Raw genomic sequence first — 142,847 nt, 5'->3', positions numbered from 1 at the left:
TTAGGAAGTCTGCAGATTCTGCTTTTTCATACTTGGAACACGCGTCCAAGAAGCCACGTAGAGAGGCCCGTGTTGGGGAGAGTCAAGGAGCTCTGGCCAATATCCCCAGCTGATCTCCCGGCCAGCACCAGCTCTGTCTGCCAGCCGTGTGGGTGGGCTCGTCTTTGGCCATCCAAACCGGTGGGGCCTCCAGCCACCAGGAGGAACAGAAACATCACCCTGCTGAGCCTGGTCAATTCATGCAACCATGAGAAATGGTTGTTGCTGTTTGAAGTCACAAAGTCTGGGCATAACTAGTTACACAGCCATAAATAGCTTATATAGGGTGGCTCCCCGAATGACAGTCAGAAGGTTTTCCTAGAAATTACGTGAGTGAAAGCTCATGTACAACAAACAGGATCTCCCCATGGCCATCTACTCTGTGTAGTCAACTCTGCCTGGCAAAGGATGGGCTCAAGAGATACGGAATTTTCCGAAGCATTTCCTTGTCCCCTCACCAGTTTTGTCAGTGTTCAGAGACCATTGCTGGAGCAGCAGAGGCCACTTCCTGATGCTGGGCTCACAGCTGTGGGGTTTTAAACATGGCCGCTCTGACGGTGGCTCCTGGCCTTTCTGCACGTGGCAAAGATGGTGGCTCCTCAGCAAGTCAGTCCTACAGGCTTCTGAGAGTCATTCTTGGGGACCTGGCCTAGAGTTTCGACAACAGCCCTCTGTTGTGGATTGAATGGTGCCCTCCCAAAAGCTGGGGCCATGTCCTAACCCCTGGAACCTATGCATGGGGCCTTACTTGGCGAAAAGGTCTTCGCAGATGTAATAAAGTTGCGATCTTGGGAGCAGATGATCCTGGATTCCCCAGGTGGGTGCTAAATCCAATGACAGGAGCTCGTATCCAGATGGAAGAGGAGAAAACTTAGGAGAGGAGAAAGCCATGTGGAGACAGAGGCAGGATGGACTGATCCAGCCCGCAAAGAATGTGGACAGCCACCAGAAGCTGGGAGAGGCAAAGGATGTCCCTTTGATGTCAGACTTCTGGCCTCCAGAATGGTGGAGAGAATCCATTTCTGTTATTTGAAGCCACTCAGTCTGTGGTCATTTGGTGGGGTGGCTTCAGGGAATGAACACTCCTTCCAATGATTCTGTAAGCACTCACTCCCCTGTCTTAAATCCCTTTCTGCTTAAAATATCTGGAACAGTTCCTTCCTTCCTTCCTTCCTTCCTTCCTTCCTTCCTTCCTTCCTTCCTTTTCTCTCTCTCTTTTTTTTTATGTTTTATTTATTTATTTTTTTAAAAGACTTTTTTTGACAGAGAGATTGAGAGAGCACAAGTAGGGAGAGCAGCAGGTGGGGGGTGGGGTGGGAAGCAGACTCCGCACTGAACAGAGAGCCTGATGCGGGGCTCAATCCCAGGACCTTGGAATCATGACCTGAGCCGAAGGCGGAGGCTTAACCGTCTGAGCCCCCCAGGCGCCCCCACAGTTACTTCCTAAAGAGTAGGTTTTCTTAGTCTGCTTTTCTTCTCCAAACCAAGACTACATTTTCATAGAGATGTGGATCATACATGTACATGGGCACCTCTGAATCTGTGTGCCTTTCTGTGTGTGAATTTGTGCTTGTGTTTGGTGTTGGGATGTGTGTCTGTTTTTTTTATGTGTCTGTGTATTTATATGTGTGTTTATATGTTTGTATTTATGTGTGTGCTTATGTGTATATATGTGTGTGTATTTATGTGTGTGTTTCTGTGTGTATATGTGTGTATTTATATGCATTGTATTGTGTGCATATTTACGTGTGTATTTATGTGTTTATAAGTGTGTGTTTATATGTGTGTACGTGTATATGTACGTGTATGTCTATATGTGTGTATTTTTGTTTGTGTATTCACGTGTGTGTGCGTGTATACGTGTGTGGAGAGAGGTTCCAAGGAGAACTGAAGCGGCAGTGCTTACTGTTAATACCATAAACTTGAGCTATTGTTTTCATAAATAGGAGGCCAGAGATGGTCTCTTGCTGCTTCTACCCCAGTGCTGTCAAAATGATGTTGCTAGGGAAGAACCCTTCTTTCATGCTGCAAGGGCAGCCACAGAATCCAGGGTGGGCAAATTGCACAGCACGGAAGCCCAGGTTTTTCTGCTTTGTCCATGGAGATCCAAAGCCCATAATGGCCTTGGGGTTGGGGAACAAAATAAAAACCATGGAGTCGTCTGCTGGTAAAAGTGACATCACCGCTGCGCTTCTCCATAAATACCCCCCCAACACACACCGTTGCTGGTTATTAATAAGCACGCATTGTGCACCTGGAGCTGTTCCAGTGACTGGCTTTCCCGAGCGGTCCATCTCCATACCAGCTCTCCAAAACCTTTTGCCCTTATGTGGTGCCATCGATAGTGGGCAAAGCAGGGGACAGGAAGGACGTGAAGCTGCTGGTGACTCGGGTCAGCTCTGTCACCTCCTTCCTTGAGCCCAGGTCTCTGGAAACGAGTCTTCGCAGCCAAGCCCCTGCCCTGGACACAGGCTCCTGAAGGGAGTCCTGTTTTTCTGCTGCTCCCTCCGTCTCCTGGGTACTTCCAGAGCCCTCCCTCTGGAGTTCCTCTCCTGGGGCCCGGGGCCCTTCACAATCCCCAGGGGCACATCCCTCCATCACTCAGGCTTTGCGGGTCCCCGACCCCCACACAGCGAGTACTGCTCCCAGCACTGGGTGCTGCTGCAGACACTGGACGGGTCTGGAGCTTGGGGTCCGGCCACTCTCACCGTCCCATCGGGATCCTCCCCAGCCGCAGTGCTGACAGCTGCTTTGGCAGAATGCTCGTATTGAACCTCAGCCTCCAGACCCCTCAAACCCCTGCCAGCTCACCAGGGTGCCCCCTCAAGAACAGTGTTGCCCCGAGACCATCCTGCCCCCCTGAGCATCACCCAGGGCTGGGGAGCACCGTGCCCTGGGGTTTCGGCTGGGGGATGTGGCAAAGCCATGGGTGCCCCGGGAGTGCAGAGCAGCAAAAGGCAAGGAATAGAAGCCAGGGGCTGAGGAAGTGGGGAGGAGTACTGTGGAAAAGCAGGGACCGGGGTGGGGCACCCCACCCAATCCCGAAGCATGTGGTCGCCTCCCGTGGGAGAGGAGGACGAGCGGCTGTGGCTGTGGGTTGTCGGGCACTCGTCGGGCCGGATACGCATCTTCACACCAGACCCCACAATGGCGTGAATTATTCCTGCCTGTCCAGCCAGGAAACCAAGAAACACAGCTTGAGTGACTGGCCCACTGTTTGGAAAGGCAGCCTGATTCCCATGTGTGCCCCCAGGCCACCACGGCCACTGGCTTGCCACACCTCTCTCTCTCTCTCAGACCTGTTGGCGGCCAGGGGCCCCCACTGGAGTCTGGGCTGACGGAGCACGGGGACAAGCTCAGATGGCCCCATCCCTCCTCTGGCCATGGCCCTGTGTCCCCCCAGGGGCTCTGGGCTCCAGCCTCTTCTTCCCTCCCTCTCAGAGGCTCAGAGCATTATGGCCGCCACCGGCGCCAGCGCTCCCAGCAGCCTCGGAGCTGAAGCCTCTGCCATTCATCAGTGAGGCTCCCTTGGACATCTGTGTTAAGAAACAAATGTTCTCCCCCTTTAGTAAATCATGGGCAACATCCCACACAGGGACAGCTGGTTAGAACACAAGCGACTACTTTCCTACAAGGTGAGGACACCGAAGGCACAAAATGTATGTGGGGCCGTGCACGGGCAGTGGCCGACCTCCCAGCTCAGCACATCCTAGCTTCCATCCGTGTGCCCCTCTGCCTCAGGCTCCTGGCCAGCTGGACCCTGTGCCTCCCTCCCAGCCCTTGAGGAAAGAAGGTCGTCTTTCTGGCTGGTTACCTGGGCAAAAGGCAGGCTTAGCAGACAAAGCTCCTCCAGGCACCTCCCCAACACCTCAGTTTAATCGGCCTCTCCTCTTGTCCTCTGGTTCTCAAAACCAGAAATCTCACGAAGGTGGCTCCTTTGTCTCAAGCGGGGGGGGGGGGGGGGGCGGAGGGGGGGGTAGTGGTGGAAAAGGCAACATTGGCCTGTAGAATAATCACATTATTGCGTTCTTTTATAGGCCCTACTCTTGGGGGTGTTCTTTCTTCTGTCTTCAAACCTCAAAATCCAGTCTCCCATCCTTCAAAACCTACTCTGGAATAAATCTCAGGTCAGTCATTTACACCTTAGTATAAATTTAAGTCAGTGAAAAAATTGTCTGTCCTAGGAGGGTTTGCATTTAAATCTTTCCGGATGGAAATTGTTACGCGGTCAGAAATTCATCCCCATCAAAGGGGTTTTGACTCATAATCCTGTAGAGCAGAGAGGTATTTTTGGTGCTTACAGTGCTTCCACAGATGGAAAATACCACGACTTCATCTACCTGTCCTGTTCCCGAACTGTCTTAGAGTGACTTCTTCCCTCTCTCTGCTTTCTTACCCTCCCTGACTTCAACTGATCCTGTGGTTTGAGAGGTTTTGTTGACTCACTTTTATGATTCATCTCAGAATCATAGGATTTCAGGGCTGGTGGATTCTTGGAGGTCAAATAATGCAAGTTTCTAGATGAAGAAACAGAAACTCAGAAAGAGATAAGTGAGAGGCCCAGGATTCTGCAGCAAGTTACGGCAAAGCTGGGACCAGATGTCGGGTCTCCTGGTTCTTGTAACTAGCTCTCCACCCAACACCAATGCTGTCTACACAGTGCAGTCCAGGCACAGGCTCTCTGCTCTTCTCAACCACAGAGCAAGGGCCTGTACCAGGGCCTGGCACTTCCACGGTTAATGACACGGGCAGCCCTCGTGTGTCCTAGAAGCATTTGGTCTACACAGTGAGGCCCATGGAGCTCCCTTTGTGGCTGCAGGGTGCACAAGGGGAAAGGGGTAAAGAAGCCTGAGCACTGAGCACTGCCATCCCCATCCCAACACTTCTCGTGAGGGTTTGTTTTGTTTTGTTTTGTTTTTTTTAGATTTTATTTATTTATCTGACAGACAGAGATCACAAGTAGGCAGAGAGGCAGGCTGGGGGAGTGGGGAAGCAGGCTCCCCGCTCAGCAGGGAACCCGATGCGGGGCTCAATCCCAGAACCCTGAGATCATGACCTGAGCCAAAGGCAGAAGCCCAACCCACTGGGCCACCCAGGTGCCCCATCCTCTCGTGAGTTTTGCAACAAGGGGCTTTAGTTTTGCTTTTCCAGTAGCCCAGAGCCCCTCACCCTTCAAGGGCAGAGCCCCCTTAACCACACTCACCAAACCAGCTCTTGTGATTGTTAAATAGAGTCAAAACATGGAAAAAGGAAGGGTGCTTGTGCATAGTAAATACTTGCTGAATACTCATGATGTCTTTGGTGCCTCCCTTCAAAACCTCCCAGATGTCTCTGAACCTCTCCCCCTGAAACTAAGTACTGTGAGCTTAGGTTTAAAAAGGTTGGGGGAGGGGGCATCTGGGTGGCTCAGTCGGTTAAATGTCCAACTTTGACTCTTGGTTTAGGCTCAAGTCATGATCTCAGGGTGGTAGATTTGAGCCCCATGTCTGGCTCTGTGCCCAGCATGGAGTCCGCTTAAGATTATCTCTCTCCCTCTCCCTCCTCCTTCTGCCCCTCCCCATTCTCTCTCTCTAAAATAAATAAAATCTTTAAAAGGAAAAAAAAAAAAAAGGTTGGTGGCAGGAAGGGAGAGATGTTAAGAAATCTGTGTGGAAATTTCTGGAAATTATCTGAACAACTGAAGTACACTGACCGTACCTACTTTATCATTACATCAGGTCAAACCCAACAAAGAAAACTAATTTTAAGATAAAGTTCTGGTGTGATAAAGAGAGAGAGAGAGAGAGAGAGTGTGTGTGTGTGTAGTTGTGCAAGCTTCTTCTCCTCTCTGGGCTTGAGGTTAGCCTGTTCTACATCAAGTCATTATTCTAGAACCTGTTTTGGGGAGGCTCCAAGGGAGCCAATGCTACAGAAATATTTAAACTTTCAAACAAACTTGAATTTCACACATGCCACTCTCTTTCTTCTCTGCCCTTTTACACTGTGGGGCACTGATTCTGTGGAGTTCCGAGCTGGCCACCAGAGTAGCCAAGAAACATCACCTGCTCCCCTTCTCCTTCGTGTGGGTGCTGATTCACAGTAAAGGCTAGGGAACCACTGTGTGGAAGCGTGGAAGCTACTGTCCAGGCTGCCTTCAGAGCCCCAGTGATAACAGTCTGATGTTTATGGGCTCAGGGTAGACTGAACAGCCAGCTGCCTGCACCAGGAAAGTCCCTTGGTCGAAAAATATATCCCTGACCAGCCTGTGGTAAATGCCTGAAATTCCACCATTAGCAATGCATTCCTTTGGTTATGCCATGCCATTCTCAGGCCACAGTTTTCAAGTGAAAATGCCCCTCCAGGGAGTAACATGTGAAGTCTCTGACAATTAATGATGAATGAGTGTTTCAGCTCATTCCTGAGAGAGGTGGGCATTGGCTGCCTGGCTGGTTGGATTGTGGCACAGGAGAAGGAGGATGGGAGGAGTGGGGAGGTGGAGGGCAAACTTGGACAAACTTGGACAGCTAGGCCATTATGACACTTCTAAAACGTGGCCTTAATTCTTTGCCACTCTTGCCAACACGAGGTGGGATTGACGGCCTTTCCCCTTGAATGCAGGTGGGCTTGTGACTGCTTCAACCCAGAGATGGTGGCTAAGGCCCCCCATGTTACTTCTGAGGCTTTAGAGTCCTAAGAGGCCATGCAGCTTCCTCCCAGTTCTCTCTAACACTCACTTTAGGAGCACCCGGTCATCATAGGAGAATTCCAGGTATCTTGAGACCCCATGCTGGAAAGGCCATTCTGGTGGACAGGGCGAGCTGAGCCTGGCCTGCCAGCCATCCCTGCCAAGGCTCTACATATCTGAGTGAAGACTCCAGAACAATCCACCTGCCAGCTAAATACCAGCGAGACCTCCCTCAATGCATTGAGGACAAGAGTTTCACAATCAAACCCTACCCGAATTCCTGACCCGTGAAATTATAGCATATCATAAAACAGTTGCTGTAGGGCACTCCTGACTGGAGGCACTTATTATGCAGAAGTGGATAACTGGAATTGTCATGTGCCTAGAACCTGGCCTGATCCAGTCAGCTTCGCCGCCGGCAGATACAGATGCTCCTGGGGTTGGGGAAAGGGGTGCAGGGGGGAGCCGGGGCTGATCCATCAGAAACCAGCTACCTTGAGTCTTTAGAAATGATGCCCAGCCCATATTTGAGGCCGACTGCTCTGGCCCACTACAGAGCCATTTACCTGCTAGCCCACAGAACCTTCTGCACATGCAGGGTTGGGAGTGGAAGACCTTGGGGAGTCCTTCTTGCCTGCCTTCACTGACGAACACACTGAATTTTCACGGTGTGAGGCGACTCCCAGCTCCTCTGGTGTCCCCTGCGGGACCTGGTACCCGGCTCTTAGAACCCCAGAGAGGCAGTGTTAAGATTTTGTGCCAAAAGCACAGGCGTGGGCTCCAAAGCCAAGAAGCTCTGGGTTCAAGACCTGGCTTCTTCACCTCTTGGTTTTGTTGGCCTTGGTTGGACGACTCTGTTTCCTCCTGTGTGAAATGGGGACAGCAGAGCCCCATTCACAAGGTTAACGTGAGAGTTGCGTGACAGGGCATATGGCACAGTCCTGGCAGGCCCAGCAGTCGCCTTTGCCCCATCACTCCCTCAGGGGCCCTTTCCACCTCAGCACTCAGAAGCCCCACCCAGAAGCACCGGCTCAGGCGGCCCGATGTCACCCTCGTCCTGTGGTGGGGAGGTGGAAGGAAGATGCCTCGGGAGACCCCTGGGAGAGAGCTGAGTTGCCCGGGTACACCCCCCGTGCTCCCTGAGGCCCACTAGCCTCTCCTGGCTCATTCCCTAGTCCAGACCAGTTCCCTCAAAGCACCCTCTTACAGAGAGAGGGCCACGGGGTAGAGGCCTCTCCTTAGCAGAATTGGCAGATTGTGTTATGTCCCAGGTTTTCTATTTCTTCCCCCCGGGCCACCTCTGGAACAGAGCTGTGGGGTGGGGCTAGACCAGGAAATAAAGTCAAGCCATCAAAAGTCCTCCAAACCAACCATAGCCAACTATGGTGGTAGTCCCCTTAAAGCCTGCTCTTCACATGTCCCGGAGGGCCCTTCTTGCATAAGGAATCTGGAGATCCCAGATCCCTGACATGTCTGTGAGAGGGTGCAGAGGGGAGGCAGGGAGGGCTGGGGAGCCTGAACCTTCAGGAAGGTTCTGTCTTCCCTAGCTCGCAGTGCCCACCCCCATCCTGGGGTGCAGCCCAGGGGGAGGCAGCCGGTGAGGAGCTCCCAGAGACACTTTCCTGGCCAGGCAGATCAGGGTAGGGAGGGCGAGGCAGGGCAGGGCAGGGCAGGGCAGAGCAGGGCTGGGCAGGGTAGGGCAGAGCAGGGCAGGGCCAGGCCAAGTCAGGTGGGCCGGCCCAGAGACCTCCATTCGTTGGGAAATCTTTTCACTTGCAGATGGCTGTGTTCAGTTAACACATTGTTGCTTTTCTGGAAAAACAGACTGTTCTTAGGGGAGGGAAGCTGGAGTTGGGAGGTTTTTTTTTGAAAACGTGAGGGACGTGAATAGAACACCTTTTCTTTCTTTTTTCTTCTGTGTAAGCGGTAGTCACCAGGTCTGTGTACTCTCCCCCCCGGGGGGTTTCCAGACTCCCCCGTTCTTCCTTTCCATTCTGACCTACTTTGAGCTCCCTCAGAAGCAGACTCGGAAATGTGAGCAGAACTGGTTTATTTGGAGGAACCGAGTGGAGCTGGGGAGGTGAGCAGGGGAAGGGAAGGAAGCATCATCAAGAAAGCTACCTTTCCATGGGCCACCGGGTTCAGGGTGCCTGCCTCAGAGTGTCCCCTCTTGGGGACCGGGGCGCTGAGTAATGATCTTCCCACTCCTGTGTTCTCTGGCCGAGAGCCTGGCCTGCGTGCGGCCTCGAGCCAGCCCTCGGGTCGGAGGTCGCCCTAGCTGGCGCACACGCAGGGACTAGGAGTGCCAGGGACATCTGGGCAGGGCGACACCTGCGCCTGCTCCCGCTTCCCTCCCTTCGGACCTGTCTCTGTCACTCACCACGATGTCCACATCCCGGCCCCGGGCACCTCGAACTCAGCAAAGATCACGGTCATCCCCTGGATTCTCCCTCTGAGCTTCTGAGAAGGAAGGTCAGTGGCAGAAAGAGCCCCAGAAAGGGGCAGACTCTTCCCTCCTGGGTGTGGACAGGACTCCTCTCTCTCCCCCCATCACGGCCTTCAGAGGAGACAGGCCCTGGCCGCAAGCTGCCCTTGGCTGTCTTTCTAGAACGGCCCTGCCTCATTGCACACTTCCCCTCAGCCCCCGTGCATCCCAGAGCCAGAGGGTGGGCTTGGCATTCCGTCAGCCTTCACTCCGGGGGGCCCCAGACCTCACCTGGCTTTGCTAAGCTTCCACGCTCTGCTAACTTGGGGCCAGCTGTCACTGCTGCGGCCAAGCCTTGACACAGAGCGGTGAGGTTTGTTTTTATTTTCCGTTTCTAAGGCTCCTTCTCTCCCAGGAGCAGGAGGTGATGGGGAAGCTGTAATTTGCTAAACAGCCATTAATCTTCACATCAATCCCGAGAGGCAGGTAGAACTTCTCAGTCAAAACACACAGAGCTGTGATGAGACGGGGCAGGCAGCGTAAGGCGCGCCGGGCTTTGCACTTGGCCAAGCCCTGGCTTCCCCAGGGCAGAACTGCTGACCTCGCCCCTGGGCTGTGGCCCACAGAGAACGTTCTCTCTGAAGAAGGGCAGGAGAACTGGACATCAAGGATCATTCTGCTGTTCCTGCGGCACCCCCAGTCTTTCTCCAAGCCCTCTCTCTGACGGGGTGGAGAGAGAGTGACACGGCCTTGGAGGAAGACAGACGTGGGTTTGAATCTTGCTCTGTCACTTTTTTTCCATCCAGCAAATATTAATGAGTTCCTATTATGTTCCTGGCACTTTTCTAGTTGTGGGAATACGGTGATAGATGTTGGGGTTTTGGGAGGGTCTATTAATAACACTCTTCTTGTCCTCCCAACCGATGGAGAAATGGACGTGGAAGTCCAAAAGGTAGGGCTCAAAATGTCCTTTATTACAGGAAAGGGCATCTAAGCAGATGTGGCTCCAGATCTAGCAGGACAATTGTTTTGCTGACATTCGCTCTGGCGTCAGTTGGACCTGCTCAGCTCCAGGCAGAATGGAAGACCACGGCAAGCGGAGATGATGGGCTTTCTCTGGGCAGAAGGGGTGGAGAGCCCCAGGCCTAGATTTGCCACAACTCATCAGATAAGTTACTTGCCTTGTCTGGGCCCCTCCAGACATAGCTCCTGAGGTAAGAATGTGAGTGCAAGGCGGGTATTTGGGGGTGGACCCCAGGAAACATGAGGAGGGCGGGGGGCCACCGGCCAAAAGTCGCAGAGCCTGGCCTATGCTCAGTGCTCAGTAAATGATCATCCTTGTCCACCCCTCATTCAGCAGGCAGATCATGTAACCCCAGGATGTGGCAGTTTGGCTGTGCTCCCACCCCGACACTTTGGGGGATGTGACATCAATGGCAGTGTAGATGGTGGCACTCGGGATCCCTGGCCCCCCCCCCGCCCCCCACCACCAGCAGTGTGGTGGCTGAGCTATGGGTGGGGAGGACAAAGGTGACGGGAATCAGAAGGAAGGAGCCCCTGTCTGTGACTCAAGGGGGAAACGGAATTACTCAGTGACTTTGCCAAACTCTGCATTCGTCTTCCCTTGGTACCAGAGGCGTCACAGTGTGGGTGGGCTCACATATGCACACACACACGTGCACAAATGCGGACACATGCGAACACACCATACACAAGTTACCCACATTCACAACATGTCCTCGCACGCGGGCACGCACACACCCCTAGTCATTCACCCATACATCTCACCTTTGTCCTTGCTGTCTATGATCCCATCAGGCAGGAGGGGTCCTAAAGGGCAGGCCTGGCAAGGTAGCCTCTGTGTGAAGCTTTGTCCCCTCCCTTCTAGTCTGGCCTCACCCCCAACCTGCCCCCCGACCAAGAGTTAATCAGGCAGTGACCTGGCTCTCTGGCTTCTGCCATTTCTGCATCCGGCTTTTCATTTTGGCTCCAGTCGTGATCTCATGTGTTGGTGGGATTGAGCCCCTCATCAGGCTCTGGGCTTGGCGGGGAGTCTACTTAGAGATTCTCTCCCTCAGCCCCTTTCTCTCTCCCCAGAATAAATAAGTCCATTTTTTTTTTAAAAAAAAGAGAAAGAAAGAAGGAAGGAAGGAATGTAGAAAGAAAGAAGAAAACCACCACCACCATCTGTGTTTCTTATGTGTCTACAATAGGTAATTTGGGCTGTGCTCATCCGGGGCCCTCATGCAGAATGAGGGATGAGTGAGAATGTGTGTTTACTGAGAACCTAGTACTTGCCAGGCTGTGACTCTCAGGCTTTGACTCTTAGCCAGTGGTCACCCCGGAAGTTCGGCTTCTGAGGGCTGGCGGGAAGCTGGAGCACAGGGCTAAGTGGACCATGGCTCTCAGCCCTCAGCGACTAGCCTGGCATGTTCACAGGGTGGCTGAAGATTCCAAGAACAGTCAGCACTTTTTAAGCCTCAGCGTACCTGATGTTTATGACTTGCCAAAGCAGGTCAATGACCAAATCCAAGGTCAGCATGGGAGGGCACTACCAAAGGGCAGGGAAGGATATGGGGCCAATATTTTGCAATCTACCACAGGCAGCCTAGCAGGGAGGGTATACGGGCACAGACCTTCCCTCAGAGATGCGATCCCAAGCCCCACCCCACAGCGGGCCACAGGCTTCTGCTGGACAGCAGTGCCGCAGACTCGAATCCCCAGTCCCAGGTCCCAACACCGGATGGCCAGGCAGAAGAAGCCTCTGGAGTGCATGGATGGATATTGAATGCACATCGCTTCTGGCAGCAAGGTGGGCAGCAAGGCGACTTAAACCTCATCCGGACTCTCCAAAGCCCTCTGTGGCCTGGGAACCTCATCGGGGGTCCTTGTTCCAGACGGGGAACACCTGGGGTTTGCACCACCACTTGATTACTTTCACTTGTCTCGTGAAAAATGGCCCATGTTTAAGGATTCATAAAACTTAGGAAATGCATCACTGAGCCTATAAGGCCGTGAGAGCCCCATGTAGAGAACGACTTAAAAAGAAGATTCATCAAACTAATTACTTCTCCCCCCCAAACCCTCGCCCCCACCCCGCCCCTCTTTCCGCTTGGCTTGCTCAGAAAGATGTACAGCCTCGTCGGCTAGGCTGCTCTGAAGCCAGACTCCCGGGTCTGCTTGTGTGGGAGGGGTGGCGAGACACTCTGGCCCTCGATCTTTCTCCGACTTTCTGGGCAGACAAGAGTTTTTCCTGCTGATTCATCTATTCTGGAGGCTGAGGCAAGGCCAGGGTGCCTAAGGGGCGGGGGTTGGGGGGTGGGAAGAGGGGAGGGATACTGGGAGGCAGGAAGGTTCTGTGTCGTCCATCTCTCTGAGACAGATTCTGTACAACCCCCCCACCCCATGGTGCCTCCTGCTTGTCCCCTGGGCTGATCTCTGGGTTCACCCCCAGCCGTGGTGCACAGCCACTGAGCCTGCTGCCCCTTTCCGGCCTCAAGTATCTGCCTCTTCCTCTCTGCCTCCCTTCCTAGGGCTTTCTGGAGAAGCATGGGAGTTAGCTTGGCAGAAGGCAAGGTACAGCGCTAGGGTTTGCGGTCACCAGGGTCAACACCAGCCGGCGAGGGATGAGAGTTTATGATGAATACTTCAGCTTCACGCCTGTAGTGAGTCGAATGGTGACCCCTGCCAAGATGTGTCCAACCCAAAACTGTGAATGCAACTTTGTTGGACAAAGGGTCTTTGTAGACCTAGTCGAGTTAGGGATCTCAAGGTCATTTTGGATTATTCAAGTGGACTCTCTGTCCAATGACAAGCATCCTTAGAAGAGAAGGGGAGAGGACGTGGAGAAGAGAAGGTGACACGAAGGCAAAGGCAGAAATGGGAGAGCTGCGTCTACAAGCCGGGGAAAGCCAAGGATCGCCAGCAGCCTCCGCAAGTTAGGAAGGAGGCATGGAATAGCTTCTCCCCTGAAGTCTCCAGAAGGGAGCAACCCTGCTGACACCTTGGTTTCAGACTTCCCACCTCTCGAACTGTGAGACAGCACATTTCTGTTGTAAGCCTCCCAATCTGTGCTACTTTATTCCAGCAGCCCTAGGACCCTGATACAGCTCCCCTCAGTGGGATGACTCTGGCATGGGTTCAGAACAGTTCTGAAGAGGATCCCCAACAGGATCGAACCCCAGCTGCAGGTGGTGCCTTATTTGGCAGAAGGGACTTTGCAGGTGTGATGACTTGAAGGATCTTGCAATGGGGACATCATCCCGGCTTATCCAAGTGAGCCCGGTGTGATCTCAGGGGTCCTTTGAAGAGGAAGACAGGAGGTCAGAGGAGGAGGAGAAGGCGGTTATGTGGCCATAGACATAGAGGTTGGAGTGATGCAGCCCTGAGCCAAGGAAAACCAGCAGCCTCTAGAAGCTAGAAGGAAAGAACAGATTATGAGCCTGTTAACCAGTTGGTGGGCTCCACCTGTTGGAATACAAGGTCCAGTAAGATATGGTCTTGGCCTCGGGTCCACAGAGTGCAGTTCTGATTCGGAGACAGCTCAGAGCCTAGAAGCAGGGGGGAGACCACCAACGCCTGTGGGAAGGGGATTCCTGAGCCACTGCCCCAAATGAAACAAAGGTGCTCCTTGACACCTTGAGCCAAAGCAGTTAGGACCTCTCAACTGTCACTCTTCCACATCCCTGCCCCCTCCCAGCCCCCTGTGCAAAGGCTCAGTAGTAATAGTCACAGCTGTGATAACCAGTGGTCCTAGTAGCAATAATTACCACCGTCCCAGCGCTGACATTGCCAACACCCCAGGCCTTAGACTCCAGTGTGCTGATGGAGGCTCAGCTTCCCATCTCAGAAGTCCTTATCGTCCCAGCATCACCCAGAATGGCAGGTGTTCTGGGTTCCTGAACACGATTCTAATTGTATAGAGGGGGATGAAGGGGGGGGTGGGTCCTCACACCCAACAGCAAGCAATGTTCTGGATGCCAGCTGGGTGTCCTACCATTCAAGGCAGTTCTGACTCCATCTCCCCAGAGATGGCACCAGACCCAGCAGGTAAGGGCTCAGGTCCTCCAAGATCGCACCCCCGTACCCTCACATGCCAGCCCAAGGCCAGGCTGTCACCTGTGCTTCTGACGCACAGGCTATAAATCAGAGGTTCCCATGACCCCCTCCTTCCTTGGGTTTGATTAATTTGCTAGAGCAGCTCACACAACTCAAATGTTTCACGTCCCTGATCAGCTTATTTGTAAAAGGATAAAACTCCGGAACATCCAGGTGGAAGAGATGCACAGGGTGAGGTCTGGGGTAAGAGGTGTGGAGCTTCCACGCCCTCTCCCCAAATCCCTCTGAGTTCACCAACACAGAACTCTCCCAACCCCGTCCTTTTGGGTTTTTATGGCGGCTTCATCACACAGGCATGATGGATGAAGTCATTGCATTGGCGATGGTTACGACCTCCAGCCCCCCTCTCCTTCCCCAGGGTGGGGGGGGGGGTGGGGGGGGTTAGGAGGAAAGTTTCAATCCCCCAGTCACTTGGTTGGTTCCCCTGGCAACCAGCCCCCATCTGGAGGTGTTTTCCAAAAGTCACTTCATTAACATGACAAAAGATACCTTTAGGACTCTCCTCTCTGGATTTTCCAAGGTTTCCAGGAACTCTTTGCCAGGACTGAGGTTGAAGATCAAATATGTCTTTCTTATTACAAATCAGTGTCACAGCAGCCATGGTCACTGCAAAGTCTGAGCTCTCTCTCGAGTCCTAGAAACTACTTCATCTGAGGTGAGAACTGTGTGTGGTGTGGGGGAAATACAGAAGGTTCCAGATGGACCTCAGAGAGGCTCCTCTTTCTTTCTCCTTCTCTGATCAGACACCCACCTCCTCCCCGCCCCGTACGTCTTCCATGTGGCCTCGCAGAGGACTGGGGCTTGGAAAATGCATGGTCACAGTGATGCCTACCTTTGGTAAATGAGATGTAGGCATTACCGCAAGAGATAGCTAGGACTAAAAGCAGAAATAACACAACCTCCCCAATGTCTGTGAAAAGGAGTTCCCAAGCCACAGGCCAGAGGGATTCATTTGTCTAGAATCAGGGAAGGCTCCGAGGAGGAGGTGGCATTCGCCGTGGGGAAATGCTGGGATGGGGGCAAGTGGTTTTGGGGGAGGAATGGCAGGAACAGAGCCAGAGGTAGAAAGAAGTTTCCAGGGCCCCGGTAAGGAACTGTCCCAGGTGACCTCCCCTGTGTCTGGTCCCAGAGGGAGCCCCCTGAGCCCGTCCTCAGTCCTGCCCTCAGAGGCCCAAAGCCCGGGCCACACTCCACCATGACAGCAGGGACCCTCTGCAGGCCAGCAGCCCAGACAGGTGAGTGGCAGGGCTGGGGGCCAAGAGGTCGGGAGCACCCATGCCATTTCCATTTGGCCAGGGCTGGTCTGGCTTGCAGGGGATACAATGACTGATGGACCAGAAGGGTGTCTGCTGTCTGCACTTGCTTCCCTTCACTGTGGCACAAACTTTCTAGAGGGCACCTTGGTCATGGGTCAAAAGCTTGATCAAGACCCGGCAATTCTAGAAAGAGGAAGTGGAATCCGCGACACAGGTGAGCTCAATCACAGTGTAGTTTATTGTAGTGAAAACTTGCACAGGACTTCAAATGAACCATGGGAGGTACATTTAGTAAGTGATAACGTTTTCATACAGCAGAATGCTGCATAGCCATTAACTCAGCGTAGATCTATTTTTATCTAGGGAAATACTCGCGATCTACCGTTAAGGGAATAAAGCAGTTTTCGAATTAGTTCCTGTGGCATCTCCTAAGTTCGTTGAACTAGATCTATGGAAACGTAGACGTCTGCAGAGGTGACTGTTTAAGATGTACACCGCTGCAGGGGCACCTGGGTGGCTCAATGTGTTAAGCCTCTGCCTTCGGCTCCGGTCATGATCCCAGGGTCCTGGGATCAAGCCCCGAGTTGGGCTCTCTTTTGGCTCGGCAGGGAGTCGGCTTCCCCCTCTCTCTCTGTCTGCCTCTCTGCCTACTTGTGATCTCTGTGTGTCAAATAAATAAATAAAATATTTTAAAAAAAGATGTACACCGCTGCAGGTTCACAGTGGCTGGCGCAGGCCAGGGGAACTTGGAGTGATTTCCATCTTCACTATGTGGCTTGTCTATGTCGTTGGTTTATAGTGGGTTTTATTTATTTATTTGTTTAAAAAATATAGGGACGCCTGGCTGGCTCAGCGGGTAGAGCTCAGGACTCTTGATCTCAGGGTAGTGAGTTTGAGCCCCACTTTGGGTGTATATTTTACTTAAAAAATATATATATATATAGGGGCGCCTGGGTGGCTCAGTGGGTTAAAAGCCTCTGCCTTCAGCTCAGGTCATGATCTCAGGGTCCTGGGATCGAGCCTCGCATCGGGCTCTCTGCTTGGCGAGGAGCCTGCTTCTTTCCTCTCTCTCTCTGCCTGCCTCTCTGCCTACTTGTGATCTCTCTCTATCAAATAAATAAATAAAATATTTAAAAATATATATATATATGTGTGTGTGTGTGTGTATACACACCCATATATAATATTTACTTAAAATACTATATGTATATATAGTTCATATGTACTTTTTTTTTTTAGATTTTATTTATTTATTTGACAGACGGAGATCACAAGCAGGCAGAGAAGCAGGCAGAGAGAGGAGGAAGCAGGCTCCCTGCTGAGCAGAGAGCCCGATGTGGGGCTCGATCCCAGAACCCCGGGATCATGACCTGAGCTGAAGGCAGAGGCTTTAACCCACTGAGCCACCCAGGCACCCCTCACATGTACTTTTTATGTCATTTTATTTTTTACTATTTTGAAAGATTTTATTTATTTATTTATTAAAGAACACAAGCCAGGGGAGGAGCAGAGGGAGAGGGAGAAGCAGACTCTCTGCTGAGCAGGGAGCCTGATGTGGGGCTCCATCCCAGGACCCTGGGATCATGACCTGAGCCGAAGGCAGATGTTTAACCCACTGAGCCACCCAGGTGCCCCCTACTTATGTCATTTTAAAAGGCAAGGGTTTCTTGGGGTGCCTGGGTGGCTTAGTCGGTTAAGCATCTGCCTTCGGCTCAGGTCATGATCTCAGGATCCTGGGATCGAGGCCCATGTAGGGCTCCCTGCTCAAGGGGGAATCTGTTTTTCTCTCTGCCTTTCCCCACACCTGACTCATGTGCACTCTCTCTCCCTCTCTCTCAAATGAATAAATAAAATCTTTAAAATCAAAATAAAAAAGCGATGGTTTCTTTACCTGTATTTCCTCACCTCTAGTGATTTTTGGATTCTCTTCTCTAGGCCCATATGAGCTCCCCAGGGAGAAATGTCCACAGTGGGAGACCCTGGGCTTACAGGGCCAACAGTGTGTATGGTCACGACCGCCCAGAGCAGGACAGGATCCCAGAAGCAGCAAAGGAGACTCGTGGCAGTCGCTATGGTCCAAGATGCAGGGCTAGGCCATGAACGCAGAGGGGGGCCCCAGTGCAGAGGGCAGGGGCTGAAAGGAATGACAGGAGAGGACAGGAGCCTCGAGCAGTGGGGGACCAGAGGTCTCCATGGTACCCGAATCACAGGGGGCAACTGAGGCTTTAAAGCAGCCACACAGGCCCAGGGCGCAGACAGCTGCTCCGTGCTGTTTGAGCTGGGCACCCCCCCCATCACTCCAGGGTGAGTGAGAAAGAAGGAGTTAACATCTGGAACCTTCTTCCAGTGGAAGCTGCTCCTAGCGCGAAGCTGCATTTGTGAAAAATGGGCTCAATTTGATATTTGGAGAGCAATGAAATTGAAATCATTTCAAATTTTAAATGCCCAACATATTGAGACCCACCCTCGGATAGATCTTCCAAATTACACTGCAAGCTCTCCATGCCTATCTCCAGGAGGGGTTCTTTGCCAAAAAGATTCCTCTCCATGAGTTGGAAAACAAAAGGCCTGGGTCTCCCTGAGCCCAAGCCCTCAGTGTGCTACCGAAAGGATTCTGCGTGGGCCGGAGGAGTGTGTTTTTCTTCCTCTCTCAGGTAATGAATTTGATCTAATGGGACTGTCTAAGTGCCCAGATACCATGGTGATAGGCACCCCATAACCACAGAGATAAACAGGTAGAGAGATATATGGAGGCAAGCATAATTTGCTTCTAAGTGCCTTTTCACTAGTATAAATAAAGCAAGAAAATAAAGTTGTTGGAGGCACTTGCAATACTAATGTCAGGAGGAAATTAAGCACTAATTACAGTGTTAAGGATAAATGAAAAGGCCCACCTGGTCTGTGTGCGTGGGCTGAGTGGGCAGGGCCAAGAGAGGCCAGAGAAAAGGCCCTGGGGCCATCTCCCCAGGTCCACCTAGGAGGTTCTCTGCAGACAGTTTCCACAGGCCCCATGGGTTCCTGTGTTTCTCCACCAAAAGGTACCCTGTGGCCCAGGGGGTACCCTTGGGCTGGACTGGGGAGTTAGGGAGGGGGAGGGGGACAGGCTGAGTGTTAAATGCCCCAGGAGAGCAAGAGCCACCCTCAGCCAATGAGTAATGGGAACCGAAGGCTAAATACCCCAGCTGCCTGGCATCCCCGTAGATAGACAAGATAATTGCAGTGTCTTCTACAGGGTCCAGAATGCCTCCGCAGCGCGTGGGGTAATCCAGCCGAGAACACACCTTAACTGGCTTTCCCCACTTCCCTTTCTCACTTCCCCAACCAGCCATCACTGCCCTTCCTGCACAAACAACAACGCGGGCCCATCTGCTTTGGGGGGGCGGGGGGCTCAAACCAAGACGGGAGGGTTTGCACCCGCTGACTTGGTCAGGAAGCAGAGCCTGGAGCCTGCAGCCAGCTTGGGCGGGAGCCCAGAGCCCACTCTCAGAGGGGCCCCGATGCTTGGTCCAAGGTTCTACTGACTCCGTCTTGAAATCCAATCATTTTGTCTTTGAACTTGGCTTTCCCGAGTGACGGCTGATGGGGCAATGGAGCATGCGTGATGCGTCGCACAGATAACGTAGGGTGCCACTTGGGGCTCTGCAGACAGCAAAACCCAGGGGATTCCCTAGCAACCGGGGGCACACATGCAAGCCTGGGGCAGTCCCTAGAGCAGCAGAGCCCCAAGGGCCAGAGTGGGGGTGCTGATGGCAGCTACAGGGGAGTAGGAGGGGATGCCCCGTGTGGAGTTGGCGCCGGGACCCCTGGTGGGAAACCAGCGAGCCGGGCAATGCACAGACCCCATCCCTGTGGCACTGGCACCAATATTAGCTCTCCCGCCTGAGCGCCTGCACAGGAACTGCCAGAGCCGAGACAGTAAACTTTGTCAATACATTTTCCAAAAATAAAAGCGTACACATGGATGTTGCAATCAAGCATAGCGGGGAGTTAGAGTTTTTCAGTGAGTTTAGAATCTTGGGTTTTGAAAACTACCGCAAGGCTGCGTGACAAATATCCACAGGCTTAGACATAGAAATTAAATTTAAAGATCATCAAATTCAGCGGAAAAGAACGCTCTTTTCGCAGGAAGCTTCAGATGAACCAATTATTAACAGACCATTTTAAAATTAATTTTTCCTTGTAATTGAAGATACAACAATAAAACGCATAAACAGGCATCTTGAATTATATATAAATCATGAAGCCACTTTTAATTTCTTCCATGACCTCCACGAGTTACAGGAAACATCAGAGAAAATATTAAAATGCCTTTGTATAAATTTACATTTAAAATTAATTTCGGCTTAGGCCAAACTGATTTGTATCGTTGATTTTGGGCGGGGGTGGAGGGGGGGGAATGCTCCGCAAGACTCAGCTCTAGACGTACTGAAAATTTTGAATTTCAAAACGTAATGTACTTTGAAATAATTCATCAGAAATGTATCCCAACATCATCACAGCCCATAAAAAGACTCTATACAGGTCTGGTAACCGTTGCACCACAGAAAGATCCTCTTCAAAATTAAAAATTACCAAAGTTACCTGCAACCTCACATTTGCCAAGGGCGACCGATGTCACATTCAATTCCTTTTGACTGAAGATGAAGTAGCTACAAGTATAAATTCTGATGACCTAAATAAACGAATTTGTAGAAAAGTGAGCTGGAAAATAGGATCAACCACGATGGCACATGAGTAAAGTATTACTGATTTTATTTGCATAAAATCAAGACACCAAAAATATTGTCCCGCAGTTTGTAAGTTTTCATTGTTATTCACAAATCACTATTACTCCAATGGTCTCTTATAGGTAGGAAAACGTTTTTAAAGGAGAAAGCGGTATCTATACTTCAGGAACCATAACAGCACTTTTTCCCTGCTTTTCGAGCCAGGGGCCCTGCATTTTCGCTTTGTACTGAGCCCCACAAATTACGGAGGCAGCCTGCCTGCTGAGTTTGCTCACCAAGTTTTCTGGGGCAGGGAGGTTAGGCTTTGGTCTCCAGATGTGACACCGACTTTCTTCTTAATCCTGCAGCAGCCCTCCCCCATCTCTGTTTGCGTGGTTGGCAATAGAACGGAACAAGAGGTAAACGGTAGGGACATCTGGTGGGCTCCAGCAGTGGACGGTGCAACTCGTAATCTTGGAGTCATGAATTCAAGGCACACAGGCTGAGTAGAGATGACTTTTAAAAAAAGAGAGAGAGAGAGAAATTGTAAGGAGTTCTTGGGCCCAGGACCTTCTTTAACCCCTGTTTCACAAACTGGGTCTTTGTCATCCAGCCATTGGCTGCAGGCTTCCTGTGGGCAAGGAGGTTCCCCACACCCGAGGACATTTCCCAAGCAAGCTGGTGAGTCATCAGCAGCTGGGGGCTGGCTAGACTGGCCTTGAAGGGGGGCATCAGGGTAGAAGACAATAGTCTCTACTACAGTCCACCCCTTGCACCACTGCATTCACTGCTGCTTGTAATGAGTTTAGTCTGCTTGGGGAAAGCTTGTCCAGGATTCTGGAGTCTTGTTTTCTGAGAAAATTAAGAGAAGAGTTAGTGGGAGAATTATAGTCCCAGCTGCTGCTGAAGTTGGTTTTGAAGCCATAATAGGTCCACTTCCCATTCTTCCTTTCCCTCCTCCCACTCTCCCGTCTTCTATAGAGTCCCCTCCACGAGCACCCTTTTATTTAGTCACCTTTCCTGATGTGGTGATAAAGACCCTTACTCCTGAAAGGTCTGCACCCTGGGTCACCAAGACCTTCTTAGGCTATGACTGCCATACTTGTCCATTTATCATTAATAGTCAGCAGAAGAGTGCCAAGAGATTCCTCCATGGGTCATTCAGGATCCTTCACTATTCCAGGTACGTGACAGCTGCTCTGTCTCTAATGATCAGGATTCCACTGCCACTGCCACAATGGTGACTTCTTTCTCTGCCTGCTGGTCACTTGGCAGGAGGTCAAGAGACTGGGAGGCCACTGAATCTTACTGTATCCCCTCAGGTATACATTCCTCTTCTGAGAACGGAGACCTCTAGATCCACATCATGGAATCAGAAGCACAAATTCCCTGAGTGGATCAATAGGATCGATATTAATTGGGCCCTCTTGTTTCTACCTCTTGGTTCCTGGAACCACATCTCCTACTACTGGGGACACAGTGCCATATAATCGTTGTTGATTTCACGTATGTCCAATGTTTTGGAGGCTGGCATCTCATCCTTGCAGAATATGTCCTCCAAGCTGGTGCATCAGCAGCACCAAAACAGGCCATTTTTCCATGTTATCATGCCAACAGCTCCTGGGCAGTGCAGTATGAAATAGAACCAGAGCATCCTGTGGCCATGTGCCCACTGTCACACGTCATTTGCTCATTTGTCTTAGGTGATGTTATAAGAATCCACGTTAGTAATTCAAAGGTTCTATAAGCCCTCAGAATTGGTACAAACTCAACCTCGGCCTTGTCCTTTATCCATCAGCTGGTCACAAGGGTCTCCCCAAATGTGGTGTCCATTGAGGCCCATTGGACAGGAGAGGCCAATCCATATTGCATGTTGGTCCCAGTCAAGATCAATCATTGCCCTTTCCAGGGTGGAAGTGAACCTGCTGCCAAGTGGACAACTGGTCTCCTTGAGTAATGGTGCCATATTGGAAGTTTAGCATTGGTCTCTGTTAATGACAGGTTGAATGCCCAGCAGTGCCAGTAGCTACATCAGCCTAGTGAGAAGGAGCCAGTGTGGTTGGACCCATGAATAACTGCCATTGTCACCATCATGATTACTTCATTTGTGCACCTATGATGCCATTGTGCCAGCATGGGGGGGCCAATGACAGAAGGTAACTGATGTCAACTGATAGACTGCTACTTGGTTGTTTAGTGCCTCTTCTGTTGCAGACAGTCTCTGGTGGCTATTTATGTGTGATAGGAAGATCATACTTTGTGCATAGCCCCTTACATCCCTCCACATGCCTCTTTCCCAGGCCAGTTTGTTCCTCATCTTCTAATCTTTCTCCTTCCTGGAATCTGACCCACCAGCCTGGCCTTTTGCCACTGCCTGTGAGTCTATGTTTTCTTCCTTTAGGCCACTTTCTGCACAAGGTAAATTATCAGACATATCATCTAGATCTCCGACCACTGAGAGGATTTCTCCTTGCTTCTTTCAGGGGCATCCCCAAGTGGAGCCATATGAGGCAACAATCCACTTTTGGCTTGTACCAGCATACCACATTGAGCCATCTGTGACTCAACCTCAACCTTTTCCCTTTGGGTCATAAGGGACCCCCCAGATGTGGCCATTTGAGGTCAGCTGAAGGAGAGATGCTGGGGCAACAGTGGTGGATGACATGAACATCTGGCCACCTGTTTGTGCAGTGTAGTTGGGCTCCCTGGTCCTGCTTGTGCCCGACCCACGGATACCTCTCCTGTCATACGATGGATTGCTACTGGGCCCACCCAAACTTATGGTTTGGTGGGTCTTATGGCCCCAGCTCAAGCTGGGCAGTTCTGATCACATAATCACCTGCCATCCCATATTTTAGTGCTCTGTCTCCATCAGGGCTCAGTGGTAGGCAGGGAGCTGTTTCCTAAGTGGCACTGCTCAGTCTTGCTCCAGAAGCCAGAACCAGGCCCCTGGCTTTTGATTCTTCTATTGGGGCTTGCCATCAACTCCATCCAGCATCTTATCCCACCACACTTACCTCAATGAGAAGCTCATATGGCCTGAGTTCCAGGGCTGTTTGCACTGTTGCCTAGACTCGCTCCACAGTTCTTTCCTGCTCTGGGCCCTACTCAGAGTTGGCAGCCTTCTGTACCACCCAGTTACTGGGTCTCCCTACGTGCAGAACATGCCACCCTAAGACCCCAGGGAGGCTTACCAAATATGGCGCCCCATTCTGAGTGGTGAGACATGATTCAGGAAGTTGCCTTTCACTTTGTAGAGGATGTTCCAGCATGCCCCAGCCCACTGGGAGCCTCAGACCTTCATGGATATGATAGGGTACCAATTGTCATAGGGTTCGTCACCCATTCTCTGCAGTTCATGTGTCTTATCAAGATCTCCAGCATACGCGGCCCTTGTCACTCATCTGTTCCCAATAATAAGACACCACCAACATGGTTCATCCATGTACTGTCTTGCAGAATGTCCAGATGGTCCAGAGCTCTTCAGATGATGTTTTGAGAGAGGGTGGGAAAGTTCACATAGCCCTGGAGCAAGGCCATCCCTGTCTACTATTGTCCATCCCACAAGAATATAAGCCATTAGACATAGCAAAGCATGTTTTGATAATTATCTAGCTGAGTTCCAGGGACCAGATGAAATTAGGGTCCCCTATGATTCTGCCATCTTAACTCCCCAACAAGATAGCAAAGAACGCACTTGCCAGATCCATGGCCACATACTATGTACTGGAAGCAAAGATGCCCCACTGGGTAAAACAGATGGAATTGCGGTTGCTGCTTGATCGAGTGATCCACTCTCATTCACCACGCTCCATCCAGTTCTTTTAGGTGGCAGACTTATGAATTAAATGGGGATATGTCAGAAACCACCAGCTCTGCATTCTTGACATCATTGAGGGTGACCCTAATCTCTGCTGTCCCTCCAGGATGTGATACTATTTATGATTCACTCTCTTGGCTTGGTGTGTGTGTTGGGGGTGCATTTCAGGGGTTTCTACCTCATCTCCTGTACTGTGGGAGCCCTTACTGCCTAGGCCAAAAACCCCAGTACCCATGGGAGTTCTGCTAACCACTAAGTATGGCCATTCCAGTTAGACATTCAGGGAGCAGAGAAGTAATCACTGCGTAGGTTCATGGACCCAGTGGAGCCATCACTAGTCAGATCTGGGCCTGGCCCCTATTTATTACCTGGCCCGCATGAGCTTGCCATTCCACAGGGGGCCCTTGGTAGAGTTTTATGTCCCTGGTATCCATGTCCGTGCCAACAATTCTAGAAAAGTCTGCTCAGCCTCATTTTCCTACAGCTCCCTTACCCAAGTAAATGGCCATAGGATTCTCTGGAAAAAGAATGAACCTCAACCAGCTAGCAGTGGGAGTCCATGACTAAGTACCCTAGCTTCCTCGCTGCTCTGGGAGAAACAGTTCTTCACACTGTCTCCCAGAGTCCCCAGAACAATCGTGCCCCAGTTGCCCACAGAGGTCACCTGTTGTGTAGCTCAAGCCTTCGTCAGCCTTCTCCCCTCCCCCGCCCTGTCTCACCTTCCTCCCATCCCTGTGTTTCTGGGGGACCTGTTCCCAAGCGAACTGCCTGCGCCCACATCCTCCCCTCAGGGTGTGTTCCTTGGAGAAACCACACTAAGATAACAGTGCCAAAAGGAGTGGCCTGAGAAGTCACCCTGGCTCTTCTTGACCAATAGGCACTTCCGGTCTGTTTGCCCAGCAATGCAGAAAAGCTTCCATCAGCCTCCATGGTAACCCAGTCCCCCATTTAATGCTCATTGTCAGACCTTCACTTTTTCATTCTCAACCCTCGATCCCTCCTGCTGGAATTTCAAACCACTTCATCATCTTGGAATTTTTTTTTTTTTCTTTTTTTCCGAGAATGAGAGCGAGAGAGAGAATAGCTAGCCACCAACTTCAGCGTAAGAGCCCCTTACATACTCGAGCGCGGGTATTAATCTTTACTTCTCCAGGCTGAAGAATCCAGGTTCTTTTAAAGAGTGCCCATCAGTCCCGTTCTGCAGGCTTTTCATCATCTTTGTGGCTGTTAAGCCGTCAGCCCCAGCTGCTCACCGTAGACCAGTCTGCAGGCTCCTGGAGACCACCAGATGCAGGTTTTAACCCAGAGAAGTTCACAGGAGGAGAGGTGCCCAGCTGCCGTGAGTCACCCTCCCCCTCGCCTCCTCCCCAAAGCCAGAGAACGAGCCCCAGCTTGCTGCTCCGGAAAGCTTCTCTCCTTTAAGGACCCCTTTGTTGCCTATGCTCATGGCAGCAGGCACACCAGTCCACCAAGGGCCCGTAAAACTCACGCAGGCTTTGTGCGGGTGACCCCACGGGCCTGTGCCTTAGCGATCCCACCCTTAAGCCCACAATGAAACTGTTTCTGGGTTCAGCCAGAAACAGACTGGACTCAGTTTGCCTTGTGATTTGTTTGTTAGCTTTACAAATGGCTTTTGAGGCCAGACAACCCCTCCTAACGCCTGCCAGCTTGATGGGTGGAAGTCCAGGGACTTTCAGGAGGTGTTGGGTGGGGGGGGGGGGGGCTCTTGGGTCTCCATGGAGATTTCAAAACAATCCCCCTTCAGGAAAAAGCTCTTGCTGGCCTGGAAGGGGGAGCCAGCATTCAGATGCAGCCAGGAGGTCCTGGTAGGCAAAGGTGTTTGCCTCATGCCCTTGCCCGCATGGTCCAGAGCCTGGCTCCTTGCGAAGCTCCGAGGTCAGCGCCTGGGCCTCAACGATGAACCTGCTCCAGCCACCAGCTTTGGTAAGTAAAATCCAAACTCAGTCCTTCGGCAGGAGAATGGTATTTACCCTAGACCTAGTTTACGGTTAAGAGCACAGGCTTCAGACAGCCCAAATGTCCATCCGCGGTAGAAGGGGTATTTACGCAATGGGATATCAAAGAACAAGGCACAGATGTGCACAAGCACACACATGAACCGCATAGACACTGCTGAGGGAAAGAAGCCAGACCTAGAAGAGTGAAGAGTACACACTTCTGAGTATTATGAAGCTAAAAAGCAGGCAAAACGTGATCTGTGGTCGTAAAAGTCATAAGAGCAGTTACCTCTGGGAGGCAAAGAGGGGGCTAGTATTGACTGTGAAGGAACCCAAGAGAACTCTCTGGGGGGATGCAAATGTCCTGTAGCTTGAGCTGAGTGCTGGTCATACAACACTTTGTGTATGTGTATAGATAGATACACACATAAAGTAATCGAGCTGTCCCCTTAAGATCTGCGCTCTTTACTGCATATAAATTGTACATCAGGATAGTACTGGGGGGAAAGCCCCACTTCTGACCTACACAACTATGAGCTAATAAATGGCAGTTGTTGGCACATCTGGGTGGCTCAGTCGGTGAAGCATCTGTCTTTGGCTCAGATCATGATCCCAGGGTCCTGGGATTGAGCCCCGCATCGGGCTCCCTGCTCAGCTGGAAGCCAGCTTCCCCCTCTCTGCCTACATATGATCTCTGTCAAATAAATAAATAAAATCTTTTTAAAAAAAATAAAAATAAAAGGCTATCGTTTGAGCTGCTAAAGTTGTGGTGCTCTGTTACAGAGCTAGAGAAAACTAGTATATCTTGGTTCTGATGTTGGTCCTGCCTGCAGCTCACTGTGTGACCAAGGGTATGCCACTTACCCTCTCTGCGCTTTAGCTGCCCAGCCAATGAAGATAGTATCTCCTGTCCTGACGTCCAATTAGTAAATGTATGTAAAAGCTTTTGGATAGAAGACGTCCCTTAAATATGAAGTTTATGATCGTCACATGAAAAACAAACCCCCAGTTTTGAGTGCAGAAAACGATTTAGAATCAACCGACCAGGGTTTGGAGTTAAACAATCATGGGTTAAAATCCTGGTTCTGCCATTGATTAGCCATCTTTTAACCTGGTTATGTCATCTCTTCAAGACTTAGCGTCCCAGGAGTAGAAATCTGTACCTCGTAAGGTTGTTGTGATTCTCAAGTATAACCTTCCATGGCAAAGAATAAACGCTCGATATACAGTACAGAGTCATGGGTGTACCGGCCCCGGAGGGCGGCTGGTTCAGGTGGTGACAGATCAGGAGACCGCAGGAGAGAGAGTTTCCACAAGATGAAATCAACTGAATGACTGACATGTGTGAGTGTCTTCAGAGATTTAAATATCTGGCCAAGTTTACAGTGTCGTTACTAGTAAGTATTCAGAAAACAAAGAAAACAGAAAGCCAAACGACTGTTAACTCCAGGGAAAGGATTGTGCAAGAAAAAAAAAAACAAAAACCATAATTCACTGCATGGCTCAGTTTTATAAAACATTTACAAAACATTTAAACATTTAATAAGATAAACACTCACTAGCTGTCCAATCAAAAGTCCACTGTAACTATATTGGGAGCAGAAGGAGGGAAGGGTACACATGTGTGGAAAGATCAGGAGGAAAAATGGAAAAAACCTTTTTTTTTTTTTAAGATTTTATTTATTTGACAGAGAGATCGCAAGTAGCAGAGAGGCAGGCTCCCCACTGAGCAGGGAGCCTGATGCGGGGCTCCATCCCAGGACCCTGGGATCATGACGCCGAAGGCGGACACTTCACAGACCGAGCTGCCCAGGCACCCGGAGGTTTATTTTTCATATGACAATAATAAACATCCCATTTAAGAGCCGCTTTCTAACTCTCCAAGAGCTTTTACATACATGAACTAATTGGACATTCACATTCATCCTGCAGGAAGGACAGGGGTTGCTGTCTTCATTGGCTGGGCAGCTGAAGCTCAGAGAAGGTAAGTGGCATGCCCTTAGTCACACAGTAAACTGGAGGCAGGACCAATGTCAGAACGGAGGTGTACTAGTTTTCTCTAGCTCTGTAGCAGAGCACCACAAAGTCAGCAGCTCAAAACAACAGCCATTTATTACCCTCTAGCTCTGTAGTTCAGAAGCTGGGGCCTGGCATGGCCAGATCCTCCACTCAGGTTCTCACAAGGCTAAAGCGAAAGGTCAGCCAGGGCCATGATCTTGCCTGGAGCTTCAGGTCCCCTTTCAGGCTCCTTCCAGTTGTTGGCGGGATTCAGTTGCTTGCAGTTGTAGGATTGAGGGACCTATTTTCTTGATAGCTCTTGGCCAGTTCCTAGAGGTCACTCTCAGGTCCTTGCCATGTGGTCCCAGCACCTTCAAAGCCAGGAATGGAGAATCTCCCTGATGCCAAATGTTTGGCAGGTACTGGAGCCTTCTCGTTTAGAGGAGCCCAGTCCTCTTTAAAGGCTCGCCTGATTAGGTCAGACCCACCCAGGACCATCTCCCACTCTTTTTTTTTTTTTTTTTAAGATTTTATTTATTTATTTGACAGAGAGAGATCACAAGTAGGCAGAGAGGAAGGGAAGCAGGCTCCCTGCTGAGCAGAGAGCCCAATGCGGGACTCGATCCCAGGACCCTGAGATCATGACCTGAGTCGAAGGCAGCAGCTTAACCCACTGAGCCACCCAGGCGCCCCCCTTCTCCCACTCTTAAAGCCCACTGCAATATGGCATCATCCAACCATGGGAGTGTTACGCTATCATATTCAGAAGTCCCTCCGGTACTCAGGAGGAAGGAATTCTACAGAGTCTGGACCCTCGGGGGCCACCTCAGAATTCTACCTACCACAGGAAGTATGCTGGAATACCATTTTCCCTACTGTGGAGAGGACTTCCTTGACCACTCATTTTGAGAGTTCCATGCCCATCCCAGGGTTTTTTTTTTTTAAGATTTTTATTTTATTTATTTATTTGAGAGACAGAGATAACAAGTAGGCAGAGAGGCAGGCAGAGAGAAAGGAGGAAGCAGGCTCCCCACGGAGCAGAGAGCCTGATGCAGGACTCGATCCCAGGACCCTAAGGTCATGACCTGAGCTGAAGGCAGAGGCTTTAACCCACTGAGCCACCCAGGCACCCTCATCCCAGGTTATTATTTAAAAAAAAAAAAAAAAAGGAGAAGAAGACATATCATTTGGCTTAAAGGGATGCCTTTGGGCTGATGCCTTATAGCTACGCTGTTGACAATGTGAAATGTGTCTGCTTCAGTTCATTACAGTGAAGATTTGTAATTTCTTAAAAGAATCATTCACCAGAAATAAACCAGTCACAAAAAGACAAATACTGTATGATTCCACTTCCTTGAAGTATCTAGAGTAGTCAAATTCACAGAAGCAGAAAGCGGAACAGCGGTTGCCAGGGGCTCAGAGGAGAGGGAGTGAGGGATTGTTTTGGTGTTGTGAGATGTGAAGGTTCTGGAGGTTGGTTGGATAACAACGTGAATATACTTAACACTACTTAAGTGTACACTTAAAAATGGTTAAGATAATAAATTTTAGGTTATGTGGCTTTTTTTTTTTTTTAAACCACAGTCAGAAGTAAATTAAGAGAGAAAAACTAATCACTCAGGAAAGCTTTTTGTGATCTGAAGTACGAAAGGGCTCTTCAGAGCAGCTTTAGGATGAGGGGAAGTTGCTGGATTGTTGCAGGGGATGGGGAGGGTTGGTGCTCTCTCAACATCCACCCCGCCTTCCTCCTGTGTCTGTCTGCCCTGCCAGGCCTGGAAAACTAGGGTTCTGTGCAGATTGAGTTCTATCCGTCAGATGTGCCTGTGGGTGATTCAGAGGGTAGGAGAAAGGCCGAGGCCACGTTCCATTGACAAGAGTGGCTGGGTGTAGGGCCAGTGATTTTCTGGGACAGTTTGCCAATGCCTAGCACTGGCCTCATGAGTGCCCACTAGCAACTGAGCAATTGTCCCTGATTCACATACAACTAAAGCAGTATGCTCTTGAAGCAGGACCTTGGAACTTTCTAATTCCTTTCTAATTCCAGAATTTTCTATTTCCCCACCTTCCTGGTTAAGGTAAAGACATCAAGTAGCTCCCCAGGGCAGGCCAGTCTTTCTGTGGTGCCATCCTGAGAGTCATTCCTGACCTTGAATACCCTGAATTGAATTCCTTTCCGCTTAAAATAGCTGGAGTGATTTCCTTCTCCTACAACTAAACCCCGAGTGTTAGTTGTACGTGATGGTCAAGCCAGCAGATGCTTTGGAATTTGATGATTCCGTTTTGTGAGGCTTTGGTGGCGGCTGATGGAGGCCAGCATCTTCAGCTTTTTCCAGAACTGTGCTGGGGGGCTTCTGTGTAAATGGGGTCATTCTTCCTATCTACCCTCTTTCACCCCATCTTCTTACGCTGGGCCTCACGTGGCAGCTGGGCCCCAGCTGCAATCGGGCAGCGCTCTCTTTCTCTCCTTTCCCTCTCACAGTTATTTGAAAACTTTTCCCCTCTACTCAAGCTTCCAAACTTCTGCTAACAGAACCCAATTCTGTGTGGGTATTAGGCACATTACTTAAAATTAATTTTAGGTAATATGTTCATTAAAGGGTTTGTGACCCAGCCTTGGCTAAAAAGGAAGCGTCTCCTGGGAAGCTTCTGAAGAGAATTTTTCTTCCTGAGGAGAGAGTGAGAGGGGGTTTTCTCATTGTCTGACTGCCCTGGACTTTCTCTCCTAAAACAGGCACTGGATGCCTGGAGCCACAGCAGCCATCTTGACACCATGGGGTGGGTCAAGAATGGGAAGGAAAGACCACCAGCTAAGGATGGCAGGGCAGAGTGGCTGACAGAGCTGGGTTTTCCATGCAGTCAATGAACCATGGACAAACCCTGGAATGTGTATGTCCAGACTTCTTGCTAGCTAAGCAGTAAAGGTCCTTAAGATTTAAGCCACTATTCGTTGGGTTTGGGGCCACTCAAAGCCAGAAGCCTGTCACTTTTAGCCCATTCCTGATAACTCTCAGCAGATACCCTCACTTTAAACTTTACAGAGAAAAATGGATTCTACTTCCTGCCCAACAACCCCCTGACCACAAGATTTCTCTCTTCCCTCTCATGTCCTAGCCAAGAGCCTTTGATCTGATCTCAAACTAATCTCTCCCTTGGGCTCTGGACACCAGGCCCACCCCTCTGCAGGGAGCTCCCCAGCCATTCTCTCTCTCTCTCTCTCTCTCTCTCTCTCTTGCATCTTCCCTCTCCTGCTCTCCAGCTGTGGTCCTGACTGAATACCCAAGGCCTTGTGTACCAGACTGAGTGCCCATATCTTGTCCTAATCCCCAGGGCACCGCTTCTAACAGGGCCCCTGCCCAGTGCCCTGGGCGAACCCCCAGAGGTGAAGAGGTCAAGGGTGTGAAACTGTTCTGGCCGCAGAGGAAGCGGCTGCCCAGGACTGTGCACATTCCACGGGTACCTGCACCAACAGCGGCTGTCCGCTGCAAGGCTGATTCTCCTTCTGCCTTTTCCCCTTATTTTTATTGAGGGCATATTTTCCTTATCTTTAAAGCTTTTATAGCTTTGTATCTGTGCCTCGTTTTAGTATATTCTCTTGTTATGATTTATGCTGCTTTTACTGGCTCTTTACCCTCAGCACATAAACACGTTTAAGTTTTCCACGGCTTAGAAAAATAAAATAAAAAAACCCTTCCTCGACCCCGCATTCTCTTTGAGTTTTGGCATTCTCTTTCTTTCTCTCTCTCTCTCTCTCTCTCATCTTCATCGTGAGCTCTCCGGGAATTGCCGCATTCATGGTATTTCTTCACATCCCACCCAGCACTCAACTCCCAACTCCCAGACCGGAAGCAGCCCAGCCTCCCTCAGCACAATGGGGGTTTTATTGGCAGGACGCAGAGGATCTCACAGGGTGTGGGAAGAAAAGAAGGAAGGGGATGCAGCTGGGCCACCAGAACCCCTGGGACTTCTCTCTCGTGGCCCCCACACTCTTTGTCCCAGCTGCTCTCTTGGGAGTGATGTCATTCTTTCCCCCTCCACGTGATTCCCACTTGTTCCAGAGCCTTCTACCCCCGAGGCTCCCCTTCGTGCCAGTTTGAAAATCCTAGGGAAGGATTCGGATTGGTCCGGCCTGGGTCAGGTACCTTCCCAGGGATCAACTAGCTGGTGTCCCCGGTAGGCTAAGTCACAGAGCAGAGACCAGAGCTCAGAGGTGGGGGGTGGACCTTGAGCCAGCACCTCAGGGGGCTTTCTTCTGCCCCACAACCCTTGTTTAGAAGCATTGGTGCCTCGCCCACAAGACTGGGGCCTTCCCTCCACGTGTTCTGGCTCCTTCCAGCTGCCCACACATGCCCAAAACCAGGGGGATCCACTGTGCCTGCATATACGGCAGGTCAGCGATACTGAAGGATGAGCTCACCTCCGGCTCCCTTCAGCCACGACCCCGGGGCATACGAAGGGAACAGCTTGTGGGAGAGGGCACATGCAGTGGCCACAGAGATGCACCCCCCGGTCCCCTTCACAGAGGGACTTGTTGCCCCAATGTCAGTAGACAGCCCCCAAGTGCTGAAAACCCCCTCACCCCGAGGTAGCCCATGTCTGGTAATGGGTTATTTCACTGACCATGGGACAACTCTGACGGGACAGCTGAGGTCTTGGGGGTCCCCAGGGGGTTGGTCCGGGCTTTGCCAGGCTAGCTTTACAGTTCAAGCCAGCTCTCCACCCAGTCCTGCTTCTTCCCCCTCCCTCCAAAGGTGCTGTCCCTAATAATTACCCCACGTGCCAAATGCCCCATGTTGTGGCTTCTGCCTCCAGAGAACTTGACCCGTGACAGATACCCCTGAGCTGGCTGAGCCGCACCAACTCCCAGAGGTGTCATGGACTGAGCACCAATTGCCCATAGTGGGAACTGACTTGGTAACACTCTCTTTATTGGCTGCCTTCTCTCCCTTGTCCCACTTCCCCACTCCCCATGTTCTCTGAATCTCCTAAAATCTACTTGCTCTCAAGTCCTTGCCTTGGGGACAACCCAAACGCAGACACCAGGATGACTGTGACTATTTTTGTTAATTTCAGCATCCCAGCCTTTATCGATAACAGAGTACCATTGTGACCACGAGCTCTTCTTGAAACGCTTTTCTCCCTCACTCATGTGGTTCCCTGCTCCCTTGCTGCCCACTCCTTGGCCGCCCACCCTTCTTCCTCTGCCAACTCCCTGGATTCCAGCTTGGCTTCTCTACACACAGCATATCCCAGGGGATCTCACTCACTCCCCTGGAGTCAAATACCACAAATACCACCTTCCTGCCCAGATCGCTTCTCTTGCACTCCAGACTCAGATAGCCAACTGCCAACTGCCTCTCCACCATGTCTACATAGGTGTCTCATGGAGACTTCAAAGCAATATGGCAGAACTGACTGAACTCATTGACTTTTTCTAAGCCAACTTCTACATTCCCCCTGGTCAGCTGACAGCATCTGTTTCTTGTCCCCAAAGCCAGCCTTCTGGGAGTCAGCCAACCGCCTACTCATCTCCCAATGGCCCAATAATACCTTCCCATCTTGGTGAGAACACACCCCTCACCCTTGGTCAGACCGCCCACACCCAGGCTCTGTCCTCCCCTAGCCATGTGACCTGTCAGAATTGCTCATTGAATCTCTCTTAGTCTCAGTTTCTGCATCTATAAAGTGGGCTGTTAATAACAGTACCTGCTCTCTTAGAGTTCCTGGGAGGCTTAAAAGGTATTGCTCACGTAAAATGGTTAGCAAAGTATATGGCAAATAGTAAGTAGTCAATGTGGTCAGCGGTTTTTTGTGTTTTTTTTTATTCTTGTTCTTGTTCTTTATCTTTACCCTTCCCATCACTTTTCTTGTACTATAGCCATCTTTAAATGCCCCGCTGGTCTGCAGGATTCTAGAAGGCAGTGTCATATCTTATTTACCTATCTGTCTATGACCACTGTCTCTACTCCTACTTCCTGTCGGCCGTATTTCCCCTCAGATCTGGTAGCATGGGAGTAGCTAGGGGGATTTCTTTACATCCACCTAAGGGGCAATTGATTTAGGGATATATTTAATTTGGGTTTAGTGGAACATTTGTGTGTGTGTGTTTAAAATATTGCTAGCCATCCCAGTGCAGGAATAGCTTCCCAGAACACTCCTACCACCCACTGGGTTGACTCCATAGGTGACCTAATATGGAGATTCAGGCCCAGAGGTTATAGGTCAATGTAAACATGTCCTATGGTGCTCAGAACCAGAAGCACATGAGTAGCAAAGGACAAACAAGGCTTCAGAAGTATGGAGTCAGAAGGTACTCTACTCTGTGGAAAATTCTTCCAATCATCAAACATGAAATATTATAAAGAGGGGATTTTTTTGAAAAGATTTTATTTATTTGGGGTACCTGGCTGGCTCACTGGGTTAAGCCTCTGCCTTTGGCTCAGGTCATGATCTCAGGGTCCTGGGATCAAGCCCTGCATTGGGCTCTCTGCTCAGTGGGGAGCCTGCTTCCCCCTCTCCTCTCTCTGCCTGCCTCTCTGCCTACTTGTGATATCTGTCTGTCAAATAAATAAAATCTTTTTTTAAAAAGATTTTATTTATTTATTTATTTGAGACAGAGTGAGACAGTATGAGCAGGGGCAGGGGCAGAAGGAGAAGCAGGCTCCCCACTGAGCAGGGAACCTGCTGCTGAGCTCTATCCCAAGACCCTGAGATCATGACCTGAGAAGAAGGCAGACACTTAGCAGACTGAGCCACCCAGGCACCCGGGAGGCTTAGCTCTTATTGATGCCTAGACAAAGGAAATTCTCTCCCACTGGGAATATATTCAGCCGTGCAATGTATATAATTATGAATGCACATATATATTTTTTCCCTTCTCATGGAACGTATATGGACTAGAACATATCAAAATTTTTGGTTTGCAGGGCCCAGACCTAGAGCAGTACAACAGCCAGGGAGTAGGCCTGTCTGGGAAGTTGCATGTTTTATGAACCATAGTGAATCGGACCATATCTTCGAGTATCTGATGCCTCTTGTTCCGATGAAGGCTGGCCGTTCCAGATGAAACAGCCAGCATGATTGACACTGACATGGTAAAATACCCTAAGGAAACATATTTACCAACGAGTCCATCTTGATTCCATAAGTGTAATTCAGTTACGTAATTGTGTAGCCCAGTACAGTGTAGTGGCAGTTTAAGCAGGCATTTGAATCGCTCTTTATGCCCTAATTTTAGATTCACTTTTGATATTTTTGGGGAATTATGGATCAACCCAAAGATCGAACACATGAGTATGCAGCCCCAAAATCGTAAGATAAAAAGTACTATTGAGGTGTGTCAGGCACTTAATGAAAATATTCTATTGCGGCATCTGGATTTTGTAAGGTGTAGGTATTTGTCAAGTCTTTCAAAGTCAGGATTCCTTGTCATACCTAATTTTGCACCTGTCTCCTTACAATCTTTTCCTTAAAGAGGGACCCCAAGACTGTATATGTTTCAGGCCCCCACAAAGTTTGGATCCTCCTCGGGTTTCACCCTGTGCCTCAGCATTCGAGTGTGTTTGCTATTGTGCCTGGTCTGGTACCCGCTACCCTCCATGCACAGCTGCACAGCCAGCCATGCTAGAAGGTGTCTCCTGGCAGAGGGAAGAGAGGGCCCGAATACAACAGGCGATGGTTCTATCCTGTAATAGAGCTGGGACCTGCAAACCACAAAGGCGACCCGGTGGGGGCAAATTCAATCAACTGGCTCCCACTTGGGGGATTGAGGCCCAGGAATGTTTGGCAAATAGAAAAAGAGGAGGGGGGGTGGAAAGACCCAGAGTGGTCTGCAGTTCCGTGTTTGACCACAAGATGGAGGTAAAAGAGTGGTCCCTAGGCTCAGTTAGAAAACTCATTAAGAACTAATCAAGGTGGAGGGGGGTTTTTCATGTTTCCTGCCAGAGCCTTCTCCCCTTTGCCAAGCCTCAGTGCACTTACTATTGTTCCATTCTTTTTTGGTTGAAGTCGTCACAAATCTGCGTTTTTGTTTGTTAACTCAACTGTAACCCGCAGTTCGTCTTCTAGACAACTTTTCGTGCTCCTTATGGTTAAGGATTATGTTCTTATTAACTATTATTAGAAGAATTTTCTGACTCAGACGTTTTAGGACTTAAAGCTATAGTCTTAGCTCAATAATTGCCTGATTATTTGCCGCTGTGCTTGGAACTTTCATTACCTGGCTTCTATTTTGCTCGCATTGCTCCGTACCCCCCAGTCAGGGCTCTGTGCAGAACGCTATCTGGAACACCAGGCCGCATTCCCATCTGTCTGAGAGAGATATGGTTCCATCTAGTTTTACAGGGACCCTGTGAAGGTTGAATTATTCCTACGTTGAGTATAAACAAACCGAGCGCCTTGCCTACAGAAGACGATGATAGAGTCGGGCTTCCTGGATCCATTCCTCAATTTTTCACTGGACACCATCACTGGCTCCCCCATGGGACCGTGGCCATCCAGTAGGCCGGCACCATTGGCTCACAGTGCATGTGCAGAAAGCATGGACTGGTCACCAGCGCTGACCACCTTCTAGACTTCTTTTGAGAACGTTGCCTTTGCTGAGGGTCCTTGACTTAGATGTGTACTTGGCTCATGGCTGGGGGCTTTTGCTGGAAAAGCATGCTAACCAGAGGGCAAAGGTCACAGCCCCGGCGCCAGCCCCAGGGTGGGGGGTAAGGTGGGCTATCCTGAGTGCACAGATGCACGAGCTGCCTCTCCGGTGGTGGGAACTACAGTGTTTGTCTTTGATGAGTCATAAGCTTGTCTCATGACTGAGGTTGAAGATTACATCTGTATAAGGGGACATACCAAAGCTCACTGGCCCACATTCACAGCAGCTCTTGGCTGACCCCTCAGTAAATCTCCCTCACTCCTTGACTCCTCCAGCATTGCGATATCCCATGGGACAACGGGTGCTTTTTTTTTTTTTTTTTTTAAAGATTTTATTTATTTATTTGACAGAGAGAGATCACAGCAGGCAGAGAGGCAGGCAGAGAGAGGGGAAGGGAAGGAAGCAGGCCCCTGCTGAGCAGAGAGCCCGATGCGGGACTCGATCCCAGGACCCTGAGATCATGACCTGAGCCGAAGGCAGCGGCTTAACCCACTGAGCCACCCAGGCGCCCCCAACGGGTGCTTTTTTGAAGCAAGGAGAGGAATCAGAAACACCATGGCCTGTTTCCCCTGCAAGGCGCCTACTGGGTCCAGCTCCCATTGATTTGTTTTTCTGTCGTGTATGAGCATCCCATTCTGGACAGCACCTCCTGTTCTCCAGTTAGGCAGAACAGGAGAAGCGGGGCTGGACAGGGAACTAGGGGACCCCGCTTCAGATGGCAGCTGTGTGGCTGTAGTATCAGGACTGAAGGACTCCCCCAAACGACAGGAGAGACCTCCGGTCAAGGCCACACCTTTTCCCAGTGTAGCCCACCTCTGCTGACTGACTCACAAGGGGGTATTAAGTTTCAGCCCTCTTGTCCCAACTCTACGTGGCTCCAAGGGTCATTCCATCTTTCACATTCCCCATAGAGTCAGTGAAGCCTGCCCGGAAGACAGCAGCTCAACATGTTCCTCCATCCACTCTTGCTTTTTCCCTTCTGGTCCTTGAGGGTGGATCCCAACAGTTCTCCCAAATAAACATTCTGCATGCAAAACTCCCATCTCAGAGTCTACCCTCTGGGGCACGCAGCCCAAGACAGTGACCTTGGGAAAGATAAAGACCCCTCTGAACCGTGGTCAAAGCTAGTTCAATGCCACCCCTCTGGGCTCATTTTTCACAGCTGACCACTAAAGATCCCACCAGCTCTTGGCAAAGAATCCAAACTTAGAGAAGCCCAAGAGTCCAGTCACAGAGGCAGACTGACACACAGAGCGTAGGCCAGAACTGAGACTCCATGGCTCTCAACCCCAATTCTAAGGGTGCTGTTGTGGTTTGTTTTCAAGCCCATCCGCGATTTCCTTCTGAGGAATCATTTCTCCCACTCAGTCCCTGCAACTCCAGAGACAGGCCTGGGAGGTTGTCCACTCCCGTTGGAGGTTGTCCAGGATTGCCCTTCATTCTCTTTCTTCCTACAGGCCAGCCCTGTCCAGTGGAAATCAATTCAAGCCACATAGGCCATCTTAAATTTTCTAATAGCCACACTCAAAGATAAAAAGACCCAGGTGAAATTGATTGCAGTAATGTACCTGACCCCATATATCCAAAGTGCTGTCAGCTCGATAATCAATAGGAAAATCATTCACGAGGTATTTGGTTATTTCAAATTCTCTTTGTTCACACTCAGTCTGAATCTGGCGTGTGTTTGGCACAGCACCTCAAGCATTCAGGAGTCACCGTGGTGACCATATTGGACAAAGCAGGCATGAATTATAAGGGAGGAGAGTTGCAGAAGGAGGCATACAAGAACCTGGGACTTCAAAGCCGGCCACTTTTGCTTTGAGGGCGGCTGAGTTTGAAGTGTGAACTCAAAGTTTCTTGCTGACCCTCAGCTCTCATTTCTCCATTGATAAGAGATAATGCTGTACCTGCCTCAAAACATGGGTAGGGGACTTTAACAAAATAGCATCCCTAAAGCACCTGGCATGTCCATAGGTTATCTGAAACCCATGGCTTTCTTACTTCCAGCCCCCCAAATTCTACCAGCAGTTAGCAACATCAGCCAGGACCGAGGTTTGTAAGGTTTGAATACAATACTACACACATCCTTATTTCGAGCTGCATTTGTGCATCTTGTGCAAAGTCTTGACCAATTTTCTAATCCCAATCAGGGAAGGAAGGGTTTGGAGAGAGAGAGAGAATGCTATGTGTTCCCTTGGAATGTAAAACATTTAATTAGATGCCAAGGATTGAAAATCTTGATTCAGAGCCCGAAATGGCTAATAAGGTTTTATTGTTGCTATTACTTAGAGTTTTTATAGAACTTTAGGCTTGCAGAATGCTTTTCAATCACTTGAGAGAATCTAAGTTTGTTAACAGCAAGATGAAAAAATAGTTCTATTCATCAGGAAAGACAACATACATAATATTTTAAGTATTTAAGAATTACGACCCTGCTGTGAGAACATCTGAAATTACCTCTACGTGGATGCAAGAGATTCTGGTTATAGGCACAGGACATTAATGCAGATACCGATGTTATTGCCCTGCTGAGTCGGCAAGGGTGAACTTTTGCAAGTCAGGAAATACGGAAGTTTCTAAAACAAACATTAGCTAGCTCTAGTTACACACGTGGAGCTTTTTGCCCACACGTAATTTCTGAACATTTTTCTAAAGGAGCTCTTAAGGTTTTATGGGTGATCATATTATAAAATCATACATAGTTCTAACACAGCATAATTTATGACTGCTCTGGGTCACTGAAATCTCCCTGGATTGTGCTGTTGGGGCTGCTGCAATTAGAGACCAATTTGCACCAATTCCTCTATAAATATTATCGGTGGGGCAGTGTTGGCTGGAAAATGGATTTTTCTTTCCACGTACACCAAAGTCAAATTCAGGCCGTCTGTTGGATGTATCTGTTCGCTTCTGCCACAACAGTGCTGCCTAACAACCAACCCAAAGCTCAGCGGCATATAACCATAAGGGCGGATGCATTCAGATGGTTGGCTAGGAGTCTCTGCTGATCTCAGCTGGACCCACCGACAGCTGCTTGGTGGCTGAGCAACGCTGGCCTCAGCTCTACTCCACTCCACGTTTTTCATGGTCCAGCAGGCTAGCCTGGGCGCATCCACACAATGATGGCAGATGCCCAAGAGAGAGCGAACCCCAATGAATGAGCCATTTCGAACCTGCGACGTGCTTGCTTACAGTCCATCTGGCTGAGCTCAGAGTCCACGGCTGTGGTAAATCAACCCACCCGCCAGGGAAAGGCCCTGCAAAGTCACATGGCCAAGGGCACCAACAAAACGAGAGATGAGAATCGTGGCCATCTGTGTAAGCTACCACAGGTGAGAATGGATTAGAATGGTTTTCTTGAAAAGGAAAGAAAGGGTAAAAACAATAAACATCATTGATGCTTGCATCCCTTTTGATTGCAGAAAAGTACTCTCAGCTGGCCACGCCAAGCTTATGCCAACTCACTTCCCAAGCCCACCTCTCAGAACAGTTCCTAGGCCAGAAGTCATGCGAAATTTTTTTAAAAAGATTTATTTAGGGGTTCCTGGGTGGTTCAGTGGGTTAAAGCCTCTGCCTTCGGCTCAGGTCATGATCCTGATCCCTGCATCGGGCTCGGAGCCTGCTTCCTCCTCTCTCTCTGCCTGCCTCTCTGCCTCCTTGTGATATCTCTCTCTCTCTGTCAAATAAATAAATAAAATTTTTTTTTAAATATTTTATTTATTTTTTGGTGGGGGGCAGGGTAGGGCAGAGAGAGAGAGAGGGAGAGAGAGAATCCTAAGCAAGCTCCACGTTCAGTGTGGAACCCGAGGCGGGACTCAATCTCACGACCCTGAGATCATGACCTGAGCCAAACTTAAGAGTGGGACGCTTAGCCAACTGAGCCACCCAGGGGCCCCAGGGGAAATGTCTGACTAAGCTCTAATGGGCAATTTTGGCAGAGTATGAAGCAGGAATCTTTTCAAGTGTACCCCTTCACAGACAACATATAGGCAAGTAGACCACAGCGTCCTCCTGCCTATCTCTTTCTGGTAACCTCCACATAGGGCCCTCGGCACCGTGTAGAATTACACTTGAGAAAGCAGGATGGGGGATATAGGCCCCAGTGGCCCGGCCTTGACCAGGTTTGGGTGGTCACCACACATGTTGACAGAGCCTCTGCTCTCTGCCATTAGGCTGGGCATCAGTGGGCCCCATGCCAAGCTAGCATTCGTGCCCATCTGTCAGGATGGCACCTGGCCCTCTTCTAGAAACAGATGGTTTCAATTGATCTTTCCTTGCCAGTCTTTCCTGCACTGACACTCCAAACCTGCCCTGTCTCTATCTGGAATTTAATGGAATTCTCACATGCTCTTGTTTCCTATATCTTTTCCCGGGGAAGCCAAATTGTGTTTTTTTTTCTTTTTCTTTTTCTTTATCTTTTTTTTTTTTTTTTCAGTTTTTACTTTTCTGAAATAGTAGGATTATAAATGGATTTGTATATACAGGGGGGAAAAATCAATAGCCTGTATTTTCTAGGACAAAATGTAACCTCGAAGCAAAGCACTAGCAATTATAAAAAAAATCATTTGTTTTTCCATTTCACTGATCTTGACATACAGTTCACCTCAGAGTCCCAGACCAAACTGACTTTGGCCTCCCTGGATATAGGAGACTTGTCCTCACGAAACCTCTCAGAATGAGACAGAAAATATGAAGGCCCATTCCTGCCCCATCTTGAGCATCAGGCTGACAATTTAGTGGCCCAGAGGACACCGTGGATGTGAAATTTATTTAGTTTTTAAAGGAAAGGCTTGAGTTAGGGCTGCTAAATGCTGCAGATATTCCAAGATATTCCCTGGTCCTGCAGCTCCAGCCTGGGAGGGGTCAAGTGACCCCGGGAACTTGGCCTAAAGTCAGCAGGGCCCCTCTGCCTGCTACCCAGCCCATGGCAATTTAACTTCCAGAAGCACCCAGAAATGTGCAGATCACAGCCTGGCTTGTGTGTTTCCCCTGCCACGTGCCTGAGAGGGTAAATAAAGGGGGAGGAAGACCTATAAACCAGCATTTCAATATTCACAGAACAGCTCTGGCCAACAGAACCAGTGCAAGTTGCGGTTGTAATTTGAAATGTTCTAATAACCACCTTTGTAAAGAGTACGAAGAAAACAGGTGAAACTAATTTTAATAAGACATTTTCTTTCACCCAGTATATCAAAATCTAGTCACTTCAGCATGTAATCCATAGGAACAGGGGCTTACGAGATGTTTTACGTTATTTTGTGCATTAAGTCTTCAAAATTCAGGGTGCAGGTTGTACTTACGCCGCAATTTGGAATCGCCACATTTCAAGCCCTCAAAGAGTCCCATGTGGAGAGCGGCCATATTAGGCAGCGCAGACCTAGGGTGGTTCCAGAAGGGGGCTTGAGGAGCAGTTAACGGGGGTTGCTTCTCAGGAGAACTAAGGGACTGGGGCATAGGGACGATGGCAAACTTACTTTTAACCATAAACCTTTTGTATTGCCTGTATGTACCCAGTATATGGATTGACAAAAATCTATTGGATTTGTCAGGGTCCTCCAGAGAAACAGAACGAATAGGAAGATAGATAAATAAATTACGTAATCAATATTCATTTAAATGTTCATCTAAATTACACAATGTGTTTTGACTACATCAGTACCAGGCTAATTGCTTTTAATCTTCATGAAAACCTCCAAGTGGAACGGGCTGCGGACCCGATTTTATGACACAGAAACTAAGGCTCTGAGGTTAAGAAGCTGGCCCGCTAATAAGAGGTCGGACTTGAGTTGGAACCGATTCTGTCTGCCTTCAAAGCTAGCAGATACAGATAGGCAGAATGAACACAGATGGTCCAATAAAAGAGATTTATTATAAGAAATCAGCTGACGTGATTCTGGAGGCTGAGAAGTCCCACGATCTGCTGTCTGCAAGCCGGGGACCAGGGAGAGCCAGTCGTGTAAGTCCCAGTCCAAGGGCAGAGAACCGATGTCTCAGCTCAGTAGTCAAACAGAGAGCAAATCCTCCCTTCCTCTGGTTTTTTTGTTCTCTGGGGGGTGAGGGGGAGCCTCAAGGAATTGGATAAGGCCCACCCACAAGGATGGGGGGGGGCAATCCACTTTACTCAATCTTCTGATTCAAATGTTAATCTCATTCAGAAACACCCTCACAAATACACCCAGAAATATTGTTGAACCAAATATCTGGGCACTGGAAGGGGGAGGGGAGGAGGAACCTGTCATCTTGACACATAAAATTAACCATCTCATGTCCTTCTCGAAATGGCATCATAAAGAAACGACTAGACAAGAGGGCCAGTGCCTTATGGACAAGGATGTTTATCCCAGCATCTTAGCTCTTCCTGGGAAACTGAAGCGATCCAAAATGTTGCCAACAGATGTGCAGTGAAACTGCACCCTCTGGAGGGCGTGGCTTCGAAAGACAGGCAGTGAGAGGAAATCACCGAGAGCCAAAATCGCCCTTGAAAAGAACTTGGACAGCAACCCACCTACAGAGGCTCAGCACTAAATCCTCCCCAGCAAGGTCACTGCTTCTCGGGGTGAGCTCCTGAAGAAGCAGTCAGTGGTTTGCCTGCACACAGGGGCCATACTCTATGAAAAAAATGTGTGCTCTGCACACCGGTGTAACTTGGCAAGATCCGAGAGACACATTTGAATGAAAAGCAGCGAAGGAACTGGAAGATTTGTGGTTTTCGCCTCAGGCTGTTTTTGAGTAAACTGGGGGGGACAGAATTGCCCCCTATTATTGATATTGATCGCTCTTGCTCTGTGACGTAAGTACATGGCATTAAACACAGCTGCTGTACTTGAAAGGGGGGTTAGGTGATGCTGCTGCCTACTGGCATGAGTGTATAAAGAATGTTAAGTGTTTGACCTGGGGGGCTCATTTGGGGAAGCATCTGCCTTCCGATCAGGTCGTGATCCCGGGATCCTGGGATTGAGTCCCACATCGGGCTCCCTGCTCAGCGAGGGGTCTGCTTCTCCCTCTCCCTCGGCCCCTCCCCCTGCTTGTGCTCACACTGTCTCTCAAATAAATAAAATCTTTTTGAAAGGAGGGGTGGAAACGGCATGCTCTGCTTCTAGCATGGGGTACATTCTCCTTACATTCAAAGGGATTGAGGGTGTTTACAGAAGCCCAAGGTCCTGCTGGGGCTCCCTGAGGACAACAGCTCCCCCTAGACAGCTCTCCTGCCTCCCCTCCAGGCCACTACCCCCCTGGGGCTCAAAAATATTAGAAAAGGCTCCTACAGGGATGGCTGGTTACCGCAGGCCTGCCTGCCCCTTCCCTTCAGGCCGCCCTGCAGGTTGTCACACCACGTAGCCCACGAGCGCCACTGAACCACCGGCCTTGGCATAGCGGGAGGGACGCTGGCCAACACAGGACACACTGGCGAGGGACGCGCAGAGCCTGGCAGCACTCAGTGAGGGGCAGAGTGAAAGCAGGAGACAGTCCCTTGCAGCAACTTGCTGTCATTTCCAGTCAGCGGGCTCTGGCCTCTGCACATACTAATGAGAATCCCTGCCTGGTCCTGGCGGCTGAGCCTGGAACAGGACAGCTCGAACAGTCTCTCAGTGAATCCCCATCACAAGCCTCGGGGACAGCATCGCCACAACTACTCCACAGATGAAGGAAGCAAGGCTCAGGGAAGGCAAATCAAGTTGTCTAAGGGTCACGGGTTGGGTTCCCAGGGAAGGAGACTCTGAGGCAGAGGCGAGCACACAGGATGTTTATTAGGGACCGTGGAAATAAGAAAGGAACAGGGGAGGGTGGGCAGAGGGCAAAGTCAGCTATGACGCAGGCCCGGTGACAGCCTTGGTCACCCCTGCCCCCTGCAGGAAGCTCTGGAAGAAGAAAGGCCCTTCAGAGTTGTCCTAAGTTTTGCACGGAAATGAATGGATTTTGATACTCCGGCAGCCATCTGTCAATGGAGGGGGCCTGCCCTCAGAAGACCATGACCTTGGCAAGGTGTGCTCTGGAGCCAAAACAGACCATGAAGGGGCCGAGAGCTGAGGGCTGTCCACCAACAGCACTGTCAATGGCGGTCAGAGCAACACATCTTGACCTTGGCCTCTTCACATCGCTGTGCCCACCACACCAAGGTCATCCAGGGGATGACAGAGCCATCACAGAAAGCTTGCAGTCCAATAGCTACCATGTGTGCCGTGCTACTAAGCTAAGCTGCCTCCTCTGGGCTCCAGGTTTGGCAGCAGCCCCAAGCTGCCCGCTAAACTGGATCCTCTCCTAGACCATGTAGGAAAAATCGAGCCCCTATCCGAATCTGGATTACCAGGCTCTTCCATGTGCTCCCAGAGCCCAGCGAGAGGAGCTCCCTGCCCAGCTATTCCCATGACGAGGGCTGTGGGATCTTTCACTTTTCCCTCAACCACACCAGACATTGTGACTCTAGCCCACAGGTGGGCTATTCGGCCCCCCACCCTGCCCATCACCACCACGGGTTGCTTCTACCACCACCTTTAGCCCCACCACATCCTTTAGCAATTTTAACAATATTTTATTTATTTATTTCAGAGAGACAGAGATAGTGAGAGAGAGCACAAGTGGGAAGGAGGGGAAGAAGCAGGCTCCGAGCTGAGCAGAGATCCCAATACGGGACCCAATTGCTGCAGGACCCTGAGATCACAATCTGAGCCGAAGGCAGATGCTCAACCAACTGAGCCACCCAGGCACCCGATTTTAGCATTTTTTAAAGATGGATTGTAAAGATCCAGGGGTGCCTGGGTGGCCCAGTGGTTAGCGTCTGACTTGGGCTCAGGTCATGATCCCAGGGTCTTGGGATCAAGCCCTGCATCAGGTTCCACACTCATCGAAGTGTCTGCTTCTCCCTCTCCCTCTGCCCTTCCCCCAGCTCCTATGCTTTCTCTCTCTCAAGTAAATAAATAAAATCTTTAAAAAAAAAGACGGATTGTAACGATCCAAAGGAATTTTGCCAAAACCTAAGGAGATTTACAAGGGAAACAAAGCATTCAAGCACGTGAGTGACACTTAGAAACTATGGTTTTCTCATCCTACAGTAGCTTTCCAGGCATCAGTAAGCTGAATTTGAAACTCTGATTCAGAGACGCCCCCTTTTCACCTCTTTTCAGGTTCTTACTCACCACTTTGGCCCAGGCCCAGAGCCACATCAGCCAGGAGTTAGCGAGCCCCTCAGCCCTATAGCCCCTGCAGCTCATTCCAGGGTGAGTGACACAGAGGACAACCCACTCAGGTAAGGCCCCCACACCCCCTCCTGCCCCTCCTTCGGGGAGAGCTGCTCTTTCATTTTGAGGTAACCGGATTCTGGGATCTAAACACACAGACACACAGCAGTGGCTTGGGAACAGTGGTCTTGGCGGCTGGAAATTGGATGGAAACGAATGGGCTAAGGAAGAACATTGACGTAGATGCCAAGGGGCAAAGGACACAGGAGAAGAGACAGAAATGGGTCAGAGATAGAGAGGGACAATAACAGCCTTTGTCAGCATCCTACTCTGTCCAGCCTGGAGTATTGGTTTCTTAGGGCTGCTATTGCAAAGAACCACACACTGAGGGGCTTAAACAACAGAAAGGCTCTGTCTCACAGTTCTGACCCAAGATCAAGGGTCCAGCAAGGTTGGTTCCTTCCAAGGGCCATGATGGGGAATCTGTTCCGGGCCTCTCCTCTAGCTTCTGGTGGTTTTACTGCCTTCTTTGGTGTCCCTTGGCTAATAGAAGCATTGCCCAGATCTCTTGAACACAGGGTGTGTGGAGCATTTGATTAGATGCTGCAGACTGGGGAACCAAAGGCAGTTTTCCAAATATAAGTAGCATAAAATGAAGTCTTCCTAGGACAGTAATTCCAGTGGGAGGGTAGAGGGCAGAAGCTGAAGTGGCAGGAGAGAGATTGGGGACAGGTCAGGTAGAGGGCCACCGCAAGAGTCCTGAAAAGGGATAATGAGGCACAAACCAAGGCATGGGGTAAGCACTGAGGCAAGAGGCCAGATGTAGGCAGAATCTCTGGGGTATAAGGGATAGATGTTGGGATGGAAGCCTGATGATGACTAGTTCCGGATGACTGGCCTGAGTCCTTTAGACAGAGACCTGAGGAAGGAACACCAGTCTATTGTGTCTCTGAAGCTTGACAGAAATTTGTTTGTTCTAATTCTCTGCTTCCTAAACGGTTTTCTGGTCTATACTTCAGTCTACTGAGGAGATCAACCTTCCTGGAAGAATGTTCTCTGTGTATCAAACACTCGTGTTCAGAACCCAGAGAGGGATCCTTAATAAAAATATACACTCCTGGGGGTACCTGGGAGGCTTAGTCATTGAAGTGTCAGCCTTCAGCTCAGGTCATGATCCCAGCGTCCTGAATCAAGCCCCAAATTGGACTCCCTGCTCAGCGGGGTGCCTGCTTCTTCTCCCTCTGCCTGCCTGCTACTTCTCCTGCTTGTGCTCTCTCTCTCTGTCAAATAAATAAATAAAATCTTTACTCCTGTTCTGCTGCTAAGGAATTAGGTCCCATTTTCACATTTTGGCTGATGTTCTTCCTTCTGGAACAAATGGGTACATTTTCTCCTCTATATGTAAGATGTAAGAGTAGAGGAGACAGAATTTGCTGATAGACTGAATGTCGGGTGTGAGGAGAAGAGTGAAGATAACACCAGGCTTTGGACTTGAGTAATGGGAAGAAAAGAATTACCACTTACTGAGAGGAGGAGGAGGCAGAGGTTGGGGGAGATAGGTTTTAGCTTGGGACGTGCTATGGGTGAGATGCTACTGGGCAGGCAGGTGGAAAGGTGGAGAAAGTACCTGAGTGTATTAATATAAAGTTCTACACTATTACCCAAACTGGGACAAAGAAAGATGAAAAGCATCAAAGAAGGATACAGGATATGAAGGAGAGAATGAGACAGTCTAATAAAGGTTTAATTGAAGTCACAGAAGGGAAAAATAGAAGAAAGGTAACATTTGAGGGGATAATGGCTGACAGTTTTCCAAAATTAATGAAAGGCATGAATCTTCAGGTCTAGAGAGCCCAACAAATTCATATAGGATAAAAGAAATCCACATTGAAACATATCACAATGAAACTGTGGAATAAAAAAAGGAAAGAAAGAAAACTCAAAAAAAAAACCCCCAAGAACAACAAAAAACTCTGAACACAGAAAACCAAGAGAAGATTCTAAAAGCAGTGGAGGGGGGGGGTATGGAATAGGACACAATTACCTATAAACGAATGAACAATTAGAATGTCAGCATAGTTGCCAACAATAACAGTGGAAACCAGGACAGCCAAATTCTTTAAAAAAAAAAAAAAATATATATATATATATATATATATATATATATATATATATATATATATATATATATTTCACATACCATGCAATTCATCCTTTTAAAGTATGCAATTAAGTGGTTTTTCATATATTTACAAAGTTGTGCAACTGTCACCACTATTTGACTCCATAACAGTTTCATCGCCACCCCCTCCCTGCAAAAAACCCCACTACCACTACCCATTGGCAGTCACTTCTTGTTCCCCTGTCCCTTCTGCTCCCAGCAAGCACTAACCTACTTTCTGTGTCTATAGATTTGCCTATTCTGAACAGTTCACATCAACATAGAAATTTTCCCCGGCTATAGGCTAGTCATGCTTGTGTTCTAACCCTCCTACTCACCCCCTTTTGCTGAACCCTGTGAAACCCCAGAACCATGAGGAATAATAAGAAAACAATCATTATTTTAAATCACTAAGATGATTTCTTAGGCAGCCATAGGTCACTGAAAACTGCTGCCTTATTTTGAAGGCCAATTTCCTAGCACCATGGGCAGAGTAGGGATGCTATCATGGTCATTCAGAAAGGATAAGGTCCCAAGCTTCTTCTTGTGTGTGTGTGGGGGGGGGGGTGCGTGTTGGGGGGATTAAGGGGGTGGTCCTAGGAAAGATAATATTGGTCTCTGAAACCAGTCTACTGGGCACCAAGCACCAATTATCTTCCATACTGAGGGCCGTATTGGGGGTTGTTATATCCATCAGGCTCCTTCAAGTTTACCTAATATGATTCAGTCCACAACAGCCACATCCTCCCTGGGGAAAGAGAACATCACATTTGGGGGCTCCAATGCTGAGGCCCAACCCACTCCAGTGACTTCACCAGAGGGGTGACCCCTATGAGGTTGTACATTCTTTAGCTGCAACATTTTGGCCAAGACTAAGAAAGCTTACGTTTGTGAAAGCATTTTCATTAGCTCAATACCTTTTAGTACTTACTGCTTTCTGAAAAACTTAAGAATGGACAGACTTTGGGATGCCTGGCTGGCTCAGTAGGTGGAACGTGGGACTCTTGATCCTTGGGTCATGAGTTCAAGCCCCACATTGAGCATAGAGTCTACTTTAAAAAAAAAAAGAAAGAAAGAAAGAATGGACAGACTTCTACCTGGAAGCTTTAAAGTGGAGTCTTTATTATTATTATTATTATTATTATTATTATATTTAGAACACTTAACATGAGATTTACCCTTTCAACAATTTTTAAGTGCACAATACAGTGTTATTAGTTATAGCTGTACAACTTTGTGCAAATGAAACTTTATACCCATTGATGATTAACTCTCCATTTCCCCCTCCCTCTCAAACTGCCACTTACTTGAAGTAATTCTTTTTTAATTAACAAAGCATAGGCCAAAAATACATCCCTATGTTATGTATAACAAGTATCTAACCTTCTCAAAAATAAGTTCGCTGGAAGTGTAAGCTTTACATTTCTCTTTAAGAAATCCTTGAAGTTTGAGATGTATATGCTAAATAATAAGTTTTCAGAATGAATTCTTCTGGACACCCACAATTATTACAAATGAGACCCCCCAAATTAAATATGTTATATCTTTTTTTTTAAGATTTTATTTATTGGACAGAGAGAGAGAGAGAGATCAGAAGTAGGCAGAGAGGTAGGTGGGTGGGGGGGGGGAGCAGCTCCCTACTGAGCAGAGAGCCCGATGCGGGGCTCAATCCCAGGACCCTGATCGTGACCTGAACCAAAGGCAGAGGCTTAACCCACTGAGCCTCCCAGGTGCCCTGTTATGTCATTTTTAAAAAAGATGGTACATTTTAACTAATTTCACAATTTTCTTTAAAGATAAGGGCATTAGGAAATATTGAATACATTTTTTTAAAGATTTTATTTATTTATTTGACAGAGAGAGACACAGCGAGAGAGAGAACACAAGCAGGGGGAGTAGGAGAGGGAGAAGCAGGGGAGCCCGATGTGGGGCTCAATCCCAGGACCCTGGGATCATGATCTGAGCCGAAGGCAGATACTTAACCAACTGAGCCACCCAGGCACCCCTGAATACATTTTTAAATAAAACAAATTACAAAATTACAGACTTTGTAGTAATACTGGCTCTCACTCACCTTTATTCACCCAGGCATTCATATTCAGGAACTACTCTGAGTGCCCAAGATAAATCGTAACAAACAGTGAGTCTTTTTATGTATCAGAGACTATGTAACACTGTAGATATCACCTTGTCTGATCCTTTTCATAGCCTTTCATGTGTATGTTTTTTTTTTAATTCCTTTTGCCCAGATGAAAACAGATGAGGTCACTGAGGCAAAGAAAAGCTACCTTGCCTGGTTACTAAGTGGCTGCACCCAGATGGGAGCGGCGGGTGTGTCCAGTACTCTTTCTTTTAACCACTGTCCTCTGCTGCCTCCATGTGCCCGGCAAAAAACTTGGGTGCTGAGATGGAGAGAGATGTTGAAGGCAAGTTCTTCATTCCATGGGGGTGACTCTAAGAGTGAAGAAATCAAATAGTTCAACCCAGCCAAGGAACAAATTGTATAGACCATAATTGACAGGGCAGGTTTTTACCAGTTTGGGGTCAAATAAATTCATATGCGGGGCGCCTGGGTGGCTCAGGGGGTTAAGCCTCTGTCTTCGGCTCAGGTTATGATCTCAGGGTCCTGGGATCGAGCCCCGCATCGGGCTCTCTGCTCAGCTGGGAGCCTGCTTCCCCCTCTCTCTCTGCCTGCCTCTCTGCCTACTTGTGATCTCTGTCTGTCAAATAAAGAAATAAATAAAAATCTTTTTAAAAAATTCATATGGCCTTGGTCTTTAAGAAAATATATATTTTTTTAAAAATTTAATACCTTCAAACCAAAACAAAAGAAGAGAGAATAGCGTAATAAGCCCCCACATACCCATCATCCAACCACCCAGTGTAACTAGTTCTACCAATTTATCGCCAGTCTCGGTTCCTCTATACGCCATCCACTTTTTCCTTCCCCCACCTCCTCCCTACTGGATTTTTTTAAAAAAACATTTTTAAGATTGTATTTTTAAGTAGTCTCTGCACTCAGTATGGGTCTTGAACTCACGACCCCAAGATCAAGAGTCACATGCTCTACCAACCGAGCCAGCCAGGTACCCGCTTACTGGATTTTTTGAAACAAGTCTCAGCCACCCTATCCTTTTATCCACAGATCTTTTAAAGACAAGGAATCCTTGTTACCATAACCACAATACCAATATCTCACCCCCACCCCAACAATTAACAATGACACCTTAATAATCACTTAGTCTGTAGGGGAGGAAAACTCATTTTCCCTCTACCCTTCTAGATTCATGGCTGATAATAAATGCATAATAAAAGACAGAGTAACAAGAGAAAAACAAGCACGACTGATACTGTGTATACCTCCTTTATGCATGAGAGAGACCCAGGAAAACTGAGTAACTCCCCAAAATGGTCCAGACCCCCACCTTACATACCATCTCCAGCTAAAAGACAAAATAAGATGTTGGGGCGGGGATGCCCGGCTTGCTCAGTCGGTAAAGCTTGCCATTCTGGATCTCTTGGTTATGAGTTCGAGCTCCACTTTCAGTGAACAGATTACTTAAAAATAAAATCTTTAAAAAATAAAAAGTCAGGGAAGTAAAAGCTCACTTATGGGAAGTTATCAGGCAAAGCACAGTAATCAAGGGTAAAGGTGTTCCGCAGATTTAGGTCATTGCCTTCTCCATGGATAAGTTTCGAGAGACTGAGTCATCCTGGTACAGAGAGGGAGACACCTTACAAATGGAGAGCTCCCTTATACATGTAATTTTCTCTTACAAAAGGGTAACTTTCACGGGGTTTTCAAAGTTTTTCTTCTGTCCACTGTTTCTTAAAAAAGAAAAAAAAATCCGGGGCACCTGGGTGGCTCAGTGGGTTAAGCCACTGCCTTCGGCTCAGGTCATGATCCCAGGGTCCTGGGATCGAGCCCCACATCAGGCTCTCTGCTCAGCGGGGAGCCTGCTTCTCTCTCTCTCTCTCTCTCTGCCTGCCTCTCTGCCTACTTGTGATCTCTGTCTGTCAAATAAATAAATAAAATCTTTAAAAATAAAAAAAATCAGCCTAATGTAATCCTTTTGCCAAAGAGGCATAGTTTGGGATGACAGATTCCACTCCCCTTCAAGTCACTGACATATTCAAATTGACTGCTTAGGGGTCCACATACCCAGATGAATAAAAAGCCCAGTTTCTCTCTTGGAGCTCCTCTAATGGCGAATTATCCTAGATGCCAGTCCCATTCCAGTGCGGTCCTGCTTCCAAACATCTGGAGGAGAAAGAACTAGAGAATATGAGCCATCCCCCAGCAGGGGCCCTCTTGACTTGCCTCCATGTAGCCCCTGTTTGCACAACACACCTGGGGCTTGGTCTGCAAGAACTGATCTTCCCCAGCAACAGCCAATGTCAAAGGTATTGATCCTAGTCAAGCTTCTTCCTTCTTGGTGCATTTCCCCAAACGTTCCATGTCCCCTCTCTGGCCAATGGACTCCCTACCCCTGACACACACACAAGGACCCTTTCGACCCATCGGAGAAGGGAGACATCTTTAACATCCAGGAACCCCTTAAGCCCCGCACAGATCTGCCTGGGGACAGTCTCTGCTGGGAGGAGGCTGGCCACATCCAGCCTCAGGAAAAGATCCTCTTAGACCCCTCCCCCCCACCCGTCACCGCACATTTACATAACCAAAAAAGGTGGTTTAAGGATCTCTTTTTTGCCTTCCTTTTGGTTATTTAATTTCCATTTAGCGCATTTATGTTTTGAACGCGTCAGACATTTGCATGGTTCAACATTCAAAAGATATCGAAGGATACCTAGAGAAAGTGTCCCCACCACCACCACCCTGCTCTCAGTCACCCAGATCCTCCCGGAAAACAACCAGTTTTACCGGTTTCTTGTGCTTCCTCCAGAAATAGTTTGTCTGTACGGGCCAATATACATGCATCTATATAGTCCCCTCCTTTTTACAGAAACGGTTGCATACAGTCCTCTGTGCTCAGCTCCTGGATTTTTTTTTTTTTTCACTTCACAGTATAATCTTGATAATCAATCCGGGGGGCTTTCTGTTCCTATGACAGCTGCACAGTATTCCAAGGTGTGAACATGCTGGAAGTTGTTTAACCCAAGGTCTTCGATGGGTGGATTCTCGGGTTGTTTGCCATCTTTTTCAATTATGAATAACACCGCACAGAATAAACTTATAAACAGGACCCAGACAACTTTTAACAAGCAACTTCTCTTGCCTCGAAACAAATTAAAATTCTAACTAAGTAGGCACCCTGCTGTATAAGATAAAGAATGATAAAATACTCCGGAGGATCAGAAAAGATAGAACTTACTTTCTAGCTGTCTGGGGGCCATGGAGAAGAGTTGTGTGGGGCGGGGAAGACTGGATCTCCAGGAGGGGAAATCACAGAGGAATTCACGGAAGGAAAAAAAAATTAAGTTGCACTGAACTACGTATAGGATGTATGATCAGGAGGGGCCAAGTCGTTATTTCAATTAAAACAACAAACCCTCCTCTAACTTAAAAACTCTGGTATTCACATCACATTATATAAACCGCTCACCTGAGAATGTACATATCAGGCACTCCAAAATAAATTACAGACATAATGCAAAATCTGACCCAGTTCTTAGGAACACAGACTATAAAACACTATAATGAAGGCAAAAATCCACATCAAAATCTCCATTGTCTCGGAAAGTGGAATTTAAAGAAGTCCCTTCCGTACTCAGTAGCGTTATGGCTGGTATATTAGAATAATGCTATTCCCTCCCTTTGTAATGAATATATGCTTGCCCCTTCTTGGCACATGTCTCTAGTTTGCCTTTTGGTTGGTGGGTGAAAGGTGAGTGTAATGCAGTTAAGGTAGCAAATTTTCCCACAAACAGGCAGTGCAGACATAATATCATTCCACCTGCATTTGATGCTCTGAATTATTAATTAGGATGTTAAATATATTGCTCCGTGCACGAGGTTATATTTAACTCCATTTACTGACAGTCTGGGCTTTGCACCTTCCTGGCTTTGAAAATTAGATTTGTATCAACAGGATTTCTTGTGTTTGTTCAGAAAAAAATCATACCTGTCACGAGGGTAGAGTCATTTCAAGCGGACCCCAAGAGGTGAAAAGTCAATTGAGGTCTGGGTTGAAATGCCTACATAGGAGCTGGGAGAAGAGCAACATCCACAATCAGTTCCTGGCACCTTCACGCCCAGGTTCCATGTTCTCAAAAATTCTGTCGAGCAGTATTGGACAAGACTTGGGCTTCTCCATCAGCCAGATCTGAATTCGGATCTAGAGTCTTCCCAAACCTGAGATACAAAATGATAGGAGATTCGATCGGTAAATTAGGGTGCATCCACACAAGGAAATAAACAATTATTGAAAAGATGTATGCGGGTAGTTCTGTTAAATGGATGGTCCCACAGCATTTCATGTAAAGGCAAAACATTGGAAACATTTTAACCATCTGTGGAGACGGGTTTGGAAAATTAAACTGTGGTACATGCATAATGTTGTGAACTCACTACGACCAGACAGGTCAAGGCACTCCCATGAGGCTGTCTTGCTGCAGTCGTCATCAGTCCGAGGCATGTGGGACCTGTTTATGCCTCACCTTGCCACCAGCTTGTTTTGTTTTGTTTTGTTACATTCTATTTTTTTATTGAGCGAAAGAGAAAAAGTGTTGAGGGTGGTGGCAGGGAAGAAGGGCCAGAGGCAGAGGGAGAAGGAGACCTCCTGCTGAGCAGGGAGCCCTACACGGGGCTTGATCCTAGGACCCTGGGATCATGACCTGAGCCGAAGGCAGATGCTTCGCCGACTAAGCCCCCCAGGCACCCCTTGCCACCAGCTTTTAAGGAGAGTGAGTCTCAGGCCCAAAGCAGCCAGGTATATATTAACCAGCACACCCAGCAATAGTAGCACAACCTCTTCCGTGTGTGTAAAGGAGTCCCAGCTCCATCCTTGCGTTCTAGGTTGATTTGAGGCCAAGGCTGGAATATTCTAGAAGCAGGATTCTTGGAGGCAGGCTCAAGCAACCAGAATGTCCAAATTCATGGCTGAATAAGGACCCGTTAGACATCAAGCCTTAGGTGCCACCAAGCCCAGGCCGTACGCCTGCTTAGGTTCAACTACCCTGTTTATGCAAGTATGAGAAACGTCTCAGAAATATAGCTCAGCCAGGGCACCTGGGTGGCTCAGTGAGTTAGGCCGCTGCCTTCGGCTCGGGTCATGATCTCAGAGTCCTGGGATCGAGCCCCGCATCGGGCTCTCTGCTCAGCAGGGAGCCTGCTTCCTCCTCTCTCTCTGCCTGCCTCTCTGCCTACTTGTGATCTCTCTCTGTCAAATAAATAAATAAAATCTTTAAAAAAAAAAAAAAAAAGAAATATAGCTCAGCCGATCTATGTACATTGAACACTTCTCAATCCAACAATTAGAACCCATTTTGAAAAGCAGAGCTTAAACTAAACAGCAGACACATGCATAACACTCTGCCTATATGTAAAGTATGATACAGTGACACCCAGCTGGTCCAGTGGGTAGAGTACACAACTCTTGATCTCGGGGTTGTCGACTTGAGCCCCATGTTGGGTGTACAGATTACTTAAAACAATAAAATCGTTGAGAGAAAGAGAGAGAGAAAGAGAGATAAGAGAAGGATACGCGCCCCCCCCCATTTGGTGCAGTTGGTTAAGCGACTGATTCTTGGTTTCAGGTCAGGTCATGATCTCAGGGTCGTGAGATCAAGCCCTCCCCGCCCCGTCAGGCTCCACACTCAGCACTGAGTCTGCTTGAGACTCTCTCTCTCTGCCCCGTTCCCCTCTCTCTTTTGCTTTATCCAAAATAAGTAAATAAATCTTTCTTAAAGGGACAGAGAGAGAGAAGAAAGGGTAGAAAGGCATAAAACCTATTGTTACCCCTAGGGAGTATAATTAGAGGGAAGAGAAGACGAAACCATCTACTTTTTTCTTTATGCATTTCTCTATTTTGATTTTTTTACAATGAGTATGTAGCTGATTACATGAATTTTAAAAATGCACACTTCTTCTAAAAGGATGTTGTAGAAGAATAATTATGTAGAGAAATGTTTATAATATATTCTTGGGTAGAAGACATGGGAAAGTATTATATTAGATGTGACAACCATTGTCTCCTAATCTGTACGCAAATCCCATGTGGCAGGTCATATTTTCCAAAGATGGCCAGGCCAATAAATATCCCAGCCCATAGGCTCTTCGTCCAATGTGCCTTCAACAGGCATCCACTGACAGGTGGTGTGTTGTGAGGGGGAAGGGGGTCTATGTTCCCTCCCCTCACACATGGGCAGATCTTTCTATTGCCTTGTCCAAGCCAGCAAGCAAAGAGGTGATCAGTGGCCTTCTGAAGCCAGATTCTAGAAGGTGATTGGGCTTCCACCTGGCTTTCTCTCCTTCTTAGGGCACATGCTTGAGCCTTGGAGTCCTGAGTCCCCGTATAGGACAGCTGGTTACCCTGAAGCTGCCATGCTGGAATGTCCATGTGGGGAGACCATGCAGAAATAGAGAGATGTCCTGTATGCTCCAGCTGACCCAGCCCCCAGCTGTTTGAGTCTTCCCAGCCCAGGTGCCAGACAGGCGAATGTAGAAGCCTTTGACAAGATACAGCCTCCAGCCACCATCTGACCCCAACAGCACGAGAAACCTTAAGCCAGTACCACCCAGGTGAGCTGCTCTCAAACACCGGACCCACGGAAACCCCAACAGATCATCATAAATGAGCATTGTTGTTTGACGCCACTAGTCAGGGATAATAGATAACTACCATACCCCCTTTTTTATTTTTAAAGATTTCATTTATTTAGAGAGAGAGAGAGAGAGAGAGCAGGGGAAGGGGCAGAGGGAGAAGCAGGCTCCTCGTTGAGCAGGAAGCCTGATGTGGGGCTCGATCCCAGGACCCCGAGATCATGATCTGAGCCGAAAGCAGAGGCTTTTAACCAACTGAGCCACCCAGGTGCCCCTACTACACCCCCTTTTAAGAGAACCCGCCACCCCCCTCAGCCTACGAGAGAAAGCCTTAGAATCTGTTGGCTCCACACAAGCACCCACACATGCCCACACTTGCGGGACCCCTGGGGGTCGCCTGATCCTGATGGGGGCTCAGGACCTCTCTTCCAGAAAGTTTCTCTCTTCCAGAAGTTTGGAATGTGAATGCTGACACTGAGTCTTCTAGCTTGGGGACACTGGACACTAAGTTTTATTTTCTACCTGTGTCCCAGCCTGCAGAGGACAGCAGAAGGAATCACTCAGAGAGGAGCAGGAGAGAGATCCCGTAGCCTTAAACGAAAATGAGAGGAACCTTCTTTCCTGTTTTTCTAACCTGTTCCTCATACTTGTCCTACCACTTGGTTCTTCCTTGAGATACTGTTATTATCATCATCATATTCGTTATAGCTAAGGATGACTGAGTGCTCACTGTACCCAACACTGTTCTAAGTGCTCGGTGTGTGTTAACCTTGATCCTCACCTGATGTATGGCATTGATACCACCATTACTGTGATTTTACAGATGAGGAAACTGAGCCCTGAAAGGTAAAGTAACAGTAACTAAAGTAACTGTCAACAGACAGTTGAAAGATGCCTTTTTGTTTGTTTGTTTGTTATTTATTTATTTATTTATTTATTTATTTATTTGAGTGATCTCTACATCCAATGTAGGGCTCGAACTCACACACCCCCCCATCAGGAGTTGCACAGTCTTCCGACTGAGCCAGCCCAGCGCACCCCACCCCCAACAGCAGTTGAATAACAGAATCTATGCTCTTAGGAGCTCTTTATCCAACACTGTTATAAACCCTGAGGTCTTGCCCATAATGGACTCCTGTTTTTGTTCCAATCTTAAGGTGAGTAAATGAGTCACCTGAAACCAAACGATTTCTGAAGAAGCCAAGTACATACAGTTACCAGTTTGGTAGAACGTGATACGGCTAGACTTAACATGATTTCAAGAAGGAAGAGCACAATGGTTGCAGGAAACACCATGATAGCCGCAGGGACGAGTGCTGGTCAGAAGCGCTGGTCCCTGGGCCTTTCAGGGTTCAGGCTCACCTACCTGCTGGTGCCCTCGTTTCTGGGAGCTGAGGAGGAGAGAAGCATGGATGTACAGGGGTGGGGGAGGGGAGGGACCTCAGGTGCAGAACTCCAGGCCTAGGTCAAGGCAAATTCAGGAGACGAGGATGGAAGGAAAGAAATCAAAGCTCCAGCTGGATTATGTAAGAACTGAGGGAATCTGGAGTATGGGCTTTAGTGAATAATAATGTGCTCACATTGGTTCATCAGTTTTGACAAATATACAGCAAGAAGAAAAGATGTTAACAACAGGGAAACTGGATATGGGACGTGGGGATCTCTCTGTACTATTTTTGCAATATGTCTGTAGACCTATAACTCTTCTAAAATAGGAAATGTACTGGGGTGCCTGGCCGGCTCAGTCAGTAGAGTGTGCGACTCCTGATCTTGGGGTGTGAGTTTGAGTGCCGTGCTAGGTGTAGAGAGTACTTTAAAAAGAAAACCTTTAAAAACATTTTTTTTTCAGATTTTATTTATTTATTTGATACAGAGAGAGAGAGAAAAAGAGAGAGAGATCACAAGTAGGCAAAGAGACAGGCAGAGAGAGAGGGGGAAGCAGGCTTCCTGCTGAGCAGAGAGCCCCATGTAGGGCTCGATCCCAGGATCCTGAGATCATGACCTGAGCCATCCAGGCGCCCCAGCTTTAAAAAAAATTTTTTAAAGCGTACTTAAAGGATCCAGCAAACTGCAGCTGGGTGGCTGAAGCAGGTACCAAGAGACAGCCTGACAACGGATGAAAGAGGGTCAATCCAAATGTCCAAACACAGAGTGGGTTAGGAACATAAGGCTGGGTCTGACCCACCTTTCTCTCCCCAACCCCAGCGCCTCACCTAGCATGGCAAACTTAAGACCAAGGCAGGCCAGGCGTGAGCACACAGCAGTGCAGAGCCAAGGTCAGACGCTTCCCTTTCCACTCTCACTAATCTCACTAATGACCGAAAGTGGATCAGTATGAGGCACTCGGCGGGCTGCTGTGTGCCGTGTTCTTGGTAGGGCCTTCCTGAGGGTGAGGGAGGGTGTCTGGAGACTGGAGATTTTTCATTCATAAATCATCGCATTCATAAAGAAGGGGAAGTAGCTGGCAGCAGTGATGAGAGGAGACAGCGCAGTTGGTTTCCTGATGCTGGTAATGGATCGGTAATGACCAATTCACGCTTCACAGTCTAGACTCTTTCCCCTTATGGTCAGAACGATGGATGCCACCAGCTAGCTGGTGCTAGCAGTGTGGTCTCCCAGGGGACTGGAGGGCGGATAGGGGCTTAAAGACATTGCTGGAAGCTTTAAATAGCTGTGGAGGTGGGGGAGGGTGGGAGGAGGCAGTGACCAGGTCAGGGGAAAGAATGGTCAGGCAGGCTGGAGGGCTCAGCTGAGAGCCTATCCTAGGGGCGGGGGAGTTTCCACAGCACCGGTCAGCAGCCCGGGATGGGAAGAGAAGGTAGGCAGCCACATGCTTCCCAGACCAGGGTTTGGTCCAACACGTGGAAGAGAAGACAGAGAGGAAAGGGAATCAGGGTGTGGTTAAGAGAAAGAATGAGGAGGGGTGGCACATCTGTTCAAAGTGGGCTGAGAAAAGCAGAAAAGACAAAAGGGGAGGTGATGGGAGAAGTAGAGGACCAAGGGTCTGTTCAGGTGATCAGGCATCCCAGCCAGCTCCTGTGAGCTCCAGAGACCGTCTTTTTTCCCCTCAGCCACTAAAGAGAACTCTGCAATTAAAAAAATGTTTTTTTCATTTATTTATTTGACAGAGAGAGTGAGAGCAGTAACACAAACAGGGGGAGAGGGAGAGGGAGAGGAAGAAGTGGTCTACCCGCTGAGCCGGGAGCCTGACCCAGGGCTTGATCCCAGGACCCCGGGATCATGACCTGAGCCGAAGGCAGATGCTTATTGACTAAGCGACCCAGGTGCCCCTCCAGAGAGTGTCTTGAAAACACTTGTCGCTGAGGCATGGTCTTGTGCTGTGCTGGTTTTTCTCTCTTTTGTTTTGTTTTGTTCTGTTTTTAAGATTTTCTTTATTTATTTGAGAGAGAGTGAGAGAGAGCATGAGAGGGGAGAAGGTCAGAGGGAGAAGCAGACTCACCATGGAGCTGCAAGTCCAATGTGGGACTCCATCCTGGGACCCTGGGATCATGACCTGAGCGGAAGGCAGTTGCCCAACCAACTGAGCCACCCATGTGCCCTTGTTTTGTTTAGTTTAAGTAATATCTACCCCCAACATGGATGGGGCTTGAACTCATGACCTAGAGATCAAGAGTCGCATGCGTCGGGGCACCTGGGTGGCTCAGTGGGTTAGGCCGCTGCCTTCGGCTCAGGTCATGATCTCAGGGTCCTGGGATCGAGTCCCGCATCGGGCTCTCTGCTCAGCGGGGAGCCTGCTTCCCTCTCCCTCTCTGCCTGCCTCTCTACCTACTTGTGATCTCTCTCTCGACTCAGTCGCATGCGTCACTGAGTCAACCAGGTGCCCCAGTCTTGCCCTGTTTTTGCCTTTGAAATTACCTGGACGTTGAACTTGCTGTGATCTCTTCATTAGCGAAGATTCCCTCCATTTCACTCTTCATAGCTAAATAGAAGCCATCATTTGTTAATTTCTTCACTTATTCATTTATTTATCCATCCATCCAGTGTTGTGTTTACAATGTGCTCTGTGAACTTGGGTCCCTGCTCACAGGGAGGTGAACCGTATGAAAGGAAGCATTTTCCCCTTCCCCCACCCCAAACAGGATACAAATTCTCAACTTATTTCCCCAAGATTCAGCTCCAAGTTAGCAGAGCCGAATTCACAGAGCACATTGTAAAGGCACAACGTTGGATTCAGGAATAAATGAGTGAGTGAATGAACAAATTGAATGAACAAGGGCTCCTATTCACGTTGGTTTAAATACGATCATCTGCAAGGTGGAAACTGAGAATAAGCTAAAAATACGTTAAGTGTAATTTGCATGTAACACACATGAATCGCAAGCAAACAGCTTGTTGTATTTTCATCTGTGTGTATCCTCCGTGTAAACACCATCCAGATCAAGATATGGAACGTTTCCATAACCCCAGAAAGTTCCCATAGACCCTTTTTCAGTCTACCTCCCTCGCCCTCAGAGATAATTAATAGTCTGACTTCTATCATCATAGATTCAGAGAACCCAGTGCTTTTGATTAGGTTTTTTGGGGGGAGTTGAAGAGAACTATCCAAAGTCAGTGTAGACAGTATTCAGTGGCTTGATGAGGGTAAATGCCCTCGAAAGCTCAGAAGTGAGATCACCATGTCTCAGGCAGGGTTTAAAGATTTTATTTATTTATTTGTCAGAGAGAGAGAGAGAGACCAAGAGAGTGAGCACAAGCAGGGAGAACAACAGGCAGAGGCAGAAGCAGTCTCCCCACTGAGCAGAGAACCTGATGCGGAACTCGATCCCAGGACCCTGGGATCATAACCTGAACCGAAGGCAGACACTTAACCAACTGAGCCACCCAGGCATTCACATCAGTCAGGGTTTAATCAGGGGAAACAAACATGATAGGGACCACAGATGGGGGTGGGAAGCTCTCCTGAGTGGAGAGGTAGGGTCTGTGCAGTTACGCCAAAAAAGGTGGCTTATTACAGCATTCTGACAGTGTGACACAAATATCCAGCCTGCCCCGGGGAGTCCATTCCAGCTGTGGAGATGGCTACAGCAGAGGGCCATACATTAAATATTTGCTCTGATTGTATGCTTACCAAGTTGATTTTGAGTAACTAGGATTCCTGAGTCACTTCCGTTTCTGGGGAGAATACACTGACCAGGTTTTCATGACTATGAAGACTGCCACATACTTATATCTCATTGCGAATGAACAAAATGCTATTTTTAAACAGTAAGATCTTTTGAGTTTATTATTTTAGGTCGATGTCGTGGAATCAGATTCACTCTGAGACACTGACAGAACTGGGGTTCTCGGGCTGGCCGGCTGAGACCTAGATGCTGTCCTGTGGTAAATTCCCTTGATAGATACCGCCTCTAAGATGTCTTGGAAGACAGTTTTTACCATGCCAACCTAACTCTGGCCTTTCTTTGGAAACTTTCACACTCATCAAGGACATGTTTTATAAACACAAGATTCTCCAAACATACATTGACATCACATACAAATAATTCTTACCAAGTCAGAGGAAGATACAGCTTCTTACGATCCAAAAAAGCAAACTAGATTTTTAAAGCTTTTTTATTGTAAAATATAACATGCAAACCTACAACGTCACTGTTCAGAATATGGATAATTATGAAATGAGCACTAGTGTAACAACCACCTTCTAGGTCATTAAGAAATGGCCAGCATCACCAAATCCTTGTACGTGCCCCTTTAAAAAAAAAAAGTATCCATCTATCTATCTATCTATCTATCTATCTATCTAACTATTTAGAAAATGCAAGCAGGGGAAGGGGCAGAGGGAGAAAAAGAATCTCAAGCAGACTCTGTAGTAAGCACAGAGCCCAACTCAAGACACGATCTCAGGACCTTGGGATCATGACCTGAGCCAAAGTCAAGAGTTGACATCTGACTAAGCCACCCAGGCACCCCTTGTATGTCCCTTTTAGACACATCCCTTTCTCTACCACCACACAAGTAAGCACTATTGGATTGTTATGGTAATCACTTCCTTGCTTTTCTGTATACTTTGAACAGCCATGCTACATACCTAAACAATATACTTTTGGGGCACTTGGGTGGCTCAGTGGGTTGGGCGTCTGCCTCTAGCTCAGGTCATGATCTCAGGGCCCTGGGATGGAACCTTACATCCGGCTCCTGCTCAGTGGGGAGTCTGTTTCTCCCTCTCCCTCTGCCCCTCCTCCAGCTCATGCTCCTCTCTCTCTCTTTCATTCTCTCTCAAATAAATAAATAAAATCTTTTTTTTTTTTTTAGATTTTGTTTATTTGTCAGAGAGGGAAGCAGGGAGAGCTGCAGGCAGAACAGGCAGAGAGAGAGGGAGAAGCAGGCTCCCTGATGAGTAAGGAGCTCAATGCAGGACTGGATCCCAGGAGCCTGGGATCATGATCTGAGCCAAGGGCAGATGCTTAGCCGATTGAGCCACCAAGGTGTCCTTAAGTAAAATCTTTTAAGATAAAAACAGTGTACTTTCTTTTTGCCTACCTTGGAAATTTTATATAAATGGAATCACATTGCTCACTTCTTATTTATATTTATTTGTAATATATGTGACATATAATATATATTATTTACATTTCTTAATTTTCATTGTGGTACAGTATCCTATTATATGGGATATACTGCGATTTATTATCCATTCTATTGTTTTTTTGGTTTTGTTTTGTTTTGTGGTTTTTTTTTAAAGATTTTATTTATTTGACAGAGAGAGATCACAAATAGGCAGAAAGGCAGGCGGAGAGAGAGGGGGAAGCAGACCCCCCACCGAGCAGAGAGCCTGACTCCGGGCTCCATCCCAGGACCCTGGGATCATGACCTGAGTCGAAAGCAGAGGCTCAACCGACTGAGCCACCCAGGCATCCCATTGTTTTTGTTTTTTTCAAGATTTTTATTTATTTGCTAGAGAGAGCAAGCAAGAGCACAAGCAGGGTAAGTGGCAGGCAGAGAGAGAAGCAAGCTCCCTGCTGAGCAAGGAGCCCAATTCGGGACTTGATCCCAGGACCCTGGGATCATGACCTGAGGGGAAGGCAGAGGCTTAACCAACTGAGCCACCCAGGTGCCCCTATCCATTCTGTTGTTAGTGAACATTTAAATGGCTTCCAGTTTCGGGCTATTATGAATAGTAAGCAAATGAATGTTCTCCCTTTTTATTTTTTGAAGATTATTTATTATAGAGAGAGAGCACAATGAGCAGGAGGGGGAAGGGAGAGGAAGAGATTGGGAAAGTAGCAGATCGCCCCCACACCCTGAGCCTGGAGCCCAACATGGGACTTGATCCCACAACCCTAAGATCACCATCTGAGCTGAAATCAAAGTCGGTTGTTCAACTAGCTGAGCCACTCAAGTGCCCCAGTGAGCAAACGGATGTTATGAACATTTCATACTTGTATTCGGGTACATGTAAGTGCATATTCATATCATATTTATTTCAAGGAATGGAACTGCTGGGTCATAGGGCCTGTATATCTTCAACTTTAAAAAAAGTCATTGTACCAATTTATGCTCCTACCAGCATGTTACAAGAGTTTTAGTTGATTCACACCCTTGCCTACACTTGGTATAGTCAGACCTTTTAACTTTTGCCCCTCTGGTGGTGTGTTGTGGCATCCGATGGTTTCTTCAAGTTTGCATTTCCCTAACACTAATGAGGTTGAGTGTCTTATCTATTTACTGGACTTTTGTATTTCCTCTTCTGTAAAGTATCTGTTCACATCTGTTGCCCATTTTTCTATCAGGCAGACTTTTTCTTATTGATTTGTAGGAAAAATTTATATAGTCTGTATACAGCTTACCTTTCATCTTCCCAGTTTTTGGCTTGTATTTTCATTTACTTTATGGTTTTTTAATTGACTTTACTTTTTAGAAGAGTTTGAGATTTAGAGGAAATTTGAAATATTTGAGAGTTCCCAGATACCTCACACGCCTTTTTCTCTATTATTAACATCTTACGTTAGTATGGCACCTTTGTCACAGTGAATGAACCAATGTTGATCTATTACTAAGGAGAGTCCATACTTTCTTCAGATTTCCTTTTTCTGTTGCAGGATCCCATCCCGGAACACACCATTATGTTTAGTTGTCACGTCTCCTTGAGCTCTCTTGGCTGTGACAGTTTCTCAGACTGTTCTTGTTTTTGATGAACTTGACAGCTTTGAGGAGTGCTTTGTGGTATCTAAATGTGGTGTCTGTCCGATCAGGAGGGGGCCCCTAGATGTAGGGTGACGATTGGGTGGAAGCCGGTGGTGTGGGCGGTAGAAAGATATACCTGAGGCAGAATAAAGGAAACAGAGGTTTGTTGAACACCACTGCCAGGGAGCCGTGGGCAGGACAGCAGGGGAGAGACTGTCTGCAACGGGGCAATGGGTGTGGCTGTTTTTAAAGCAGGGAGGTGAGGAGGTAGAGCAACACATGGAATTCTTCCTTTTCTGGTAACTGTGCCTGGTTGTAAGTAGCCCATTGGTCAGTTAGGGCCGATGGGTATCTTGAGGTGGGTCGCCTGATGGGCCTGTCTGGATTCTGCAAGGGGGTTGCTGTGGGCCCTTTCCATATTCCATTGCTCAAGCCTGTTTGCTTAAAAGCTCCCTCTATATACTTCTCATCGGATATTTTGTAGGATGTCCCTCAATTGGGATTCATCTAATGTTTTTCTCATGATTAGACTGGGGTTATGGGTTTGGGGAGGTAGGCCATAGAAGTAAAGTGCTGTTCTTAACACATGATATCAAGACTACACACTATTGACATCATTTGTCACTAGTGACATTGGCCTTGATCACCTGGCTGAGGTCGTGTTTGTCAGTTTACTCCACTGTAGAGTTACTCTTCCCTCACCACCCCCAACTTCTCCATTCTGTATATGGCATCTTTTGAAAAGAAATTCTTTTTTTTTTAAGGTTTTTTTTTTTTTTAAGATTTTATTTATTTACTTGAGAAAGAGCACAAGCTGGGGAGCAGCAGAGGGAGAGGGAGAAGCAGGCTCCCTACTCAGCAGGGAGCCCGATGCAGGACTCAATCCCAGGACCTCGGGATCATGACCTTGAGCCAAAGTTAGACGCTTAACTGATTGAGCCACCAGGTGCCCCTTTTAGTAAGTTTTTTTTTTTTTTTTTTTTAATTTAAACAATCCCTACACCCATTGTGGGGCTCGAACTCATGACTCCAAGATCAAGAGTCGCACCCTCTTCCAACTGAGACAGCCAGGCCCCCTTAAAAAGAAATTCTTAATCTTTTTTTTTTAAAGCATTTCATTTATTTATTTGACAGAGAGAGATCACAAGTAGGCAGAGAGGCAGGAAGGGAAGCCGGCTCCCCGCTGAGCAGAGAGCCAGACGACGTGGGGCTCCATCCCAGGACCCTGAGATCATGACCTGAATTAAAGGCAGAGGCTTTAACCCACTGAGCCACCCAGTTGCCCCAGAAATTCTTAATCTTAATTGAGAGGCAGCTGCCTGGGCTGGGGGTGTGGCATGATCTTGACCTCCACAGAGCTCCTTGATGGCTGATTGGTGGGGACCAAGCCATCTCAGTGCTGCCTCTGGGATTACTCAGAATTTATTGCTGGAATTCATCGGGTGGGGGGAGAGGGGGCAAAATTAGGGAAAAAAAACAGAACTGTGTATTCTTTCAAATCTTGTATCTGGACCTCTCCTCTTAAAACTCAAGAGCCAAGAATTTGACATCATTGTTTCCTAGTTCTTTGAGAATTCTCCCCATGGGGCAGTGAATGAGAGGAGTCTTGGCTATTTGGCTAGGGAGGAGAGGTGTGAGGAAGGTGGAGAAGGAGGCTTCTTTTAAGGTAAATGTGGGTCATTAGTTCATATATTATCCCGCCACACACGTATCCACCTCTAAATGCTTCCATGAGAAAGTTAACCACACTGACATCACTGATTGTTTGCTGAGCGCTAAAGATCCGAAACAGGAGGGCTACATACAAGAAGTAGAATTGAGGACAATTCAAAACGTGACCTTGAGTACACATGCCCTTCCCCAGGTTTCAATCTCTCAATCTATGAAACAAAGAGAAAGCTTCCTACAGTGTTTATCTTGCTGAATTCCAAGGCTATAAGGAGCAGTGATGCCCCTTGGAGACCTCCGAGGAAAGGGGTGGAGTTAGATTTAAAGGCTTAGATAATCACCCCTAGCTCAAAAAAGGGCCCTGTCTCAAGACACAGAGTATAAAAGAGACTTTGAGGTTTTCTTGTGAGGAGGGGAAAGAAGAAGGATTTTATGTTCCATCTATAGTATTTTTGGTCTTCTTCAATTTAAAAGAAATAAGAATGTTCTAGAACTCTTTCAAGAATAGAAAAATCCACTCCATTTCCTGTTTCTTTAGGCTGGATGAAATGGTGGGAGGTCTGCTCCACTTTTAGCTGATTATGCCCCAAATAAGGTTTATTTAGACAAATTCAAGGCCTTTGATTTAGAATCTGTTTTAGGATATGCAGCAAGATGGACAAAAAATAAAATTTTAGTTGATGTAAAGAGAAATGACTCCATCGTTCTTAAAAATGAATTTCTAAAAAAATTATTAAATTTTTATTGATCCGTCCCCCCCCCCCCCACACCGCAAGCCAGTCATTTCAGAGTTGAGGCTACTTTAGACTTTTCTGGTAATCTAATAATTTCTCCTAATGGAAAATTATCTCTTCCCCTCTCAGATTTTTTTTTCAAAGAATTTTATTTATTAGAGAGACACATAGAGGGAGGGAACACAAGCAGGGGGAGTGGGAGAGGGAGAAGCAGGCTCCCCACTGAGTGGGGAGCCCGCTGAGAGGTTCCATCCCAGGATCCTGGGATCATGACCTGAGCTTAACCACCGAGCCACCCAGGTGCCCCACCCCCTTTTAAAAAGTATTTATTTCCCTTTCAGATTTCTTTAAAGTCACATTTGTACAGAGACACCTGGCTGGTTCAGTCGGAAGAGCAGGCAACTCTAGATCTCGTGATTGTGAGTTCGAGCCCCACACTGGGTGTAGAGATTACTTAAATAAATTAAAATTTAAGAAAAAGTCACATTTGTGTAAATTCTCCTTTGAAAGAATGCAAATTTGAGAGTCAAGAGTTTTCTGAAGTTGAATGAGCAGATCCAGATTCCATTCCATAAATTGAGAGTGGCTTTGGTAAGAATAGTGCATTCTAGAAAGTTCAAAACTTGAGTATTTGGGGAATTTCTGATTCCTGTTTTGAGTTGGGCAAGTTTTTCCTGGCGTAGAACTGCTACCTGAGAAATCCTGGGATCACTGCTTTCAAGCCATCTCTTATTTTCTCCTTCAATTAATCCTAAGAAGAAAATGGAGATCAGAAACTGTGTAAACAGTAGGGCACCCCTCCCCAACTCTGTCTTGGCATTTGTGCACTTTACAAAGCTCAAACACCTTCATTGGCTCCCCATTTCCTGTCAGTTGATGTCTAGTTCTTTTAACATTTAATATTCTCAATAAACATGTCCCTAATTGAAAATTTTAGCCCTATGTGCCGCTCGCCCATATGATTTCTTCTTTGGTTAAATTTAACAGTTACTGTTCAACCTCACAGGCTTTCTCCATGGTGCACCTTACAATTTTTGCTTACCTGCCAGAACCACCCCCTCTTATACTTGCATATTGAAACCATGAACATCTTTCAAGGTCTTGGGCGGGGGCATCCTTTTCTGATCTTAGATGCTACGCAGTGTCACTTCTTGCTTAATATCATAGGCAAAAAACTTGTGATTGATGTGGGAGACAATGGCAGAAGGAAATGTAGATAAAATTAAAGGTCCTTATAACCTGCAGCCCATGGACAAATACTTGAGGCAGGCCAAGTGTAACGTTTCTCCAGGAAGCTCCCTACTGTCTTAATGTTAATGCCTTGCTAAAGGGGAAAACTACTTTAGCTTGACAATAGAAAGGCCATCAGTATCCTGTGAGTCTTCTTTTGCATATGAAAATCCTTTATGGAATTTCCCATCTCTTTACCTCCCCCAACTTCATAGTATGTAATCAGTTGCTCCTCACAATCCCAGGGCAGCTGCTCTTTCTCCCGACAGGTCCTGTTTGGTGCTTTAATAAAACCACCTTTTTTGCACCAAAGAGGTCTCACGAATTCTTTCTTGGCCCACGGTTCCGGACCCCAGCAATGCTAGTCCAAAAACACATGATGAGCACTGGTTATTATATGTAAGTGATGAATTACTGAATCCTATTTCCAGAAACCAATGTTGCACTGTATGTTAACTAAAATGTAATTTAAGAAAATATGGTATAGGCAAAAAAAAACCCTTGAAAGTCGGAAGAGAAGATCCTGGTCTAAATAGGAGGTCTAGTCCTCACCTATCACTGAGCAAATGGATGAAGGAAGTAATTAATGTTCTTGTTCTGTCACTCCTGGTGGATAGGAAAGTCTTAGGAGATAGGGTTACCAGATTTAGCAAATCCAGATATAAGACGCCCAGTCACATGTGAATTTCAGATGAACCACGAATACTTTTTAAGTATAAGCATGCCCCATGAAATATTCACGACATATTTATACTAAAAAGCATTCGTGGTTCATCTGAAATTCAAATTTACCTAGGCGTCTTGTATTTTATCTGGCACTCCTGCTTGGAGAGCAGGTCCTCCCGGAGGCGCCAGGCTTCTACCCAGCAGGTGCTCAGCATCTGTGCAATTGTTAGAACAAAATCCAAACCAACCCCGCAGCTTCCACAGCTGCACCCGTAGCGGGGCGGAGCCAAGTCACCGGGAAAGGCAGACACCCCGGTTGGAGACCATCACTGGAGATTGGCCAAGGGATCCGCAATTGGGCGGCAGCCCCACCCCGTGGGCCGTTGAGATCCATCCAAGGGCTCCGTCATCCCCCACATCCCCGACCCTCGGCCCTACGATCCACCTCGTGACTGGTGGTCACAGGCCGGGGGGCGGAGCTGCCCGGCTCCCCGATCGCTGCTTGCCATTGGCAGGGCCTTGCATCTATCACGTTAGGCTCCGCCCATAAGACAGGCGTTCCTCAGCCTGCGCCTCTCGCGCAGGCCGCGACGTAGCTGGCGATTGGTGGAGAAGGCGGCAGCGTCCCAGCGGAGGCGACGACGGGGCGGTCTCAAGGAATTGGGACGAGGCGGAGCGCGTCACTCACTATCGTTGCGGTGGTCGCTTGCCTTCTGCCGGCCCGGTCCGTGCCGCCCTTTGCTGTTGTGGCCACCGCGGGACCATGGCTGCGCTCGTGGTGCTCCTGTCCTTGTTGGCGGCGGGTGAGGACCGGGGCGGCCGGGGGGCGTTAGGAGTGGCCGGGAGCCTCGGGGGGTCGGGGGCGGCCGCAGGTGGGCAGCAGCGGGGCGGGTGCCGCAGTGCGGGCAACCGGCGGCGGCCTCGCCCCAGCCGCCTCCCTCTGGGCCTTCTCGTCGGACCGACCTGTGGCGGCGAGGCCTGGCGAGCTGCCAGGGCGGGGCCGGGCTGCGTGGGGGCACCTGAGCCGGCCTCAACCCTCCGCTTCTTCCAGGAAGGCGCGGCCGCGGGTCCCGCCGCCTGTGTCTTCCGGATTCGGAGGCGCGGGGATGCATTTCCCAATTAACTGTGGAACCTCAGCCGTCTGCGAGGAAGGGAAAGTCGACTTCTGAGCTGCCATCAGATGCTGCGTTTTCTTGCATTTTTCTGGTGTTTTCCTTTCTAGCGGTTGTCATCGGTAATTGGCGAAGTCTTCTCCTTTACGTGTTTCAGAATACAAAAGTTGGAGGTGTGGTAATTGTTTTTGTAAGATTCTTTCTAAAGGCCAATTCAGAGTACCTCTGAGTAGTTTTTTAGGGTTCTCCATTTTAAGCATTTGGAAACTAAGATGTGAGTCATGTTCTGAAAGCCCTATGTCAAGTAAATGGTAGCTTTCTGAGTGGAACCTAGGTTCCCTCGTGTTCAGCAAGTTCGCTAGTATTTGGCCTCTTACTATGTATCATTTGAGTCATTTAATTTTACAGTAGTCCTTAGAAGAGGACATCATCCTCGATTTACAGGGTAGTCAATCTTAAATAAATTACCCGACAACACGCAGGTAGTAAGCAGCAAAGATGGAATTGAACCCGGATCAGCTGGCCCCAGAGCATGGGTCTTTCCATCATTATGTGTATTGTGGCACAGGTGATGGAAATGCTCCTGATTGGGGATGATGAGGGCCTGGACTGGGGGCTCCGACGGTGGCGAACAAGAGGCCAAGTTGAGAACTTGGAGAAATGCGGCTCTGCCTGTTTAAAACCTATAGCTTAAAAATCTGTGTGAGGTGTTGGGATGACCCGACCCACTTTTGGAATTGTGGTTTAATTCTGCATGAGGTTAGGCCACTGACGGTCTTGAAATCTGCAGGTCCGCTCCATTCCTGGAATGTGCTCAGGATTGTGTGTCGATGATAATTATACTTACTTTCATATCCCTAAGGTTTTAGGGATGTTTTGTTCCTTTGGTTTCTGCTTCTGGCTCCCGAATGGTTATCCTGATCTATCTAGTAAGTTATTTTGAGGGATGTTTTTCTTTTGTTTTAAATTCAGTTTTCGAAATTTAAAAATCTTAACTTCCATAGTGTGATTTAATTGAATATCTGTTGAAATGCCATCTTTTAATGTTGACTGATACTATTTTGATTCGGTGAGGTTTCAGGGTTTTTTGGTTTGTTTTGGTCTGAGGCAAAGTATTTGCTTCTGTACACCGTTTGAGCATGCTTTCTTAACTAGAATAGTCTAGTTCATACAGACTAAGAATCTGGTCTTGTCAGTTTCTGTATTCCTTGGTCTTGTCACCTGAGGTTAAATTACTGTTTTCCACAATGACTAAATGTGATTTAGTGGAAAACATCTCTAAGAGATTGGACTTCTCTATTTGAGGAAGTAAATAAGTCCTTTAAAATGGTGTTAACTAAACCCGAGAGAGACTAGAGGAAGGGAACTAGGGTTATGAATACCATGTCATGAGGAGTATTTGAAAAACAGATGCTTGTCCTGGAGAGGAAAGGCCAAGGGCAAACACGTGGAACTTGAAGGAGTGTAATGTGGAAGAGGGATTTGATGTTATCAGTGATGCCCCAGAGGTCAAGAGTAGGACCTATTTATTTTTTCACTTATTGATTCCATCCACTGTTCATTGATCACAGCATAGCATGGTGGGAGTTCCCAAAGGGAAGGATACTGACCCCCTAGCCCGGGATGGGGAGATGGAGGGAACTCCCCCCCCCACCCCTCGGGCGGGGTATCCTCCCTGGACAAATATGTGAAATAGGTAGTTGGCGGGGGTGGGGCGCAGTTTAGACCGAAAGGCCTGTGTGAGAGCAAAAGAGCCAATAGTTTGGTGGTGCTGGAATGTACCAGGGTTAAGTTGCGGAGCCACCAGAAGTAAGGTTGGTGAGGTTCCTTGGGTGTTATGTTTAGGGTTTTGTCTCAGCAGCTCTGGGCTGCGAGTGAAGGTAGTTAAGCTGATGGGTGAATGAACACGCTTGTGTTTTGAAAAAGTGCTGGAAAGGCTGGCTCAGAGTGGTGTGACAGGTCATAAGGCGGCCAGTTCTGGCAAGTCCGGTAAGGGCCTGGGAGTGTGCACTGGACCTGGAGGGGAAAGTTTTTGAGATAAGAAGAAAAAAAAAAATCAGTGGAATTCAGTGATTGGCTGTGGTGCTGAGGAATGATTTAAAGATGGCCAGTGGGAGCAGCTGCCTGGAAGGTGCTGTCATCCTTCTGGATAGAGAATACAAAGGGAGTGTGTGGAAGGAGGGTCAGTTCAGTTTGGAACTTAATGAGTTTGAAGGACTCATGGAACTTAGAAGGAAATGCTTTTTAAAAAAGGGGGGTTGGGGTGGAATGCATAGCAGGCTGTTGGGTACGTAGGTCTAAGGCAGAAGAGCAATCTGGGCTGTCAGTTAAAGTCTGGGAGCCATCAGTGTTTTTGGCGTTTGCTGCCTGAGTCATAGATAGGCTCGGCCAGGGAAAGGGATTTAAGGATAGAAAAGCAGCAAGTTTCAAGAATGGAGCCTTTAGATCTCAAAAGTGGAGTATGCTAGGTGATCTCTTGGGATTCCAGAAGAAGATACTAGAACTTTATAGCTTTTCTTATCTCCTTTTTTTTTTTAAATAGTAACGATCAGATATTTTTGAAAGATTTTATTTATTTATTTGACAGAGACAGATCATAAGTAGGCAGAGAGGCTGATGCGGGGCTCAATCCCAGGACCCTGAGACCCGGGACCCTGAGATCAAGCCAAAGGCAGAGACAACCACTGAGCCACCCAGGCTCTATCCTGATCAGATATTTTGTAGAATGTCCGTCAATTTGGGTTTGTCTCAGCGGCGCCTGGGTGGCTCAGTTGGTTGAGCGGCTGCTTTCAGCTCAGGTCATGATCCCAGACTTCCAGGATGGAGTCCCGCATCGGGCTCCCAGCTCCTTGGGGAGTCTGCTTCTCCTCTCTCATGTTCTCTCTCACTCATTCTCTCTCAAATAAGTAAATAAAATCTTTTAAAAAAAATTTGGGTTTGTCTCATGTTTTCTTCTGATTAAATTGGGAAAATTATTACACAAGTATCTCATCCTTTTTTAAAATTTTGTTTTTGTGTGCTTTGAAATATATTATGAATGTACAGTCTATTCTACAAGAGTGTCCTTTATAAATAAATATATCTATGTTGGGACTGCTTTCATATTTTGTACTGAAAGAGTTGAAATCGAAAAAGTTTGGCCATCTGTTTTAAAATGAAAGGGAAAGAAACAAGGGAAAACTGCTAGAGGGACTGGGGTGGGGAGGCGGGGTATGGCTCAGCTTCGTGAAGGTCAAGCCAGGAGACTTTTAAGGAGGGAGTTGCCCAGGATCAGGTGCTGTGAGAAGTTTTAAATAAATTAAGGGCAGAAATTGTCTTTTGGATTTGGTGAGGTGTTTCGGTGGTACAGGGGAGTCCAGAGCTGTGGGTTAGGTGGTAATGTGAGATGAAGAAGTAGAGAAGCAAAGAGGCATTGGCTGCTTTTCCAGGATCCTTCCTCTGAAGGGAGGCTGAGGCTGGTAGGACCAGAGGAGCTCGGTTTTGTGATTGTCGTTTAGAAAGGGAGCAACCGAAGTGAATTTTTTTTTTTTTAGAATTTTGTTTATTTGACACAGTGAGCGGGAACACAAGCAGGGGGAGTTGGAGAAGGAGAAGCAGGCTTCCCACTGAGTGGGAGCCCGATGTGGGGTTCGATCCCAGGACCCTGGGATCATGACCTGAGAGCTGAAGGCAGACACCTAACGACTGAACCACCCAGGTCTCCCTCCCTTCCCAAAGTGTATTTTTATGCTGAAAGAGCCAGTTGAAAGTGGGAAGTTGGTAGTAGGAGGCGTGGCTTCATTCAGGAACTCAGCAACTATTTTTTGAGCACTGTGTGTCAGGCACTGTTTTCAGCTCCTGGGGGATATTGTGTGAACAAGACAAATAGAAATCTCTGCCCTCGTGGAGCTTTTGTCCTACGGGCCAGCTTTTTATGCCTGCAGCCACATAGCGCCCTAACTCCTGACCCTTGTCCTCCCAGAATAGCGGCCTGTGATAAACACTGAATGACTAAGTGGTGAGTGAATGAAGGTCCCTGAGAAGGCTGAATGCGGGGATCATGTTAGACTGGAGGAGGGACGTCCCTGCCAGCCTCTGGAGGGAGAGAAGATAAGGCCAGACACTGGTGCAGATAAATTTGTGGTTGGTGGGGAGAGGAAGCAGGCAGTGGGTGGGATTCCTCTGCTCTCTTTCCAAGCTAGAGGTGAGGTTATTTGGTAAGACTGAGGCAGGGGTGATAAAATAAGTTGCAAGAAGTTGGGAAGCTCCTTTCAGTTGAGTACCACAAGGGCCTTTTGGGGGAATTGGAAAGTTGGGACAGTGGAGATGGCTGCTGGCCGACATTGGGTTTGTAAATTGAGGCAGCATTCCCCTTGACTGGTATATTCTAGTAGAGAATGGGAGACTTCCTGTTGGATCTCCAGGAGAAACCTGGATTAAGCAGCAGTTTCTCAGTCTAGGAGGCCTCACCTATAAGTTTTTCTAAAAGCCCAGGGTTCCCGAAGGATTGTCGTGCAGACACAGAAGTGGGGAGTCTACCTACGGTGTTGGGGCAGAGTAATTTAGCAGAGCTTTCTTTGCTAGGTTTGAGCAAATAGGGCAAACAGGACTATCTCCAGATCCAGTGTGGTTCTTTAAATTCGTTTATGGGACTTGGAAAGGGTAGGTCTCTTGCTGCCCCATTTTCCTTAGCATTGGCAGTGAGCATCGCTGTCGTGAACCAGGATGTCTGTCAGTTACCGACAACCATTCCGCGCTGCTCTTCTTTTTGGCCTGCCTTCGGCTAGAACATTTTGGAAATTCCTGCTCTGGCAGCTGTGCAGAACTGAAACTTCTAACTCTTCATGTTGTATCAGCACCATCCTGAGGCCTTTTATTTACTGTCAATACCGCAACACCAAAACATTTATTGTTGCTTCTGACTTTATTCCCATACCCTGTAAGTGGTGCTTTCCTTAGGTCAAGAGAATAACCGTGATGCTTTACTGAAGTCTGATTTTCCCATGCTACGTAAGCATGGGCCAAGATTTGTTTTGGACTTGGAGCTGATCTTTTCATAGAAATCTGAAAGATTCCGTAAGTTTTCTTTGTGCAAGCTGGACATCATTGGGTTAACATAGAATGGCTAAAGAGGCCAGATACCTCATCTTTGGGGGGTTTATGAAACAGGCCCTTTATTCTCATCCTTGGTCTGTTTATCTCAGGCTCCTTACCCTAAGACTTGTTGGCTTTATTATTACAGAAATCCTGTTCTCAGCCTCTTGATAGACGCGTTGGAAATACTGTTTCTTACACTTGGCTTCTAAAAACTCTGCACTGTTTCTGTTCTGACTAGTAACATGACCAGTCCCCCTCCGACCCTCTGCCTTTGACTGTCCTCATTTCATTAGGTTTGCTTATGGGATGTGAAGAAAAATCTCTATCCTAAGATTTGGTCACTTGCTCGAGTTTTAGAGTGAAATACTAGGAATTTTATGAATTTGCATTTTGAAGACAGGGTGGATGGCAGAAATAATTTAGAGATTTCAAGTTTCTTTTTAGTCTGTGCCAGGGGTTTGTTTGCTTTTTATTTAAAAGATTGTATTTATTTATTTGCAAGAGGGAGAGAACACGTGGCAGGGGGGGAGAGAAGAAAAGCAGACTCCATGCTGAGCAGAGAGCCTGGCACGGGGCTTGATCCCAGGACACTGGGATCATGACCTGAGCCAAAGACAGATGCCTACCTAACTTACTGAGTCACCAAGGCACCCCTATTTATTTATTTATTTATCTATCTATCTATTTATTTATTTTAAAAGATTTTATTTATTTATTTGACAGATAGATCACAGGTAGGCAGAGAGGCAGCGCTGGGGCAGGGATGGGGAGGGTGGGGCAGGGAGCAGGCTCCCCACTGGGCAGAGAGCCCAATGAGGGGCTTGATCCCAGGACCCTGAGATCATGACCTGAGCCGAAGGCAGAGGCTCTAACCCACCCAGGCACCCCCCTATTTATTTTTTAAAGTTTTATTTATTTACTTAATCTCTGTATCCAACATGGGCCTCAACTCTACAACCTCAAGATCAGCAGTTGCATGCCCTTCCGCCTGCGCCACCCAGGCGCCCCTCGTTTGCTTTTTAAATTCTGGAGAAATGCCATTGATTTCTAATTCTTGCCAATTTGCCGATTGCCCCTGTTTTAAGAGACACCTGTAGGACGGTATTTTGATTATTGGGAGAATCCTGTTTCATCAGTGTGCCTCTGCAGAATGTATGTACTTTGGTTCTGTAGAGCAATATTTGAAAAAGAATTTGTTGATGTTTGGGATTCAGTATTTTGTCCAGTAATACGTAGTATCTTAAGTCGGTGGAGAATGGGTAAGCATGTTTTATATTTAATAATTTTCTACATGGGTGCAAAAGATGTATGATGTTGATCATTTATTAATCTGTTTTCTTCCAGGTGTTTTGGGGAACGAGTTTAGTATATTAAGATCACCTGGGTCTGTTGTTTTCCGAGATGGAAATTGGCCTATACCAGGAGAACGAATCCCAGATGTGGCTGCATTGTCCATGGGCTTCTCTGTTAAAGAAGTATGTGTATTCTTTTTTTAAAGATTTTATTTATTTATTTGCTAGAGAGAGATCACAAGTAGGCAGAGAAGCAGTGCAGAAAGAGAGGGGGAAGCAGGCTCCCTGCTGAGCAGAGAGCCCGATGTGGGGCTCGATCCCAGGACCCTGAGATCATGACCTGAGCCGAAGGCAGAGGTTTAACCCACTGAGCCACCCAGGCGCCCAGAAGTTATGTGTATTTTTAAAAAGATATTGGGAGCTACTTCTGAAAGTATTTTTGTTGATTTTTCTGCTAACAGCCCAAGAAAGCAAGAAGGAGACATAGGTATATTTGGTACAGATTACAAAAGCAAAACTCATTTGTAGTTGAAGAGATTTGGAGACGTGCTACAAGCTTGGCTTATGAAACCAAACCATCATCAATCATTAACCATGTAATTATTCATAGTGTTGATGTTCTTCATATATGAGAATTTATCTGCCCCATTAATAGGATGTACAATTTTACTTTTTTTTCAGTACACAATAGATGTATGTCTCAGTTTGGGTTGCTGTTAGAAAATCCCATAGCCTGGATGGCTTATAAATGATAGAAATTCATTTCTCACAGTTTTGAGGGTGAGAAGTCTAAGATCAGGGTGCCAGCCCGTCGGATTCTTAGTGAGGGCCCTCTTCCAGTTTGCAGACTGCTGACTTCTTTTCGTGTCCTCACATGGTGGGGAGAAGTTGAGAACTCTGGGCTCCTTTTTTTAAGGCACTAAGCCCACTGTGAGGCTAATAACCTCCCTAAGGCCCGCTGCTAATACTGTCACATTGGGGAATAACTTTCAACGTGACTTTTGGGGTGGGGGGAACACGTTCAGTCTATTGCAGTGTATTATACATGGTAAAACGTATCTGCATCCTGCTTGAGTCTAAGAATTTAGTGTGATCAGTAGCTGTGGGAGTAAAGCCATAAGCCGTTGAGTACCTGGCTGCTTTCGAGACTTGGTGGAGGGGGTGTAGAGCCTGGGGGAACGAGAGGTCTGCGGCTGAGGGCATGGAGACGGATGCAGTCCGCTCTGTCTTGCTGTCTTCCCACTTCTCTCTTCCCACTTCGGAACTTCAGTGCATTTGCTGTGGTTTCTAGATACCACCAGTCAGCCAAAGGATCTTTCCTCCTGGGTCCTGAGTGCCCTTGAAGCCAGAAGCAGCAGTGCGAGGGAGCTGCCTCTACCGGGCCTGGGTCTGGAGCCCCTGAGTGCCCTGTAGGGCCGTGGCTGGTTGCTTACATTTAAGGATGAAGTTTGTACCTCCTTCACAGACTTAAATTTGATTACGAATGGCTGTCAAAGTAACCCTGAGAAATAATTATTAGTAAATTAATGTGAGCTACTTTCAGCAGGAATTTGATGTATGACAAGCTTAGTCTGAAGAGAAGACTTTTAATGGCAGTTCTACTGCGTCCTTATGAAAGAGAAAAGCCAGGCTGTCCTTAAGGGCAAGTGACTGTGTGGGGGGAGAAGACGCCCATGGTTCTGTGAAGAAGAGCTTATAATCTGGGATTTGAAAAGGACCTGCATTTTGTTTACTTGTCTGCTTTCTTCCACAAAAAGTTTGAGAGGACTTGCTAGTAGACTTTGTTGTAGATCTGTGGAAGTTTGAGAACATGAAGGTCGAAATCCCTGTTCTGGTTTGGAGATGGCAACTGCTGCCTTAAATGAAACGTTTGCCGCCCCCGTCTCTCCCCACCCCCACCCCCCACCCCCCACCCCCCACCCCCCACCCCCCGCCACGCCTTGAATTTTCATTGCCAGGGTCATCCAGGAGCCCCTTGACTCTGCTCAGTGGTTCCTGGAGTGGATAATTAAGCGCCATCTCCTGCTTTCCAATGTTTAGGACCTTTCTTGGCCAGGACTTGCAGTGGGAAACCTGTTCCATCGTCCTCGGGCTACGGTGATGGTGATGGTGAAGGGAGTCGACAAGCTTGCTCTGCCCCCGGGCCGTGTCATTTCGTACCCTTTGGAGAATGTGAGTATTAGAAAAAATTAAAGGCATGCATTTTTAATCTTGTCAGCTGTCGTTTTGAATTGTGTTATAAACACCCTTCTCTTGTCTACATTTTCTTGTCCATTATCTTGTCACCTTCCCATCCGAATTTTACTTGCGATTTTGTGTAAGTAGGAGACTGGAGGCTCTTTTGCTCGTTCACTTACTCCTTCACTGGCTTTTCAGGCGGTAGGGCAGGCCGAGCTGTTGTGAGAGGCCCTCTGTCCACTGCCAGCGCAGAGAAGTCATCAACTGAGACCTCACATAGCTGAACTTTTGAGCAAGGCAGGGATACACAGAGCTGCCAGATAGGAAAGGAAAGCTCAGGAGCCACAGTGGTGAACCAGACCTCCAAGTTTCTTGCGGAAAGCCGGAGGCTATAAAATGTGTTGTTCTCGGGATGAGGGCTGGTAAAACCCCAGCTGCCCTGGGATTGCCACGGAAGAGCTGGCTGGCTTCTCTTGGCGGGAGGACCCCAAGTGTCCCCTAAGGGAATTCGGAACTCCAGACTCAAAGCTGTGCAGGGCTGTGTGCTCCCAGTTCACACGATCCACCCCGTTGGGATGCCTCCACCACTCAGGGCTGCTTTGGTTTTTTTTAAAAAAAAAAAAAAAGAAGAAGAAGAAACGTAATTTATAGAGCATTTGCGAGGAAAAAAATGCCATGAGCGAGTCCTTAGGTGCAAAAACCAAATTCATCCCCTTAGAACTACAGGTAATAGACCAGTCCCCAGGAGATGAGAAAACCCACATGTTAATGATCATGGAGGAGTTCAAGAAAGGGACAGAAACCGTGAGGCAGTTTGAAGACCTTGATATGTGGTGCATTTATTAATATTCACATCTAAATATTTCATAATTTATCTGGTGATTTCTTTAACCCATGAGTTATTTAGAAGTGTTTAATGTCTGGGTTCTTTTCAAATAACTTTAAATTTTTCAGCTTCTAATCTCATGGCATTGTAAGACTAGTCTGTATGATGATTTGGGGGGATTTTTCAGACTTTCTGTGGTCTGATACAAATAATTTCTAAGCACATATGACATAGTTACAAAGGGCCATGTACATAGTTGCAAAGGGCCATAAGGCAAATCGCAACAAATAATGGGTAATTAGTATCAAATAAACAAACCACCCTCTGTGACCACAGTGCAGTTAAATCTGAAAACGAAACCTTAAAAATGTACTTGGAAGGTAGGGAGGATGGAGTAAATAGTTGCCGGGTATGAAGAGGTACAAACTTCCAGTTACAAACAAGTCACGGGCATGTAAAGTTACAGCTTGGGGAATACACTCCGTAAGACTGCAGTCACTTTGGTGACAGATGGTAACCAGACCTGCCGTGGCAGTCATCTCATAATGTGTATAAATGTCAGATCATGGTGTTGTGCTCCTGCAAACTAATATAATATTGCATGTCAACTATTCTTCAGTAAATAAGAAGTAAATAAAAATGTATTTGGAAATGGTAAAAGCAAAATAGATGGTTCCTCAGGTTTAAAGCGCACTGGAAATCTTAAAAGCTATCAGAAAAAAGACATTGTCTTTTCAAAGGAATGAGTAGAAAGCAGATTTCTCATTGCCATTAGGGACTAGAGGAGCAAGAACCAAAAAGCAGTGATTGTCGAGTATAAGGGCAAGCCGAGAATACAGTTTACATTGTCATCATAGTGAAATGATATGGATCCAATGAAAATTATGACTCTTAGGAAGGTGAAGACCTAGAAACGGAGTGCACTTATGGGGGGGGGGCTGTGGTTGGTGACGTGGGAAAGCTAAATCCTCATTTTCTTTACTCAGCAGTAAATAGATTTCTCAAATGGAAAAATCAAGATGTAGTATTAAAAACACATTTAGAGATGGTGGCAAAAGGAAAAGGAAACAAAGGATTTCTCATGTATGTATGTATGTAACAGAGACAGTGAGCGGAAACATAAGCTAGGGGAAACAAGAGGGAGAAGCAGGCTTCCTTCCAGCTGAGCAGGGAGCCTGATGTTTGATCCCAGCACCCCGGGATCATGAGCTGAGCCGAAGGCAGACGCTTAACTACTGAGCCACCCAGGTGCCCCGAAACAAAGGATTTGAAAGTGGGGGCCTTGGGAATGGGAAATGGGGAGGCAAGCGTTTTTCTTTAAACTTATTTTTCAGGGAAAGTCTCATAGAACTATTTGTGTCTTTTTTTTTTTTTTTTTAGATTTTTATTTATTTATTTGACAGATCACAAGTAGGTAGAGAGGCAGGCAGAGAGAGGTGGGAAGCAGGCTTCCCGCTGAGCAGAGAGCCTGATGTGGGGCTCGATCCCAGGACCCTGGAGCTGAAGGCAGAGGCTTTAACCCACTGAGCCACCCAGGCGCCCCTGTTCGTGTCTTTAAACTGTATCATCTTTTTTCCTATGTAACTCTTGGAAACATTTCTGATTTATTTTAAAGAGCATGTGAGCTGAGGGGAAGGATAGAGGCAGAGGGAAAGAGGGAGAAGTGGACTCTCCACGGAGTGTGGAACCCTGTGCCACCCCTCACTCCCCAGAGCTTGTTCTCTAGAACCCAAGATCATGACCTGAGCTGAAATCAAGAGTTTGATGGTTAACCAACTGAGCTACCCAGGTGCCCCTCTCTTGAAAAAAAATTAAAATAAAAAAAATCAGCAGGAAAAGTTAGTTGGAATAGATGGACTCCCAGATAATTCATGAGTTGAAGAGAAAAATCACAGTGGAAGTTTTGAAATTATTTGAAACTGAGTATCAGTGAATATACCGTATGTTTCAAAATGGTGGGGTGGGGACGCCTGGGTGGCTCAGTTGGTTGGACGACTGCCTTCGGCTCAGGTCATGGTCCCGGAATCCCGGGATCGAGTCCCACATCGGGCTCCCAGCTCCATGGGGAGTCTGCTTCGCTCTCTGACCTCCCCGCTCATGCTCTCTCTCACTGTCTCTCTCTCAAATAAATAAAATCTTAAAAAAAAAAAATGGTGGGGTGCTGCTAAAGTGGTAAGGAAGGAAAAATTGATAACTTAAATGCACATGTTAGACAGTTCAAAAGATTGGAAATTAATGAGCTGAAGAAACCAGAAGAATTTTAGAATAAATGGAAGAAAGGAGACCATAAAAATCCAAAGGCAGTTTTAAAAAAGAATTTAATGTTAGTAATATTAAGAAGGCAATTTCTGTGAAAATTATTGTTGAAGATCCCTTTAAAATAAATGTATACAAATCCAAAATGCTATTAAGATTTTTAATTTGCATGCAGTCCAGAACTCAGCATTTTTAACACACTAGCCTTATTTTACGTGAGTGGAAGCTGTGAAGAGAGCTCATGTTGTTGCTTGACCCTGACTGACTGCTAATACTTCTCTTGACAGTGGGTGGTGAATGAAATACAAGACTCAGAGGGCAAAATCCACAAAATCTAAAATAAACCAGAGTGTCTTAATTCTCTGTAATGAAGCTTCTGTTTGATTAGTGCCTTTCATTAGAATTTCAAGTTCTATAGATACAGAAATTTCATTCTCTCCAGGACAAACACACACATCCTTGTACTACAGTGGAAGAAAACAGGAGCTTTAAGCGGCTGAGCTTTTTCCTTTTTGAGCTTCATGGTCTGTATTATTTTTTCTTTTCCTTCACAGTTTGGCTTTCCTCTGACTCAGCAGCTTCTCCAGGCTGATTGCTAAGGATATGTTACCTTTAATCTTCAACTTTCCTGATACAAGTGCTATTTTCCCTAGGTGAAAGGCCGGGAGAGTGTCCCAGTGCTCGTGTTCCTCCGAAGCTTGTGTGGCGGCTGGAGGAGAGGGCCCTGTGACCGAGCGCTTTTGCAAATGGGACTCTTCCCCCTTCCGCAGTTACTCCACAACTTATTTTAAGAGAATTCTGTGAAGAGTTAATATACATCTTGATTAAGAAGAAAGTGGTTTTATTTCACAGTATCATGAACTAGATGAGATCCCAGCATCAAAATTAAATTTATCAAAGATTAATCATACTTATTTCTGCTTGTACCATGTTAGCATTAATTTGCTACTTATAATTATTAACCTTTCAGTAGTAAAGGAAATTAAGGATGCCTGGGTGGCTCAGTTAAGTGTCTGCCTTTGGCTCAGGTCATGATCTTGGGGTCTTGGGTTCGAGTCTCACATCAGGGCTCCCTACTGAGTGGGGAATCTGTATGCTGCTCTCCCTGCTTGTGCTCTCTGACAAATAAAATCTTTTTAAAAAAAAAATCACTAAAAATTTCCATTAAAACACTATCATACTGCTTGGTTTACTACAGTAATACTGAGAATAACAATTTTTTGAAGGGAAGAGTGACCATAACTTCTTCTAAAAAATGGGTAAAAACTAATCTATGCGGATGGAAGTCAGAATTTTTGGTTACCCTTGGGGGTGGAGAGCATGGCTGGGGGAGCCTTTTAGAGTGCTGATAATGTTGTTTTGATCTGGTTAGCTTTATGAAGGTATCCATTTGGAAATACTCCTCTAGCTGTTAGCCCAGGATTTATGCACTATGCTGTATGTATGTTACACTTTAATAAAAAATTCAAGAAAAAAGTAGATTTTACTACAATTGGTTATTCCAATTTGATATCATGTGGTCCCAAGATAGAGGCTTCAAAATTGTTGTGACATGCTTTATCTGAGTCTTCAGTCTATCTGGAGATAAACCCTTAAGTCCAACATTTTCTAAATTCTGAAATGAAAAATGAGGTCTAGTACTCTTTCAGTGAAATTTAATTCTTTAAATTCTTCAGACCTCCTCTTATAAGTTAATACTTTATTTTTTATTTTTATTTTTTAAAGATTTTATTTTATTTGTCAGAGAGCACAAGCAGGCAGAGGGAGAAGCAGGCTCCCCACTGAGCAAGGAGCCCGATGTGGGACCAACCGACTGAGCCACCGAGGCATCCCACAAGTCAATACTTTATTATAGAATATACATTCCGGGTGCTTGGATGGCTCAGTGGGTTAAGCCTCTGCCTTTGGCTCAGGTAATGATCCCAGGGTCCTGGGATCGAGCCCTGCATCAGGCTCTCTGCTCAGCGGGGAGCCTGCTTTCTCCCTCCCCCTCTGCCTGCCTCTCTGCCTACTTGTGATCTCTCCCTCTCTGTCAAATAAGTAAATAAAAAATCTTTTTAAAAATTATTTAAAAAATTAAAAATAGACTATACATTCATTGTGACACAATATTAAAATGGAATGAATTGCTTAAAGTACATGAACTGCCACTAAAAAATGATGTCTTGTGCAAGAGTGTTGTGTCCTTCATATTGGCAAGTTCTTTCCCATCTAGACATATAGGAGATAGACTTGTGGCCCACTGAGGGGCTGTTTTATGCGTGCCCTCAAAAGGGCTGTGTTTGGAAATGATTTGGGTCTTCTGAATTTCCATAAGTGGTGGGGGTTCTTGTTTTCTTTTAAGGTTCTTTTGTTTTTGAGTGGTTTTTCTTACCCCTCGGGTTCCAACGATAATTGAGGTCTTACTCTTAAATTTCAGGCAGTTCCTTTCAGTCTTGACAGCGTTGCAAATTCCATTCACTCCCTATTTTCTGAAGAAACTCCTGTAGTTTTGCAGTTGGCTCCCAGTGAGGAGGTAAGTGATGCAGTTTTTACTTCAGGTGCTTTAAAAAAATGTTTTCCCTAATGAAAACATTAAAACTACTTGTATGAAAAATTACATATACTCTCTGTAGTGTATGTACTTTTAAAAATCTATATTCTGTATATTGGAATTCTTCTGCCGACTGTAACAAAATTTTGGATTCTCCTTGCAGAGAGTGTATATGGTGGGGAAGGCGAACTCGGTCTTTGAAGATCTCTCCGTCACATTACGACAGCTCCGCAATCGCCTGTTCCAAGAAAACTCGGTTCTCAATTCACTTCCGCTCAATTCTCTGAGCAGGAACAGTGAAGTAAGACACGCCGCCATTGAATCGAATACGTGAATATCGTTAATGATTCTCCATCTTATGCTCCCTCATTTTAGAGCAGATGTGGAATTTTAGGAAATGACAAGTTTGGCAAGTTTACTGTGCTGGAGTAGATTGTTCAGTATAATTTTTAAATGAATCTCATGAACAAATAGACCTTTTTTTGGTGACTTGAATAAATAGTATTTTGTTTTTGTGCAGGGGTTGCCACCAGGTAAGGCAGACAGGCCAGGAGTCACACAAACTACTGACTGGTGGAGCTGTGTCGGTCTGGTCATGTAGAGACTGTTACTCACTGCCATCTCTAATGCGTTGCCTCCTCTTTCTGGCTCATTCTCAGCAGTCTAGTGGAGGGAGGCACTCTTACTTTCGACTCCTGTCAGTTTCCCGCTGTGTTCACCACATGGCATGCCACCTTTGTGGCAGCCTCTTCTCTTGACCTACCATGGACGACCAGCACCGCCATCTTGTCTTCTCCGATACGGAACATGTTCAAGGAATGTGAGCAGAGCGGGCCGCTGGCAGGGCTTCACCACAGTGTCCGAGTACTTGGATGCCCTGAGGGAAAACCACTTGAGAGTTTGGGTGTTTTATCATACCATTATCAAAGATCTAGCTGTTGAGTGCTAGTCACTGTGCTGGGAATGACATTTTTATTAGGAAATGTTTTTATGTGCATTTGCAATTGAGATGAACTTACCAAATAGAGGACAGTTGTTGCATAAAATCACTTACTGTGCTTGACATTTGTAATATCCTGCCCTGTGCCTTGCTTGATAAATGGCAAATACAGATTTTGGATGCAGATTTAAAATAGTGCTTATTTCTTTCGGCCCTCTAAAGGTTGACCTGCTCTTTCTTTCTGAATTGCAAGTGCTCCATGATATTTCAAGTTTGGTAAGTTGGCTCCTCTAGTATTTCATTTCAAGTTTGGTAAGTTGGCTCCTCTAGTATTTCATTTCCCGAGAATCCTGATAGACCAGTTGAAGTTTGTGCCCTAGATTTACAGTACCACAGAAGTTGAGAAATTAGTGGTGATGGGAATTCTGAACTCCTCTCTTGTTACAGTGGGATTATTTTGCATTTTTCCTTCCAGGAGAGACCGTAAGTATATGTATGTCCTCAAGGGCACAGGCCTCAGAGGCCTCCCTCTCCAGAGACCTGACTTGGCTAGGTTGATTTCTTTAAAGACATTAAGACTTATTCCTGTTTCTGTATCTTTGGGTCTAAAATAGAAATAACAGTTTGGGCTAATAATGTTGTCAACCAAGTCAGGAAGGAAAAAAACAAACCTGCAGTGTATTTTGTACGTGTGAGTGATTTAAAAAAAAAAAAAAACTCCTCCTGTGACTAAAATAAAGCATACCTGTATACCATCTTCTGAAGATGTTGGCCAAAGTATTCAGCAGGTTGGTGTGGGGGGGTCTGGAGGCCTTTTGCTGGGGGCCAGCCAAGTGCTCTAGGAGGGCACGCGGGAGGTATCTGCTCCCTGAGCACTGGGTGGCTCATGTTCTCCTGGGATCCAACTGGTCCAGCCAGCTGTTCTTTCATACTGATGCCCGAATCTGAGGGTGTTTTGTTTGTTTGTTTAAGCCAGATGTAGTCCCAGTGTGAGGCTCGAACTCCTGACCCGAAGATGAAGGGTCACATGCTCTACCCACTCAGCCAGTCAGGAGCCCCACATATCAGAGTTTTTTGGCTTAAGGTGTTTTTGTTTGTTTGTTTGTTTTTTAGAGCTTTTACTAAATATTCAGAGAGTCATACTTGCTCTTATCAGAAACTCCCATTTCAACTGATTCTGCTTGCCACCATTTTAGGCTATTTGTATCTTAAGGCACACTGCTATGGTTCCCTTCAGCCCAGTTTGTGTATTTATTTATTTATTTATTTATTTTTAAAGATTTCATTTATTAGAGACTGCGAGAGAGGGAACACAAGTGGGGAAGTGGGAAAGGGAGAAGCAGGCTTCCTGCCGAGCAGGGAGCCTGATGTGGGGCTCAATCCCGGGGTTCTGGGATCGTGGCCTGAGCAGAAGACTGAGCCCCGCTTCCCCCCCCCGTTCAGCCTAGCTGAGTTCAATACAAACTCAAGGTGGCTGTGTCTGACATCACTTTATCAATTTCCTTTTGTTCATTCTCAGTTGTCTCGACATAAGCATCTAGCCAAGGATCATTCTCCTGATTTATATTCACTGGAGCTGGCAGGTTTGGATGAAATTGGGAAGCATTATGGGGAAGATTCTGAACAGTTCAGAGATGCTTCCAAGATCCTTGTTGATGCTCTGCAAAAGGTAAATCATTGATGGGGTGGGAGAGGTTAGAATATGAGCATTTCACTTCGTGCTTCTTCATGGAAGTCTGAAGTCTCCCCTTTGGAGGACCTCTAATTTTAGTGACGAAGCTTGGAGTGGGTCAGTGGTGTGCGCTGGGATGTCTCTAATGCTGGCAGAGATGGCAGAGGAAAGGGTCAATAACTCCAGCATAATACTTTTCTAATTGTGAAAAATACATAAAATTTACCATTTTTAAGTGTACAGTTTTGTAGCATTAAGTACATTTACATTGTGCAACTGTCATCACCATCCATTGCCAGAATTTTTTTCTCTTTCCTACCCAAAACTCTGTCCCCATCAACCCTATGAAATCATGGGAGGAAAACCCTGAGCACAGAACCAGACATTGAGTAGACATGTGGTAACTGCTGGTTTGTCTCTGGCCTTGGAGTTGCTCTCCTGCAGCTCTTCAGTGAGGTAAATTCTATAGGTGTTTGTGATGAACCAGCGAGCACTTGGGAAAAATTTCATTTCCCTTTCCTACTTCCCTTCCCCCAATTTATATGCCAACAACTTGTCTCAATTTTATTTTGAGCATTTGAATATATGTTGAAGATGAACACTTATCTGAGTATTTTGACAGTCAAACCTTTAAGACCACGTATTTCGTTAGCCAGTAGGGGAGTGTATACTCTCGTGGGTGCGCAGAGCTTCCACATTATTTCATGAAGTGCCTGTTCGCAGTTCATAGTAATGTCAGTAAGTCTTCAGTTTGCAGATGACATGTACAACCTTTATGGCGGGAATGCAGTGGTGGAATTAGTGACTGTCAGATCATTTGACACCTCTCTTGTCAGGAAGACAAGGACTATTCTTGAGGCAAAACAAGCGGTGAGTACATTTTTATACTGTTCTAAAACTAAAATTTAAAAACCCACTAAATCCTCAGTCACCTGTGGGCGACATGGATGAACAGTAAATCTGGGAAACAATTTCAGTGAAAACCTAGATTGCTTATCCACATAGGCATGTGTATTTTGACAGTGAGGCTCAGGTTGTTTGTAATCAGATGATACAAGAATCTGAGTTGGGGGTAAGTCTGTCAGAGCCAGTAAGATCATTCAAACATTGCTCTTAGGAGAAGACCTGAGAAGTGAATGTGGGGGAGTGCGATGTAGGATTCCGCACCTGGAGTCCGCTTTTCCTGCAAGTGTGTTGTCTGTGTGGACCAGTCTCTCATTTTCCAGGATCTGCTGTGCATACACCTAAGGATTTGATTTATGTCTGCAAGTTTTTGGCCTGGCTCTTGCTTTGATTGGAAGCATTTAGAGGGTCCTAGGCCAGGGCACCAGGCATAGCAAAGCGTGTGTGTACTTTGCATGTAAACCAGAGCAGCTCTGGGGACGCTCCAGAACATTTGTGGCCAGGAACCTTACTTATCATTGGCCTCAGAGATTGGAGCCCGTAGCTACAGTCATTGATAGACACTCCCCTTTTATTTATTTATGAGCCCATTTACTGATCTCAGTGTGGGACTTAATCTAGATGTGCCTGGTTAGAGATGGTTTTATTCTAATGGGCGTGGGAGGACCTAGCATATGGCAGGCTAGACGATCCTGAAAATTTTCCCAGTACAGAGCATCTAGAAATACTGACAAAATGTAAAGAGCTTTTGAGAGCACAGTAAGACAGACATTCTTAGGGAGCCAATAAAGAAGAGGAACTTGAAGTGAATTAACATTTTATGTGTAATCTGAAAATTGCAGTGTCGTATTTGTTCATTGTACTAGACTAAAGCACTTGGAGACGAGAGGCTGGTGCCCAGCATCCCTGGGAAGACCGTTCTGCCCCTCAGCTCTGTGTGGGCGGTCTCCCCAGCCCCCCGCAGGAAATGAGGCGCTCAGCTTGAGTGTCCGCATAGGGTGATGGGGACGTCCTGCAGCTAGATGGTAGTGACGGCTGGGCAGCTCTGGGAACATACTAAGGTGCGGGGAGTTGTACAAAGGGAGAAAGAACCTGATTGCCCCCCAAAAGAAAGTGGTCTTCAGGAGTGAAATCTTGCTGCATTTGTCTCCTAAGCTCCCCACACAGGTGACTGCCCACCCTCTTTCTCCCACTGAAATCACTCTCACCAGTCTGAGGGAAAGAGTCCAGGTTGAAGGAAACATTCAGGTGCCTATAGCATGCCAGTTGCTGGGTTTTGAGGCTCCATTGTCTTCTATGTCCCTTTAGGACAAACCTGACCCTGTCACTCACTCCTGCACGTTTCCTCCCTGCAGCTAGGCTCAGGGCCAGGTTGCCCATGCCTTACTTGTGTCTAGCCACATCTGCTGTTTTCCTCCTTGCTTTTGTTCCTCAGGCAGAGTGAAAGAAGTCTCCTGAACAACTAAAGGCTAGCAAAGGCTAGTGCCTTTGCCCAGCAGTAGATAGACTCCACCTCGGCCCCGGCAGGAGGAAGATGGGTTTGAATGAGCCATTTGTGTTCCTCTTTAAAATTAAAATGGAGCATACTTAAGTGTATAACATGTGGGGAAGGGAATACGATACCTGTTCCTCTGAGCCTCCCCGTGCTACCCCTGTGCCCCCACGCCAGTAATTGCTGTCCCGAGTTGTGAGTCCTGCCCTTGATTTCTTTATATTTTGACTATGGAACGGATTTCATCCTTGAACACTGTTGTTTGGTTTTACGGGCACTTGAATCCTGCTTGCTCGTCTTCTGTGTTGTTTGCTGGCGGTCTCGTTTCAGAGGCACACAGGCTCCCGTTGTGTGGACCTGCCACATTTTCCGTGCTATTAATGGAGGTGGCTGTGCGTGGCTCTGGGTACACACACAAGGTTTCCCTAAGGAATGGACTTGCTGGATCACAGGATACACACACTTTGACCATACTGGTGTCGCCACATTTTCTCAAGCAGTTGGACTGGCTTATACTTCACTGACCATGCACTTCCCCTTTCCAGGAAGGCTCCCCTTCTTGGCTTCTCCTGGTACAAGCATGTCTTAATGCCACCTAGGAATAAATGTTTGATAAACAAATCAGAGCTACCAAATGGGGATAATTTCCGATCTTAAAATTCTTCCCTCTTTTCTTCATTGTAGAAGAGCCCATCGAGCCCCTATAACCTTGCATATAAGTATAACCTTGAATATGCGGTGGTTTTCAACATGGTACTTTGGATAATGATTGCCTTGGCCTTGGCTGTGATTATCACCTCTTATAATATCTGGAACATGGATCCTGGATATGACAGCATTATTTATAGGATGACAAACCAGAAGATTCGAATGGATTGAACTTTCCTCAAACCAGACTTAGAAAAGGGGTTTGGAAATTGGCTGTTTTATTAAATCTTTAAGTGTAGTTTAAAAGTAGATGGTATACTTCAAATTTATATATATAAAAAAAAAAAATTTGCTCTCCGTGTGCCTGTGATGTTCTTTTAGAGTGAATTATAGTATTGATGTGAATTGATTTGTGTGCTATAGAGTCCATAATATGCTCAAATATAACCATTTAATACAATTTCATTCCATTTAACATTGGAAATGTGCACTGAAATAAATGTAAAACATTTAGAATAGCTTGCATTATTTATGTTGGGGAAAATGCACTGAACTTATTAGACAAACTTAGGAGTGCTTAATTAACTTCCTTACACAGGCTACGTGAAAATGACATTTGGGCTGTTCTGTACCATGAACCATTTTAAATGTCTTAATCTGATGTAAATATTTCTGAAACAAGACAGAAGGTTGTTAACTTCAAGTAGCCCTAAACTGTGGGAGTACTTCCCCAGTGACTCAGATTGAGAACTGCACCTGACAGACAGGGTGGCTGTGTTTTAACCTCTTCTGCAAGTTTGGTGATCCACATCGTGGGGTGGATATTAAAAATACTTTGATCTAAAAAGAAACCAGCTTTGTGGAGTTAGAGATATCTGTAATTATATACCCCAAAACCAATTTTGGGGGGACATCTTGGAGCTTGACTATAAAAAATGTATTTTAGTAACTTTGTGTAAGTTACTATTAATGGCTTGTGGTACGTCATTCTCTAGAATATTAAGTGGAAGTAAATGCTCTCTACTTTTCATGTGGAAGTGGACCAATGTCTATAAAGAGTGACAAATAAAGTTAATAATGATTCCAAATTTGTGTTATTTCAATACTAAATCTATTTTAATTTATAAAATCCTAACGGGTTTTATTTAATCAGAATTGGCTGTTACACAAACGGTTTCATGTTTGTTTGGGTTTTTTTACATTTGTTTATTCTCACTGCCTCCTGGGATTCAGTATCAAGACAAGGAAGACATTTTAATTACCATCTTGTTATTGAATTTATACAGAATATGTGAATTCACATTAGACTTTAGGTAGGGAAAGCTTAAATTTCCCTATAGTATTTAAAAGATGAGTAAGTAATTGGTCAAAATAAGGGACTATCTAAGATAAAGGCTTAAGGATTATAATTTAAAGACTTACTAGAATTTTAAATTTCATGATTATGTAGCAAAATCAGTCTGAGGGTTGCGCTGCCCTGCCTCTGGGAGCCCTGCTTGGGTTTAGTATGAGCCATTTCTGTGCCTCTTTGGAAAAATCACCAAATCCTTCCTAAATAACACTGAAGCTAGCAGGTTTGAAAAGATGGGCATCAAGCTAGTTGCGTCTTTACCACTTAATGCACGATGCCTTTAAGAGTGACAGTATTAAGGCTCCATAGAGGAAGGTTTTTCTTTTTTTCTTTTTAAAGATTTTATTTATTTATTTGAAAGACGGAGATCACAAGTAGGCAGAGAGACAGGCAGAGAGAGAGAGAGAGAGGGAAGCAGGCTTCCTGCAGAGCAGGGAGCCCGATGCGGGGCTTGATCCCAGGACCCTGAGATCATGACCCGAGCCAAAGGCAGCAGCCCAAACCACTGAGCCACCCAGGCGCCCCGAGGAAGGTTTTTCTTTTTTGTCTCTCATCTAACACAAATGGTCAAGCCAGTAAGCACCTTCACCCAGAAGAGAGACACTTTTCAAAATCACTTATTCTCTACCGCTACTGCCTGGCAGGTTTATGGGGGTGAGGGTGTTTTTAGCTGCCTGGCCCCTCAACAGGGCCTATATTTGGGAAGCCAGGAATCCATAAGGCTCCAGAGTAGTTACAAATCCATGTTTCTTTTACAAGTTTCTTATATAAACACTTCCATAGAAGGTTGTGGTTACATATGAGGTAAACCAGTGACTTTGTCATTTAAAACTGATGAGACTGTTCTAGGGGAGAAAAGAATTACATGACAGCACTATCCTTAGAGGGTAAATGGCATCAGCACCCTTCTATCTGTTAGGCAGAAAGCAATTAATTAAAACAAATGTTCTGCCAAGATTATTACACCTGTTGCTGATGATTTGCTCTTAAGTCTAATTTGTTCAGGAACATAAATCACAGTGTCGAGATTTGTGGGAGAGGCAGGAAAGCTAGACTCGTGACAGGCTGTTCTACTGACAAGCTGAAAAAACCCAATCCCTTTATATCTAATTGGTAGACTATTCCTGGTTTATAAAAATCTGAGATTCTGCATGTGTTAAGTACTGCTTACGCCCTAATTCGATTAGGAATGATACAGAATTGACTTATACTCTTTGGCTATGCCTGTTTTGAAGGAATGGTCATCTGAACACATTTTCACTGGTACTAAATAATGTGGAAGCCATGAACTCACTTTTTTTTTTTTATGAACTCACACTTCTTAATGGATGTTCAACAGTTTTTTTTTTTTTTAAGATTTTATTCATTTATTTGACAGAGACCACAAGTAGGTGGCGGGGCGGGGGGAAGCATGCTCCCCGCTGAGCAGAGAGCCTGATACATGCCTCAATGCCAGGACCCTGGGATCATGACCTGAGCCAAAGGCACAGGCTTGAACCCACTGAGCCACTCAGGTGCCCCTGTTCAACAATTTCTAAGGGACACAGGAACTGGGATCAGTGGCCAGGCCTACTGGGTCCTGCAGTGGCATAAAGCCTCCTAACCTTAGGCTTAGGCAGTTTCTTTTTTTTTTTTTTTTAAGATTTAAGAAATACAAGCCATGGTCCTTGTTCTTTTTTTTTTTTTTTTTTTTAATTTTAAAGATTTTATTTATTTATTTGACAGAGAAAGAGATCACAAGCAGGAGGAGAAGCAGGGAGAGGGAGAGGGAGAAGCTGGCTCCCCGCTGAGCAGAGATCCCAGAACCCTGGGATCATGACCTGAGCCGAAAGGCAGAGGCTTAACCCACTGAGCCACCCAGGTGCCCCAGGCAGTTTCTTTGTAGCCTTTTTGTGACAGACTACGGAATGGTTTCTTGGAACAACAGTTGCTGGAGAAGGCCATTAGTAAGACGCACTAGGTTTAAAATGCCTCAAGAGTCCTACAGATGAATTCAGTTCACCATGTCACCATTTAATAGCTGAACAGTTTCGGGCAAATCCCTCACTCTCTGAATCAGTTTTATTTTTTAAGATATTTATTTGAGGGGCGCCTGGGTGGCTCAGTGGACTAAAGCCTCTGCCTTTCGGCTCAGGTCATGATCTCAAGGTCCTGGGATCGAGCCCCACATCAGGGTCTCTGCTCAGGGGGGAGCCTGCTTCCCTCCTCTCTCTGCCTGCCTCTCTGACTACTTGTGATTTCTCTCTGTCAAATAAATAAATAAATTCTTTAAAAAATATATTTATTTGAGAGCGAGAGCATGGGGGAGGAAGGGAGAAGGAGAAGCAGACTCCCCGCTGAGCAGGGAGTCTGACGTGGGCCCAACCCCAGGACCCCCCAAATCAAAGTTTTTAAATCGACATCATGGGGGTGGTAATACTCCAGGTTTGTGGGAATGAGCCTTAAGTGCACTACCATGTTCTAAGGTTTGTGAAGGCTTAATATAACAACAGTACTAAATTCAAGGAGCTCTGCGTGCACCCATGGATGTCTCATCCCATGGACGTGTCCTAGCTAGTTTTCTTGGTTGCAAACAGCAGTAATAGTTTGGTGCAATTATACCAGCTGCCCTACTAAGGACCTTTTGTTGGCCCAGAATCCAGTTCAGACGCATACAGTGCATTTAGTTCTCGTGTTTCCTTAGGCTTCTTTAATCTGGGACAGTTTATTTTTGAAGTGTAAGGGTCAGAATGTCCTTCACTTTGGGTTTGATATTTGCTTATGATGAAATCCAGGTTATATGCTTTTGGAAAGAATACTGGAGAAGTGGGATGCCTGCATGACTCAGGTTAAGCATCTGACTTGATTTCAGCTCAGGTCAGGGTCTCAGGGTTGGGAGATCGAGCCCCATGTTGGGCTCTGCATTCAGCACAGTCCGCTTGAGATTCTCTCCTCTCTGTGTGCCCCTCCCCCTGCTCACACGTGCTCCCTCAAAAAGAATACCACAGACAGGGTGTGTCCATTTTAGTGTGTTCTTATCAGGAGGCACATGGATGTCATTGTCTCATTTTTGGTGACATTAACTGTGGTGAGGGTGGTATCTGTCAGTTTTCTCCCCTATACAGTTACTTATGTTTCCTTTTGTAATTAGAACTATTAATCAGGGACACCTGGCTGGCTCAGTCGGTAGATGCAGCTCTTGATCTCAGGGTTGTAAGTTCAAGCCCCACAGTGGGCACAGAGTTTACCTTAAAAAATATATATGCACAAAGGGGTGGCTCAGTTGGTTAAGTGGCGACTCTTTTTTTTTTTTTTTTTAAGATTTTATTTATTTGACAGAGATCACAAGTAGGCAAAGAGGCAGGCAGAGAGAGGAGGAAGCAGACTCCTCGCTGAGCAGAGAGTCCGATGTGGGGCTTTGTACCCTGGGATCATGACCCGAGCCGAAGGCAGGTGCTTTAAGCCACTGAGCCACCCAGGTGCCCCAAGTGGCGAACTCTTGATCTGATCTCAGGGTCGTGAAATCAAGCCCCACTTCGGACTCTGCACTCAGCGGGGAGTCTGCTTAAGGATTCTGTCTCCTTTCCCCTCTCCTCTCCTCACTTGCGCTATCTCTAAAATACATAAATAAAATTTAAAAAAAAAAAAAAAACGACTTACAGGGGCACCTGGGTGTCTCAGTTGTTAAGCGTTTGCCTTCAGGTCAGGTCATGATCTCCGGGTCCTGGGATTGAGCCCCGCATTGGGCTCCATACATCTCCCTCTCCCACTCTGTGTTCCCTCTCGCTGTGTCTCTATCAAACAAACAAATCAATCTTAAAAAAAAAAAAAAAGACATATTTCATTTGTTATCTTTCACCCATTCTAGCATATACTGATATTTTTGCCTGAAAGAATTATTGTGGTGTTTGCCAAATAATGATGTTTTATTTCCTTCATTCTATATTTATTAATTGGAATTCTGTAAAGAAGAGCTTTCCCTTCTCCCTTATTTACACCAGCATGAACTGACGGATATCTTGGGCTCCGTGTCACAATCCAACACTATCCTTTTTGTTGCACAGTTGTCCCAGATTTGGTCACTGGGGGACCCTTTGGTTGGTTCCTATGTCCTCTTGACATCTCCCTATCATTTTCTGAGCACTTCTTTACTTTCTGGTACCACATATTTATGGACTGAATTTTCAAGGTAATCCCCAGCAAACTTACACGATGGAGAGGAAGATGGGTGTGGAGGGGGACAAGTAAGGAAAGAACAAGTGGTATCAGCTGGAATATGTAAATACACATGCGACAACATAAGAAATTAGGGGGAGCTGCTCTTGTTGCTTCACAAGGGAACGAGGTCAGAGTTGGATTTGAGAGGATGTTTTTTGGTCTACTCCTTTCATGTTCTCTTTACCTTTGGCGAACATCTCAGCTGGTCCTTCACTTATGGCAGAAACCCTCTGTCCCTGAAGTTTGAAGGTATCGTCCAGAAACCTGCCAGCAGACTCAGTGGGCTGCTTAGAATGGCTCACGGACTGACGCCAAGCTGTGGGCTGTTCCAGTCTGTGCGGCAGTAGGTATGGGGGGACCCGCACTAAGAAGTTTTACTGCAACGTGACGTCATGTGATAGCCAAACACGTGATCGGCACACTCCTCTCAGATGAAGGCGCTACAGACCACAGAGCAGTCTGGGCGGAAAGCCTGCTCGGTGAGCCCCACACGGAACGAGCTGCGTCCCAGTCACGGAAACAAAAAGCATGTCCTTGTGGGAGGTATTTTGAGGTTTGCCAACTGTTACCCCAATGTACAAAAATTTAACTTCTACATCACAAATTGTTAGAACTGAAGATGTGAAGACCTATTTTGGAACTAAGTCATCACTTCCTTTAAGTTTGGATGAAAATTAAAAATAAATACCCTGAGCTTGCTGAATTATTTAAAATAGCTTCTTTCGTTTCTGTCAACATAACTCTAGTTTCTCTACTATAAATACATACACAAACAGAAGTTATCCAGCTCTGTGTCACCCCTACGCATGGCACTGTCCTCCATCCAACATAAATTAGGTAAGTTGACAAGCAACTAAGCTTACCGGTCACATTCAAAACTTTAAAAAATAATCTACATGGTTTTTGCTCAAAGTACATATAGATATCAGATATGGGAAAACTGCTTTGTCTCATAACCATTAACTGTTACTTAGTTATAACTGTGTAATGATCAAGCTATGAATATTAGTGATTACTAATTGCCTATATGTTCACTTTCAATTAATGTGTACAGTTTTTATAATTTTTTCCTTTGTTTCTTCTGATTATACTGATTAAAATGCAATTTTATCTGTTAAATAAAACAACTGGGCTTGTATTTTGGGGGTCATTTAAAAATACTCATTTTCAGAGTAATTCATTTTCATTGTATTTTACGAAAAATACTGGTCCCCACAACAGACATGAAATGAAAATTAAAAACTGGATGCTCACTCCGGCAGCACATATACTAAAAAAAAAAAAAAAAAATTAAAAACTGGTCCCTTACCACAGGTAGCACAGAACCACTGCCCCAGGAGAACCCTGTCTGTCCCTCCACCCCACTCCTGCCTTTTTTCTCTTTGAGAGGAAAATGAAGGTACTCCTGAACTAAGAGCTCTGTCCACAAAATGCCTGGGAGTAGAAAAAGAATTAAACTCAGTGCACAATACTGTAATAACAAAACAAAAATCAGCTGATGAAAATTATGCCCATAAAAGCCAGTCATGAGGAAAAAGAAAACCCCAACACAAAAATCCAAACTGAGTTAAATGCTCTTAAGTGTGTTTTTCAGTATAAAAAAAATTCCTAGAATCAGAAATGTAAAAACTAAGAATGGAAATGAACAAAAAAAACAGGTAGAAATCCAAGAGAGCTGATTTAACTCAGGAACGAAATTGAAGTAAAAAATAAAAGACAACCATCTCATAAATGAATAAAATTACAAGGCACCCAAGGGAGAACAGAGTCAAATGAAAATCTAATAAAGAATACTGAATAAAGATGGGGGGGAACCCAAGAAAATGAAAAGCATATAAAGAAGTAAAAAGGCCCAGAAAAAAAAGTGGTTGATATAGAAAACATTCAAGAAAACTCCAACATAGACACACTTAATTCGAGTCCTTGAAGGAAAACAATGGAAGAGAATTTTTAAAAACTCTAATTCAAGAAAACTTTCCAGAAATAAGAGAAAACAAGTCTGCATATTGAAAGGGCCCACCACTGACCTGAATCTATCAACTCTGAGACATACCTTAATACAATTTTAGACTTTTAGGACAAAAGATCTTCAGGGCTTCCAGGCAAAAGGTCAAATTACTTACATGAATAAGAAAATTTGCCTGGGGCGCCTGGGTGGCTCAGTGGGTTAAGCCGCTGTCTTCGGCTCAGGTCATGATCTCAGGGTCCTGGGATCGAGTCCTGCATCAGGCTCTCTGCTCAGTGGGGAGCCTGCTTCCTCCTCTCTCTCTCTCTGCCTGCCTCTCCGACTACTTGTGATTTCTCTCTGTCAAATAAATAAATAAAATCTTTAAAAAAAGAAAAAAAAGAAAATTTGCCTGGCATCAGAAATCTCAAACATAATACACAGAGTATTGCAACAATGGAACAGCATTTTCAAGAAAGCCAAGGAAGGAAAATCGAAGCCAAGAACAGTTTATCTACACTGGTTGCCCTTTAAGAATCATGTGTATAGGAAATAAGTTTTCAATTTTCAAACACCCCTAAAAAGAGACAAAAATAAACCTGACAAATGAAAAGACATCTTCTGAATAGGAAAACATGTATGCCAGTTTGTGCACTTCAGAGAATAAATGAAAAAAATAAATGCATATATCCGTACATGTGCACAGACGTATTTTTGAGAAAACCACAGTCATGTGATTGTGGGGGTGGGGCCAGCAGGCTAGAAACTCAGGTATTATTCTTGTTACAGTTTTTTTTTTTTTTAGGTTTTTGTTTATTTATTTGACAGACAGAAACACAGTGATAGAGGGAACACAAGCAGGGGACAGAATGGGAGAGAGAAGTGGGCTCTCCCCTGAGCAGGGAGCCCAATCTGGGGCTCAATCCCAGGACCCTGGGATCATGACCTGAGCTGAAGGCAGACACTTCATCACTGGGCCACCCAGGCGCCCGTCCTGCTATAGTCTTTTTTTTTTTTTTTTTAATTTTTAAGATATTTATTTATTTATTTGACAGATCACAAATAGGCAGAGAGGCAGGGAGAGAGCGAGAGGAGGAAGCAGGCTCCCCACCGAGCAGAAAGCCCGACCTCAGGACCCTGGGATCAGGGTCTGAGCCGAAGGCCTGCTACAGTCTTAAGGCAGAATTCCTTCTTAGAAGAATGGTTATAGTGAAGGGCCCATCCTACTCCAGTAGGATCTCATTTAACTCATTTAACTCATTCCATTTTAACTCATTCTGCAGTGATCCTATTCCCAAATGAGGTCACTTCTGTGGTACCAGGGGTAGGACTTCAACATGTCTTTTTGGTGGACAAAATTCAACCCAGAATAACATCCTAAAAAAGTCTGTTCTCCCTAAATTAATTTAATGCTATCCCAACGAAAATCAAAATGTTTTTATGGAGCTGGACAAGGAGATAGATCCTAAAGTTTATGTCTGGAAAACTAAGAAAACACTAAAAAGGAAGAGTTAGAAGGCTGAACTAGTGTTACCCGATATGGAAACCTAAAGTCTCTATGATTAAAACAGTACAGTACTGGTCTGTTCACAGACAAACCAGTGGAATAGAACAGAAGATCAAGAAATAGAGACATTTAGTAGAAGATACAGGTACATTTCAAATCAGTGGACTTTTTAATAAATGAGGCTGGGGCAACAGGATACCCGTTTGTGAAAAGATAAAACTACCCCCAGATCTCCCAGCATAGACAAGAATAAACTCCAAATGGATTAAAGATCTAAATTTTAAAGAGAGAGACCACACAAGTAGTAGAAGAAAACGGGATTATTTCATAGCCCAAGTGTAGGAAACAGCTTTTCTGTTTCTATTGCATCAAAATCCCAGATCCAATAAAGGAAAATGTTGATAAATTTGGCTATCTAAGAATATGAATTTTAAAATTTTCATTGAGGGACACCTGGGTGGCTCGGCCAGTTAAGCATCTGCCTTCGGCTCGGGTCATGATCCCTGGGTCCTGGGATGGAGCCCTGAATCATGTTCCTTGCTCAGCAGGGAGCCTGCTTCTCTCTCTCCTTCTGCCTCTCCCCCAGCTTGGGCTCTCTCTTTCTCTCAAACAAAATCTTTAAAAAAATTTTATTGAGGCAGATTTTAGATATTACATATCTATTTCAAATGTATAATGATGTTTTTGTAAATTTACCAAGTTGTACGACATCACCATCAGTCAATTTAGAGCACTCTCATTAGCCCAATAAGATCCCTTATGTACATTTCCTGTTAATTCTATCCTCACCCACCCCTAACAACCCCTAATCTTTCTGTTTCAACAGATTTGCCTTTTCTGGACATTTTTTTTTATTATTATTTATTTGACAGACAGAGATCACAAGTAGGCAGAGAGGCAGGCAGAGAGAGAGGAAGGAAAGCAGACTCCCTGCTGAGCAGAGAGCCTGATGTGGGGCTCAATCCCAGGACCCTGGGATCATGACCTGAACGGAAAGCAGAGGCTTTAACCCACTGAGCCACCCAGGCACCCCCACTTTTCTGAACATTTTATAAAAATGACATCATGTGGTATAGAGTCTCTTGTGTGTGGCTTCCTTCACTGGGCATACTTTGCTTTTTTTTTTTTTTTTAAGATTTTATGTATTTATTAGAGAGAGAGAATGAGAGAGAGAGAGAGAGAGAGAATGAGAGGGGAGAGGGTCAGAGGGAGAAGCAGACTTCCCGCTGAGCAGGGAGCCCAATGCAGGACTCGATCCTAGGACTCCAGGATCATGACCTGAGCTGAAGGCAGTCACTTAACCAACTGAACACCCCAGGCGCCCTAGGCATATGTTGTTTATGTCATAGCATGTGTCCACAGTTTGTTCTTTTTTATTGTTGAATGATACTCCTTGTGCAGATATACCACACTTCGTCTATCTATTCACGATCTGGGGCTAGCATGAATAACGCTGCTGGGGCGCCTGGGTGGCAGAGTCAGGGAAGCATCGGAATCTTGGTTTCAGCTCAGGTCATGATCTAACAGGGGTGGAACTGAGCCCCACGTCCACCTCTGCGCTCAGTACAGAGTCTGCTTCCGATTCTTTCTCCCTCCCCCTCTGCCCCACCCGACATGCTCTCTCAAATAAATAAAATCTTTAAAACAAAATGAATAATGCTGCCAAAAACACCATAAAAGAGTCAAAATACAAATGATAAGGAGAAAGTATTTGCAAACTACACCACAGATAAAGATACCAATATCTCTAATAAAGAGCTTTCCAAATTGGGGGGAGCCCAAAGTACCTATTTAGAAATGAGCCAAAGACATGAACAGACAATTCCCCTAAAAAGATATTAAAATGGGGGCGCCTGGGTGGCTCAGTCAGTGAAGCATCTGCCTTCAGCTCAGGTCACAATGTCAGGATCCTGGGACTGAGCCTTCCCTGGGCTCCCCACACAGTGGGGAGTCTGCTTTTCCCTCCTCTTCTGCCCCTCCCCCTGCTAGTGTTCTGTCTCTCAATACATAAAATCTTAAAAAAAAAAAACAGATATTAAGATGACCCTTAAGCATACAAAAAGAAATTCACTCATAATAAGAGTGCAAATTAAAACTGTATTGAGAACACCAACTAGGATGGTTATAAAAAAAAGATAGGTAGTAACAAGGGTTGGCAAGGCTGTGGAGGAAGGAACCTTTGTGCACTGCTGGTGGGACTGTAAAGAACAGCAGACTCTTTGGAAGACAGTCTAGAAACTCTTTGAAATATTAAACAGAGTTACCATACGACCCAGCAAGTCCGCTCCTAGGTATGCAACCAAGAGATATGAAAACATACGTCCACACAAAAACTGGTACACAAATGTCCACAGTGGCATTATTCACAACAGCCCAACGTGCAAACAACCCAAATGCCCATCCATGGATGAGTGGACAAATGAAACGTGGTCCCTGCATGCAGAGGACCAGTATTCTGGCAGGAACGGGAACGGAGTAGTACTACAGGTCGCAGCACGATGAACCTTGAAGTCAATAAGCTAAGTGAAGGAAGCCAGACATAAAAGTCACATTATTGCTTTCATTCATCTAAAATATCCACAACAGGCAACTCCTTAGAGTCAGAAAGTAGTTTAGAGGTTGCCAAGGGCTTTAGGGAAGGAAGAATGAGGGGACTACTAATGGGTATAGGGTTTCTTGTTGGGGGTGTTAAAAATGTTCTAGAATCGACTGTGGTGATAGAGGCACAGCTCTGTGAATATACTGAGAAGCACTGAACTGTGCACCCCAAATGGATCAATTGCACAGCATGTGGATTACACCCCAATACTGCTGTTATACATATTTTTCTATATGTATACATGTAAGTATATGTATGTACACATACGTATATTTTTAAAAAACGGCCATGAGATACCACTTCTTAACTATCACATCAGCAAACATTCTGAAGCTTGACCATACATTCTGTTGACAAGGCTGTGGAGTAAGAGACACTCCTGTGCATTGTGCAAATGCAAAATGGAAGGCAAATTCGGTAATATCTGACAAGACTGTATTTGTGTTTACCCTCTGAGCCAGCAGAAACATTTCTAGGGTCTTATTTTTGTTCAAAAAAATTTTTTTAAGTGGGGCACCTGGGTGGCTCAGTCGGTTAAGCGTCTGCCTTTGGTGGAAGATCCCTATGGGGCGATACGGGGTTAGTTTCCAAGACACATCATAAAGCGAAAAAGAATACAGTCTGTTCCCATTTGTGTAAGAAAGGGGAAATAAGTTAATATGCATGCATCTCCTTATTTTTGCAAAAGGAAACATAGGAAGGATGAACCACAAAACAATGTAGTTACCTAAAATGTATGTGTGTATGTGCGCGCGCACGGCGTGCGCATGCGTGGCAGGGTGGACGGCATGGAATACATCTGGGACGGAACAGCCTTTGCCAGGTGTATCTTTTTGTGTCATTTAATTGCAGGGTCAGAAAAGACAGCTTCAAAGGGCTCCCACAGTCCAAATACAGACCAACTGGAGCATCAAAATTAAGAGGACAGTGAAGGATTCCGACCCACAGAATAAAACGGGAATCCACAAGACCGTATGAACAATAGGTAAGTACACAGATGGGGGGGAGACAGGAGGCTCTTCCTGACAGCAGTGCTGACGTAGATATGCAAGGACTGGTAGCACTGGAAAAGCCCCACCTTGTATCCATCACAGTAAGTACTGATTTGGACGAGAACCATCCACGGGCCGTTTATTAGCTGCAAGGGGCAAAGCTGGAACTCCGCAGTGGAGAAACCGGACAAGGCTCTGACCAGGTACCCAAACGCCCACGACAGCTCGGGGCAGAGAGGCCCGCGCTCGTGGATGGGATGCTCTGAGGACGCAGACCGTTGACAGTGCTGCGGCTGAGAAAGTATAACCTGAATCTGTGAGGAAACATCAGGCAGGCCCCAACTGAGGACCAATTCTAGAAAATACCTGGCCTGAGCTCTTCAAAAATGGCCAAGTCATAAAAAGTAAAGAAAGGCTGGGGAACTGTTCCAGAGGAAATGCCCTGCGTGATACTGGATGGGACCTTGCACTGAAGGAAAGAATGCTATAAAGGACATTATTGGGACAGGTGACAAAGCTGAAATCGGGCCTAAAACGACAAAATGTATTGTAAACAATGTTACATCAAAGATTATTGTGGTTATGTGAGAGAACCTCTTTGTTCTTCTCTCAAATGGTTTGGATAAAATACACAGTAATGTGTGTTCGGACACAGATATATATAACACACAGGTACACACAGGTGTGTGTGCACACACACACACCCCTAAAAAGAAAATGATAAAACTCAGAGAAGTTTTATTTATTTTTTAAAAGATTTTTTTTTTTTTTTTTTTTTTTTTTACAGACAGAGATCACAAGTAGGCAGAGAGGCAGGCGGGGGGGGGGGGGCACGGCTCCCTGCTGAGCAGAGAGCCTGATGCGGGGCTCGATCCCAGGACCCTGGGATCATGACCTGAGCCGAAGGCAGAGGCTTTAACCCACTGAGCCACCCAGGTGCCCCAAACTCAGCAAAGTTTTAAATTGGTGGGGGTGCCCTGTACTGTGTCAGCATGGCTGAGCCAGAACCCAGTTTTCCAGAAGCCTCCTCCCCTTACAGTTCCATGGCAGAGATCTGGCACTCAGAAGTAACACGGGACTCTGAAGGCATTCTGGGTTAGGGACGCAGAGTTGCTGGCAGATTCCAGCTTATTCTAGGCTCTGCTCTGTGGCCATCTCTTCTTCCTCACTGAGCAGCAATGCCCCCCTCTCCGTAGGCCCATCGCCAGACTCCTGGCTGTAGCACCCCCGAGGCAACAGCTCCCCGGGCCTGTCTGCTAGCCTCCTTTTCAGCGCCCTAGACCCTCCTTTGGCAGCTGAACGGGCCTGGTTCCTCACGATAACTGGTCGGTGATCTCTCTCCTTCCAGGTCCCCCCTTTCAGACACCGTCACTTCCCCAGCTCCTTGCATGGCTCTGTTCCGTCTAGTCCCTATAATAAATCTCTTCTCCCTCACAGCACCCCCGCCTCCCTGACGGAATCTATTGGTGAATCTGAGTAAAAAGGGTCTACGTATTCTTACAACTTTTTGGTAAATGTGAAATACTTTCCAAACAAGTTTTCACCATTCAAAATTCTGTTTCTGTAGAATTTTAAATACTGGATGATCCACTCACTCAAAGGTTAAAAAAAGGGGAGGTTCATTTCATTTCTGGGGCAAAGACTACTAAGTCTGAGAAGGCGGCACTGCGCTAGCTCCGATGGCAGGAGCCTCCACTAGGGCCCTGGCAGGAGATGGCTCGTAGCCTCCTGCTCTGCTCACCAGCGGCCTGATCGGAGGACACGTGACTAAGGCAGAAACCCCACAAAACCAGCAGGTTGTTGGGGGCTGGACCCAACATACCCCTCCTGCCTCTTGATTGGACCCGGACCAGCCACGACACGCTTTATAGCTAGAGAAAGTGAGATCGACACACTTAACTGACACCCTCCCAGCCACGGAAAGATGCACCTGCCCAGCCTTCAGCCATGGTATTCACAGGAGGGAAAAAGAGCACACATAAAGGCAAAAGATGAGAATTCAGGCCACAGACGGCTCTAAAATTATTTTCAGCAGTAACTGAATATATCCACCTGTTGTTTTATTCATCCAGCTTCTCCTGAGGCACTCTGCTATTTATTCCCTTTGGTAGAATTTAAGAGCAAATACTCCAAGGATATCAGCATAGATGTGCCCCCCCCAAAAAAATCTTTTTCATTAAATATCCAAGTCCTAAATGTTCAGTTTTCACAGCTGTAATTCATGAATAGGCATATGTTTTGTAAATGTTGGCCAGCATTCCAGGGCAACTTTAATGAAGTACATTTTTTACTTTTCTTTTAAACCAGAAGATACGAGATGCCTGCCTTTGGTTCAGGTCATAATCCCGGGGTCCTCGGATCGTGTCCCGCATCGGGTCCTTGGATTGTGCCCCGCATTGGGCTCCCTGCTCAGTGAAGAGTCTGCTTCTCCTTCTGCCTGCTGCTCCCCCGGCTTGTGCTCTCTCTCACATGTACTCTCTCTCAAATAAATTCTTTAAAAAAATTTTTTTTAAAAAGAGGTGCCTGGGTGGCTGTCAGGTAAGCATCTGCCTTTGCCTCAGGTCATGATCAGGATCCTGGGATTAAGCCCCATGTCGAGCTCCCTGCTCACTGAGGAGCCTGATTCTCCCTCACCTCCCTGGTTGCGCTCTCTGTCACTGTCTTTGCCTGTCTGTCTGTCTCTCTCTAATAAATAAATAAAGCCTTTAAAAAAAAAAAAAAGGAAGACATAAAATCATTAAAAAAATACAATGTTGCCAGGGTGCCTGGGTGGTTCAGTCCCTCAAGCATCAGACTCTTGGTTTCAGGTCAGGTCATGATCTGGGGATCCTGGGATGAAGCCCAGGTTGGGTTCTGTGCTCAGCGGGGAGTCTGGTTCAGTGTTCTCGCCCCCTCTGCTTCCACCCCCACACACCACCCTGCTCATTCGCCTGCATGCATGCATGTGCACTCTTTCTTAAATTAATAAATCTTTAAAAAATTTAAAAAAATGTTAAAAAATAGAAAACAGAATGTCGCTATCATTAAAGTAATACTTAATTTAGGCAGGAATCAACAATGATGCTAAGATTAGTAGGTTAAATATTTGATGAGAAAAGAGATATTTACATAGTCTCAAAATATCTCCCCCACAAACCACCTATTACAAAGGGGAAAACAGAGTTTACAGTGGGGAAACCCAGCAAATACTGCCTTGCTATCACCAGACACACAGACATCACGTGCCTGCTAATGTGATTGCTGCACTGGGGACACAACATTCTTGTGGGGTTCCTGCCCAAAATGAACCCTGAGGACAGTCACAAAGAAACATCAAATGAACCCAATGAGAGACATTCTGTCAAATAGCGGGCCTGTACTCTCCTAAAATGTCAAGGTCACGAACAACAAACAAAGGCAGAGGAAGGCATAACTGTTCTAGATGGAAGGAGATAAAAGAGACATCATGGCAGTGTGTTATCCCTGTCTGGATCCTGGACTACAAAAAGAGAACTGTGATACAGGACATTATGGGGACAATGAACAAAATGTGAAGAGGGACTGCAGATTACGGTATTATGCTGTTCAACATCTTGATTCTGATGGATGTACTGTGGTAATGTAACAGACAGTCATGAGGGACACCTGGGTGGCTCAGATGGTTAAGCGTCTGCCTTCAGCTCAGGTCCTGATCCCAGGGTCCTGGGATTGAGCCCCCACATCAGACTTCCTGCTCAGTGGGGAGTCTGCTTCTCCCTCTCCCTCTGCCCTACCCCCTGACACATGCTCACTCTCTCTCTCATCCCTCACTCTAAAAACTAAATAAAATCTTTAAAAAAAAAAGTCATGAGCCTCCATGTGCTTAGGAAATGCACACTGATGTTCTTAAGAAATACCCTTCAAGGAAGAGAAAACTTTACAGAAAATATTGCACAATGTTGAGAGTTGGTAAATCTGAGTGAAGGATATGTGGGTTTGTTTGGGTTTTTTTTGACACTTCTTGCTTTGTTATACTTGTCTGAAATTGTTTTAACTTTTCTATGAGTTCGAAATTATTTCACAATGGAAAGTTAAGAAGAGCAGTTAAAATAAAAAGGTATGCTCTCTATAATCTACTGCATGGGAACTCACTGAAGGGTCCTGTTGGGCTAGAGCTGTTAATGTCAGGCAGGATCTCACAGGACCCTGGGGGCTGCGATCTTGGGTAGGAGTGGGGGCTGGGCAGAGATCTGAATCCATCTTTGTCTTCTCCCCTCTGAGCTTACTGACTATGTTCATGTTAACGTCTCTAGGCTGAGTCACACAGCAGACTCGGACCGCTTTATGTAGAAGAAACACCACCTCCAATAATATTAGTAGTAAAGAGATATTATTTAATGATAAACCTTCAGTTGTTTAGTCTCCTCCATTAAAAGGCAGTGAAATACACAGCGAGGCTAATTTACCTGTAGGGAAGGGTAGTCACGGGCCAGCATTAGCGTCCTCATAGCACCTAACCGGGCTTATGGATTAACTTGCTTCAGGTTAGCACACTCCCGGCTTGCTGACCTAAGGCCTCTGATATGTCACAGAACTAATTTACTTCCTCTGAGATTTGCAAACCACTGGCCTTGGGGAGTGTAGGACCAGAACTTTCCCAGGCTACAAAGGCCAACAAGTCTGTCTGAGGCTGCCTCAGCTTTCTGATGAGCTAAAACATCTTTGAGCAAAATGTTTTTCTCTTTTTAAGGTCACATAAATGACTTTACTGACCATTCTCTGTGCATCTGCAGCCCCTGCCTTCCTTTGCAGAAAGAACAGAATATTCTTGCACAACCCCCAAAGTACCAAGGAACCATACCTTCTTGCACCATCTCTTCCCCACCCCCACTTCCCTACCCCGTGGGGCACCAAGGAACTTCTAGAACTTCCTGCACAACCCCTGAGCACTGAGAGAACTCTGTAGCCCGCCTCATGGAGTCTGCACGTAATAAAAAAATGCCACAGACCACTGCACTCCCTTAACTGATTAAATCTCTTTAAAAATCTCGGGGCCAGGGGCGCCACTGGGTGGCTCAGTGGGTTAAGCCTCTGCTTTCAGCTCAGGTCATGATCTCAGTGTCCTGGGATTGAGCCCCGCATCGGGCTCTCTGCTCAGCAGGGAGCCTGCTTCCTCCTCCTCTCTCTCTCTGCCTCTCTGCCCACTTGTGATCTCTGTCAAATAAATAAAATCTTTAAAAAAAAAAAAAGAAATGTGGGAAATAAAAAATTTCCTATACTTCTAAAAAAAAAAAAAAAAAAAAAAGTCTCTGGGCCAGGCAGAAACCTCAGAGTTGGCTTTTGGACAAGGCTCTGCCTTCTCCCCAGGGGGCCGGCCACCTGAATAAAGTTCATATTCTTTTCCAGTCAATAGTCATCTCTTGAGTACTGGCTTTTCAGGCAGCGGGCAGTCGAGCTTGGGTTCGGTAACATTACTTATGTTCTCTAATCCTAAAACTCTTTGGTCACCATCTTTGCCTCAGTCAGGTAGGATTCTCGATAGCTTTGCTCATTCCTAGCCCTGTGTGCTTCCTCTCTTCAAGTGCTGGCCAAGCTCCATGACAATGCCATACACTTCGATGGGGCTGTTCGTTGCAACTCTAACCACCAACAAATATCTAGAAGGCACAAACCTTATACGAAGACTGTATTCAGCCTGCTTGTACTGGCCTGGAACCAACCAGGAAAGTCACAAATTGTCTGTACCTCCATTCCCCTAGCTGTAAAACGCCCCACTGAAAGGCAGACCTTGTCACATTCAATTTGGACCATGTCCAGTCAGCACATGCAAAAGGCTCATGGGGAGAAGGAACAGTTTCTTTGGTGATATTTTCCCTGGTCTGGGGGAACTTAACAACTTAGCTGGAAAGACAGAAACACATCAGATGTTAAAGTGATATGTGCATGGGGCCCATAGTGGCTCTGTTGGTTGGGCGTCTGCCTTTTGCTCGGGTTGTGATCTCAGGGTCCTGGGACTGAGCCCTGCATAGTACTCTCTGCTCAGCGTCTCCCTCTCTGCTGCCACTCCTCCTGCTTGCACTGTCTCTGTCAAAGAAACGAAAAAAAAAAAAGAAAAGAAAAAAAAAGACACAATAAAAAAATAAATTAAAAAAAGAAAAGAGAAGAAAATAAAATAAATAAATAAAACAAAAAATTAAATTTTAAAAATAAAACCAAAAATAAAAAATAAAATAAAATAAATAAAGTGATGTGTACAGAGGACCAATGGGAGAAATAAGAAACCTTAATCCTGGTCTACTGCAAATTCACTGTGTCACCCTGGCAAATGACGATGTCTTAAGGTTTCACGCCTAATTTGTAACATGAGGGGGTTGGAGTGGATGACAATGAAGAGGGTAGAAATGTACTGAGCACTTATATACCAAGCCCTACAGTAAGCACTGAACAAGGATTAATACAGTGAAATCTCCTGCTATGAGGTAGAGACCACTATTTCTATTCTACAGATAATTCATGAGATCCTTTCAACTCCAACAGAATTATATGATTTCAAGTTAAGTAATATGGTAAACTACATTCTCCAAAGGTGGCCACAATATTTCCCATCCCACGTGATCTTCTTAAAGTGTGACTCTGATACTCCTGCCTTGGAGAGGGGGGTCTATGTCTTCTCTCACTGAACCGGGGTGGGCTTGTGACTGGAGAAAGCAATGTTATGTGACTTCTGAGGCTAGATCACAAAAGCCAATCTCTCTGATACTGGTTTGCTATTGCAGTACAACAGATTACCCACAAACTTAATGGCTTATACCCACTTATTAGCTTGGTCCATAGGTCAGAATTATAGGCACAGCATGGCTGGGTTCTCTGTTCATAGTCTCACAAGGATGAATTAAAGGTGTTGTCTGAACTGAGTTTTCAGAGGGTGTAGGGGGAAATCTGCTTACAAGCTCCCAACGTTGTTGGCAGAATTCAGTTCTTTGTGGTTGTAGGACTTGAGGTCTGCCTGTCCTTGCTGGCTATCAGTGGGGGCTGCACTCAGCTCCTAAAGGCTACCCAAATTCCTTGCTAACATGGCCACCTCCACCCTCAAAGCCAGCTGTAGATAATCTCCCTCACATCTAATCCCTCTCACACTTCAAATCTCTGACATCCTCAGTCCCTGGCTTCCAGAATGGACCCAGATTGAAATGGCTCAAGCGATTAGATCAGGCCCACGTGCAGACTTTCCCTATCTTAAGGTCAACTGATTTGGGACTTACTTATACCTGCAAAATCCCTTATGTCATATAATCATGGGAGTGAAATCTAATCATATTCATAGGTTCCACTCAAATCAAGGGGAGGTATGCCAGGGCAAGGGTCACTGGGGGTAAAATTCTGCCTACCACATAGCTTCTATTTTATTCTCCTGTTACACTTATTTTTGGAGCTCAGCCTTCATACTGCGAGGAAGTATAAGCAGCTTGTGGAAAGGAGCAGAAGCCTCCCCGCCAACAGTCCCAGCTGAGCACCTGGCCAACAAGCAGTGTTAACTTGTTAGCCATATTAGTAAGCCATTTTGAAAGTGGATCTTCCAGCCCTAAACTGAGCTGCTCCAAGTGGTGATAACAACAATTAGTGAGTCCCACCCAATGTGCAAATGTGTGAGTAAAATAAAGAACTGTTGTCAGCCACTAAGTTCTAGGGTGATCTATTACATAGCAATAGGTAATCAAAGTGAAGTAACAACCCAAATGAGAAGATCTACAAGTACTGAAAGGTCTTTTTGCAGATAGGAGTGGTAACCCACCTTTCTTTTAGGACACTGGGGGATCGAGCATCTGACATTATAGGTCTAAAATGTCTTTCAATTCACGGTTGCTGATTTATTGATTCAAACTTACACTGAACTAATTTATACTGGTATACCAGTCATCTCTATTTGGAAGCCCAGCATTTTAAAAAGTTATCTAAAAAATATGCTGTTTTCCTTTTGAGCAATGGTTATACCATATATTCTAAGCTACAGCTGAGAAATATTTGGGATGTAAATAAAGATAATGAATGTACTAATTTTTAAAGATACCATGGTCTTGTTCATAAATCACTAAAGTATTAGTTACCTCAATGTATACTTAATTACTTTTCAAATTTTCAACTAGAAAAAATAGAAAACACATGGAAAATAATCATCAGTTTTGTCATTAAGAATTTTAATCAATGGATATTAACTATTAGGTGAAAGACTGTTGGAGTAGAACTTCCATAAACTCTCAAAGAGAGTTTGGATTATTTGTTGATTACAGAGGGGAGAAACCTGGCAGACAAAGCCTTAACAAAATCAAACAAACAACAACAACAAAAAAATCAAACTTAATATCACCAATGATAGAACAAAGTAACATCAGGTGCCTTCCACTGTGATGCACTAAGGACACACCATCACATGTGTAGTATTCTTGCCCCCAAATATTTGTTTATGAGAAAACATATAAATCCAAATTAAGGATATTCTGAAAAACCACTGACTTGTACTTTTCGCAAAAATGTCAATGTCATAAAAAGAAAAAATGCTGGGAACTCCTCTACACTAAGGAAGATTAATCTAAAAGAGGTAATTAAATGTGAATTTTGACTGGATCTCCCCTCTCCCAACAAAAAAGAAAAGAAACAGCCACAAAACTCTAAATTTTAAGTATGCACTGCATATTAAATAGTACTGTACATAAAAGTATCTGAGTGGATTATTGTACTGTGATTAAGTAGGGAAATGTCCTTGTTAAGAGCCAGATGCGGAAATGTTTAGGGGTGAAACGTCACTCTAGATGCAACACTCAGGCAAATTGTGTAAGGATTAAATTTGTGCACCTGGTTGAACGATATTGTATCACGTCTAGTCCACACTGCCCACAGACCGGACAGAACAATCAGAGCTTCCCTTTGGATACGGAGGAGAAGCACACAGCTGGACACTCACCTCCCTGGGTGGCGCACGGAGCCCTGGGAGTTTTACGGTGGTCTCAGCAAAAGGGCGAGCGGTGGATGAGGCTGCCAGAGAAACAGAAATACACAAACACAGGACAGGGTTCACGCGCTGCACACTTTATGGCCGTGCTGCTCAGGCCTGACGGTGAGGCCACGCCTCTTGCCCCTAAAGGCGTATCTGACAGCAGCACGTGTCTATCCAATGCACTTTACGGCAGTCACGGGAAGGTGCGGGGGCGTGGCTATACCTCCCGCACCACAAGCACACACGACAGCCGCACATGCTGTGTGGAGCACTTTATGGCAACCACGCAAAGGCGCGAGGTCACGGGTTCAGGCTGTGCGGAGTAGGCTCTGCATCCTACGTCATCGTAGGTTGGCTGTTATTTCGTTGGTGCTCTCATGCCTTGGAGATCATGGCGATGGTGGCGGCACTGTGGCGGAGTGCGAGGGACTATATGAAGACCAAGGAGTTCCGGAACTACCTGGCCAGCACTCACTTCTGGGGTCCTGTGGCCAACTATGGCCTTCCGCTGGCTGCCTTAAAGGACATGAACGCATCACCTGAAATCATCAGTGGCCGTATGACAGTAGCGCTCATCTTCTACTTGATGGCCTTCATGCATTTCGCCTACCGTGTACAGCCTCGAAACCTGCTGCTGTTCGTGTGCCACAGCACCAATGTCGTGGCGCGGAGTGTGCAGCTGAGCCGCTACCTGAATTACTACTGTGGCGGAGGCGCGTCGGCGGCTGTTGGTACCACAGCTGCCATCACCCCCGATCCCACCAGCTGTCCTATACCTGTTAGCGACCTTGACAATGATGACTCCTGTTAGGCAGCTGCCAGCCCCAACCCATTGCCCCAGAAGCGTGGTGGAGAGGGCCCGATTGAAACTTTGCAGCTTGCAAACACTGAACTGTTCTCCCTAAAGAGACCAGTGAAGTTTGGTTTTTACTCTAATAAAATTGCGAGTCTGACTGAAACCTGCAGTTTGGTTAATAAAGAAGAGAAAATAGAGCAGAACTGAAGGTGTTGAGTGTTGTTTATTTCGTGATCTGGAAATAAAATGTTCTTAGGTGGGGGTAGATTGGCTGGTCTTCCTCTTCGCTGGACCTGCATCTGAGGGTTAGTTTTTACAGGGGAGGAAGAATGAATGATAGCGTTCCTGAGATGGTGCTTTGTTTCTTGTTTCGGGGTGTCCAGGTCAAATAATGCTTGGTAGCATACATGATTTTTAAAACTTGGTACAGGCACCTGCGTGGCTTAAGTCGTTAAGCGTCTGCCATCAGCTGAGGTCATGATCCCAGGGTCCAGGGATTGAGCCCCACATTGGGCTCCCTGCTCGTGGAGAAGTCTGTTTCTCCCTCTCCCACCTCTCCTGCTTGTGTTCCCTCTCTTGCTGGGTCTCTCTCTGTCAAATAAATAAATAAAATCTTAAAAAAAAAAAAAAAAACTTGGTACAGGCATTAATCTCTTTGCAGCAAAAACAAGTCGGGGGATATTGCTACTGAGGGAAATAGTTCGAAGTGGGTTTAAATGAATTCAGTGAAATCCAATTTAGGCCTTTAAAAAGTACCTATTAAGAGAACCTAGAATCTCTTGGTGATTGGATAGCAATTAAAGAATCTATGGTGGAAACAGGATAAACAAACCTGAGTTTAGTTACTGTCAACCCTGGATTCTAGGTAAATAGAAAATAAAAATGACAAAATCACAATCGTTTCCTCTTCTTGCCTAAAAATGGGGGGAAATGGCAGTCGGTAAAACTGATAAGACTATTGCCCTGTGGCTAGCTAGGGTTGGGGACAAGGGTCAACAGCATTAGCTCACAGTGTCCCCTTAGGAATCTTATGGGTGCTAAGGACTTATCTTTTTTTTTTTTTAATATTTTATTTATTCATTGGACAGACAGAGATCACAAGTAGGCAGAGAAGCAGGCAGAGAGAGGAGGAAGCAGGCTCCCCGCTGAGCAGAGAGCCCGATGTGGGGCTCAATCCCAGGACCCTGGGATCATGACCTGAGCCGAAAGCAGAGGCTTTAACCCACTGAACCACCCAGGTGCCCCTGCTAAGGACTTGTCTTAAACCAGGTTACATGACGTGGGGAAAGAAAAGGGTGGGGCTGTGAGTGTAAGGCCACTGTCTCTGCAGCAGAGGCTGCCTTTTAGGATTTGATGCCAAATCTGCCTCTGGAGATGCAGGGAGTTCCAGAGGGTTCTACGGGGTGAAGAGTGCTTAAACCCTACTTTTGTTAAAGATTTCGAATGCAGAGGCGCCTGGGTGGCTCAGTCGGTTAAGTGGCTGCCTTCGGCCCACTCAGGTCATGATCCCAGGGTCCTGGGATTGAGCCCTACATCGGGCTCCCTGCTCAGTGGAGAGCCTGCTTCTCCCTCTCCCTCTGTTTGCTGCCCTGCCTACTTGTGCACTCTGTCAAATAAATAAATAGTCTTAAAAAAAAAAAAAGATTTCAAATGCAAAGGAGGGCCCCTGGGTGGCACAGTAGGTTAAGCATCTGACTCAGTTTGGGCTCAAGCTGTGATCTCAGGGTCTTGAGATCAAATCCCTCATCTCACACATAGTCTTCTATGTCGTCATCTGGGAAGTGACATACCATCACTCAGCTGTTTCCTATTGGCCACGTGAACCAACCCCAGTACGTTGTGGGAGGAAAATACAAGGGTGGGAATACTGGGAGGCAGGGATCTTTTGTGGGGGGGAGCATCTTGGAGGCTGGCTACCACATATGGTTCTGAAATTAAATTTCTCATGCCTTTCTGAAACTCAGTATAAAGTAATAAAGCATGTCAGGTCATCACTCACCTTCTCCCAAAAGATGTCACAAAATGCTCAGTTTACAGTTGTGTGGTCATTACTAACATGCATATATCATGGAGCATGGGTTTGAGAAGCAAGCGGGAAAGAAGTCTCTGGAAGATAGTATTTTCATATTTATATAGTTCAGACTATATAATGTAGTAATAAAAACTAGTTCGTAAAGTTTCGAAATGAGTCATAACCTTATGTCAAAATTTTTATTAAAACTTGAATTTTTCCCTTCACTACGTGAGTAGAAATTCATATATTTTTAGATCTGTCTTACAACATGTATTTTGTAATTTGAGTATATTTCAATCAAAGGCAGGTAGGTTTCTAATTAACCTGGTAAGGGAAAAGTAGGTAATAATCCCTACTGATAATTTCCCATTATTCTACATTTATAATTTAGAGGGCAAAATGATTAGAGAAAAAAATCCAAAAGATTCCAATGCCTCCAACTCTAAGGCAATGTTCCACTTACAGGATCTAATTTGTAGTATGCCCACCCAAGAGGCCTAACCCTTTGTTGCCTAGGATATTCATGTTTAAAGCCATATAAGTGATTAATACTTTAATAAAAATGAGGCTTTCAAATCATTAGGGTAACAATCACTTATAATCTCCCCAAACTATCAAATACAGTCCTTTCTGGCCTTCACAATTTAACCTGTCTACAGATCTCTTCTGCTACTTTATGAAGCCAATAACATTTTGAATTGGCAGAGTTATTTTTCCATAAGTTTTTGTTACTGACACACTTCTGTTATTACCTAGAATTCGTGTTTTATACTGAGCCTAATAAGTAACGTCCTTCTCCTTGGGTCCTCTGAGTTCCCTGGAAAAGCACAGGCTAAAATCCGAAGAATTGCCTTACCTTTGCAACCATAATGTCAAAACTCTTTCTCCTCTAATTCTTCCACCTACTGTGTCACAGGGAGAGGAGGAGAGAGTAAATCATATTGTTGGATAGAAACCAGGCCCTTGGAGACGAAACAGCCCTGTGTAAAAGGGAGACCACCTCCTGGGCTTCTCCGGATGCTACCGCCTCCCCAGGGCCCCTAGAGGTGGAGCCGACCCCCGCAAAAATGGGAGGCTACAACCTATTCCAGGGAATTTGACACATAAGTCTTATAGTTTGAATTTATATTGTTCACGTCTCTTGATTATCTTGAAATGAACAGACTGTAATTAAGAACTTTCAAAATACCAGGAGCACATGTTTGTTGAACAAATTTTATATGGGACAATGCCACAAACAGAATAGCCACATTTCTTCTAACCACCCCCCTCGACCTCAATTCCTCTCCCAGCAGTAACACAGCAAAGGAGCCTGGGACAGGCATACAACTTTCCCAACCTTTTGCTGAAAAAGACAAGAGTTACAGTATACCATGCAATGCTGAACGTTCTGCTTCTGTTCCGTGTGTGTTAGAGATCCTTCTGTATCCCTCCACTGCAGCATGACGACATTCTTCTTTACAACCACAGAGTGCTCTGCGGCTTGGATGCGCTGGGATTTCACCAGTCATCTCTTGATGCCAGGCTCCCGGTGCCACTGTGAGCACCCCCCGTGTGTGCATCATGGGCCACGTGCCCAGATTCGTAGAGGAGAGGCCCTGTGCACGCTCCATTTACTTTAAAGCCCTCTCTGGACACGTCTTCCCTTTCTTCGATTTCAATGTAGTTAAATGTTGCCAGTATAACGTTTTCTGCACAGTATCTTTCATTTATCAGAGCAGACAATAAATCCAAGACGATGGCACATATAATATTGTCCATACCTTATACATCCTCACATCTGGCATCCTCTTTAGTGCCCAGCTGTGGCGGACACTTGATAAATGTTTGAGAGAGAAGGAAAAGCTAACTGGACACAAGGGATATGAGACGAAAGTGTTCATAACCCTAAGTTACTAAAGTTTGAAAGCAGGTCTTAACTTGGTTAGTGAATCAAGATTTAATTGGATCCTACCTTCCAGATGTACCTTACATCTAGAAGCTGGGAAATGTTTCAGCAATTTTCTTAGTCTGGGCATGGTTGCGAGAACAACGAAGATTCTTACTTTACTATGGAAGTTTTTTTAAAGAAATTGTGTGAAATGAACAGACAAAGAAAATGTACAATTCAAGACCCGTCAGTTAGGAACATCTGCCTTCATGCAGGGTTTACAGCATTTTATACATGCATTTTAATGTAAAAATATGCCATATATACCCCCACCCTCTGCTGTCTACAGAGCACATCCTTGATGGGCAGCCGAGCAAGCGAACGATGGCTTCCTTTGGGCTTGGAGTGGAAACACTTCCTCCAAGGAGTGCGGCAGGTGGCAATTCTGTCCCTGAAGGTCCAGAAATGACCTGGCCCGGTTAAGTACTGCTGGCTTTGAAAAGGAGCAGATGGAGGGGAGGGAGGCTGATCCCATGGACCACTGCATATGACTGGACAGTGGTTTTGCAGTTGAGGAAACAAACAGGACAAAGTCAGAAGTGGAGAACTCTTGGGGTAAAGCAACAGATGAAGTTACAGATGAGTTTGTCAATCTGTGGAAAGAAAATGATGTCTCTGAATTTCTGTTAAGAATGGTGATATTTCATCCTTAAATCTCATAACAAAGGACAAGGCTTAGTTAATAGTATGACACACATTCATGTGTAAGAATAAATTGTTGGTGGATCCTTCAGTCAACAAGTATTTGTGAAGCATACGAGGGCTAGGCCCTGTGCTCGGCACTGAGAATATATAGAACTGACCAGAAAGGGCCATGATGGCCACGGGAGGTGACTTTTCCCAGGAGTGTCATACACAAGCCAGCAACTGCAGAGCTTTCCCCAACGTCCCCATCTGTGATGCTGGCTTGGGCCCTCTGCCTGCTTTGGTCAGTCAAGTCACTGTGTTCTCCAGTCCCCCGCGACCAGCCTGGGCCCACCTCCTCACCCTACCGGCCTGGCCTATCAGAAACGGGGACCAATAATTCTGTACTAACCAGAAAAGGCTAGGAAATGGCCTTTCCAGAGATTTGTTTTCTTGCCTTCTTCCAAAAAGGAAGGATTTATACCTCAACATTTATATCACAGCCCCCCCACCCCCCGCTGTCCCCTGCTGCCGCTTGGGCATCCTCCTAAAAGAGACTTTCAGGAATGGGTGTGGGGACAGGGCTTGGGTGCCATTGGGTAGAGCACTCAGTGTGACCCTTCGTGCAGGCCTGGCCAACCACAGACTTTACTGTGTGAAGCAGTTTAAAGTTTAGGACCAGAAAAGAATCTTATCTTCTGAATGGAAAACAAAAACAAAAACAAAAAACCACCCTCCCCCAAAAAACCCAATGCCCCAAACCCTAAAACCCCAAAATCAAAACAAACAAATAAAACAAGAAAAACCCTGGATGACAGCAAGTTTTGGCACAGCAGCATCTAACATTTTCTGGGTGGTTACAGATAACACAACACCAAGCTTATGAATATTAAAAAAAATATTCCCAAAGAGTCAAAGAAGTGTAGGAAAAACCAACAAAAATTCCTTTTCTGTCTGGGCCAGGGTACTCTGATAAGTGTTTCCTTTTGCACAGAAAAGAAAAGCTGAGATTGAAGCCATGCTGACATTCACATAACAGGCCTGATTTCTATCAGAGGGCAATCTAAAACAATAGAAAATATTTAATTTCCTTTATTTGAAAGGAAAACCATGAAACATTGGAGACAGTCATTTTAACAAATTTTTCTTATGGAAATGAACAAGTTGTTAAAAGCTAGGTATCACTGGCATTGTTTTAGAGCTGACAGGCTTTTTGATGAAGTCAGAAAGTTGATCTACTTAAGACTAGACCAGTGACTCCAGGTATATTGGACTAAACAAAGCTGACAGGGACATTATGTTGAATTACTTCACAGATGTGAGAACCACCAATTAGAGCACAGAGCTCAATGTCCTTTCTTTCAAATAATAAGAACACGGGGAAACTTCAGGTTAGACCAAACTGTGTGTTCATCACCGCCTTACATAAGAGAACAGGCATCAGGGTGATGAGGTTATTTTGTCCTTACTTACCGTCACATGCAGGAAATCACCTCAGGCCTTCCCTTCAGGTGTCTGGGTCCCAGGTTCCTTGGAATCTGGGGTTTGGTGCTGTAGATGGAGGCTGTCTAGCTTCTGCAGATCTCCTATAAGACCACTTCTAAGATCCTTATTGTTTCTCAGAAATTCTTTTATCACTTGCAGTCGGTTTAAGATCTGCAAGAGGAAATCATATGATGTACGACTTAGATCATTTAATAGCAGGCCTGTAATTCAGATGGAAAACTTACTAGGTCCGAGACTGGCTCCTTTTCACGTGTCCGCCAATAGTTGGTTCTGGGGCCACACAAGGGGTTGTTTGTTTGTCTCCTCAATTTTTTTTTGCTTTTTAAAGGCTAATATCCAAAATAGATGAGGAACTCGTACAACCCAATAGCCAAAAACCTCCAAATAATCCAATTAAAAATAGACAAAGGACCTAAATAGACATTTTTCCAAAGAAGATGTATTATTGGCCAACAGGTACATGAAAAGGTGCTTGACATTGCTCCTCATCAGGGAAACATAAATCAAAACCATGATGAGGGGACACCTGCGAGGCTCAGTCGTTAAGTGTCTGCCTTCGGCTCAGGTCATGATTCCCAGGGTCCTGGGATTGAGCCCTGCATCAGGCTCCTTGTTCAGTGGGGAGACTACTCCTCCTTCTCTCATTCCTCCTGCTTGTGTTCCCTCTCTCTCTGTGTCTAATAAATAAATGAAATCTTAAAAAAGAATAAAGAAAAACAACCACAATGTGATCTCACCACATGCCTGTTAGAATGGCCATCACTGAAAAGACAGGAGATAACCAACATTGGAGAGGAGGTAGAGAAAAGGGAACCCTTGTGAACTATTGGTGGAATGTAAATTAGTGCAGCCAGTGTGGCAAACAGTACGGAGGCGCCTCAAAAAATTAAAAATAGAGCTACCCCATGATCCAGCAGTTCCACTTCTGGGAAGATATCTGAAGGAAACGGAAACACCATGTCGAAGAGATGATGTGCACCCCTGAATTCATAAGCAGCATTATTTACAACAGCTAAGACATGAAAACAACCTAAGTAACCACTGAGAGATGAATGGGTAACAAAGATGTGGTATATATATACAATGGGATATTTCTCGGCCATAAAAAGAAGGAAATTCCACCATTTGTGGTAACATGTAGGTCGGGTCATCACGTCGTACACCCTAAACTTATGTAATGCTGCATGTCAATTACATATCAATAAAAATGGAAAAAATTTTGTAAATTCTTTTTTGCTTTAAAACCTCCTACATTTGTAGAAAAGGCCTATATAGCTACCCCATCTCTATATGTGTATATAAACACATTTGCATATATATATATATATATATATTCATATAAAAATAAAATAAGGGGCGTGTGGGTGGCTTATTCAGTTGGGCAGTCAACTCTTGATTTTGGCTCTGGTCATGATCTCAGGGTTGTGGGATAGAGCCCCGCGACAGGCTCTGTGCTCAGAGTGGGGTCCGCTTGAGGTTCTCTCCCTTTCTCTCCCTCTGCCCCTCCTCCCACTCACACATGCTCTTTTACTCTCAAATAAATAAAATCTTTTAAAAAATAAAATAAAATGAAGCCCTTTCGTTTGGAATTTGTACCTGCACATTTATTACTATTACATATATGTATACTTATTACTATTAAATATTTATAAAATATACGTTTTAATAGTAATAAATATACAGGTACAAAATTCAAAATGAACACATTGGAACAAGGTAAAAAGTCAGTTTGACACAGTCAAAACAAACTTTTTAAATTAAGAATGGGGAAGGCTTATGCACGTCTATAGGTAAAGGGAGAAGAGGAAATAGAGGTAGAAAAACAGAAAGTCTGGAAAAATTAAGGAATATAGTCAGACAGACTTGGATTGTGAAGCCCAGCTTTACCACTTAACCAGCTTTGTGACTCTGGGCCAGACACCTGATCTCTCTGAGCTTCCTTGCACGTATGCAAATGGAGGACAATGATACCAACGCTGCCTAGGATTCTTAAAAGGACTAGAAATAATCTACTTCAAGTGCTTAGCGTCGCTTCAGGTATATCCTTTCCTTTCTATGGTCATTCCACAAATATTTATCCAGATCCAGTCTACTGCGTGCTATGCACTGCTCCAGGCAAAAGATGCTTAGCACCTCCATTCCTCCAAACTCTTGGGCTTGTCTCTGTGCCCCTTCTCACCACCCTACGTGGGCTCTGAAGCCAGTATGGGCGACAGCCTCCTCCCAGCTCTCCCCACTCCTGGCCGCCCTGGGCTCAAGAGGGAAAGACTCTGCCCTTCCAATGGCTAACAAGCCACCCACACTTGCTTCTTCCACCTTCCCTTCTTTACCCCTGCCTGAAGGCCCTTCCTCCAGGTGTGCACCTGCCTAATCCTCCGCAAGCATCCCCCCAACCAGAACACAACCTGCCCCTCAGCCCCAGGGGCTCCAGCCGATTGGGCTAAGTCCTGATCGCCCAGACTGTGCTCCACATAGTACTTCTAATGCTTAGAAGCAGCGCATACATACAACGTTGACTGTTTACTGCCTCCCCCTACCGGGGTCTTTGTTTTGTTCACTGACACACACCAAGCTTCCAGAACAGGGCCTGGCACATGGGAGGCACATGGTCTGTAACTATTTTTGAAATGTCATAAATGAAGGGTCATTTCCATCCCTCCTCCCCACTGCTCAAGGCTCCCCAGGGATCTCTGTGGAGATGGTGTCCCCCCCCCCCCCATTTTAAGAAATCGCTAATGATTTTAAAGAATGCGCAAATTCCTTACATGTTTCTCAGCCGCCTACTGTGCTTGCCATGCTTTTGTTGAATGGCTAAACTTGCTGGACCCTAACAGAGCCCTGAGGGCTGGCAGAGCACGATGGAGGGGTCTTGGGTGGTGGCCAGAGGCTGCTGCGGATGGGCCCATGGTGGGCACACAGCATAGGTGTCCCAAGGGGCCTAAGCAGCTGCTGCTCCCACTTGGCTTTGGAGTGGAATGAATCTCGCAGGCACAGAGAGTGGATTTTAATGGGAACCCCTTTTTAGAATGCTAGACATCATGGAGGTTCGTCAACTGAACAGAATGGGACAGTGATGAGCTCTGTCTGCTCGGCAGTCCCTGGCACCCCCAGGCTCCGTGATGCCCTGCCTGGAAACTGTCACAGTAAATTACCACCATGAACCTTTTTTCTCAAGTTGGCTTTCCAAAGTTAGCCATGCTGGTTTCACGAACACTAGAAACAGGTCTTGTGAAACAGTCACCAAAAAAGCCCGTGGTCCTACTATAACCATGGTGTTTCTAAATTCCTGGATGCCTGGTTTTTCATCTTTTAGCATTTCAAATGAGAAGGCACCTTACCGCTGATAGTGTCTTACAATAAACTGGCAGTGGTTTTTTTCGATTGTTTGTTTCTTTCTTAGAAGTAACTGGATTCATGCTGTCTTACAGTTGATGGCACTTGCAATTCAATGGAATTTGGTTTATCAAATCCTCTGACTGTGGAGACTAACCCTAAAGTACACGGATGCCAATATATGGTACCGAACCTTCCAGAAGAGAGCGGTTCCACAGGCTGTGGAAAGCCAACTTTCAACTTCTTCGAGATAATAGGCCACTCAATCCTAACTTACATTTTGATCAATTGAAATAACAAGAGGGATGCCATAGTCTACTGAACAGAAAGCATGAGAAATGAGAATTTATCAGTGCTATCTAGAGACTCTGGGGACCCAGAGGACAAACCCACTCACCTCAATTTCCTGTTCGTGAAACAAAGATAATGAGGGTCAGAATTTACAGTAGCTAGCTCCTCGGAAATAGGGGAGCTGCAGGGCTGCAATGCAGAAAGGCATAGAACCAGGCAGCGAGACCCAGGCCTGCCCTCACTTGCCAGCCGTCTGGCCTGGCATCTGTCAGCGCCTGTCCTTGCGGTTGCTGCCTCTCGTGGTAAACAGGGGGATCTGGGCCCTGCCAGGTTCCCTGCCAGCTCTGAACTTAAACAGACTCCTGGCTTGAGTGTGCCACTACGGACGCATTTTGTTGTTCGTTACACAAACAGAAAAAAAGAACTACGGCTCCCTCAAGAGAGAAGACGGAGTTATTGACGCCTCTGGGGCCTTAAGCCTGATGGTCCCCCCTCCCCCACCAGGTTGTCTCCTGTTCCCCGAGGCTTCTAACAGAAGCCTCAGAAACAAAACTGGGGCTGGTTCTAACCATGTTTTAAAATAAAGTCAGATAAAACACACGGATTTAGAGAACAGAAGACGTAACCATCTTTTTCATTTCTGTACATGCCTATGGTGTGCTCGGGTGGGAGTATCCAAAAACCAGTGGTTTTCAATCCCTCTACTAAAGGAACTCACCAAGTTGAATGAATGAAGCATCTAGGTCAAGGTCAAAATGGTTAATAGAGGCCTATGGGGCAGTGAGGAGCAAGGCTTAATAAATGAAACACACACTTTGCATTAAATACACACTCTGTCTTTAAAGAGGTAAGCAGCAAAACTCCTTTCCTTGACAGGTAGAATGGAGAGGTAAAATGATTTGTCTAAGATCTCCTGGTGATTTAGAACTCCAATCTAGCAAGTACTGGAATATGTCTGAACTTTCCTAGTACAATTCTACTACTGTTCACTTTTTTTGTACCTTGCGTGTAACAAAGGGGATTCATTTGTCCTGTATTCCCTAGCAGGACTTAAGACCATCATCAGCTTGCCATGTCCTAAGCTGGAAACCTTGCCGATCCTTTAACTTCTCCTTCCCCATCTTCTTCCAGCCCCATGCCACACTCCAAGTAATCTAAGCAGCCACTAAGAGCCATCAGCTCTGCCCAAGTAATGCCTCCAGAATCTGGCCCCTTTGCTGCCCCTCTAGTTTTTTTCCATTCTCACAGGGCTGTGACAGCCCCCTGCTAGCCTCCTGCCTGCAACTATCGTGAGTTAACTTTCTACAAGCCACAGCAGATCTATCCGATTTACTCGTTCTTGCTTAAAGACACCTGTTGGCTCCCCACTGCTTTTTGGGAACAAGGCCCAAGCCCCTTGAACAGCAGAGCAAGCCTTTCAAAATATGGCTCCAAGCTCACCTGACTGCCCTCGCTTTGGACCGTCCCTCCTACACCTGCCTTGTCACCACTCATGCCCCACTGTTCTTGTAGACATCTGCCAGTGCTGCCAGCTCCTTTGGCCAGCAGCACCCTTCTGCTCTTGCCAGTCTGCCACACTCTTGTGTGATTCTGCTAGTTCCAGCTCAACAGCACCTTCTTGGCAAAGTCTTTTTCTTGTAACCATCCCCTGACCTGCTGAGAACGCCTGGAGCCTTTTGTTCAGAACCCTGCTGTATCCCTTACCGCATTGGTCCACTCTGTGCACACACTGGGCACTCGACTGTTGGCTGACCGAGTGAAAATATTTGTGGCGAAGTAATATTGGTCTGTGCCAAAAGCATACTCATTTCTGGAAGCGATCTGACTTCTAAATCAGAAACATAGCTGGAAGTCTGCCAAAAGGAGAGACTTTTCCTCCCCGGTGCCTTTCTTTGTATTGTTTACTCACACCGAGCGGATGATACTTTTTTTTTTTTTTTTACCTCTTCAGGCAAGACGTCTTGTTCTTGTGCTTGAAGATAGATCTCTTGAAGTTTTTCCTTTAGTAATTCCATCTCTATTTCGTTGACTTGACTCTCACTCAGATAAACTCCTGTTTCGTATTCACACCCATCGCGCTGATCTTCGTCAGGAATGTGAACAGCCCAGTCAGATGTCAGCAGCTGTTGGATTACCGAACAGATGTGTGAATGATGGAATGGAAAAGATGCTCCACCGGGTTGCTCAAAGAACTTGTAACTAAACATCTTTGACTGGATCCACTTCAGCAATACCCTGTGACCAGAGATAAGCTTCTCAAGCCCAGCACAATTCTGGATTTCGTATCAGCATCTCTCCCCCTGCTCACATTCTATAATGTCATTTAAATCTAAGAAACTCTAAATTCTAAATGAGAGACTGCAGTTGCCTTTTCCCCCTTAATTCTTTAGGACAAAAACTATTAAATCTGATTTTTACCTGTTCTATTCTGGTGTATGTTGCCACAATCTCTGGAATATTCTTGAATTCATTCAGGAAATTTTGGATCTTCATCTGAAAATCTCGAAGCCAAAGAGAAGACACTTTCATCTCTGAAGAATGCATGATTTCGTTACGACACTTAATCACCTACCGAAAGGCCAAAAAAAAAAAAGAAGGTTTCAAAGTCAAATGACAGAGTAAATGGAGATTTTGTAGTTCCAAAGTAAAATTACAGGGCTGCCTGGGTAAGCCCAGTTAAATGTTTGGCTTTAGCTCAGGTCATGATCCCAGGGTCCAGGGATGAAGTGCCACATTGGGCTCCCTGCTTAGCAGGGAGCCTGCTTCTCCTTCTCCCTCTGCCCCTCCCCCTGCTGTGCTCAACTCTTGTTCTCTCTCTCAAATAAATAAATAAATAAAGTCTTTATTTTTTAAAATCATTTTTAAAAAGATTTTATTTATTTATTTGACAGAGAGAGGAATCACAAGTAGGCAGAGAGGCTGGCAGAGGGAGAGGGGAAAGCAGGCTCCCCGCTGAGCAGAGAGCCTGATGCGGGTCTCGAGCCCAGGACTCTGAGATCATGACCTGAGCAGAAGGAAGAGGTCCAACCCACTGAGCCATCCATGTGCCCAATAAATAAATTCTTTAAAAAGGGGGGGCGCCTGGGTGGATCACTGAGTTAAAGCCTCTGCCTTGAGACCCTGCCTCATGATCTCAGGGTCCTGGGATGGAGCCCCGAATCGGGCTCTCTGCTCAGCAGGGAGCCTATTTCCCCCTCTTTCTCTGCCTACTTGTGATCTCTGTCTGTCAAATACATAAATAAAATCTTAAAAAAAAAAAAAGCTATGTCACATAACATATGTCAAGTGGAATAAAAAAAAAGAAAAGAAAAGAAAAATGATAGGAAGGCTTTGTTAATTACAAAATCCACAAGTGAGGCGTGTAGGTGCTACCAGGGCTTGAGGGGATGTTCAACCACCTGCTACCTAGGAGTCATTGGAATCAGAAATACAAAGAAGCCTACAACTACAATTAGCTCTTGAAATCTTGTGACTGGCTGGTTATCTCTTACACAATCCCCAAATCTCTTAACTTAAAACCACCTGCCAAAAAGCAAGAATATTGGGTTCTGGCTCTGGGTACACCCAAAGCTGAAGCAGACAATGTGAAAATCTTGTAAATATTGTTGGAACTCCAGGAAGCTGGGTCAAGGGGTTAAATATGTATCATGGAACTTGAACTCACAACCCCAAGATCAAGAGCTGAGCTGAAAGCAAGAGTCAGAAGCTTAACCAACCGAGCCACCCAGGTACCCCATGTTTCATTTATTAATATATAATTCACACAAAGTCTTCCACATTCTTAGTTAAAAGATACAAAGGGGTCAACCTGGTACTGTGACAGTTTTTGCCTCTGCTGAGAGCATGCAAGATTCTCAGTCCTTTCCACTGCTGGCATGCCAGCAAAATATACATGCATTTTCTCTGCATATTATATATCATCCAGGTATGCTATATATGCTTTTTGATGACCCTCAAAGAAATAAACGTGCAAGAGCTGTTCTCTGGTGTAACAGAGAAAGTCTAAATCCCCCAGAGAAAGTCTAAATCCATCGTGATCTCTTCTGACATTGTCCATTAGTGTTTATGCTTCCTTCAGTCCCGTGTGCCTTGGTCTTGCAACTATAGCCAAAGAAATTCAGAAGGGCAGGATTCAAATGTTGGCATATGATGGACAGGGTGGTACACTGCTCTTCTATTTTTTTTTTTTTAATATGGAATACTTTGCTTCTGTTTATGGCAGACCACAGAAGAGAAATCTGTGGTTTATCTATTTTGGCAGCAAACAGTATAAGATCAAGGTCCTGGGAAACCTCAGTGAGGGAGAACTAAGGGGTCCGTCTCCTACCTGCATTTGCATGGGGCTTCTCGGACATAGAGAAGGTGCATGCGCTGTGAGCCCCGCTAGCCCACTTTGCGACGCCAACCTTGAACCAAAGCCTAACATTCTTTGCACACCGCTGTTTCGGGGAGAGCCTGTGTGCTATGTGTGCATGGCTGCTTTGGCACCACAGGGTGCGTCTCTCAGCTGGTCTTCACAGTACCCACCCGACCGACTCTCACTGTGTGGTTTTAAATCTGCCGGCTCTTACCTCGGTGACTTTCTTTCGATCAACGGTGAAGTGATCGCAGGAGTTGATGAGACTTAAAAGAGCAACCGCATCACATTCCTCGGGGCCGGTTTTGTCTGCCAGTCCTCGGGGCATGAAAGCCTACAGTAGGGGAGGCACAAGGGACACCTGAGTCTCCTCCAACCCTAAGAGCTAGCGGGGACAAGTGTTATTTGCCCGCTTCCCAAATGATGACCGAAATTCTCTTACTGAGGTTTCGAGGTTGAGCCTCGTGAGTCCAAAACGCAAGTTCGGGAACCAGTGTCAGAGCTAAGCCTTGGCCAAGGGCGGTAGCCAAAGGGCTGCTCTGCCTGTCCCTCTGCTATACGGAAATACTTTAAACACTGGACAGAACTGGTTTCCTGTCCTTTCCTAACGGTATATAAGCAGGCTACATGGGTAGGAGGCACTGAAGTTTCAGTGGCTGAGTTGTGGAGAACATTTGAAATTTAAAAATAAGTTACTCCCAAGTGGGCACTTTAGGCGCCTGGGTGACTCAGTTGATTAAGTGTCTGCCTTCGACTCGGGTCAGGATCCCAGAGTCCTGGGATCGAGTCCCCCAGATCAGGCTCCCTGCTCAGTGGGGAATCTGCTTCTCCTTCTCCCACTGCCCTTTCCCCTGCTCGTACTCTCTCACAAATAAATAAATAAAATCTTTTAAAAAAAAATAAAGATGACTTGAGCAAGTTCATATGGTAGCATAAAGTTAAGAGCCTGGGCTTGGCAGTGGGACACAGCTGGATTCAAATCTCAGGTCTGCCACTTGCCAACTGAGTGACCCTGGGCAAGTTACTTACCCTCAGATTCCTCATCAGTAAGTAGAGGATAAGTGTCTGAAGCTGCCTCGAAGGGCATTGTGAGAATTAAATGAGTTAATGCAGGGGAAGCACTTGCGCGGTGCCTGGCACGTGCTAAACCAACAGGCTGTAATGTTGGCAATTACCGTGTTGATGATGCAAGGCGAGCATGACCTCCCCAGAAGTTACAGACGGAATCCTAGGGTTTGAGATGCTCAATATACCAGAAGGGCCTTGTTCTGGCATGATCTTGCCTTTTGTGGGATTTTAGGGCATGGACCCCAGAGTGGTGTCACTGCAAGTCTTGGGTATGTTTCTTTCCTGAAAAGTCCCAACTTTACACCTGAGTGCAACCACTTCGCCAAGCTCAGAAGCTCACCAGTACATTCCTGCCAAGGGACTAGAAAAGATGACAGATGCCAGACTGCCTGCAGTAAGAACTCTAAATAAGGAGACCTGCTCCCTTGAAAAGAAATTCATCGCAGCAGGCAAGCAACAGCATTGCTCCCTACAGTACAGCTTATAATGGGATTCCAACATGGGCTTGCGGTCGGGGGCCCACACATGCCAAGGAGAGTCAGGGCTACGTTCCTCACCGTGCTGGAATCCTCCGCTGGAACCTCCCATAATTAAGAACTCTGTAGGGGGGCGCCTGGGTGGCTCAGTGGGTTAAGCCGCTGCCTTCGGCTCAGGTCATGATCTCAGGGTCCTGGGATCGAGTCCTGCATCGGGCTCTCTGCTCAGCAGGGAGCCTGCTTCCCTCTCTCTCTCTCTGCCTGCCTCTCCATCTACTTGTGATCTCTCTCTGTCAAATAAATACAATCCTTAAAAAAAAAAAAAAAAACTCTGTAGGGACGCCTGGGTGGCTCAGTCAGTTAAGCATCTGCCTTCGGCTCAGGTCATGATCTCAGGGTTCTGGGATCAAGCCCCGCGTTGGGCTCTCTGCTCAGCATGAAGCCTGCTTCTCCCTCTCCCTTTGCCCCCTCTTGCTCTCTTGAACGCTCTCTCAAATAAGTAAGTAACATCTTAAAAAAAAACAAACTTTGTATGCCCTCTATGACCCATATCCGAAGGTACAGTAGCCAGTAACATCACTCTTTCCACATCTTAACAGTCACTGACATGCTGAACCTCTGAAAGTTCATGATGCGTGCTATGATTTATTTTTAAAATATTTTATTTATCTCTTTATTTATTTAGAGGGAGCATACCAGCAGGGGGAGAGGCAGAGGGAGAGAGAATCCCAAGCAGACTCTGCGCTGAGCACAGAGCCTGACGCGGGGTTTGAGCCCATGACTGGAAGATAATGACCTGAGCTGAAATCAAGAGTCAGAGGCCCAACCTACTGAGCCACCCAGGCGCTTGTGGATGCTATGATGTTAACACAGAAGGTAACTCGTGTATCAGAGCCAAACTAGGGCAAAAAAATTGAAGGAAAAAAATTTTTTTTAACCTCCTCTCCTGCTGGGAGGATGGTCCCCAAGTTAGAGGGGATCTTAGGTGTTTCAAAGCCAGGCATAATTTTTCTTCTCCATGACACGGTATGTCCTGTCTGACATTTTCTCACCAACATAGACCTGTATTTTCTACATTCATGTTTTTTATTCTCATCATTATTCCCTTTCTTCCAAATTAGAAGCTGACAGGGGGGCTCTGCTGTCTCTGGGCCACCGAAAGGAGTTTCTTAAAATGGTATCACATGCCATTTTGTATGTGTTCTGTATGTCAAATGCACAGTGGTGGGAAATGCGTGGTACTCCCTCCCCCTCCCCTCCCCTGCCTTTTCAGTGAGTAGGAGACAAGGTTGCAGAATCCAGCAGGGGCTGGATCACGCTGGGCTTCACTGGCCCTGGAAAGGAGTTTGCAGTTTATTCTAAGGACGTCAGGAAGCCATCCAGGGGTTTTAGGCAAGGGAAGAAAGTAATCTGATTCCCTCTCTTGAAGACCACACATTCTGCTGTGGGGAGAAGTACTCAGAGCAGCAGCAGAGGTGGCCAGGTGGGGGGCTGCAGCCAGCAGGAGGCAGGAGGCAGAGAGAAGGAACTAGCTTGCAGGTATAAACAAGGGGGCAGTGACCAGGACCGAGGGAGGGTAGTAGCAGGTTGTGGCTGCTGGGGCCTGGCCACGGGGTTGGGGGTTAGAGATGAATCCTGCTTGAGGAGGAGGGAGGGAGTATGGCGAGGGGTGGAGCATGCTGCTGGACAGGGACACCTGGAGCTCAGAAGAGAGGGCAGGGCTGGGGAGACAAATCGGGGGGCCATCAGCATGAGTACAGTATTGAACAGTGAACTCCACGGGCCGGGGCAGTATCGCCAGAAGAAGGGGACAGAAGAGGCCTGAGAAAGGCGGGTTGGGGATGGGAAGGAGGCTGAGGAGGAGCCAGGGAGCTAGGAGGAAACTCGTGGGGGACAGTGACGTCACCAAGTCATGAGTGCTTCAAGAAGCAGGGCCAGTTGTGCCAAATGCCTGAGAGGAGAGAAAGATGAGGCTGGAGAACTGAAGGTCAAACGTGCCCGACAAGGCAGATGCAGAGGGCTGGTAGGGCCAGGGGCCAGGCTGGAATGGCTTAAAGAGTCACGGGCAGCTGAGGAATAGAGCGCAGGCACAAAGCCCTTTCTAAGAAGCTCCACTGGGTATGCTTACGGGAGGCAAATACAGAAATGTGGGGAGAGAGCTGGAGGGAATGGCTCAAGGGAAGCTTTTCTTTTTATTATTTATTTATTTAAAAGATTTATTTATTTATTTGACAGACAGAGATCACAAGTAGGCAGAGAGGCAGACAGAGAGAGAGGAGGAAGCAGGCTCCCCGCTGAGCAGAGAGCCCGATGAGGGGCTCGATCCCAGGACCCTGAGATCATGACCTGAGCCGAAAGCAGAGGCTTTAACCCACTGAGCCACCCAGGCGCCCGGGGAAGCTTTTCTTTTTAAATTTTGTTTTCCAAATATTTATTCAAGTGTTTTTTTAAAGATTTTTTTTTAATTTATTTATCAGAGGGAGAGAGAGGGAGAGAGCGAGCACAGGCAGACAGAATGGCAGGCAGAGGCAGAGGGAGAAGCAGGCTCCCCGCTGAGCAAGGAGCCCGATGCGGGACTCGATCCCAGGACGCTGGGACCATGACCTGAGCCGAAGGCAGCTGCCCAACCAACTGAGCCACCCAGGCGTCCCATATTCAAGTGTTTTTTTAAACAGCTTTATTTATTTATTTTTTTATATCAAAGTACTCCCTCCTTGAGAGAGACACTTTTCTTTCTTTCTTTTTCTTTTTTTTTTAAGATTTTATTTATTTATTTGACAGAGATCACAAGTAGGCAGAGAAGCAGGCGCGTGGTGGGGGAAGCAGGCTCCCTGCTGAGCAGAGACCCCCCCCCCCACAATTCGGGGCTCGATCCCAGGACCCTGGGATCATGACCTGAGCCAAAATCAGAGGCTTTAACCCACTGAGCCACCTAGGTGCCCCTAAACAGCTTTATTGATATAATGCACATATCATATAATTCACACCTTTGAAGCACATAAGTTTTTTTGTTTTTGTTTTTTTAAAGATTGTATTTATTTATTTGACAGATAGAGACCACAAGCAGGCAGAGAAGCAGGCAGAGAGAGAGGAGGAAGCAGGCTCCCGGCCAAGCAGACAGCCTGATTCGGGGTTCGATCCCAGAACCCCAGGATCATGACCTGAGCCGAAGGCAGAGGCTTTACCAACTGAGCCACCCAGGTGCCCTCCTCCAGGGAGAGGGAGAAAGAATCCCAGGCAGACTCTCCAGTGAGCTTGGAGCCCGATGTAGGGCTCCATCCCAGCACCTTGAGATCACCACCTGAGCCAAAATCAAGAGTCAGATGCCCAACTGACTGAGCCACCCAGGCACCCCAGTTCATCACTTTTTATGGCTAAATGGCATTTCATTGTATGGACAGGCCACAGTTTGCTCATCCATTCATCAACTGATGGACATTTGTGTGGTTTCCACTTCTGGCTGTTATGTTATGAATAGTGCTGCTGTGAACACTCATGCCCAGGTTCTTGTGTGGATGTGCATTTTTTTTTTTTTAAGATTTTTATTTATTTGTCAGAGAGAGAGTGAGTGAGAGCGAGCACAGGCAGACAGAGTGGCAGGCAGAGTCAGAGGGAGAAGCAGGCTCCCCGCAGAGCAAGGAGCCCGATGCGGGACTCGATCCCAGGACGCTGGGATCATGACCTGAGCCGAAGGCAGCTGCTTAACAAACTGAGCCACCCAGGCGTCCCTGGATGTGCATTTTCATCTCATTGCGTACAAACCTAGAAGTGGTACTGCTAGGTCATATAGTAACCCTGTGTTTAATCCTGTGTTTTTTTAAAAAATTAAATAAACAGAGGTAACATTAAAGCTATCTGTAGGGTGGTGGGAATAAGCTGGGAGGTAGACAGAATGGATACCTGAGGTCTGAAAGTCCACAGGCAGGTGGGAGGGGATATGGCCCGAGGTACAAGTGAAGGGCCAAAGTGGTGAGAAGAGAGATGCCCTTCCTCCTTTGTGCCAGAAGGAAGATGATGGTGCACAGGGAGGTAGGTTCGCAGGTCTGGTAAAAAGATGAGGAAGCACAAATCTGGGGGCATCCATCAACTCTTAAGAAAAATTGCACAAAGTCAGTAGCTGGCAGTGAGAGTGGAGGAATGGGAGCTTGGTGAGGGAAAGGCAGCAACAACTGTCGGCAGGAACAGGAGCCCTATACAGAGCCATGGCCAGACCACGGGAGCTCATGATCAAGAACTAAAAGTGAAACCATTCTTCTCCCTTGTGAGATTCTCCCCCTGAGCACAAGTAGATGATGGTGTCATCGGGACTGCTGTTGGGCCATGCAAGTTCAGAGGAAGGAGAATAAAAGGAGGATGTGATCGAAGAATATAAACACTGGGGTTGGACTAGAAGGTCTGTTAGTGACAGCAACAAAAAGGGGCATGAGCAGGTCACACGGGCTTCAAGAGGACTCCAAGGGTATGAAAGCAGCAACAAAGACCAAATAGGTGAGGGACAGTCACAGTGAAGAGCAGAATTTTAAGTTTCTCTTTTCTAAGTAAAAGTAAAAGTTGGCAATTCTGTGGTGTGTCAACAACAAAAAAAATTGGGAAGAGGGTGTAAATGTGGTGGGTTTACGGGTTCAGGTTAGCCATGAGTCTGTGGCCACTGATCAAGTCCAACTTCCTCATCTTTGAGGTTAGGGAACAGAGCCTGGCGTAAGGACATGCAACAGCAGCAGCGCAGGGACTCTGATCCCTGCTTCCCAGGCACTAAGTCTGTGCCTGTGGCTAATCAGCACATAGAGGGACTACAAAAGTTAATTTGTGTTAGGGGCTGACTTTGCCCTGCCCCACCCCACTCCTTACTGGGCTTCTGGAAAACATTAAAAAAAAAAAAAAATCCCCAATTGGCCCAACTGGCAAGTCACAGAGCCAAGCTCTAAGTCTTCTCTCTGGCTGCCCACTCCACCCAACCTCCCCAAGGTTTTATTCCTTACCTGGCCACTTAAAGTCCATTCTGTTTCAGCCCTAACTTCCCTTGGCTTCCTCTGCCATCCTGATGGCACCATACAGCCAAAATGAGCTACTCAGGGAGCCTACACTCAAAAACGCCTTACTGTCTCTCCCTCTGGACCTGTGTTCAGGATGCTCGCTCTACATCTTGCCTCAGCGTCTCATGCTGAAATCTTTCCTATAGCTGCCCAAGCAGGGGTGGCAAACTTAAATGTCTTGTTACCAGAAAGGTAAAAGGAAGCTTCTACTTCGCTAAGCTAGATCGGATCCTGTACAGCAGCTCTGAACTGCTTGGACACTAAATCCTAGATCAAACACCCATTCCTCTATCTTTGCATTTGTTTATGGGGCTCTGGGCTCCAGGTGACCGGCTACCTGGTGGCTCACCTCCTACCCTCTCAAGCAGGTGCTTACCTTGGCCACCTCCCAGGCGTCGACGGGCCAGCGGCCCGGCCGGCAGTTTCCCCAGTGGACGTCTCCATTCCTGTTGGTGTGGTGTTTCAAAATCTCCCGTTTCCACTCTGCGCAAACCTGACACTGAGGCTGAAACTACAGGGGGCGGCGGTGAGAAGGGGCCCATGAGGGAGGGGCGGCGTCTTGGGCAAGTGAGCTGGGTCGTTGCGGTCTGCCCTGCCCCAGGAAGGGCTCGGGACCCTACGCTCGGGGACCGGGACGGGGGCCAGGGGGGCCAGGGGCTCACCTGGCGGGCGCGCGGGCTACACCGAGAGCCACTGCGGCAGGCGGCGCGGGGGCCCAGGCTGGGGGCTGCGGCGAGCAGGCCGCGGTGGAAGGCAAGCACCTCGCGGGAGACGAAGCCCTGTAGGCAGCCGCGCAGCAGCAGCAGGCAGTGGCCCGCCTTCACCCAGTTCTTGTACTCCGCGCAGTTGAGACGCGCGGCCAGTTCAGCCAGCACCATTTCCCGTTGGGGCCCGGGGGCGAGGGGCGGGGCGGGCGGCAGTGCGCAGGCGCGGAAGCCTGGGCGGTTCCGCCGCCGGGGCTCCGCCCAGAGCCCGCCCTCACGTGCAAGGCGAAGGAGCCAGAGCTCGCGCGGCGCCCAGGATCCCGGGGCGGAGCCTTATGTCTTAAAGGGTAGGCCTGCTCCATCCCCGTGTTAGGTGACAGCAGATGTGTGATGCTTGCCTAAAGAGCTTGTACTCGAAACTCTTACGCCCTCTTGTCTGTTCCCCCAAACCGAGATTCGACCTGCCAGTCCCCGATTCGACCGCCTCTCCTAATGTCTGTGCTCTTTTATTGTAGAAATACAGAAGATGCTCAAGGCACACTTTTTGAATTACATATGTTCCTTGCATTATACAAGTCTATAGTTTTAGTTCCTAGGCTGTATCAAGTAAGGGCATTAGTTCAGTGTGACTGCTGGCTACCTGCATCACGCATCTACCCTGCAACTGCTGGGTCAAGGTGACACAAAGCTCAAAAACATTAGCCACTGGACCATCTAGCAGAAGCAAACAAGATGCACATCCCCTAGATTCTGTGGAGGGCGCTGCACCACCCAGAGTCGGATAAGGGCTTCTTCCACTATGGTCCTGAAGCATCCAACTTGGATGATTATTTAATACTCTTGGTTATAATTAGTGCTTTTTACATAAGGCACTCTTAGTTAACTTCCAAATAAGTGCCATGAGGATCAGATCTTGAGCTTGGAAGAGTGTTAAAACTTTCCCCTGACTTCGTGGTCAAGAGCAAAGTGGCACCAGTATGTAGGAGCCCTAGCTCTGAATTTCAACTGCCCCTTTTCAACTGTTTGATCTTAAGTAAACTTAATTTTAATCTCAGCAAATTACTTCATTTCTCTGGGGCTCAGTTTACTCATCTGTAAAAGGAGGATATTAATACCTACCCCACTGAGTTGTTGTGAGGATTAAATACACATTGAAATACTTAGGACAGTGCCTGGCAATAGAAAGCTCTCAGGAACTATTAGCTATTATTTTACATGGATCTAAACGTGCCCTTCCATCAATCAGTCATATTTCTGGGCAAGGTATTTGAACACATCACTGGCCACTTGGAAGTGGAGACAATATATAGAAAATGGTGAGATCTGGTCTCCTGGGGTTGTGCAGTACAATGTTCGTTGGCCTCAGCTTTTTTCTTAATAACCTCAATACTAAATCCACCCTAGGTAAATTTCAATTCATTTCCTTAGACATAAGACTGTCCACTCCCATCAAACCAAATGAAAGAGGAAATTTCCCAAGAAATAATGAAAGATGCATTAACATTTTTCCTTTCTGTCCTTTAAATTTCCTGATAAGTTCTCTTAAAATTTTCTGTATATTGATTTTTATATCAAGAACCAAGAACTTGGATTAATAAATATTTAAGTAAAACATAATAGATAGTTCTTTGAGGGGAAAATCATGAAAGAAACTTTTTTACATAGAAACTGGGTTCTGAATTTAGAGTAGCAAAATTATACTTCTTGAAGTTATCAAATTAATCATGATCCACAGAATGACTAACAAACGGTTAGTATCCTGTGGCTGAATGAGTTCTTGTATTAACTGCAATAGTTATTAATGGTATTTAAATTTAAATCATGTGTATTTTAGTTTCAGCTTGCACTAGCTCAGATTTAACTTTCATACATAAGGTTTGGCCCCTGTAATTAGTAACTTGATATGTTCTGTTGAATTTTTTGCTTTCTTCCTCTCTAATTCTGAAAGTACTTCTATACATTCTGAAACAGCATTTCAGCAAATGAAAAAAAGAAGCTGGCAAATCAGGACCAATTTCTTCTTTCGAGATCAAAATAATGCTAAGCCAGACTACAGTCCAAAATGTCTCCATGCTAATTAACTAGAGAGAGTTGGTAGTTCTCTGAAACTTGTATAAATTTTATTACCGAAATTACTAAAATTACACTGAAAACACCTTCAAAGTTAAGACCCCAACTACCTATCAGAAAAAAAATTACTATGGGCATCCAGTCCCTTTGATTGAACCTGGGTAACAAAAGAGGCAAAAGACATGGTTTATGCTGAAACCTAAGATTTGAATGCTAGTGTTTTCAAGCTTTAATAAAGTATATTTCAATTCCAAGTACCAAACATATCAAAATTCATATTCATGGGTTTATTCTTATGCATTGAAAGCAAATTCTGCTCACTGAATCCTATTTTGATTTGCACGAGGCATTCAGAGACGAGTTATAATCAGGAAAAAAGTGTCCACTGAATGCATCGTGTTTAAAAAATACAATTAATGTTTCAAAACCACACTTAAAAAGAATACCTGAAAAGTTTACTCTTTTCATAAAATTTGAGACAATATTATCCTGCTGATAAAAATACATTTCTTGTATATACATGTAGATTTCTACATGAAAGAAAGGATTCAGCTCCCAACAGAAAAGGGCTGACCCTTGATAAAGACATGTTAAATTGCCAAACTGATGCGATTCCCATTTTAAGGAGAACTGAAAACCGAAGGATAAAAGGTAAGTTAAAGGAAGGATAAAGTCCAGTCACCTGTTCCTAAACAGTGGTAGAGCTGGGCGAGAAGCAGGGGATAAAGGTAGAAATAAGACAACGAAGAAAGGCAAAGAAGGCCTGCACTCTGACCAGAAGTGAATGGAGAATCAAGCGAAGTTGAGAACAGATACAACATAGCTGCAGTGAGATGCCTGAAATTAGAATTTGGTAGCTGATAGTTAACAGAAGCTCAAATCATCTTAAAGTGGAATTAGAGTGTCTACAATTTACTGGAGAGCCAATATTCCTGTGACCAAATAACTCAGTACAGTATTATCACATAAAAAACTTTCCCAAATAACATTAGGTCATCAGAAGACCTTTGCTTCTCTTCTAATCACATTCTTTGAAGCTTAAAAAAGTCCCTGACTCCCGGGAGAGACAGCACGGTGCTCCAAAAAGAAACTCTGCTGAGATGTGTCAGTATCAGAAACTCCACTTGACCCTGGACGGGCACCGAATCTTGGATTCTTCAAAGTGAGGGCACTGTAACCAGGTTTCTTCCAAGCGAAACACTTTACCATTTTGTTGACAATGAATTAAGTTAGGATTGTTTAGAACAACCCCAAGCGTGGTGGGGAAGGCAAGGGCGGAGAAGTTAAGCAAGATAAAGAAATGTCACAGAAATTTCATGCAAGGGTAGAACACTCAAGTTCTAGGTTTCCTAATTCATGCTGTATGCAGAAGTATCCTGTAAACTAAATTTGCCTAACAGAAAAGTTTCCGTATCTTCAACGGATGAGAATGACTGCAGTATGAGATCCTTGATCAATACGAACTACCGCTGTCTCTTCTCAAAGACGGGTTCACCTTGTTTTTTACTTGAATCCTACACTAAAAGACAACTACAGTGCTACATGTTCACCACAAATCAAGTTAGGAATGTCTGAAGAAAATAAATTAATCTTGAAACAAAGAAGATGTTCTTGGTCAAATTTCAGACATTATCATTAGAAATTAATTATTGGCTCCACCAGGTGAAAGATGAAGGGAGGCCAGGAGAAGTCTATAGAGCTGATATACACACAAGTGAGTGTCACTGTTTTGTTTTGTTTTGTTTTGTTTTTAAACCTAGTTTTATTAAATATTGCTTCCTTGGGATGTGTTTATAACATCTCCCAGAACATTTTCATGTAAGGACTCAAAGCGGGCATATTAAAATACAGCTTCAATATAAAGTTTATCACAGTTTTACAGTATTCAAAAATGACAGACCTGCCTTAAAAAACAAAACGAAAACCAAAAAAAGGACTATTACACCCAAAACATAAGAAAACAATTAAATAAACAAGTTTGGCATTTCCATAACTTTATAGTATAAAACAGAATATTAAATCTATTACTGGCAAGCGGACACCGATGTTTTACCTAGCTTGAAATGTGTCCCATTTAAACATACTATACAAGTTCACTATACAAAAAAGATTGATGGTCTTTTTGATGAAAGAAGTGCACCCTGAAAATTTTTGCCAGTTTAGAATATTTAGCTCTTAAAGTCAAAAAAGTCCTTTTTTAAACTGAAGGCTAAATTCTTTTTTTTTTTTTTTTTTTTTTTTGCTGTTTTGTCTCATTTGTCAGCCTTCCTGGTTTAAAAACAATAGTGTCTATGGACGCCCACCAGGGGGCAGTGTAAGATTAGCCATTAAATCACGAACAGCTGCAAATATTGTGCATTCACCTGCAACAGAGAAAAATGGTCATTAGCTATTCGCAATACAGGAAAGATGCTGTCAACACACTGGTGGGGGTAGGGATAATTAAATCTAAAATCAGCAAGAACTTCAAGGGTCAAAATAAAAGACTAAAGTTTAACTGCACAGGCTACAGGGGATTGAGCTTCGGTGTTATGATACTTGGTTCTGGTTTTATTTGTTTTTCTTCTCAGGAAATTCTGGGCAAGTCCACGTTAGGTTTGAATTTAAGGAGAAATGCCTTGAGTTTCTCCACTGAAACACTGGAGCATTGGATAAGCCTTTAAAATTGGGTTTCGATGCTACTGAGAGTTTGTTTATGCATTCTGAATCTAATGAAAAGATTGAATTTAGATTTATGCATCAGTTACAACAGCAACGATGTCCTTCTAATGTTGCTTTAAAGGCCAGGTAAAAATGCCTATGATCGCACTGTCCAACAGAACTTTCTGTGCTGATGAAAATACTCCGTATGTGCACTGTGGCTCCTGAGTACCTGTCATGTAGCTAGTTTGCCTGAGGAACTGAATTTTAAATTTTAGTTAATTTTAACTAGCTTGAATTTAAATAGCCACATGTGGCCAGTGACAGTTATATTGGGCAGTGCAGTTATATGACACATTTTGGATTTTTCTCAAATGTAAAGGAAATGATCAACTTCTGGAGTTCAACATTTGTATCAGTTAATGAAAAAAGAGTGATTCTTAAAAGCACTTCACTGGAAGGGGAGGAAGTAACAGGTACGGGGGGCGGGGAGGGGGCGCTGAAGTATATGGCACACGGACAATCCAAAAACAAGACTTGTTGAGGGCGGGCAAGTGGGGGGAGGCTAAGGACTCATCCTTTTAATTTCCCCTTTGCTCAAAGAAACCAGAGACCCTGCCTCGTACTTCTTCTGAACATTACATAGACTTAAATATAATAAACCCAAACCAGCTATAAATAATATTAACCAAAAGCTGGGTCCCTTTCCTGGCACATGGCCTAATGCTACAGTGAGAGAACGGGAGGCCTCAATGGAAGAATGGCCTTCTGGCAAAGGGTGGGACGTGCAGTGACCCTGTGCAAGTTACTGCAAGCTTTCCTCCAACTGGTACAGAGAAAAAATGAAACCCCAGGTTTGCTCAATCTAAGGTAGACATAAAAAAAAAAAAAAAAAAAAGACTAAAAAAGTAAAGAAAAACACTCCCCAAATATCCCAACAATTTCTCAAATAAAAGGAAAAGTTATATCCTTCTTTTTCCTTTTTCAAAAACACATTTTCATTATTGATAGGTAGAAAAATGTGTCTGATCCCAAGAGGATCAAAACATTCTTTCCTTTTAATTGTAAATTCCACAAGACATAGTAATGATAATCATCTGCTTGTGAAGAAATGGTCTTATCATCAAAGTTCTACTGGACTGCTACTTTGAAAATTCTTTTAACTTTAAACTTTGTTTCTGAAGGACCTATTTGTAGCTGAAAGAAGAGATAAGTCAAAGGATGAAAGCAGAAAATTTTAAGAAGTGGAAGAAGTCTTACAGCAAAGGAAGCATACCCTTCTCTACTGCCCAGTGCATTCCTTGTAAACTCTATGTGAGTGAAAACTTGCCTACGTATATACAATATGGAGAAATAAATAGCGAAAAACAATTTCTCCCGTGATTCCTGTTTCTAGTAAAATTTTAACACTGTGGTACCTAAAAAATGTTTCAGAGAACAACTTTCCCTCATTTAAAAATGTAATTCTGTTATCATACATCCTAAGCAGAAAGCTAGAGGGCTTCCTTAATAGTAGAAATAAGCAAATTTTAATTGAAATTTAATTTCCTTAAAATTAGCAACAAGCAAAATGGAAGAAAAGTGCTCTTTTTGTGACCAAACATTCACCACTGCTAGGAGTTGTGTGTTCCGTGTAGGCTACCACAGTGTGGAAGGGACCTGGTTTACCTGCCAGAAACATCCAAGATTCCTCGAAAATGTTGTCTGAGAGCTTCATTGTGCACTTGGTGAAAAGGTTCACTTGCACCCGCCTGACACTTATTAAGAAGCCCAAAAAGCAGTGATGCCATTTGTATCAGCTTTTATTCTTCACAAAACATTTAGAAGATACAGAACTTTGAATGATAATATTCTATTAATGATCGAACCATGAAATATGAGAAACCGACATGCATTTCAACTGGTGATGTACAGAGTGGCAGGTATCGATGGTAGGGCAGGAATTCACAGCCATGAAAAAGTCTATCGTCCTAACCTACAGTTCTGTGGCAATGTGTGCTAGAAATACAAGCTTCTGGCATTAGCAACTGGGTCAGTCCCAATAGTAAATCACTAACAAAAATGAGGTCCAGGCAGCAGAGACATGGACAAAAATGAAGAACCAGTGAGAAAGGAAGAAAGCGACAGGCAGACATTAAGAGGGCCACAGCAATCAGCGCTCTATTACTAGGATTGGCGGGGGGGTGGGGGGGTAAGGTGGGAGCAGAGGAAAGATGGAGGAATCTCTCAAAAGAACTTTTATAACATATATGCAATAAAATATCATCTACTGGTCAAGTACCTTGTCGTGGTGGGTTCATCTCTGCAAACCTCTTCAGAATGTTGCTGACCATCATGGGAGCAGCAACAGAAGAGTTCTGCTGTCTGGGAATGTCTGCCTGTTGGGTTGTACCTGAAGCCATGTCATAAATGATTGGAACTATAATACTAACAGGTTCTTGGGGAGGGACCGACGTTTTCTGAGTTAGTTGAAGCTGAAGACACACAACACATACAAAAAGAATAAAAACGTAGTAAGAAAATAAAACATTTGCCTCCATTTATCAAAGGTATTATTTACTCTATCAGATTAAGATACCTTGGACATAAGAAAACTAGAGATGACAAGAAAAGTGACAAACGATTGAATATTATGGTTAAGATGCAACCGTGCCACACAATTATCTAGTTCAATATGTTTCTGTTATTATTGGAAGAATCGGGAGTACATCACATCTAAGCTGACAATTAAGGAGTCTGAGCCTGTGTTCACAGCGACAGTTAACTCAAGTAATCCCAGAGTTGTTCTATTATCCTCGCATGGCTTTTTCCTGAGGGGCTCTGCACGTGTGCACGCGTGCACACACACATTCACACACAATTGGGTAGTACTTACAAAAAATAGCATTTTGGATTTCAGCACCACAGCAGGCGTCCCAGGGGGTGCAATGGGCGGTGCGCTGGGAGGGATCGTCAGGCAAAACTGGACGTTCCATTTTAGCTGTGTTGCCTGGTCAGGAAACTGTTTTTGAAATCATGATAAAGTCATATGAACATTTAAAATTACACTCTAGTATAGGAGTCTGAAAGGTCAGGATCTTATTTTATACAATCTATTATTAACAGAACATAAAATGACAGCCTGCATTATTTCAAAGAAAACGCATACATGACGTTCCTACATGCAAAGTCAACTCCACACCTGTGTGACATGTTCCCCTTTCCTTCCCTCCCGCTCCTTTAATTCCCAGGGCCTACAGATTCTGCTTCCTTGGTGTCTCTGTCATCCGTTCCCACCTCTCTACTTTGACAGATGCAACCAAGCTCCAGGACTGGTGATTTCTCTCGTGGCCCCTAATGGTCCCTTCCGGTGGCTGCCTCTCCCAGTTCCACCATCTATCACTGCCAGAAAAATGTCCTTGAGCATGGTTCTAATCGAGCTCACAAATGTTTAGCAACATGCAGTGACACATGTTTTTCCTTTCCCTTACCCTACCAGGACCAAGACCTGGTATTCAAGACCCTTCTTAACCGATGCCACCTAGACGTCCCAGCCTCAGTCCCAGCTCTTTCTCTAAAACATACTTGTCAAACTGTATTAATAATTTCAAACTGTGTTCACTGGTGTTTTTTGCCTTTTTTTTTTTTAAAAGATGTATTTATGTAGTTTGGAGAAAGAATGCTCATGAGCAGGGGGAAGGGCAGAGGGAGAGAGAAAAGAAAGAGAGAATCTGGAAGCAGACTCCCTGCTGAGTGCAGAGCCTGAGGCACGGCTCAATGCCAGGGTCCTGAGATGGAGACCTGAGGCAAAATCAAGAGCCAGCCATTTAAGTGACTGAGCTACCTAGGCACCCGCACTGGTGCCTTTTTGGTTGTTGTTTTCTCCACATTTCCTTAAAAAATTCAAATGGGTATCTTTTTGATATAAATGTTTCCTACATGCTACTAGAGCAGAAGCCAAATGTTGAGACTATCAGCAAAGGAACACTGCTGTCCCCAATATTAACAGCAAAACACCAACTGGAAAAAGGAGTGAGGTATTTGGAATTACCCAAAGCAATACTGTAAACATTTGAATGCAAGTCCTGTAAGCTTGGAAAAATATAATCAGCTGCCACCTGGATTCCATCTATATAATTGTATACTTTCACAGGAAAGAAGAGAAATTCATCTCCCCAGGGAGGACAGATTTTTTGATAAATGACATTCGGGGAATTGGGGGCATCTGAAAAAGCCAGATCCACCCCTCACATTTGACACCAAGGTATATTTTAAATGGATCAAAAATTTAAAGAATTTTAAAAAACAAATCCATAACAGTACTAAAAGAAGCCACAGGAGCATCATTTCAGTATCTAGGAGCAGGAAGAGTGAATTAAATGTATTTGCTTTTGTAAGAGGTAAGCCACTGGTAACTTGTGTTGCCT

At 46.0% G+C, this 142,847-nt stretch overlaps 4 protein-coding genes and 1 long non-coding RNA gene across 6 annotated transcripts in view; 3 read left to right on the top strand and 2 right to left on the bottom strand.

The window, feature by feature from the left end:
• Positions 1-27,917: 27,917 nt before the first annotated feature.
• Positions 27,918-47,786, top strand: LOC309855971. The gene is made up of 3 exons (XR_014307018.1): positions 27,918-27,970; positions 45,751-45,872; positions 46,824-47,786. It is a non-coding gene; the product is annotated as an uncharacterized lncRNA (long non-coding RNA).
• Positions 47,787-69,688: 21,902 nt separating this feature from the next.
• ATP6AP2 (ATPase H+ transporting accessory protein 2) lies at positions 69,689-91,146 on the top strand. Its single transcript, XM_082717827.1, has 9 exons — positions 69,689-69,933; positions 76,663-76,793; positions 78,651-78,782; positions 84,290-84,385; positions 84,567-84,704; positions 85,566-85,619; positions 86,863-87,012; positions 87,766-87,885; positions 90,095-91,146. Exons 1-9 carry the CDS (start codon positions 69,894-69,896, stop codon positions 90,287-90,289), a joined length of 1,056 nt encoding a protein of 351 aa, XP_082573953.1. The 5' UTR covers positions 69,689-69,893; the 3' UTR covers positions 90,290-91,146.
• Positions 91,147-111,774: 20,628 nt separating this feature from the next.
• MPC1L (mitochondrial pyruvate carrier 1 like) lies at positions 111,775-112,539 on the top strand. The gene has a single exon (XM_082717831.1). The coding sequence runs from the start codon at positions 111,856-111,858 to the stop codon at positions 112,408-112,410; it is 555 nt and encodes a 184-aa protein (XP_082573957.1). The 5' UTR covers positions 111,775-111,855; the 3' UTR covers positions 112,411-112,539.
• Positions 112,540-115,610: 3,071 nt separating this feature from the next.
• LOC309856527 (uncharacterized protein CXorf38) lies at positions 115,611-133,951 on the bottom strand. 2 transcript variants are annotated; one of them, XM_082717829.1, is made up of 7 exons: positions 133,690-133,951; positions 133,404-133,538; positions 126,665-126,784; positions 124,512-124,661; positions 124,037-124,216; positions 118,437-118,619; positions 115,611-116,932 (listed from the first exon to the last, which is right to left on the bottom strand). In XM_082717829.1, exons 1-6 carry the CDS (start codon positions 133,903-133,905, stop codon positions 118,458-118,460), a joined length of 963 nt encoding a protein of 320 aa, XP_082573955.1. In that variant the 5' UTR covers positions 133,906-133,951; the 3' UTR covers positions 115,611-116,932; positions 118,437-118,457. The 2 variants fall into 2 exon arrangements, with proteins under 2 accessions (XP_082573955.1, XP_082573956.1); XM_082717830.1 differs by lacking the exon at positions 133,404-133,538.
• Positions 133,952-135,987: 2,036 nt separating this feature from the next.
• MED14 (mediator complex subunit 14) overlaps positions 135,988-142,847 on the bottom strand; it is a gene marked incomplete at its 5' end in the record, with an annotated part of 57,227 nt that continues 50,367 nt past the window's right edge. Inside the window, 3 exons of the mRNA XM_082717804.1 lie at positions 135,988-138,164; positions 140,723-140,915; positions 141,317-141,442. Coding sequence (XP_082573930.1) covers positions 138,091-138,164; positions 140,723-140,915; positions 141,317-141,442 — 393 coding nt within the window. The 3' untranslated portion in view covers positions 135,988-138,090. The remainder of the gene's footprint in view (positions 138,165-140,722; positions 140,916-141,316; positions 141,443-142,847) is intronic.

This window comes from Mustela nivalis (genome assembly GCF_964662115.1).
Source record: "Mustela nivalis genome assembly, chromosome: X".
NCBI lineage: Eukaryota > Metazoa > Chordata > Mammalia > Carnivora > Mustelidae > Mustela > Mustela nivalis.
Note: the sequence above shows the minus strand (reverse complement) of the source record. Positions and strands in the feature narration are given on the sequence as shown.

Coding starts and splice junctions, on each gene's coding strand:
- ATP6AP2 (XM_082717827.1), top strand. CDS start 69,894: ATGGCTGCGCTCGTGGTGCTCCTGTCCTTGTTGGCGGCGG. Junction 76,794..78,650: donor TGGGCTTCTCTGTTAAAGAA/GTATGTGTATTC, acceptor TCCAATGTTTAG/GACCTTTCTTGGCCAGGACT. Junction 85,620..86,862: donor TCCATGATATTTCAAGTTTG/GTAAGTTGGCTC, acceptor GTTCATTCTCAG/TTGTCTCGACATAAGCATCT.
- LOC309856527 (XM_082717829.1), bottom strand. CDS start 133,905: ATGGTGCTGGCTGAACTGGCCGCGCGTCTCAACTGCGCGGAGTACAAG. Junction 133,539..133,689: donor GTAGCCCGCGCGCCCGCCAG/GTGAGCCCCTGG, acceptor CGCCCCCTGTAG/TTTCAGCCTCAGTGTCAGGT. Junction 124,662..126,664: donor ATCGAAAGAAAGTCACCGAG/GTAAGAGCCGGC, acceptor GCCTTTCGGTAG/GTGATTAAGTGTCGTAACGA.
- MPC1L (XM_082717831.1), top strand. CDS start 111,856: ATGCTGTGTGGAGCACTTTATGGCAACCACGCAAAGGCGCGAGGTCAC.